Here is a 122,460-nt window from a genome sequence, read left to right on the forward strand (position 1 = left end):
ACAAAAGTAATGAGAGAGTCAAAACACTATACTTTTCCGAATCGCAAAGATGAATAATTGTGTTTTCTCTCTTTTATTGGATTTGGCTTGTTGTAGTTCGTTTACATTTCTTGTCATTGTCAAACATGTGGCTTTGAATGTTGCAATGAGCTTCCTGTTTGAGATGTAGATTGTACAATAATTCAAATATGGCATTTGAGCTAGATTCCGTCTTTGCGTATTTGACATGTGCAGCTATCCGTAGGTCAAATTCCATGTGTCGCTCCTGCTTTAGCTTACACGTGAGAAAATGTGTTAAAAGCATCACGAATTACTTGCTTACGGAATCTACATGCTCTTTATATATAAGCGATCTTTCTCTCCTATTAATTTAAGTTTTTGAATTGAACTTTTGTCCTCAATTCTCTGCCCGTTGTATTACTCCGTCTCAACTCTTAAGGAAATGAAGCCAACAATTGAAACCCCGTAGGCGACTTTTTCTTCAAATGAGCGTTACCAAGGAAGCCTCTCGGTCCCAGCTCCACACCATCCCACCAACCAGATAACTTTCACTTTAGGCAAGCACTAGCTGGCTCTCATGAGATTGAACATCGGAGCAAATACGCATTCTAAAAGAGCAGTTAGACAATTTCTTGGCACTCCACCGACAAAATTGCGGCCTCCACCGTCCTCTTCTGCTACTTACCCTCAATTATGCCCTAACATTTCCTAGCCTTCATACTTGATTCCGACTTGAAAAGCCATGAGGACTCGTGCGTTATTCATAAATCATTGGATCCTCAGCGCATTCAGCATCTGTCCTAAAGCAAAAGGGAGGAAAAGACGCTGGAGATGTTGAATTCTAGAACGACAGGGCACAGCTTCCTTTTGATGAGAGCCTGCCTAATAGACATGATCATCGGCTTGGTCAGAATATAAGGCCTGAATGGGCAGGCATTGAGGATTTTTAAGTACCTCATTCACAGTGAAACCGTTCTCCCATGGAAGCAGTTTCATCATAGATCTTCTGTCATCTGATTTACGATGAATGCTGCCCTAAGGAAGCTTCAGTGTGAATAGTAGGAACAAAGGAATAGGTCAAGACTTTCTGATTCGGTGGACATTTATTTGTACCTCATCCTCACGTAGGAAGCAAGAGAACGGCCCAAATTACGTGACAAAAATAAGAAAACGGAAAATCGAGCGTCAAATCCAGCATTCAGATAATCTGCGCACCTTCAATTTACATGCACTAGGAACACGGTCTTGAATACATAATACAGATATCTAGTTTAGTCGTGAAGAAAACAACCTGCAGTAAAAGGAATTTTCTCGGCTTACTTATGGGAAGATTTTGAATTTACACCCGAACATCAATTTGAATGGTGTCCTTCGTCAGACAATGCACATGTGGATAAAAGGATTCTTTATGATCGGTAATTCATAAATACGGTGCTTTCAGTCCTGTACATTTCATGCCAAAAAGAGCGAAAACCATTTACATCTCTAATCTTAGTTGTAGGACTCCTTTCATTTCACTGGCATACAGTTACCTGTTCTTATAGAGACTCTGCAAACTGTTGCTCCTCCAAGTGAAGCTCTTGTCTCATGATGCATTGCATAAACCAGTCACTGCTGAATGTCCATGCTCCCTTCTTTACAGCCACCAATGCCTCCTCCATATCTTCCTCACATGCTATGAAAATTGTCTTTGATAGATCGTTCAATTTGTCCAGTTGACGAATGATCTGAATTTTCTCCAGGGAAAGAAAGAGATACTAAGCATTAATAATATGGCGTTATATAGATAGAAAATACAAGCATGTTCAAATTTTCTAACATCATTATATCTTGCTGGAATAGAGATATCAAAACAGAAACCAACTGACGATTTACGAACATAGGAAATATAAAATGGATTCTATCTCCTCATCTACTAAGGATGTTTTTTACTTTTTTAGACGTGACATTAACTTTCACTTATCCCTTTAGTAACGGAAACCAGAAAAGCATCGCCATAATTAGACAGAATGCTATAAGCTGGTACTGGATTGACAAGGTTACGCCACTGTCTAATTTCAGCTGCTTTTCTCAACAGATGATTTTGAATAGAATATTTCGGCATACTCCACCACACAACGTTTGTTCGTTTTATTTTCTTTAATATATTGCTAAGCACCATGATGGAAAGGATCGTTCATGTCCATGAATGTTATAGAATTGAAAGAGAGAGAAAGAAAACCACAAAAGACTATGGCTATGTTTGTTTTGCGGAAAATAAATTATTTGGAAAATATATTTCTAAAAATGAGTGCTTGTGTTGCTCACAAAAAGGAATAAACGAAGAATATTTTCATCGCCCACGAAAATATTAAATTTATTCCGATAACGAAAACATTTTTCATTGGCTTGCGCGAAACAAACGGAGCCTATATCTTTACAAGATTGATTTGTTGAAAGATTACACGAGGATTCAATTTATATATTGAACATAGGGAGACCTCAAAAACTTGAGTTGCCTTATTCAATAACCCTTGAACAATTAATTCTTAAACTACCAAATATAGTTCAACAATTTCCTCTTATGCATGAATTATGTAATTCATATGAAACAGCTTCCCCAATAGAGAATGCTAACAAAATAAAAACTTGATGCAATTCTCATTGCCACTTCAGCTGCTAGCACAATCAAGAAAAATTAGAGCTTCAAGAGGTTCATAACACTCACTGTTCCACCAGCAGCAATTGCAATGGCTGTCAAAGTCTTAATGGGGGGTTGAACATGAGCTGACATGCATACATTATACCCTTCAAGTAGAGCCCCAGGTCTACCTTTTCCTCTCATAACTGCACCTTTTAACTCAGATCTATACTTCAGAGTATAGTCTTTGTCGTCTAATATATATGGCAGTTCATCTGTAACAAATCAACATAAGAGGAGACAAGGTAAGACAGTTGAGCGAGTGAAATTGAAGAGACTATATCATTTCTTTTTTCACCCACCCACAAATCTGCCTTCATGAAAGCTCTCTTTCAACCAAAGGGGTGAGAGTATCCAAGCTCTGCATAATGATCCAAAGACCATGATATAAATAATCAAACATAAGCAACCTAGAGGTCCACCACATCTAAAAGAAAATTAACCAAAGCATGACAGCAATTAGAATATTATAGTTATCTTTGCTACTGCCAGGCAAATCAATCATTAGAAATGATTGGAAGGCTGAAGATACTGGCAGTAGATTTAAAAAGAGGAAAAGACACAAAGAAAGACCCATTTATACAAACAATAATTGCTATATTGCAAGAACTATAACAATCTTTGACAACTCATTTTGTTTGTCAGGCCAAGAACATATATCCATTCAAATTTAATATACTTCAAGATAGACAGGAAGAGGCATAGAAGACAGGCGTACACAATTTGCAATAGTACCATGATTAACTGCTGAATTATGTGATCGTAGGGTATATTCTTTTTGCAATTTAAACTGGGCGATTAAAATCAATGATTTAACTCCTATGACTTTAAAATCACATGGACCCTTAGGAGTATTTGCCAAGCAAAGTCAGGTATGCTTATCTTGGGATTCAATTTATGTTAGGAATGCTGAAATATCAACATAATGTGTTCTGTCTCATATCATTCACAATCCAGGAACAGACTCACAGCTGAACTGTAAGAGAACTGGAGAATCTTCACTCTGAATGAAACAATGAAAATGCCCCAACAAAAGTTTAACTAAATGAGACATTACTAAAGATCATCAGTTGTGCCAAAACCTGAAGAGGAAAAACTCTTATGTTCAATCTACTTGTCAACAAAATCATGCCAGCTGTATTTGGGATGCCAATTTGGAAACACAAAGCAAACATGTAAACCAGCTGTAGATGTAACATTCCATTACATGCTATAACATGTCGAACCCAGTAATAGAAGAATATACTTCCATGCCCTAAGACTACGTATATACCCTGAGCAGAGAGCAGTGCAGAAATTCAGAGTCCTCCTGACTTTCCCAGTTACCATGTGTGTGCTTGTGCTTCCATCTGAAGCTACAACGCCCCCAAGTCCTTCAATTACCTAAAGAACAGGAACAAATAGGTCATAAATAGAAATGTTGTGAAAGCACAAAAGTCCAAGGAATTTGTATACATCAACATGTGCATGGCAATTAAGTTATGAGAGAAATAAAGAGAAAACAAGAAAGGAAATTGAAGGAAAAGAAGATAAACATAAATGCATTTCCTCTTCTTGTTTGGATGTTGTGAAGGCTATAAATGTGGAGGGAATTGAAGTTAGTTACTAAACTAAAGTGTCCTTCATCTGATCTACTTTTTTAGCAAAAGTAATGGGTTGTATTGGAGCAACTGTAGTGGAACTCCCTAGGCAAAGTCCTTCCAATTTTGGGAAAAAATTCAGACAAATTGTTTCCCTGTTATTCTTTCCTATTCCAAACAATTTCCCTCCTCTTTTCTCCGTTATTATTTGCCTTCACTTTCATTCATCTCAAACATAGCTAGAGGCATAACTTTAAACTCGTTTTCTGTGTTCCCTGTTTGTCATTATAGATTCAGTTACATGCCTTTTAGAATCACACTTAAACAGCAGGAAGCGATTTTGAAGCATTTTATATGCACAACTATGCACAGTCTGAAATGAAACAGACAAATAACTACCACACTGTACATATGTGTCAGGTGAAAGTCAAAGGGCCAAGTGCATATACCTTTGTGAGATGGGCTTTCTTAGTATCATCAGCAATGTCCATCAGCATGATTCTGAAGCATGTTTCTCCAGAATGAACTTCATTTTGGAGCAGCGCTGCTGAAGCTGTGTCTAATGTGGTGATTTTAGCATTATTTTCGTTGTGATTGCTAGGAATAGCTTCCCCTAAGAAGTTATTTCTTGATAATCCAGACAAGCATCCTTTAAAGCGAAAATCACTTCGTTCACTTTCTAAAACTGGATATCCATCACAATGTAACAGACAATCAGCTTGTTGGCTTCCCTTCACTTTTTTGGACTTCAGTGAGGATAACGTAGCTTCCCAGACTATCCTCTTTTTGCCCTGTCCAGAGCAATGACAGTGATCTACATCACCATGAGCTCTGCAGTCAGAAAGTTCAGCACAGTGTTCTTTGTTCTGGTAGTCCACTTTGTTGGAAGGAACCAAGTCCCTACCACTGCCAAGATTTTGAGAACATCCTGAAAGAAAGAAGTACAACTATTGTACTACGATATAACTTCCTATCATAACAAAGTGGAGGCGTATGAGGAGAAAGCTTCCATATAAGTGTGGATTCAGATACTGCTTCACTCCTTGTTTTGGTCATTACCACAGAAGCAGTGAGGCTGCGGATACTAAATAGCTTATGTGTACTGTAAAATCCTGAAAGGACTCCCTTCTAAATCATTCTCTTGGCAGAATTTGTACGTCATGTGATGCAGGAGAGTTATGTCAGTTCTTACACATTTGTAAAACCCAATTTATTCTATTTGCTTTGCTAGAACAGGCACAGATGCAATGTAGGTGTATTTTGGCAAATAGTCAAACAGAAAGAATATTCCGTCTCTTACCCTCCACCTTCATAGTTTCTCCTGTGATCCCATCTGCCAGTAATCCTTCAGGTTGACAATTCTCTGTCCCAGTAGTCATTGCGAGAGTAGTACAATTTTCTCCTGAGGGATGAAGCCCCTGTATTTTAACGCAAGCAAAAGTGGAGAACATCTTGCTTTGCCTCATAGACAATTTCAGGGAATCTGAAGGATCAACTGAAATGTCCTTGCTAAGATGAGAAACCATGAGGGTTGAACCACCTGGAAAACATAATGCTTTTCGAATGTCAGCCCTGATTGGAAGCCTCCGAGCTCTACCCTTGCTGTCAACCTCCGCAACTGATACAAAACCCTGCAGCATTGATCAACTATAAGAAAGAAATCTAACGGTGAGAACTAAATAATTCCTCTCTAACATCTTTGAAGAGGAGGCACATTTAAAAGTAAAATGGAAAATATAGACAATTATAGGAGATTTCTTTGATGTAGTGACAATTTTAGCATATAGGCCCGAAAACAAGATTGGGGAACGGAGGAAAAAAATTAACTAACATGACCATGTAATGCTCTTCTGTACTGTTAGGAAGCAGTCTCGAAATTACCATCTTAAACCAAAACTCTTCAGATTCCTTGTCTCCCCAGCAAAATATTGTGCAGATTCCAACACTCTGAAGTCTATTTCTCAGTTCCATGAACAAGAGGCGGCCTATACCCTGGCAAAATGGGCAAAGATAAGTAATAATTAAATGCAGACCTTTAAGAGCAGCTCTATTAAGTAGAATTTAGCTCGAAATGGCAGATGCTGTTTATATAATATATCCTGAATAGATATATGCAGTTGTCCAAATTTTAGAATGTGAGGTCTGTAGAAATTACGAGCATGTTGCAGTAGCATAAACAATAAGAGATAGCATCACAAGGAGGAATTACAATGTCATAATTATTGAGCGAAAATGAATGAGATTTTATAAAGGACAAAATGCTAAGATCCGGATATGCACTTGAAATTACTTCCAATACATAGTCATGACTATCAACGAAGAATTCTATATTTCTAGCACTCTTTTCATGTGTCCCTTTGACTAGCTCTCATAATTTGGAAATACTCTCAAGTTTTCAGCACAGTCCTTAAAATAAAGTAATTGTGTTTGACGTCAATAGAAGTACTGCATTTAGTGAAAGAGCAGGGGACAGGACCCAGAGTGACAGCATCTCTCATGTCAAGTTACATTTTTTAAAGGGAGGCAATAGGACAAAAATGAGTTAAAAATTAACCTTTTGCTGGTAAGTTGCACTAACAGCAGCAAGAGGGATCTCAGCATAATGTGTGTCGACAGGCAATATTTGATAAGTAATTGCAGCCAAAACCTGCATGAATGAGATGAGAGTATTTTTTTATTAATACAGCTAAGTAACTTAGGTGAATCTGGGCATCTAATACTTCACGAAACTGTTCAATACCTTCGCACAAGCAAGAAGTATAATAAAACATTATCGATGCAAAACTTCATTGCGTCTCAAAGATTGTATGATCATCATCAGAACAAAATCAGTCAACAAAGACTGAGAGGCATCTGCCAACCTGAAGAATATTGAGGTTGTACAGTGCCTAGAGTCTATGGCGAGGTTATGGTGTCCATATACCTTTCCCTACCTATATACACATAATAGAAGGGGAAGGGTGTAATGATGATTAATGACCTTGTATACTTCAGAAAGTCATAATATTCTAATAATGCTTTGCAAAATATGCATGCAATGCACTCGTGGAATACCATACCTAATCATAATGATTTGGTAGAATAAATGAGTACATGTCACAGTTGCAGAGTCTATCATGAGGTACGATAGACGGGCATTTAAGGTAGAACAATTGCATCAATTCAAAGAGCTGTGATCTCAAGCTGTAATTTAGGGAACAAAGCGTCACTACTGGTTGCACTGCATGTGATAAATGGCTGGAGCATTCTGTGGATCATAGACTTTGAGTGTGAATTTCAAGCACTTTCCAGCAGAGAGATTGCATTTTGCGATATAAGGCTGCCAAAAACATGAATATCAATGGGAACCTAAACAAATTTCCTCCGTAGCAGTCTGGTTTCTGGTGAGCAGCGAGTGGTGGGGAAGAATAATAGCATAAGGTTGATAATTGAAATGACTAGTACTCAGATAATTGCCCATTAACCAAATGATTCACAGTTGCTTGGCCAAAGAGATCAGGATAGGCCTTTATATGCATATTACTATTGTCCATGACCCACAAATTCGGTGCCAAGTGGCAACTCCACGTGGAAACCAAATCAACCACTATGACAAGTGCTGCAACTCCAGGTAGATTCTTAGCAGGACGCCATGGCATCGCACAGAATAGAAAAATAATCTTTTTAATGATAGGGTAAATATTATGACTACCTCCTCAAGACCTTCTGAAGATTTTGATTTCAAAAGGAGTGAGCGGTATTTCCTGCAATATGTACCAAGATACAGTCAAAACTGTGGTAGTGGTTATTTGAAAAACCAGAAATAAAAGGATTATTAGTTCAAAACAAAGTGCAGTGTCTAAAAATCTAGTGTGAATAAAGGATGGATCATTGCCAAATCTGCTACGGTCAGAATGAGATCAAGAAACAGAAAATGAAAAGCACCATACCCGTTGGATATGCATCGTTCAAGGAACATCGACTCCTTCCCTGTGTTAGCAGCATAATTCATTGCAGGTAGCTCTTTCGAATACAATTTTAGCACTTCCTGCATACATATATGCTCTTAATTAGGTCCAGTGAAATGATCGAAAAGGACTGATCAATATAGTGCTGCTGAAAACTGATTTAAAAAATATGATCAGATATTATAAACAAGAAAATGAAAGAAATAGCACTCGAATAATAAGTACGGTATAATGTCAGAGGCCAGAGACAGAGAAGAGACCTGAATCAGTGATCTGCCACGGGAATCAGCATCTTTTGGATTAATTAAGACAAAATAGTATTCATCGCCCGAGAATACGAGCTCCTCGCCTGATTGAACACGTGTACAGAAGACTAAGCAAAAATTTCAGATGAACCGGTGCTATGAAAAAGGGGAAGGTGCTAGTTCACCTTTATATTCTGCGAGCCTACTTTCGTCGTTGCTACTCCTACTCACGTCTCCTTTCACTACCAAAATCCATTCAGATCGGGAAGGCAATTAATTAAGTTAATTAAGTGTGCGTTTAGACACAAACACGATCGCACCAGAGGATAAGAAAACGACCGAGCACATGCGTACAGAGACGCAACACACATGCGGACCTCCTACAGTTCATCAGTACCTGCGATGTTGATCTGCGCCTTTCTGGAGACGGAGATGCGGAGGCATTTCGAGTCAGATTCCAGAGTGAATTTCTTGGACTCGATCGTCACTTCGCAATCGCCTGCGACGACGGAAAAAACTCAGTTCGATCAACACCGGGGAATCATCGGCCGAGAAGTAAAAGACAAAGGAGCGAGGTTGAAGAAATCGGAGTTTCAGACGATTCACCAATGGCGATTGGAGAGGAAGGAGACGAAGTTTCAGTCAGCGTCGTCGCCATGGGAGATGCGAATGGAGCTTCTGGAGTTTCCAGCGTTGGTATCGCTTGAACTTGGCAAGTGTATCGAGCAAGTAAACTTAATCAGGCGGGAAAATGATAATTTCGGACGCGCCCGCGCGATCTTCAGTCCTATTTACATGGGATAATGGCGTGGGACGTCCTGGACTTTTCCATTTTTTGCTATGTCATCCCTGGACTTTTCTTCTTTTTGCAATCAAATCCCCGACCTAAAAGTTTGTTTGTTTACCTTCGTCCGTCCACCAACGAAGTCACGCTCCGCATCAGCGGCACCCTCTAACACAGGCCCGACGAAAATGGCGACGGTGCTCCCTTCATCGCCTCTCTCTTCAACTATGATCACGCTCAAAGCTCTCAACGGCACCGTTGTTGAAGTATTCCCCACAACAACAAGAAGGGAAGCTCGCCTCTTCGCAAGTAAGTCCAATTCCTTCCATCCCTTACCAGTTTCCACTGATTACGAGTAGAACAACCGTCGTAGATAAAGAAACACTGTTGTTGTACTCAGGTGGCAACAAAAACAAGAACTTTTCACTCGTGACCTCAGCTGGGAAAAACCATTCAGCTGTGGAAACGACCAAGAGATGTGAGGGCAAGGTTGCGCGTAGGAAGAGCGTTAGAAGTCCGGTTTTGAGCGAAGGGAGAGACGAGGATGAGCAACGTGGGCAGATTTGTCCCGGGTGCGGAGTCTTCATGCAGGACAAGGACCCTGACCTTCCTGGGTATTACCAGAAGCGGAAGGTCAGTGAGGGAGAAGCATCGGGAGACGAGGATAAGGATGAGAATGATGATGGTGTCGTGGAGGACCATTTTGAAGAAGAAAATGGGGAGCTTGGGGATGTTGTCGAGGGTCAATTAGGGATAGATGGTGAGGTGGGAGGTGAGTTTGATTGGGAGAGTGATGAATGGGAGGGGGAGTTTTTGGAGGAAGGCGATTCGGAGGATTTGGAATTGGATGGTTTCACGCCTGCTGGAGTTGGGTATGGCAACATCACGGAGGAGATTGTGGAGCGACAACAGCAGAAGAAGAAAGAGAAGCTGTCGAAAGCCGAAAGAAAGAGATTGGCTAGAGAGGCTGGGAAGGAGATGGAGAAGGTGACGGTGTGTGCTCGATGCCATTCATTGAGGAACTACGGGCATGTGAAAAACCAAGCAGCAGAGAACCTGATACCCGATTTTGATTTCGATAGGTTAATCACCACCCGTTTGATGAAGCCTACTGGAAACGCAAATTCTATTGTTGTGGTTATGGTGGTTGATTGTGTCGATTTTGATGGGTCTTTCCCAAAAAGAGCAGCAAAGACCTTGTTCGAGGCACTGGAAGGAACTAAAAATGACCCAAAACTTAAGAACAAGAAGTTGCCCAAGCTTGTTCTCGTGGCTACGAAGGTGGATCTGCTCCCGTCTCAAATTTCGCCCGCGAGATTAGACAGTTGGGTCCGGCACCGTGCTAAGGCAGGAGGAGCACCTAAGCTAAGTGGAGTTTATATGGTTAGTTCTCGTAAGGATTTGGGAGTGAGGAATTTGTTGGCATTCATCAAGCAATTGGCAGGTCCAAGAGGAAATGTGTGGGTAGTTGGGGCACAAAATGCTGGAAAATCTACTCTAATTAATATTATGGCGAGGAAGGAAGGAGCGAAAATCACGAAACTGACAGAAGCTCCCATTCCTGGGACAACACTGGGTATTTTGAGGATTGGAGGGATTCTGTCAGCCAAGGCAAAGATGTACGACACACCAGGGCTTCTTCACCCGTACTTGATGTCTATGAGACTGAACAGTGATGAGCAGAAAATGGTCGAAATAAGAAAAGAACTACAACCTCGGACTTACAGAGTGAAGGCAGGCTTCTTACCAACAAATTCTTTTCAATAATTTTTCATCAATAGTAATACAATATCATGATAAACGGCATGATACATTTCCCTCTATCACCGACTTACGGGCCAAAGAATTGAACTTGACGTGCTTAAGATTTTCTGCTCTAGCATTACCTTTTGAGGGTATGAATTAAGGGTGAGCATGGTTCCGGGGTAGAACCGAGAACACGGGTTCTACCCTGGAACCGGAACCCGTAGGATCCGCTCGGTTCCCGGGTTCCAAGGTATGCGGGGTAGGTTACGGGTTCCAAAAATTGAGGAACCTGTTCCAACGGGTAGGTTCCAGGTTCCACTACCTGGAACCTGGAACCTGGAACCTTGACCCTGGATTCCGAAATAAATTTTTATATTTTTCTTGGTATATATTTTTGCACAATCATACAACGTTATATGGCATTCGATGATGAGTGTATAATTTGGAGTCAAACAATTTTTTATGTTTCAAGTTCCAAAAAATGATAAATGTGTTGCAATTAATTGGTTTCGGGTTCTAAATGTAATCAGTACAGAGCCTAAAATCACTCACATCTACTTTCTCTTATATGTTGTAGTGTTCACTCTCATTTTGCTTAACTAAAAATGAAAAAAATAAAAGAAAATAAAAGAAATCGATAGGTTCTCGAGTACCCTAGAACATGTGACGGGGTAGGTTTCGAGTTCCAAGGTGTGACGGGTAGGTTTCGGGTTCCAAAAAATGAGGAACCTGTTTGGATGGGTAGGTTCCGGGTTTCGGGTAGAACCCGTAAGGAACCTGGAACCGCTCACCCCTAGTATGAATTGTCTTTTTAAAGCTAACGTTGTGATTAAAGGATCTCAAAAAACAGGCTTGTTGAGGTCGGTGCTCTGTATAGACTTATAATAATGTGGGACCTTCACACTCCACGGATGATTTGCTTTTCTAAGCTTTGTGTGGGTACATTCCTGCAATGGATGCTTGATTCAGCTGTGCCAAAGGATCTGACTCTTCCTTGTGCTTTTGTAGGCTGGGCAGGCTGTGCATGTTGGTGGCTTAACGAGATTAGACCTTAATCAAGCTTCTGTAGAGACGGTTTATGTCACGATCTGGGCATCTCCAAGCGTCTCTCTACATTTAGGGAAAATTGAAAATGCTGAAGAGATTTGGAGAAACCATGTTGGCATAAGGTTGCAGGTAAGTGCTTGCACAATTTTCTGTAGGCTTTACTACAAGTGACTTGGGGGTTCCTAGTTTATTAATCAAAACAATGGAGTTCCTAGTTTGGCTTACACATGTTCTTGTTCTGCTTTGATACTCTATATCTGTATTTACGTTCTTGTTTCTCTAATGAGTCATATGAGCGTATTGTAGCTGAAAATGCCTGAGCTTGTCCTCAGCTATTCAGTTTCTCTCCACATTGTTCTGTGCCTTTGGAGCTGAAACAACATTTCAAATTTGGGATGTTATTATATCTGCAGGAGTTTGTTTTAGCTTACTGAGTCAGTGTTCCATCACGTTTCCTTTTCTTATGGGAAGGTGCACTTAAAAGCTTGGACCAATTTAGAACTGAAATGTTGATGAATTTTGTGATGGGTGTCCACGTGGTCACTGAAAAAATAAATTTCTCTGAACTAAATTCAGTGTTTCTTGTGACGATGATTCTGAGTACTCTTCTTTTTTTCTCAGCCTCCAGTTGGAAAAGAAAGGGCCTCTGAATTGGGCAAATGGGAGGAAAGGGAAATCAAATTTTCCGGGACCAGTTGGGATGTGAATAGTTTGGACATCGCAATAGCTGGACTCGGTTGGTTTTCTATAGGTCTCAAGGGCGAAGCAACCCTGTCATTGTGGACATACAACGGCATCGAAGTCACTTTGCGAGAACCTTTGGTTCTAGATCGGGCTCGTTTCCTTGAGAGACCCGGGTTCTGGCTGCCGAAAGCTATATCTGATGCCATTGGCAACCAAAACAAACTTGAATCCAAGAGAAAGAAGGAACTCCAAGAGGAGACTGATGATTTGCTTTCTCGGGTCTCTGTTTGAAGCATCAACTCCCTTTTGGCGACGTCATTGAGCATTAACAACTGTGGCATAGGTTATTGGCCATGGGGAAGGATGCAGCCTTTTTGTGCTGAGTGCTTGGTTCATGCGCCTACAGACAGAGCTTCACTTTTTATCAGCTTTATCAAATCACCAATTTGGATTTGGAAAGGGAAGGTGCAAATGTATCAGTGTGAGGACCGTTGCTGCTTCAACGTCGTCAGAATGTCATCAGCTGTTGGATGATAGTGGAATGATACAAGCTAAATGTGACAACTAGTTTTCTATTCAAGGGTTTGATGAAAGTGCTTCTCTTGAAATTATTCACAAGGTGTGCTGCTGCGTAAATCTTCCTTTGATCGGTGGCATGACCTTCTTGAGACAGCATTACTTCAACCAGTCTCCCATTTTTCACTTTAACTATAGTTCTAGTTGTGCCTAATCTGCTTGAGGGCAAAATTATTCCTGTGGAGGTACAATAACGGGGGAAAATGACAGGTAGGTGACAGCTTTGGTTTAGGACAATAACATCCGATCTAGTAATTCTCAATGGAAAAATGGGGATACAGTGACAGTTGGGTAACACCGACGACATCGATGTGTGATTTTCCAGAGAATGTTCTTTGTAATTACCGACATCGATGTACCAAGGAAAGTTGTCCAACAGACTGAGTTCAGACAAGGTTCAGAAGTGGAGGGTGGTATGTTCTCCAAACTCCAATCAACAAACACCTTAGTTCACTTCGTACCCAGTCAGGGGCATAATCCCCAGAACATTCTGTTTTCCTTAACATAACAACCTCTACTCATTTGACGTTGAGAAGACGGTAAGGTACTGCAATGCAGCTCAATGAGACGAAGTTGTCAAAATGGCCGTCGAAAATACCATGAAACAGAAAACAGATGCTCAGAATGCGGTAAGGCTGAACAAGGAGATTTCTCTTTTCTTTTTCCAGTTGATTATACACTTTGATTTTTACATTCCACAAAGTGCCTTTGGTTAAGAAAGGAAAATACATGGCAGATGGTCAAGGGCCGCATGATGCGACCTTGTTCTACAGAAAGAAGCTACAGGAAACAGGTGAAAAAACTCCCCCAGTAGGGACGCAGGCCTACTCTGAAGAACTTATATCCTGAGAGGGAACTTCAGCGAGGCTGTTGGATGAAGCGGGGGCTGCATTTCGCGTTCACATTCTTGGCTGGCTTCTCTACATATTTTGCCGGTTCTTTCCTTGGCCATTGGCGTTCAACGTCCAAGGGCTTCAACAAGTTTGCATTCTGCTTCATTGCGCCAGTATCTTGAAGGCCTGAAATTTTGGAGAAACAAGAACAAAAACCATTATCCATTAGGAGTTCTACATAACCAAAGCGGACTCAACAAGTTTAAGCAAGCATGCCCTCCTCCGCAAATATGACTCTCTCATAAAGCTATAGAGCTCCTTAAAACTACATCAAATAAAGATTATTCCAGTCTCGGATTACTGATCAGTTTTGATATAGTTTGTATGAAGAGATCTTTTTGCTTGCTTTGGTCCTATGCTTCTTAGACACTGGGAGTAAGCTTTATTTTGACTGATAGGAGAGAGATGAAGTTATCATGAGGAAAGTTCCAAAGAATGTAACATTCTCATAACAAGGACTTCCAGGCATCTAGCAGTATACCTTTTCCATTTGCTCCATTGAATGCTGGAGTAGACAAATCATTCCCCTCAGACTCAGCAAATAGGAGGAACTCCTCGAACTGGGATTCCATTAAGGACAAATCTTCAGCATTGAGATCAAAGGTATCAGGAAGCAAATTCGCCACATCGCTGCCGTGAAGTTCATCCTCCAAGTCCACATTATTATAAAGCCCTTCAGGATGTTCGCTGAGCCAGTAATCACGATACCATGTAGAGGTCGTAACCAGTTGCCACCATTCTGGGGAGAAATCCTCAACTTGGCGAAGAGCGGCGGGTATGAATAGAGGGGCATCTGGGTTCAATGTTGACCTTCCTCCCGAAACCAGCGCCATCTTCGAAACAACTTGCCTTGAGCAACTTCTTATCTGTTTCCCAAAATTTTAAACAAAGAATCAGAGTAATCGGCATCAGATGCTTCGTTAAATAAACAAACTCCAGCGGTATTCAACAAATCATGTTAGCACATATCCCTGCGCTGCTGCTAAGTCAGCAGATCATCTGCGATCAGCATATGGAGGATAGGAGACCGGAACAGAAAAACATTCGAAGCTAATACCACTAGTCAAGTAAACACAGACAAAACAAAATGATTTAGTCTGCTGAGTATTCAATCAGCCAGAAAGGCCAAAACCAACTAGCCAAGAGCTAGATCAGCGAACAGCAATAAAAGAAGAGCTGTTGTGCGATTAGGTTATCTTTCCAGAGACCCAAACCGTAGCACAATACCATCCTAACGATATCCTTTTCTTTCCTTGTTTTACCATTTCATTGGGATACAAAAGAGAATCTTTCCAAATTCTACCAACAAGCGTAAGGCCAGATTGTTCTCATGCAAGAACACAAGACCTGGGAAGAAACTAGTTCGTAGTACCAAACTTCCTATAATTAAGCTACTGAAACCCTTCAAACGACCCGACGATCATGTTCCTCTGCGATCTCGAAGTCATCGTCGCCGTTTGAGCTCTCTCCATGTCACTATCAACCTCAACTGCAACACAGATGCTCGCTAGAGCCCCCAAAAGCCCTAATCTATTCACGAACACGAAGCTACAAGCTCAGCGGTATAGAACACGGGCAGCTCGTACAGAGCGTGATTATCCTCCCAATCAGTGCGAGTATGCCACAAATCGAAGCGAAAAAAGCTACGAATCTCTCCAAAAACAGGAACTCTGCAGCTCGACACAATCAAAAGGCATGGCTGAATTCATACATCAACAGAATTGGGAAATCGATCCAGCTTCCTTCACTTTCTCGGATCCAAAATCAAAAAACTCAACGGAACCACCAAATGCAGGATTGAATCAACTTTACTCCCTAGTTTACGTCCGATTGAGCCCGTGAATAAGATGTCGAGATCCAAAGAAGGAAGCATGAGAGATAATGAGTCGTACCTTGAACGACGGTGAAATATCTCCAGAGAGAGAGAGAGAGGGAGAGAGAACGGGGTTTTGGAAGGGTCGGATCGGACCAGAGGGTGAGGAGTACGTGGCACGGTGAGAGCGGTGGGCGGGGTATTTATATAGACGAGGGCAGGTTCGGCGAAACCGAACCTGCCCACTGTACGGCCTGCCAGGAGGATCCCGGTCACGAGCCGGTATTCGGTAGTCGGTGAAGAAACCGTGTTTTGGGAGGGGTTGTTTTGTTGACCTTGGAAGAGGACGGTATGTAGTCGCAGAATGAGGTCGGTTTGTTCTTTCGTTTCGACCCCATAAAAAATAGGAAAAGAAAAACAAAACAAATGAGATAATGGAACATTTATTTTTGAGATAATAACCCTATTGAATTTAATATTATTGCGCAATAACTTCTAAAATTTTTTTTTTTTTGGGTGAGAAGTCATAAATTTCGCTCTTAAACTTTAATTCTCGTTGTTACTAGTTTTCTATAAATTTAGCCATTTGATTTCACCAGGATATGGATTAAATTCTTTTTCTTAACAGAAATATACTTGGCTCCGTTTGTTTTGAGAAAAAAATGAATAAATAAAAAAACATTTTATAAATAATGATATTTTCTTTCACTTGTCTTTTTTTTTTGCTTTCTCCCGATTTTTATTCAAAATGAATCCAGCCAATCAAAGAACATCTAGCTAAAGTTGCACGAGACAACATGATCTTGCAATTATTTTATGAGTAGGAAAGGGCGCGCCTCTAAATTGATCGAAGGTAATACATCCGGATCACGGAGCGTGCGAAGCCAATATGCGTGGTGAGACTATCGTGTTTAATTGATGACGGTTGAGATTATTTATGCTGCTGTCCATAATTGCCGTGCAATAACAAATTATTGATCGACCACAAACCTCAAGTCAGCTCGATTATGTTGGTCAATTGACATCATCATGCTTTTAAAGAGAAAAATAATTGGGATTTGGCTTCTATACTTGTCCTCCTCAATATTAGCAAAAAAAAAAAAAAACTTGCGATTAATAAATTAACAAAAGAGGCTACATCTCCATATTATTTGGTGAAACATTGCAACACTTCCATGAAATATTAGGAAAGATGTGACAGATTCCCTAACTTGGACGTAACATGGACGGAATACAATTCCTCAATAACTATCGAAATTATTGGTGTCTCTAGACATTTAAGAAGCACGCGAAAGTAGGTCAAAGCATTTGTAAGGCCCAAATCCAATAGTTTTCTTCTATACATTATTATTTTTTTGACTGAATTTCTTCTATACAATGTCCTGGAAAAAAACAGAAAAACATAGATGGTGCCAAGTTTTTTTTTTTTTTTTAAAGGCTGAAAAATGATTGGTTATTGTTGGGACTTTGGTCTCCAAATCCCATAAGAAGATAAATGGGAAGTGAATGATGGAGCAAAATCCAAACAAACATATTTGTCTTATTTTTTCTTTGAACAAACATGTTCTTTTGGCAAATGTCTATTCGATTTCGTGACTCTTCATTCTATTGGAAGATGTCTATTCGGTTTCGTAACTCTTCATTCTTTTGAAAGAGAATTGTTCGGATTAGTGACTCTTCGTTCTTAACCTCTATTTCATGACTCTTCACATTATTGTCTATAAATAAAGCATTGACCGTCGCATTAGAAACGAATGTTATTTTCGTCATTCATACTTTATTATTCATCATTTATACGAGTGTTCTGCGAAGTTGCGTTCGAAATTTTTTTCTAAAGAAGTATCGCTTCATAGGAAAAACGATCCGTTCTATCTTGAGAGGCAATTGCCCAAGAATCTTGGGTACCGATTGAAGGGATAAATTTATCTTAAGGACACAACGTCATTTCGTTGGGTTCGGATAATTCATCTACATTTAGATTACTCATTTACATTTGGTTTCGGGTTTGTCGATCAACGTTATTCTATATATACGAATACTTATAGGCAACTACAATTATATAACTCAAAAAATGAATAAATATTTTCATGATTCACAAAAATAGCAAGACATAAATTATTATGGATCCTAAACAAAATTATTTGACTAATTTTTCTAAGCAATTTAACTAACCTTTTTTGAAAGTTATGTTTTAAATTTTGAGTTTTTTGTGAAACAGCCGCATCCAAAATATCATTTCATGCCTTGAAGGTGAAAACTTAGGCCAACTCATCTTTTTAGGACAACGCACACGAGTAAAATGTTTGACGCGCACTAGCCGCCCATGCGCCAGCTAAGAACAAGGAAAGCAACCCAATCCACTTGGTCGGAACCACCGTTGTGACTCTCCCGAACGAGAAATAGCCCAAAATATTAATTCGAAAATATTCGATTTTTACGTAGGCCCAAGTCCATAATTGTCTTCGGGGTCAGATTTGGTATTTCACAAAACGAGCGACCCCGCCCAGCAAATTTGCCTTCGCGAGCCGCATGGTCGACTTGACTTGTGTCCACCTTTTGTCCCAGTTTGTTATCCTTCTAGAGGCTGAGCTTTTTCACTAGAAAAGAAAACAAGCATGTGTCATCATGCGTCTTGATTAAAAGCACATGCCAAACGAATTCGTTAATGGTGCATAGTTCTTGTAACCTGTCGGGTAAATCCATGATTCCGTAAAAAAATCTTACAGTAATTTCAAAAATTAAATATCGAATCGGTGTCGGTATCGAAAATTCAAATCCTCTCGAGGCTCGTTTATGATCGAAACGAGCCGAGAGATAGATTTAGATTCGATCCCGTTTTCACCGCGACATCTGCCAGGCATCGTGCATCGCGATTGCTTCGTTAAAAGGAAAGTAAGGAAAAAAAGAAGAGAAAAAGGAGGTGGGGGACGCGAATGCGATGCTATCGCAATCCAATCATACGTGGCCACTTAAGCCCTACTAATCCCGGGTCATGCGCAGATACGCACATGGGGTGTTGGTTAGGTCGGGTCGGACAGCGACCCCAATATCTTCCAATGTCCAATTTCCAGCAAAACACACCCGTCGCGATCATGTGAGTGGCGATGATTAGGGACACCGAATGGGCCTCCACTAATCCTTACTTAATTAATTAGCTACGCCTAATCACGACACCCTCGGTTAATGCTCCATGATTCGTCTTAATCCCTTTCGGGGATTAAAAAAACAGAAAATTAACAGAACGTGAGTTTTGTGTCCCGCTTGCTAAGGGACCAAATTCAGCATATTCACCCCTTTTTTTTAGTTCTTATTTTTTACTACGTGAAGCTAATTCTAATGCTAATTTTTGTTCCCTAATCACATATTAAAACGAAAAATGCCGGCTGCGCTGGATTCTGTAGTGCTTTGCTTTGTCTTTGAATCGATGGTGGCAATGGCACCAAGGTGTTTATTATACTTCAACCAGGAAAAATACAAAACCACGGCGTTCTCCCGTTCGTTCGCTCCGACTTGAATGTCGTGCTCATTAAGTTTTCGTTACCTCCAATGGGGTATTTTTGTAACGTATTTTTTGTTTTCGAGTATATCTTAGTCGAGGTTACTTTTGATTGATACTTCCGCATTTGTAGTCAAGTCCCATAAAACAGACACTACGTACGTTAATCGATAGTAAATAGTTGATTAACAACATGCTCTTTTGGATAATCTTTCAATTTTTGTTGCCCCGTGGACCATGGTTGCCCTTTATCGTTCACGACATTATTCAATGGAAGATGTCTATTTCCTTGGCTTCGTTATTTGTGAGATGCTTCGGTCTAGAGGATTTATTATCCGTACCTGACCCGTTTATATGGCAAAAATTAAATCTATTTACCGGCCAATTTCTAACTATTTATTCCTTCGGTGAAAACCATATGGGCAATTTAACTTTGGCACACTTGTTTTTTTAGTTGCGTCGTGCAAGGTATGGACATGATTTCTTTCCCTTTAGGCCTTTGATATGTTTATTTTAGACATAAGGTTATTTGTATTCCTATATCATCCTCTTGAATTTTTATGTTTTTTATTGTCAATCCTCACAAGTCGTGGATTTAGCACCTTTAATATATTTAACTCACGAGAGGTATTGTCGGGTGATTCATAAATAACATTGGTCGCCAAAATGATTGCCACTATGTGTAATCATATAGAGTACTTTTTCTTTATTTGAGGGATCGATTCACGTGGAATGGATCAACGATTCGAGAATGGACGACGGCCAGGCAGATTTGACAAAGGGCGATGGACAATCGATTAGGCAAGAGAGCTTGAACAAGATGCGACTCCCCGACCCAGAAGAAAAGGAGAAGCATCGCCGGGAGATATGGGTCAACAAGAGAAGTACGAAGGTCTTTTTAGCCAAATGAAACGGGGCATGGATAGAAATTTTCCTTCTAGAACCCATGCTCAAAAGGACAGAGGAGTTTGTTCCTCGGCCTCAATCTGATCATCTTTACGAAGGCAATGTATTACCCGACAAAGGTAGGAGGTCGCGAGTCATGTTCGCCAAGCGGAAACATTGACGAACTCTAACGTTTTGTGAAAACTTCGCGACCGCAATCATGTACTAACGGTGAGATTTCATGGGCTTAATTGTGATTTTAAAATTAAATATTCTACCATTCTCCTTTAAATTTAGTCTAATTTTTCAGCCGTGGAAATATTTCGTTTGGGAGGTAAATAGAGACTTGAAAATATTTGAACTCATGATCATATCAATGTGAAATTTTGTGAGATCACCGCCAATTGTTTTAAAAGTTTAAACTGTTAGATCATACCATAATTCAATATATAAAAATCTTAAAGATTAATAGGATTAATCGAGTATTCAACGCAATAAATAAGAATAATCGATAAAAAAGTTTTTGAATTGTTTATTTAGTTATTTTTTTTTTAAAGCTTGGATATCGAGAGATCCTTCTTGGAAACACCAAACCATCCGGTTCAATTGACTTTTTTTTTTCCCTTCACGAAAAGTCAAAGTTTTATCGGTCAACATTTAGTGGCTCACGGAGACCCGTGAACGCGCAAAAAAAGTGAAAAAGGCAAATTCTTGTAACAGGACGACCCACCGGTTGATCACTTTTGAGTCGAGACCCACTAGAAATGAACGGCCCAGATCTGCTGTCTCTCGGACGCGGAGGCTTCACTCCAATGGGCCTCTACGCACACGACCCGTCACTCGGCCCAAGTCCATTCCGCAAAACCTTCCATCGTCTCCTTCGGGAGCTTGCTCAACGGTGTCCCTGCCAGATCAGCCATCCCGATCTCCAGGGTTCTGTGCCGTCGTCCTACTATCACGTTCGCGTCGCGCTTGCAGCAGGGTAGCGGACAAACTAGGAGCTTCGATTTATCGTCTGTTCGTTCGATTTCGAGGTCGCAGTTGAAGATTCTGTGCGAGATTTCTCGCGAGGCTCTTGTCATTGGTTTGATTTTCTCTCCTAGAGGACGATCCAAACTGGAAAGTAAGTGGATTGCTTCTGTTTCGACTTGCGAGTAGCTCAAGTTTGTTTGATTTCTCCTTCATTTCCATTGAGCGTCGTTTGATGATTTCATTTGTAGAAATTACTGCATGCTCATCGTCTGTGGTATCTCGTCATTGGTTTTAGCAGTTTAGGTGGGACGATCGCAGTGCTGATGCTGATGGTGATTTTTTTTTTCAAGGACAGCAGCTCTTCGATTCTTTCCCGTGATTGTGATAGTAGTTAATCACAACCAGAGCCTAATGCGGATTCCCTAAATTCATACGTCACAAAGTGCAACACACTTCTCATTGCCGTTAAAAGGAAAAAATACCAGCTGCATTGATCCCATTTGGGGTTTTAGACCTTGCACAAGGATGTGTGCTCTTTGATTGGAAATTCTTTTTGGCTAACTGTTTGCTTATTTGCTTCAAAGGAGCTCTTGGTTTATTCGCACTGCATCCGAATGTGTCGAGTTTTTCATTCTATTTATTTGTTGGAATTTAAGCAAATTTCAAGACTTGCAACTGCGCAAAATAACTGAGACACCCTTGTAACTTATGCAGAACTTCTCTGACTGTTCGCAGGGGGTGATCTGGTGATTATGACTTGAAAAATGGGAAGACATTTGAGAATTTGGTGGCCCAAGCATCACCTTTTAACTCAACCATCATCACATGACCTCTTGTTTGGGTGGTTTGTCTCATCCTCCCCAGCTTCTGTGGATATTGTGATAGCCCTTACCATTAATGAGACCTTCCTGTCTCATTTATCACCGGCTCTTGAGGTAAAAAGCTACTATCTCGTTGGCTGTCGTTTTGCTGCTAGAGTCATCGAGCTTTTGTCATGATTGGCTATAATTCTCTTTCTTTTTGAAAAATTTTGTGCAGTTTAATGGTGCTACCTTAATCTGTTGTTTTAATATCTTCAAACTACCTCAAATATTTTCGTATATATTTGAATTAGCATTAGAAGTTAGTTGGCTAGGCTTCTAGGCATCTGCTTCAGTTGCAAGAAGTGCCCTGGGCCAGGCTTCACAAGTTTCCATCTCATTAAGCGTTTGGTCTTTACTCTTTAGGCTTCTATGACATTTTCCTTGGCAAAGTTTAAAGCGATTGTTCTTGCAAATTTTTCCTTGCTCTACTTGGCAGAACAGATGTGCTTCATTTTAAACATTTATAATCTGCTACAGGAAATCCTTCAAGAAACAAATAGGGACATGCCTGTAAATTTAAAGGATAAAGCAGATTTCTGTGTCTTGGGTCTGTCTGCTGCTGACCCAGGTAAAGGCAGCAAGAAGAAAAGGGATCAAGTTTGTGGCTGCTACAGGATTACCGAACCACTTGAATCTTGTAGGCAACTTGCTGTAGGAAGCAATAGTTGGGTCCAGCTAATGCATAATTCTTGCTCAGGCTATTGGGGAGAGAACTTATGGCTCCCTGAAGTGCATCATATTCACTGGAAAGGGGAAGTAGTATATCACTGCGATGTGCACGTATGTAAGTTATGACTACTTCCACTTTTGCTTCTGGTTCAAAGCTTTTTATCAATTTTCCATTCCTTAACTTTATCTTGGAAAATCAGGTTATAGTTTATGAAACTCCAAGGCATGGAGCACACCATTTCTCTCTTAGCTATTCACACTATCCTCGTCAAGTAAAAGTTCCTATGAAGAAGCCCAAGTGGATCAAAGAGCTTCATGCAAAACATCCTCAAGTTGACCTGGTATTGTAATAGCAGACTTCAATACTGCAGCCGGCCATCACCCTTTTGTTAACTGGTTTTTATGTCCTTAAATGTAGAGTACAGCAATTCTCGCAATGAACAGTTCTAGAGCTGCTTCTGCTACATTATACAAGAAGACGTGTTCTGGGCCAGAACCATCTGTCTCTCAGCCTTTCCTTATTTGGATGTACTCTCTTCTTAGCATTGTTTCTTTGAACCCATTCCCTTTTCCTGATTTCCAATGACATGAACTTTGGCCTTTTCAGGTTTTATGCCTTCATATGGCATGCATTGGCCATATCGGCAGCTTCGTTATCCACTCTTTTCTACATCATTATCCATAATTTTCATCACTTTATGAGATGGGGATCACAGTCGTGGATGTACAAAGTATCTTCAAACGTGTTTGTGACTGCCTGGTCCAACATCAAAATTAGGTCTTGTCAATATCTATATTGGCCTGTCTTCCTGCAGAATAGTGACCTCAGGTAATAAAAGACTCCTTGAATGATTACTTTTCTGCTTATCAAGAGTTTAAACTAAGATGATGCAGAAGCTGGTTTTAGTTTGACAGAGGATGTTTAAATTCCAATACTTCTGTTCAATTGGACACTTGCTTGAAAGTTCGGGGCAGAAATCATGTCGATGCTTTTACTGAAAGCCCCGCTTCAGGGAGAATTCTGTTCCATTTTGACTCATTTATAGAAGATCTTGGGGATAACTCGTGGATCAGTCAGCTGTCATGCATAAGTGACCGATGAGCCTGAGCCTCTCAAGCTTCATCTTGTTGAGCAAATTGCTTTAAACTTTTTAGTCGATTACAATTTAGAAGGTCTTGTGCCAGTAATTCTTCCTTCCTTTCTTTCTTTGTGGTTCTTTTCCCTCTTCCTCTTTCTGGGGTGTTGGGAGGGTGGGATGTGGTTCAGGTAGATAATGCCTATGCCTACTCTGGATGGAGTAAGTTTATGACATTGTCTCTCTCAGTGAGTGTATGATATTGTCTCCTATGTGATATTGTTGACTTTGGGATCAGTAGATATTACTTTTTATTGACTTGGGCTATTTTCTCACCTTAATCACGATCATCCTCTAATAGGTCTCAACCCAGTGTAGAGTACGCTGAGAAAGCTGCATTGCGGAAGCATTCCATGTGGTCGACCATAGCCATTGATATTCTCCTCGGAAACTTGATTGGTTTGTCGTTACTATATCATGCAGAAGCGGTTAGCTTGTGGTTTCTGAACTCCGTGGAGGGCCTCAATAATTATTTGCGCATGGGATCTGTGTGGTTAATGGGAGTCCCAGCAGGATTTAAATTGAATACAGAATTAGCAGCCATTCTTGGCACTACGTCTCTTAATGTCGTACAAATTTGGTCTACCCTTTGGGTTTTTGTGGGCTTCTTTCTGATGAATATAGTCAGAGGAATCGCTATAGCGGGGATGCTTTTTGGGGCTACTGTTATTACCGCTCTGATGGTAGACATGATCGGGGCAGCAACTTTACACATATCAGCTCTACATTCGTTGATAGCTTATCTTTATGCTTCACAGACACAAGCATTGGCTGCTTTATGGCGCCTGTTTAGGTAATACTTTCTAGTTTCTTCTTTAGTGTGAATAAAGCATTTAGGTATAAGAGAAAAAATTACTGCAACATGTATCAGCAGTTTTTATGTAAACAGTGTGTATAGTTGGCATTTCATTTTTGGAGTTAATTTTGCTTTAGCTGTCGATCAAGTGGTGGGTGGCTGCTACGCTCCTGCTATACTTTATTGTGCCCATTAGGATAGGTCGAGTTCCATCCTGTAGCTTATATGCTGCTCTGATGCTTCGATAAGAGCATCCAACGTTCTACAAGATATCATCTTAACTAAACACAGTTACCGGATGATGCAGTTTGATTCTGTTGTCTGGAGAAACAACTATCTCTACTGCATTGCTTTTTTCTTTCTGCAGTTGGGTTGTTTCTCTGCCAATCAAGTTCTTTGTTGCCTCCATTTTTCTCTTCTCCAATTTTCTGGAATATAATCAACTTTTTCTGTGTCATAGTCAAGTAAAATACCTGGGACTCCCTTTGGCTGTTGGTCTTATGACTGATGGATGTTTTGTTCCCTCATGCAACATATAATCTTCATCTAGTCATATATTAATTAGTACTTGAAATGACTTCTCTTTTGATTCATGACAAAGTGTTGAGAGAGGGGGCTTATGGTGAAGAACCTATAAGGATGATCTTGCATAAGAGCTACTTAGTCCTGTATCCACTGGATTGAATCCTGAAATCGTTGCTAATACTCATGATCCTACTGGCTGCAGCTTCTTCCACAATTCACCTTATTTACTTGATGTGGATGTTTTGCTGCTTCAAGAAATTTGTTGAAATTGTTTTTCTGATATCGGTATCTAAATAAGTCTCATAGACATATCTGACAATATTTATTAAAATGTCTACAGCTGCCTCCAAAAAAAAAAATGTCTACAGCCATTTATTTAACCTCATCAGGTGCCAATTTTTCAACAGGAAGAATCTTTTCAAAACAGAGGAAGAAAACTTTTTTATGGGGTATGAATGTAGTTATGGTATAAACTGGTGAGGTCCATCTTGTGAGCTAGGTCTCAATTTATATTTTTCAGTTTTAGGGGGGATCTTATGAACTATTTGTTGCCTTCCCGAGGTTTTGGGACAAACTAATTAATCCTTTCAAGTGAATTATGCAATGTTAATCATTCCTCGTCTATTGTTGTCTTAACTTGTTGATGGAGTTTCTGAATTTTCTGCAGGGGTCAAAAGTTGAATCCTCTTCGCTTGAGATTAGATAGCTATGATTACACCGTGGAGCAACATGTTGTTGGATCTCTTCTGTTTACTCCCCTTCTACTTCTGTTGCCAACCACCTGTGTCTTTTATATATTCTTCACCATTGTGAATACTTCTATCAGAGTTAGTCATGTGCTAGTTGAAGTTTTTATATCTATTATCCATGAGACACCTTATGTCAAAATTCTTCTTTGGTTGGTGAGACCAACCAGATTTCCTGCTGGGATATGGTTTGAAATTGTTTCCTGTAAATATAACGGCGTACATCCCATGGAAGGATCTATTTGTGACAGCAATGGCATAAATCCAGATTTTGACAATGCACCGAGCAAAACGGACAAATACAGAAGGTCTGCTGCCCTGGTTTCATTTCTACGCATCAGTGTTCCAAGCATTGGTAAGATTATCAGATCCTTGTGACATCCATATCGTCAATGTATCAGTGGTAACTATAAATCAATACCTATGGGATATTTTGTTGCAGGACAGATAATCTCACCTCATTGCAAGAAAATTTTTACTGGTGTCTCTGCATCACTTGTTGCAGAGTCAGCATACGGAGTTCTCACAGGCAAAAGGTCGGTAGAATTTTGTCCTCTGTTAACTTGATTGATGCTGTTACAGGTGAAATTTGATGCAATCTCTCTCTGTCTCCTTCTCTCAGGATTTCGTATGGCCCAGTTTCTCATCCTCCATCAACTCTCCCATGGATGCACATACCGATTAAGGAGTACTGGCAACTTTGCCACAAATCAATTCTTTCTCACATGGCAGACCGAAGATGTATTTAGTCTTGGTTTTTTAATTCTAGCTGACCTCATCAACACCCATTTCTTTCCGCACACCACTGATAGCAACTCACTACTTGATTATTGATTGCTCGAAGGCCACGATTACTTCAGCAGCCTCTTTCTCCTTTTGGGCTGGCTCTTGGCTAGGCAACTTTTGTAGGTTTAGCTTGGTATTTTGTCCTTTAATTTGGGTGTCCTACATTGGTGCATATTCCATTCAGAAAGCGCAATTTATTTCTGGTCAGAATTGTTTCAACGATCATCACTGTGTGCCGAATTGAACGAGTTTGGGGCTCTCAAAAGAATGCTTGGATACTAACACGATTGAGGCACATCCTCCCGGTTTATTCTGTATCGTCATGTGCCTTCTTGTTGTTTCATGCTACGATGGTCTGGCTAGACTTAGATAGAAATGCATATTTCTTGATTTTGACAGAACGAGATCCTATAAAGTATTGACTTTAACTTAGAGAAAATGATATTTCTTTTGGCATGGGTAGTTCACTGGAATTTACTACTTCTAAGCTCTAGTTTTAGGTCGCCTGATTAAATTAATAGTGGACTATATGAATGTCTCTAAGTTTTGCTATTGTGCAATTTATGCCTTCAAATTTCTTTCTGTGCAATCAACCGTTCCGTTAGAAGCCAGTATTCGTGTGGCATTACTGAGAGACCAAGGCGAGCATCGCCTCGGCTGTGATTGAGCATGAGCAGGTTGAGGCAATGCGAGGGTTGCAAATGAGGGTTTCGACCCTTGCAAGAAGAGTGCAAACTCATCACAAGGCAATTGCCATTTAGAATGAAATCGCTGAAGTGTGTTCGGGTGCGTCTATGATGCCCTGAGGGCTGTTGTGAATCCGTTAATTTCATAGTAGTTCAATATAAACATTCGAAAATAACTAATTTTGTAGGAAATCCCTCCTTATTCAATTGGCACGGCGACATCTTCTGCAATTAGAGTCAGTAAAAAGAGCAATGCTCGCATACCCAGAATTCAGTCCCCAGCAATGCTCATGAGACCATCTCTCTCTCACCCACACAAACACCCGCACACAGAAACGAAAGACGGCGACAAGAAGAAGTATAAAATACAAAACGTATGAAGCAGCAGAAGTCACGGGATACGATCTTTCTAGACAGCACAGGATATTGAACGGAAGCTCGGTAAGTGATAAAGTAAATCGTGGCCACAGATTGCCACCTCCTCCATGTTGAGAGAGAGAGAGAGAGAACTTTTTGACAGGTGAGTGTATGGTTGGTTCTAGCTCATTTCACATTCTGATGCTGGATGCGGTAGTTATCCGTTGAGCTCGAATGCGACATAAGTATAGATATAATGGGATATGCTTATATCGTGTCCCATTTCGTGAAATATATATTATTTTTTCTCGCTGCCTAACAATTGAATTTCTTGTCTAATTGGGAATGTCATATCAGCATGTCACATGATATAAGCATTACAAGATGAGGCTTCTCCCAATTACCCGAGCCACATAGCAGCATGAAAGTGGATACATGTGAAAGCCAGCATGTGATCATGAGGGCCCACCTTTTTGTTTTTCATCTACCCCATTTCACATGGGTGAGAATCGGCTGGATCATGGGGGACGCCTCGGGAAGGGACCAACTCTAAGCCTCTGTATGGCTAAAGGAACATGACAAAGCTTGGCCTCCCCTAACTTGAGAAGAATCAAATCTTGGCCTGTTCGTCGATCCTGATGAATTCCAAATGACCCTTATCAGGGTAGACATAGCATGATAGTGAACTTCATAAGGGGCCATAAAAATTCCATCTTCTTTCACAAGTGCATGAGCTTGACAAAATGGAAGCTTTTCCTTGTTTGAATTTCGCGGTCTTAAATACGGCTGGAATGCCAATCAGATCAATGTTTTAAGAAACCTTCCCTTAATTCTCACGACATCGAACTCGAACGCTTAAGCTAAGTTTTCCTGAATCGTGATTCCGGTGCACTAAGCAGAAAAAATTTGAGGAGAAGCTTACAAATCCACCATGCTGCATCAAGAGAGTATAGATTTCTTGATCAAACTCAGGTTGGAAGGAGTTTCCCCAATCTCTTGATTAGTCCTTTGTCATTTCATTCACCTACATGCCCAAAAAGAAAGCCAAAAAGAGTGGGGGTGAGTCACGATTTAAAGTTGGCTCCATTTTCACTTTCCTGGCAACTTGGTCTGTTTGTTCTTTCTGGGAGAGAGGGGACAAGAGCCAGCATCAACAAGGCATCAATTTCTTGCTATTAAACGAGCACTATTAGCATTTCATGACAGCTGACAGGCTCTCCCAATCTGTTCCTGTAAAAACGACCTCTCTAACATTCTCAATTCCCAACCAAGTCTGTCTCCCTCCCTCCCTCTATCTCTCTCTCACAACCAGGAAAGATATGGCAAGGAAGCTTAGCATTGTGCTGCTGTCCCTCTTCACGATGCTCCTTCTAATACCAGAACACCATGTAAGCTTCGGCTTTATCGAGCACTCCCCGATCATTCCCTAGCTCCAATTCCGGTGTCATTCACTCGTGCATGCGCATCAATGCTCTCATTCTCAACCCCTTCATTTTTCTTTTTTCCAGTGATCATTAAGCATGCATTCACACACGACATATGCATGCATAGTCGAACATGCGCTTAGAGGCTTGTCAGAGCGCTTACCCGTCGAAGAACTTTTTATAAGTCGCATATTTATTAGATGGCCAGCTCGATGCACAATGAATTTGAATGTCACATGTAGGATCGACCATGTATCATACGTATTTCTTAATGAGTTAGGAAATGGCATCATTCCTCGTCGCTATACGGTGAGGTTTGAGGAAAAGAAGAAAAGGAACCCTGCTACATTTCTTGAGAGTCGACTAAATTATTCAGTTTCTCTGTTGTCTTATTTCACTTGTATGGAAATTGTTATGTTTCCAGGCGACGATCACGGAGGCCCCATCACCACAGCCCCAGGCAGCTCCTGGCAATCTGCCCGCGGTAATGTATATCTTGAATGTCAACTTTCTGATCTATATATATTCGCCTCTGTTGATTTCTTCTTCCTCTTCTTATTTTTATTTCAGTATGGTGCCAGAGAAGGCAGTCTTAAGCCCCAAGGTATGAGATCGCACACAATCTCGCCGCGTAATGGAACCGAACGTACAACCGATGATTATACACCACCTATTATGAGCAAGAATTCGAAAGATGAATTACATATTGAGTTTTCTCAAATGTTCTTCTTACTAATGATTTAGTCGTCATCTAGAGTGCGGACCGAGGTGCAGGGAGAGATGCTCAAAAACGGCGTACAAGAAGCCATGCATGTTCTTTTGCCAAAAATGCTGCGCCAAGTGCTTGTGTGTGCCTCCGGGCACCTATGGCAACAAGCAACTCTGCCCTTGCTACAACAACTGGAAGACCAAGCGTGGCGGTCCCAAATGCCCCTGATTACTCTTCCCTTTCCCTTTCCCTTTCCAATCTCTCTTCGGTGCTCGTATGAGCCCGTTTGACACCGTAGCGACTGCACTGTAACCGTGTCGTGAAGTTATTGTAGGTTCTGCACTGGTTGGGATAATTCTGCCGGAAGCTGCTGCGAAAACCATTGTGGAGGAGCTGTCTACTGCATAACCTCTGCTTTTTATGTCACTCTCCCGGTTGATTCTACGTGGTTCTTTCTTACTACTTCTAATAAATCAGAGTGGTCATTCAACCTCCCTTGTTGTACCAAGATGGCAAGAAAGCTCGAAAATGAATCAATTACCGGCCCATTGTGAGTATTTTTTGCTGATATTACTCCTGAGATATGCATATCAAGATGGATAATGTACTCTGGTAAAACAAGCGCATCGAAAGTAACAGATTTTTGAAAAGCGGATGACGTAAAATTGGCTGAAACTCACATCGATGTGGATCAGCGGATGCCGGGATGAGCCGGTCATACCACTCCGGCCATGCAAGAGACGCGTAAAATACTTTCTCCTCGAGACGAGGAACATGCATAAAGATGGACCTTGCGGGATTCTTGGCCGAACCTCAATTCTTTCTGAAGGTTACTCTGTCTCCATCCGTTTCACTTTGATCATTCGGTGGCTTCTACTAGAGGTGGCGTGACATAGCAGTATCAACAGTCCAAGCTCGTTTTCTGTTGCTTTAGATGCCTTGAATCAGGGCCTGGGGTCGTCCGCGAGCCGTGCGGGCGGCTGTAGGCGACGCCTCCTGGACGAGCTCGAGTCTTGTCGCCAGCTGTAAGTTTGGAAAACTGAGTAATCAACGGACCAACTCAATCGGCAAGCTTGAGATAGGACACGGACCACTTTCCACACACAGGTTGGTGGTTGGAGTGAGCCGGCGTCTCCTAGGCCTAAACAAAGAAAACAGAAAGAAAAACCGTCGAACCTAACGACCCTGCCTGTCCCATCCTGGCGAGGTAAAAAGCCAAGCAATTAAGCGCCAACTACCGCAAAACGTCAGCATATGCATCTCTCCGCTAAGCAAATTGTGGGGAAAGAGCTATAATTCAGGTGGGTCAAGTCTCTGAAAAGAAAGCATCGGATCGGGCGAGAACTTTCACGGTGGATCCTCACGTACTACATCGCATGCTCTCTCGTGCCCATCTCGAATCTCGAATCTCGAATCTCGGGGTTAGTAAACATTTTATACAAAGTTTAGAATCAAGTGCCTATCTAGTCTTCTGATGAGAGACACCGTCCATATAGTCCGATCGACCGTGTCGCGTGAAAGAACGAACATCGGGCATCGAAAATTTTAGAGGATTCATGGATTCATAAGAGCAGTCCATCGCACCATAAATTGGCAAAGTCGGAAGAGGGTAAATGTCGCTTTCAAGCTGGAGCGGGGGCTGTGATGAGTTGCCAAACCCTGTTGGATCCGCTAGTCGTAGCCCACCCAGCGAGACCGCAGACTTTCGGGAAAAGCTTTGACTTTTGGTGATCCATCACAAAAAGTTTCCACCTTTAACATGTGAAAGACATTTATGAAGAGGGTGTTTAACATTTGTAGAGGCAGGTGAGCGGAAGATCTGCCTGAAATTCAAACCGCATATTCCTCCACAGTTAAAATTATTCCTTCTTCATGGGTCTCCGACTCTCTGCTTCCTCCCCAAGCAGCCCTGCTTTGCCTGCACGCATTCAAACAAGAATATTCCGCCGCCTCAAGGTTGGGAATTCTCTTCAGCCCCTCAATTTTGCCCTGTCGAATTCAGCTTTTGACCCTAACAGGAAAAAGAAACAGAAAAAATGAATAAAACAGAGAAGAGGAACTGGTTATCGCTGACAAACTCAAATACATACTTTCAACCACGCTCGCTAAACTCTCCGATGTTCTTCTTCGTTTTTCCTTTTTCGCTTTTGTCAAATACAGTCGCAAGTTAGTTTTTTTCGACGTTAGAATTCAATATTCAAGGCCTCTTAGAACAACGTAAAGATCAAGCATTGCGTTCAGGGCGGCGAAGAAAGAAAATTGCAAGATGCAGAAAAGCAGAGCAAATCAACTGACTTCACGAAATTGTACCAAGCTAGATTGAGGAACATCTTTACGATGATTATTCACCTTAAAGTCACCCAGCAAAAGAGAAGTCTTACAACCATCGCCAAAAACCATCGAAATGGATGAACGAAAATCCAATTTTATACATTATTTAGGATATTTTTCGGAAACAGAGCCGCGATATGCTCTGCTTTTACATATCAAACACCTGATGATATACATAATACAGCAAAAATAGGAAATCTTCCACCGTTCTTCATATGAAACGAACGAATGTTGAGCGCTAAGCAAGATCGTTGCTTTGACTCTGGATATGCTTCCCCTCCTTCTTGTTGCTCAAGACGATCGAAGTGGAAGCTGAACTGGGGGCGCTGCGAAGGGCCAAGCTCTTGGGTTGCCTTTCGAGATCTTCGTCCTCCGCGTCTCTTTTCGGCGTCCGGAGGGAGACCAAGCTGTTGGCCGCGGCTTTGCCGGGATTGTCTTGCAGGGGACGCGGGTAAAAGAAGTCGGTGGGGAAGAAGCTGTACTGGAGGCCCGCCATTGAAAGAAGGGCGGGAGAACAAGGAGCAAGAAAGAGAAGCGTCAGCAAGGAGGAGGAAAGAGGAGATTCCGTGATAAAGGAGAGGGGAGTGTGATCAGCCGGCGGGTTCGTTGATGCAGGTGGGCACGTGAATTGTGAGTTATTTATAGAGAGATAGAGAGAAGAAGAAGAAGAGGGACGCAAGAACCAAGAAGGGTCGTTGGGACGTGACGTTGGAGCCATTGAGGCGCGTTCAATTTCTTACCGCGGGCTTTTCTCCTGCCACGGTTGTTGTTTTGGTAAATAGTGATGTCAGTTATTTATGATTACATAATATTTCAATCAATAAGTAATCCATACAAAACACGCAACGATGATGTATGAATTTACGATTGAGATTGTACCAAGATTGTACCGTCTCCGAAAGTATTGTTAGGAAAATTTTTCTCATTCAAAAAATGTTGTATAGATTGTAAAATCTTAAACGTGATGCCATGAATAATTTTTCAAGAGGTCACTCATTCTAGAAATGCTCTAATATGAAAACCGTTTAACTTTGGAGTATCAAAGCTAAGAGTTGATATCATGTTAAAATGATTTTCCGTGAATTGATTCCAAGACTCTCACACACATATATCTCAATCATTATCTTCTTGTTCGGTGTACGGTTCGGCTTATTCCTACCTTCTTCGCCATCGTTGCCATCTTAATAACCTATCGGCTTCTTGTCTAGTTGCTCTCTAGCCTCGGCGATCACTCTCGGTTCTTGTCGGATCGGATCGTTGCAACGTAGGAATTGCATGGAGGAAGCGCATTTGGAAAGCCCGTTCGAGGTCTTGCTAGGGTAAAAAAGGAACTATTAAGTAAAAGAGAGAACTTCGTAATCACGTGGAGAGTAATTTTGGAACTGGCTTGCTCGAACTTTGTAAAGCTTAGATTCCAGGAGTCATATACCCTGAATTAGGTTCTAGGGTTTCTATTCTCTGGGCCAGACTACGGTAATTTCGCAATCCCCAGCTGCATCTATTGCAATCATAGAAGCTAGACCCTCACGCATGAAGTATTAAGACGTAATCACGTCAAACAGACGATCAAAGATTGAAAGAACAAGCAGGCTACAGAGAGAAGAATATTCCAGTCACATACAGGATGGTTCTTTAGAGAAAAAAAAAAAACCCTAGGAGGGTGAAAGAATTGAAATCTTTCCAAGAGGTCTCTCGCCATCGCCAAACCAAGATTGCACGAGATCTTCACAAATTACGATCCGACTTGTTCCTACAATCTGCGACAACCGCCTCGAGATGACGGCGTTCCCCACCAATCTCACGAGGGGAAAGCACCAGGGCCTTACGGTGAAGGTTTCCTCTAGGCTTCTTGTTCTCGCCCTTCACGTCCGAATAGACAAGGGCTGCCGCCGCCGCCGCCGTCTTCTCAGGATTCGTTTTGCAACCATCCTCGGGTTGAGAGCTAGGGACCGCACGAGGATCGACATTGACGTTGCCATTGACATTGACATCGACGTCTGCAGTGTTGGTCCCGGCGACGGGCTTTGGACGAGGGTAGTAGAAATCAGTTGGGAAGAAGTAGTACTGAAGGCCAGCCATGAAAACTGTGACTTAGGGGACGGCAGGATTTTGTGTGCTGTGTGGGATGTTTTTAGGCTTTTTAGAGGCGGAGGAGGAAGAGTTTATAGGGACGAGACGAGCGAATACGTGACTTGGCTTCCACGTTCGTACGTCAATTTGGGGGCGTCGTTTTTGTTAAACTACGATAAAAGATTGTGGGCGCGTTTGCGTTTTGACTTGTCATGTAGGGGTTTCTATATGAAGTTAAAATTAGGAAAAGGAGTTTCCTATTTTGAAATTACTTCCTCGCCCCCATGCCTTGCTTCGCAAACTAGAAGTTTCCGGTTCGAAGAGATGACGTGTCGTGACATACTTGACCATCTCTTCGGGTTCGTTCCGATAAAATATGAATCAGTCATTAGATCATGTGGGTTCAAATTTAAGGGTTTTGATGCATTAGGCTCGTATAAAGTCGGTATCTTTTTTTTTTTATAATTAATTTCCATATTTGCTTGATGCTGATTTCTTGAAAAACTGTATGAATAGATAATAAATATTTTCTGGGGACATTAAAGTTAGAATTGGTTAATTATAAATCTTCACAGATTAATAATTGCAATATTTAAATATTCTGTCACGCCTAAATGTCACTTTTGATGGGCCATGGCCCAAGTAACGTATGCCATCGCAGTTCAAACCCATAGTTCTTAAGTTTTTCATCGTGTCTACTGGGCCCAATAGCTTGAAATTGTGCCGATCACTAGATTTGTAGCTGTAACTTTGATGAAAGATCTCAAGAAGAAATTAGAAAGGAACTAAAAGAACACAAATTGAGTTTAGATCGGTTTTCAATTCTGGCCCAAATAATTTTTTTTTTGTCTCATAAAAAGGTACAAACTTTAAATCGTGCTGAAATTCTGATCCAACCAACGTTTTTTTTTGTCTCATAAATAAACATCAAATTTAGCTCGGATCTCAATCACTGGTCCAAACTTTTTGTTGTCTAAACGAAAGTATCAACTTTTAGTTGGTACCCAAATCGGGACCACATCAGTTTTCATCCAATAATGCCGTTAAAGCTTCCATGTGTCAATTCACTAATACTTGACGGGGGCCAAAGTTGGGTACCAATTGAGATTTTGTGTTTTTTCACGAGACAAAAAACGTTCAGGCTAAAATTGAGATACGAACTAAAGGTGATTTTTTTAACAAGACAAAAAAATTTGAGCTTGAATTATGATAAAAGATAAAATTGATTTTTTTTATGAGGGGAAAAAAATTTGGGACCAAAATTGAAAATTGAAAATTGAGTTAGAGTTGGTGCTTTTTAAAAGAATTGGATTGTAAATTTTCTCAAGTAGTAGGCACATAATGTGGAATAGGATGGGGCAAAAAGGGCCGTCTTATTTTCAATACAAGCACATCAATGAATTAAACAAGGTCTTTGTATCTAAATTATCACATCTTTTTAAAAGTATGGGGTTATTAATCTCAGTCCCTATATGACTAAATTCACTCCATTTTCACTGTATTGACAAAATCGGGTCTTGATGATTTCTACATTCCCCCGACCGGTTCTTCAATTCAGTTAGTTTCCAGATTATAATTGTCCTTCAAAGTTTATACTCATTGTAGTTTAGAAAATCAAATGTAGCAGCTTCTTCTTCCTCCCTTTTTTTTTCCCAACCCCCCCTTTTTTTTTTCACTTATTTTTAAAAACTCTTTTTTTTTTGGTAATTTTTTTTTTTTATAATTAGTCCCAAATATAACTTTTCATTTACTATGTCAAAGAATTTACTATTTTTTTTTTAACCGTCGATGAGACACTTATGCACAAAGCTTGTAAAACGGCATAGGAGTATGAGAAGTATACCGAAAATAACGACATGAAAACGATATGCGTATCGAGGCACCTTGATTTTTTTCTTTTCCATAAATAGTCCATGAATGATGTTACCTTTTGGCAATTCAAACTAAATGAAAAGACAATTAACAAGGAAAGAGTTTAGTGGCTATATGCACGCAATAAAATAAAAGTTTATAATTACTTGACTTTGTTAAAAGGTTATTTTTGTGCAAACTTTTTTAAATTTCACTTTGACTATCGGTCCATATGTTCAACGATGTCGAAAAGAATTGGTATTAAAAAACCATACAGAGGTTAAATCTAATAATGAACCCAAAAAAAAAAAAAAATTAATGCTTCAGACAGAGAGCATTTAAAGATTTCGTCGTTGTGTGGTGCAGATCCGGGAAGAACCTGACCCCTAAAACGAGAGAGACGCAGATCAGGACACCGTTTTCTTATTATTCAAGAGTGGTTTCTGGTGGTGTTCATTGACATAACAGAGAAACGAAGGATAAATATGTCGTATATATATAATTTTGGGGTTTTGGGTGACACAAAAAATTATTAATAGTATAACATTTCACAGTGGGTATAATTTAAGGATTTTGGTGACTTTTTATCTTATTTCTACAAAAAAAAATGATATTTTTAATTATGGCAACTAGTGTTGCGCATGAAAATACTTCAGAAATTGTATTTCTTTGTCAGAAGCTCATTTGATAGAAAAATGTGTTTGATAAAAACCTAATTAAAGTAAAAAAACCTTTGGTAAAAAATTGACTTCTTGTAAGATTTTTCACATTTGGTAAGATTTTTCACTTTTGATTGGATTTTTTGAGAAGTAAAAAATTTTAATTTCTCGACTCCAGAATCACTTCTTGGACCACACCCGCCTCTACCGACCACCATTGCTAATGATATTTTGTTAATAATGCTTCAAAAGTAGAAATTTTCAACCGTTATCAAACGAATTTTTTTGATCAGAAGTCAATGTGGAGTAGAAGTAGAAAAATTAACTTTTAGTTTAGGGGAGAAGTCTGATCAGAAGTTGGTTTCTCATGAAGAAGTGTTGCCATGCACGCCCTAGGTTCCATATGAAGTCAGAAAAAAATAGACAAAAATAAGAAAAGCGAATAAATTTAGAATCCATCGCTTTAAAGCCTTTCAATTGAACCATAAAGGGCAATTTTTTTTTTTTATCTTTCTAGCGAAATTCGGGTGAATCTATTTGTATAGGGAGTGAAAAAGGCACTTCCCTTTTCGTATATCGCGGCGGCGTACAAAAACACATATACGATCCGTACAGAACTCGAAAATACACAAAAGTCTCCCTCAACGATCGCTTTCGCCCCACTTTTATCATCGGAAAAGTTCGCAGAGATTCCGAACGAGAGAGGCCGAAAGATTCCGACTGCGACTCCACCCAATTTTTATTTCTTGCCTTGCCTTGTCTACAGTTATGCTCTGCGTGTCTCGTCGAGTTTCTTTTTTAGGCGGAAACTTTCGGACTCTCCACATCGTCATAATCAGCGTACCATGCCATGAATAGAAACCTCCCAGATTTAACCTCTTTTTGACTCGTAGCACGCGACAAAGAAGTGTCCTTTTCCCTTTTTTTAATCTCTTTTTCCCGCTTTCGCCACCCTTTTGGATTGGATTGAATCGTCGGGATGATGGGGGAGGAGCTTTGAGTTTTTTTTTTTTGTCGACTTCCATCAATCCAAAGTCGTCGACCCATGACTTGCTGATTCGACTCTACGTCACTCCCACGATGTTTATCTCTTCTTCGCCGATCCCGAGATTCTGCATCCTTCCTCACCGATTCCAATCCCCATCCCCATCGCTCTCCGGTCTGCCGCTTCGCATTTTGCGAACTGTTGCATAGCCTTGAAGGGTGATTTGGATTCTTGCGCCAGATCGGTTCGATGGCTGGTTGCATTTGGATTGCAGAGTGCGTTCTTTTGGATGTTGGGTCCTGAGATTTCGAGCATTGGGAGGGCAGATCGGCTCGTAACTCTGTTCTGTTTGGGCTTTGAACGAACTTGCAAAGTTCGTTCCTTTCTGTTATGAGTTCCTCTGACGTACACAAAAATGCTTATTGATATTGCCGTTTGCTTACTGTCTAAGTGTCGTCTTAGGTTGCGGTTTGATTAGTTGGTGATTATAGGTCAGGTTGAAATCCAATTTTGTTGCTTGGTTCCGGCTTTGGTCTCATTAAGATTATGTAAGAAGCGTTAGTTCACTAATTTTTGCTGTTATAGGTTTTTCCGCCACTTCTGTAAGAAAAGACATCTATTTCTCAGGAAAGCTGCCAGCTTTTCCTGCACAAACGGAGCCATTTTGGGGTTTTAGGTTGCATCAGATGCATTTGGAGAATTACGAAACTATTCCTTGTTCTGTTCATTTGGCAATATTAGTTTGACATATCTGGAAATTGAGGATTTATAGTTTATGCATTAAGGCATGGATATAAGCAATGAGGCAAGCGTCGATCGGTTCTCGATTGGCCCTTCAACAATCATGGGGCGAACAATTGCTTTTAGGATCCTATTCTGTAAATCCCTGTCCCATCTGCAACATGAAATATTGCGTATACTTTTGGCTTACTTATATAGGATGAGAGCCTTGGTGGCTCCTGTGTTTTCTTGGTTGCATCCGAGAAATCCGCAAGGGATCCTAGCGATGGTGACTATTGTTGCTTTCTTGTTGAAACGGTACACCAATGTAAAAGCCAGGGCCGAAATGGCCTACCGGAGGAAATTTTGGAGGAATATGATGAGAACTGCGCTGACCTACGAGGAGTGGGCTCATGCTGCAAAGATGCTCGACAAGGAGACGTTAAGGATGAATGATTGTGCCCTTTACGATGAAGAACTGGTGAGGAATACGCTTCAAGTGCTCCACCAGCGTCGCCAGGAGGGATCTCTGCGAGATATCATCTTTTGCATGAGAGCCGATCTAGTGAGAAATCTCGGCAACATGTGCAATTCCGAGCTTCACAAAGGCAGGCTTCAAGTGCCGAAGCTCATAAAGGACTACATTGACGAGGTGTCGACACAGTTAAGAATGGTGTGTCAATCAGACTCTGAAGAGCTCTCTTTGGAAGAGAAGCTTGCTTTCATGCACGAAACTAGGCATGCCTTTGGCAGGACGGCTCTGCTTTTGAGTGGAGGAGCTTCCCTCGGAGCATTTCACATCGGCGTGGTGAAAACGTTGGTGGAGCACAAGCTTTTACCTAGAATAATTGCAGGCTCCAGTGTTGGATCCATCGTGTGTGCCGTCGTCGCGACAAGGTCTTGGCCTGAGCTCCAGAGTTTCTTTGAGGACTCTTTGCACTCGTTGCAGTTCTTCGATCAATTAGGTGGCATTTTTACAGTTGTGAGAAGGGTCATGACACAAGGAGCTGTTCATGAGATCAGACATTTGCAGTGGATGTTGAGGCACCTCACCAGTAATCTTACGTTTCAAGAAGCCTATGACATGACTGGACGAGTTCTTGGGATAACAGTGTGCTCGCCAAGGAAGCACGAGCCCCCTAGATGTCTCAATTACTTGACTTCGCCTCATGTGGTGATATGGAGCGCAGTGACCGCCTCTTGTGCCTTCCCTGGTCTTTTTGAAGCTCAGGAACTAATGGCAAAGGATCGGAGTGGAGAAATTGTTCCATACCATCCGCCATTCAATTTGGAACCAGAGGAGGGGTCAGGCCCATCTATGCGTCGGTGGAGGGATGGTAGCTTGGAGATTGATTTGCCCATGATGCAGCTGAAGGAGCTGTTCAATGTCAATCATTTCATTGTCAGTCAGGCAAACCCTCATATTGCACCATTTTTAAGGCTCAAGGACTTTGTTAGAGCTTATGGAGGAAACTTTGCTGCCAAGGTATGCATCAGTGGGCTGCAACATGCATCCTGTGGTGTTCTTATCTGAACTCCTCTTCTCGACTTGGATCACAGTGCTTGTGTTATTTGTTACTAGAGTTGCTTGTGCACATTATATGTTCTTCTTCTTTTTCCGACCATTATCAGGGGACACTCTTCATCTGATTTTCCCTCTTGGGGCACACCGACATACGCATACCCCATCCTCTTGTGGACACATGAGTTTAGTTTTCGGTCGGCAGATTACCATTCTCTAAAAGGCGGCACACCAATTCCAAATGTTTTGAGTGACATGTTCAGCTTGTGTCGTTAATGTTTATTAGAGCCACAAACATGCAAGTTCAAAAGGTCATGTTTTGTTGTAAAAAATCTACAGCTTCACTTGTTTTACTAAAAATAATCTGTGCTTCAGCTTCTAACAATCAAGACCTTTTGAGCTTGAGCATGTCTTCTCAGCCTGACTTGATGCGTTCATGTTTGCTTATACATGTTGTCTGTCCTTCAGTTCCTAAGATGAAAATGATATGCTATGGTTGGTTGTGCAGCTTGCTCACCTTGCTGAGATGGAGGTAAAACATAGATGCAACCAAGTACTAGAACTTGGTTTTCCTTTGGGAGGAATAGCCCAGCTGTTTGCTCAAGATTGGGAGGGCGATGTCACTGTTGTTGTGCCTGCAACACTTGCTCAGGTATACGCGTGCTGTTGGTATTGTCAAGTTCCTGCATTCTGAGCATAAGCTCTTCAAGTGTTTGGACATTCTAACCAGCTGTGACACCGTACTGTTGCATAGTGATACGCATCGTTGATTCTGATTGAAGTATTACATATTTTTAGCTATAACGGTTGGTAACTGTGGTTGCTCATTCTTATACCTCTCCTTATGGGCAGTACTCAAAGCTACTGCAAAATCCATCTCTTGTGGAGCTGCAAAAGGCGGTCAATCAGGGGAGGAGGTGCACTTGGGAGAAGCTCTCGGCCATAAAAGCCAATTGTGGCATTGAACTTGCTCTCGATGAATGCGTTGCGGTCCTAAACCACATGCGCAGACTCAAAAGAAGCGCCGAGAGAGCAGCAGCCGCTTCTTCTCACGGTATAGCCAACACGGTCAGGTTCCATGCTTCTAGGAGGATCCCTTCATGGAATTGCCTTGCTCGAGAAAACTCAACTGGATCCCTTGAGGAAGACCTCCTCAACGACATGGCTTCCTCCTTACATCCTCAGGGAAGTGGTGCATCAGGAGGATTGTCGGGCAGAAACTTATGGGCACACAGGCATGACGAAAGCGATAGTGAATCGGAGAACGTCGATTTGAATTCATGGACGAGATCAGGTGGCCCATTGATGAGGACTGCGTCGGCAAATAAGTTCATCGATTTCGTCCAGAATTTGGACATTGAAGTCGAACTGAAGATGTTGCCTAGTCCAAATTCTACCAATGCTCAGATGGGAAGAGACTCACTTTTCCACACCTCGAGGGTGATTACACCAGACCGGAGTTCAGAGGGCATGGAGTTTGACCAGAGGGAGCTAGGGACCAGAAACAGCTCGAGCATAACAGTCAATGAAGGCGATCTTTTACAGGCAGAAAGGATTTCTGATGGGTTCGTGCTCAATGTTGTGCGAAGAGAGGATCTGGCATCGCCAAATAGAAGTGGGGACTGCAGCTGCGAAGTCCCCGAATGCTTGCAACTGGATTCGCCAGAGAAGGAGATGGATGTGAGTTCGGCATCCGAATCTGGCGATGATACAACGAACGTTGAAAGTAGCTCAAATCTAACTACTCTAGATGCCAATGCTGATTCTCATTACAGAAATGAACAGATCCCTGCAGATGGTGCCTCTTCATAACCTCAATGAGTGGACTCTCAATCATCTTTCCCGTTAGCTAATGCTGCCTACCAATCAAAGCCAGCTTGAATAGTCAAGGTTGCATAGGAATTTCCCTCATGCTGTTTTTGGCATCAGGGTGAGTCAAGTTGCATAATCGGCGGCGCTACCTCCAGTCGAAAAGCCAGTAGCTCCGAATTTAAGTTTCTGTTCTTGAATTAGAAATTGCTCATTCTCTCTTGCTTATGAGATTGATTGTTGATGATCAGGAATTTTAAGTGGTATGCACGTTTGGTCATTTTGATTCAAGTCATTCAATATCTCTCTAATCTAGCTTTAGAATCATCTGCTGTCATGTTTAGGACTTCATGCTCATATCGAGAGAGGTAAAGGTGATGCACCCGGGTTGTAAATATGAGAGTTCATCACAATGATGTTACCCGAAGCGAGCCAGCATTTTGCTGATAAGGTGGGTGAAAGGGGTTCCATGTGAAATGAAGGCACATTTGACTACATTTTTTGATTGTTTTTTTTTGTATATTTTATGATCTAATTGTAGGCTGCGATGCAGAAATACAAAGCGTGTGGACAGAACATTTCGCGCGGCACGTCTAATCTGCAGAAGATTAAACAGGTAAATGATCATCCTACCTTTTCACATACAATGACCGGTGCTGCTTCAACCTTTAGTGTGCAAGTAGCTGAGAATTAAGCCACCAATCAGTAATCTCAGCTTCACAAGTTGGAGGCTCTGGTAAGTGAATGTGCCCACTTGGATCATTTTTTTCAAAACTATCATCATTTTGGAATCGTGTGATGGCTAAGTAATCGTCGCCTAATGCGCGTGATGCATACATGTATGTGCATCCTGTCTCTACGTTTACCTGTACCCGGGTGCCAGTGGGATACGTCGCAGAGAGCATTGCATAGCGAACGACCCATCAATACATAATCTTCGAGGTGTATAAAGTTACCGCTACAGATACGAATGCCGTCGTATACAATCAGCTTTCAGATTCATGCACGGGCGGGACCCCCCCCTCCTTTTTTTTTTCTACTGTGTGGTTCGATTGCAATGAAGGGTGGTCCTCCATAGTGAGCCCCATTTGCAAATTCACAGACCCATAGACAAACAGCTTTTCTGTGGGGGGAATGTCCAAACACCCCACATTTGGAAGTGCACAGTGGCTCAAGCAACATCCCCATCTTTCACCAGAATCTGAAAAAGACCCATGAAATGGAGCGGATGCCAATCGGTCAATCAATCACGCCATCTCCTTTTTCAATTGAAAACTGATTAAAATGGTCCATTTGCTGCACTAAGCAGGACCATGGGCTGTCTGAGCTTTCATCGGGGATCGTCGAGATGATATCATGCTTATCTAAAACTCCTTCTAACCCACGAAATCAATCACACGATAACATTAATCGAGTTATTTATCGGACTTTAGATCCTTATAGGTCTCGGATGGTATGATGGTTTACACGTTATTGGACTCTACTGCGCGTCCCGGGCATGCTTAGTCAAATTGAGAATTCGATAGATTAGACTTTGGGTTGACTTCCTGGAGCTCTAGCGAACACAATCTCGACTTTTAGTCAAATTAAGAGTTCCAACACGGCAAGCTAGAGCTAGAACTAGATAAGAGATGAGCCTATGGGCATGTGCCATCTACTCCATGTCGATACTTGTCAAGCGAGGTGTGTACTGAGAAGTTGAGCAGAAAGTATCGATTAAAGGCGTGGATTGGTTGAAGGCATGATCCGAGTCACGCAGCACGCTCACCATCGACCGACGTGATTTAGAAATCGCGAGCGAGACTTTAGGTCGACCCGGTGAATGCATTTCCCTCCTTTCGAGCTTGGGACTTTTGTGGGTTTTATTCCAAATTAATTTTTTTTAAAAAATATTTTAAAAAATATTTTTTAAAAATAAATATTTACAAATTTGGGCCTCCCTCCCGGGTTGGAGGGAGCGGGGGGGGCCCTGTCATCCTGGCAAGGCTCGTATCCCGCCTTGTTTTTTTTTTTTTTTAATTATTGATACTTATAATAATTATTTTATTTGTAATTTTTTTTCTTGTGAAGCTTATCTTTATAACATAATTAGCAATAATTAATGTATATTAATATATATAATTAATAAATAATTTTGTAATTATGTAATTAATTAAAAATATTCATAAAATAAAATTGGTAAGATATATGAAAAAAAATGAGATTTTCATAATATATTTATCTATTGGACGAGTAGAAATCCAACCGTAAGGCGAAATAGTAATATGTCAAGAACCGGGGGATCGGGTCGACGACATCGGATCGGGCTCAAATTCGGTCAGCCGAAGCAAAACGGCCTCCTAATCAATATTCACCTAGTTGGCGGTGATGAACGATGGAATTTTGCGATTTAGGATTGTTTAGATGGGTTTTCCTATTTTTTTAGTGTTTTCGGGATTTATTAATGGCAGTTTTGTAATTTTGGATTTTGACATTTAAAATCCTACTAGGGCTAGGTTTAGGGTTAACACCCTATAAAAGGTTCTATTATCACATTTTTGAGGACGATGATTATTATTGAATTTTGAGATTTTCTCTTTAAACAGGGATTTGTTTGTTATTTTCACTGAATGCTGCATCAATATATAGCGTCTAGGCACGACATATTTTCACAAGATATGACTTCGTCATTTACATGTCTTACTCATCCGGATTCTCATCCTCCTCTTCGGTGCAATACTAGACTTGCCAAACAACGGAGATGACCTGCTTGCGGAACATGAGGTCATATAAGAGGACGACATCATTAATAGATGTAATTGCGGTTGACGATTGTTATATATTATGAAAATCTTATTTTTTTTCATATATCTTACCAATTTTATTTTATGAATATTTTTAATTAATTACATAATTACAACATTATTTATTAATTATAGATCTTAATAAATGTTTACATTAATTATTGCTAATTATGTTATAAAGATAAGCTTCACAAGAAAAAAATTATAAATAAAATAAATATTATAAGTATCAATAATTAAAAAAATACGAAATTAAAAAAAAAAAAAAAAGGCCCAAGATGGGCCTTGCTGGCAACCCAACCGCCGAGCGGGCCTCGCTCGGCACCTCAACCGCAGAGCGAGGCCCAAATTTGTAAATATTTATTTTTAAAAAATAATTTTGTAAATATTTTAAAAAAAAATTAATTTGGAAAAAGACCTTGTCCATCCTCCTAACATTTTCTGTTGCATCTCACTAAATTGATGAGAATAATAACACTTGCATAGTTTCTTGAAAGCGCTTACTTACACTTAGACCTATCAAAATGGGTCATGAATCCATTTCTTAACTTATATACAATGAGATAAATTATTATATGGATCAGTTATATTTAATAAGTGAGTCATAAATGAGTTCAAACATGATATGAGTGACAAATGAGTCATTAATGTGTGTGCATTCTCACCTCAGTTTGGATATGATTTTTTTTTTTTTCAAATTTGATCGGATGTGAAGGTACTTTAGGCATATGGATCGAGGTGGAGGAGAAAGTTTTCAAATGTCTGTGGGCCGAACCTTTTCGGCGGGGCGGCTCTTGTCGGGCGACACAAAGAGAAAACGCCCAAATCGGGTGAACGGCTCCGTTTTTCTCTCTCTCTCTCTCTCTGTAACGTGCCGGGGCAAGCGACACTGTTCGGAATGTGTGCGCTTTGGACGGTAATATCAAAACTACTCCTTTGTCTCTTTGCTCTTTGCTTTCCATTTTCAACGATTCTGGAAGGACAACCTTTTCTCTTGTTGTTTTAACAAGTAAAATCTTGTCGTTACTTTAGGGACGTAAAGTAGTAGTTAATTAGGGCAAATTAATTAGCAGATAATTTGTTCAAATCCAAGTATAATAATTCAAAAAAAGGTTTCGGGAGAAAGAATGCATGTGTAGTGGGGTCGTTTTTATATTAGGGCACGCCTTTCGTCCAGCCTTTGATTGAAGAAGATCTATAATATTTGTTATATGGTAGGTTCTTTTTCGAAAAAAGAAAAGAAAGGAAATTACATTAAAGTTCGCTCTTTATCCGATTGCAGAGGGAAAATTGTCCAAAAAACTCTTTAACTTGTTGCACGTTCGCGAATTTAGTCATAAATATTTTTACGTTTTGCCAATTGAGTCAATTCGTCTAATTTTTACTTGAAAATTGTTGACGTAGACGCCGGTAGTCCTATGTGGCACGGCCGATGTTCTCGCCCAAATTTGGGCAAGGTTAGCCTCGCCTAGACTATCACGCTTGCCAATGAGGCTAGCCTCCCCCGAATTCGGGCAAGGTGGCCCCGCCCATGGCAGCGAGGCTTGCGATGTCAACGTCGCCGGCCCTCGCCTCCGGCTGGTCACCAAAATTTGCCGATCGACTAGAGGAAGAAGGGAGGAAAAAAAAAAAGAACGAGAAATAACTAAAATTGATCGGAAAAACTAAATTGGCACAAATGCAAAATGTTTATGACTCAATTTGTGAAAAAAAAAGTTTAGAATTGAATTGACGTAATTACAATAACTCCAAAAATTTTTTGGTAATTCTTTCCATCGTGTCGTGTGGACAAAACTTTCGTGTGAGCCCATTGAGTTGGATCGGGAATCCTATCAGAGATATTACCATCTATAAGACGGGTTCACGACACGTCCTACTCGGAGATTTCACCTCTTTCTTTACGTCCCCGCGAGTCGCGACGACACGTAATATGATGACTCTAGCGATCTCCAGAAACGATTCCTCTTCAACTACGTCTCCATCGATCTCCAGAAACGTTCCTCTTCAACTGAGCGAGGACGACATCATCGATTTGTCATAAGGAGGGTGGGCAGATGGTGGGTTTCGACCACAAGTGATCGAGCCGATGAGCTTGACGTGCCCCCACCCCCACCACCGAGCAGACAAAAACAATTGGAGGAATTTGACCCCGTCGACATTCCCACACTAGGGTCCCGTCGATGCAGTGGGAGACCCGAAACTCGAAGAAGCACCTTGGAAGATGCTTGGAATATGCACGTATTCACCAAGGGTTTTTCCCAAAACACCAGGAAGATCATTAGCTTCTTAAGCTCTCTTTATTTCGCGAAAAATAAATCGCTTGAAGTAATTAGTTTGTGAATTTTTTTCGTTATCGACAATACTTTACAACTACTCTTTTTCGTGGACAATGCAAGTATTTTTCGTTCATTCATTTTTGTATTGGATACAAGCGGCCGTTTTCGGGAAAATAATTGCGATTAAATTCGCGCAACTTACACGCATTCCCTGAAATTGAAATTGGACCCCACATTCTTCTTCTTTCTTTCTTACTATTTTTGCCTTTGAATTATGAGATTTGGAAATTAGAAGTTTATCGACGCGAAAATTGCGTAGAATTATCTACCCAGTATCATTACTCTTTATAAAACGAGGCACTCTTAATCGTTGACTCGATTGACTCTCACGACAACAACATTTTCACTATCCGCAAGATTAATGCATCGCGATTTTCATGACGTAAATTATTTTATCCCTTACCATTGAATTAATTAGGATAATTCATATTGGGTAAATGACACAAATAAACCCTAACTTTGAGTTAGTATAAACGTGATCCCTAAACTTTAAATTAATTTAATGTGGTCTATAAACTTTATCCCAATGTGCAATGTCATCCTCGAACTTTTAACTTATTCAATGTAGTCTCAGAAATTTGGTACCTGTTTTGTTTGGTTCCTAGATCGTATAAAAATGTTCAATATGATCCATGAACTTGAATTAATGGAAGGACAACGTTGAGCATTTTTATACGGTTTAGCGACTAAATTGAACACGTACAAAAACTTCAGGAACCTCACTGGATAAATTAAAAAGTCACATTGCACATTGGACTAAAAGTTTAAAGATCACATTGAATAAATTTAAAATTCGAGGACCACATTAGACATTGAGCAAAGTTTAGGAATCATTATTGTCATTATTCATTTCCTACATTCTCTCTCTCTTATTTCTTTTTTTTTTTTGGTTATGCTTGTGACAATTTTTCTTTCCTTTCTACCTGGAAAGACCTGCCAACGATTTGGACAGCAAAAGCCAAAAACCGACCTCTTCATCCAAATCATTGGCAACCATGTGGAGATCAGGTTCCCAAACTTACCTCAAGAGCCTTTCCTTTTCGGGTAATTTCCAATCTAAACTTTACTATTCTGCTTAGATTTGTAGCATCGTAATGTTCTCAAAGAGTTTATCTAGTTAAACGAAAACTAAACGTACCATTCAATTATGAAAAAGGAAAAGCAAAAGATAAATGAACAAATCTATCGATTTACTTCCCGTCGAGTGTGCGTTTATTTCGTAAAGAACGATGGATTTAGAAATTTTTTTAAAAAAAGGATCATTTGAATCGCTTACAAAACTGAGTCAACAGAAAAAATATAAATTATTATCGACAATAAAAGAAATTTATAAATTAATTATTTGTATTTTTAAGTATTTATTTTATCGTGATACAAACGGAATCTAAGATTGTTTGCGGGGCCCGCTTATTGATAACCTATAAGTAAATCCCACGAATTTGTGTATTTTCCTTGGCACGAAGCTTCCTAGAAGCTGCCATGGCTCTTTCTCTGGTCTCCACACTCCTCCATCATTTAACCCCCCACCTTCCTCCCTTTTTCCCCATAGTTTCTCTCTCTCTCTCTCTCTCTTCTCAGCTCACCTTCTTTCTCTCTCCCCTCCTCTTCTTCCTCACCCACCGTCTCACTCTCTCTCTCTCGCCATGAGGATCATCAAGATCAGCTCCAAGGCCCTCAGGCTCAGCCCTAAGCAATTCTTCGGGTCCCGGAAGGGCCGATCCGTCGCATCCCGCTCCGACCCGCCGTCGTTCGGCTCCGGCACCACCTCCTCCTCCCTCTCCGACGGTTCCTCCTCCTCCGTCCACAAGCGCGAGGCCCTGACCCCGACCAGCGTCCTCGGCGGAGGCGACTGGGCCGGCAACCTCGAGCTCTCCCGCGCGTTCGGGCTCATCGACCGGGATGGCGACGGGATCATCTCGCGGAAGGAGCTCGAGGCCCTCCTCAGCCGGCTCGGCAGCCGCGACGAGGTGGCGGTGATGCTGAGCGAGGTGGGGTGCCACGGCGAGGGCGAGGACGCCGCCGTGAGCATCGAGGAGCTGCTGAGCAGGGTGGGCACGGCGTGCGGGCCGGTCTGCGACGACGCGGAGCTGAGGGAGACGTTCGAGTTCTTCGACGAGGACCACGACGGGAGGATCACGGCGGAGGAGCTCCTGCGGGTGTTCACGGCGCTCGGGGACGATCGTTGCACGCTAGAGGACTGCAGGCGCATGATCGCGGAGGTGGACAAGAACGGGGACGGGTTCGTGTGCTTCGAGGACTTCGCTCAGATGATGGACCTGCAGAGGTGATGATGATGATGATCACGTTCAATTCATGTCGTACGATGATAATGATCTGAAGTCAAGTCAGTTTCTGCTCCTGATGATCGTACCGTACGCCGTTGTGATTTTTCCCTTCTTTTCTTGTGCCTTTTCCTTTCCCCCTTTTAAATGATGTCTCGGGCGGGTGACAAGGGCCGCGAGATCTCGGCAATGAAGAGATCAACGGCCGGGATTGTTTTGTGATGGAGGATCTGTCATTTTTTGTTCTCTGTCTCTCTCTGCCGTACATACACGAGTGACTAAATCAAAACTTGTACTCTGTTTTCTCTCCGTGTTGGGTTTTATCTCCTTGATGCATTCTCTATGAACCCATTTGCTTGAATTACCGTAATCGTTTCGACCGACGAACGAACGATCTCGATTCTCGGGGATGAAATCTAGAATTAGATACGATTCCTTCCATGGATCAGAGCTCGCCCGACCGAATATGTCAGTGACCCGGAACTTGGAGGGTCGATCTGTGATCCCTGCATGCTTTTTCCAAGTGCATTTGTTGGGGATAAGGTGAAGGCATTATCAACAATGGGAGGCGCTCATGTGTGGCTCAGTTGACTGGGACCGTAGCACTTCCCCATTTCCCAAATTGGCTATTCATGTTATTTATATTTTCATTTTGTCTTTTCCCGGTAGATTATTGTCGTGGTCCTAAGTCAAAAACTCTCCGATCGATTTCCTTATTCGGAAGCCAGCGGAATTTTGAGGACGCCTTCTAGATTCGGGACGCTTTTCTCTTCCTGCTATTGTTGAAATCTTTTCCCAGTTCCGACGGCTAGGTCGCCGGGGAAAAGGGGGTCGCCGGCCATCTTCCGAAAAGTCGTTCTTTCCGAAACCTTTCCTTTTTCTTGAGGTGATTTCCATTGAGACGAGAGATGATTAAACACAACACGCCATAGAATCAAATGAATTCTGTCTTTTTACTGTTGTTCTCACAGCCTAAAACGACAAGAACATAGTCATTTCTCATCTTTCTTCCCTCGTGATTGAAATTTGTGGGCTGTGTCCCAGTAAAACGAGAGGGCCGTGCCTTGTTTCCATGCCTGAGTACGACAGGCAGCCGCGAAAGGCTGTAAAGTGCACAGCTTTCTCGGCCTTCTAGCGGTCCATAGAGAAAAACAAATCCCATGCGCATAAAGCTGACTTCTCCCACTGCATCACGCTACGGAAATGAGAAAAAACGCAAACGTCTTGATACATGCGAACTGAATGAAAGACGAGACAAAAGGGAAATTGCTTTCTTTGAATACTCGAGAATTAAAAAGCAGACCTAATTTTTTTCCCCAATTGAAGGAAGCTGAATTGAATTGAATCCATCTCCCAACAAGAGAGGTCGTAATCAAGAGCCGAATGGCTGTGCGTGCTTATCCAATTTTCAGATAAGCGTACGCTTCTGAACACAGCAAAACGATCATCGTTATCTCTTGTTTCTCCATTTGTCTGCTTGCTTTTTCGACATTCGATCGTTTATTTGCGCGGAATATTTCTACGTCTTTACAGAGGATCATGTTAACCATGCACCCAATTAGCAAACGGAGTACAAGGGGAAAAAAAAAAGATAATGACACAAATAGTCTTTGAACTTTGTCTTACTATGTAATTTAGTCTCCGAACTTTTAATTTGTTCAATATGAGCCTTCAACTTTAACTCAATATTCAGTGTGAATCCTGGATTTTTAATTTGTTCAATGTGTTTTCTAAAGTTTTGGTACGAATTTTATTTAGTCCATGGACTATATGAAAATGTTCAATATTGCCATTCCATCATTTGAAGTTCAAGGACAATATTGGATATTTTTCATATAGTCCAAGGACTAAATTAAACGTGCACTAAAATTTCAAGGATTGTATTAAGCAAATTAAAAGTTCAAAAACAACATTGCAAATTGGGATAAAGTTTAAGGACCACACTTAATAAATCCAATAACCATCTATGTCATTTTTTCAAGGAAAAAAAAAGCCCACTCCCTTAATCTCTTGTACTTTACAGTTTACAACCCATCTGGAAGGGTTCTCATAGACAGTTATTTGATGGATTATTCAGATTTGGAGGTAATAAGATTGAGTTAAGGTCGTGGGTTTTTGCTTTTGATTCTCAATAAATTCGTAGTCATGCCATTATAGTAAACAAACAGTTTTCAAAGCTAAAAAACACATCTCTCAAGCACGTTCACAGTGCAATGGTCTTTGGGTTTCGCACGCGACGACCACAAGTAGTCGAAAATGGGCGGTTCGGCGGGAAGCGAGCGAGCGCCTTTTTTTTTCCTTAACTAATAGCGACGGCTCGCGACTTGATAATACGAATATTAATAGGAGACCGATTGGAATGGAGCGTCAGACACGCATACGACACGACACAACGATAGTCGTCTTCCTTCGCTTTGGGATTATAAATGGGCTCCCGAAACGGCGTCTCGTAACCGACGCCCGTAACTTCTTTCCTTTGGAATACTAGACGTGAACAGATAAATTGAATAAACAAAGTTGTCGGGACGAGATAAAAACGACAGACAACTTTGGAGAAAACCGGGGACGTTCGGTGGATTTTTTTTTCCAATGTCTCGTCTTGTTGGATACGACGGGGTACGAAATGCGTGCTCTCCTGCCATGTGATTCCCTCTTTTTCATAATTGTACCCGTGAAATTATCTTAAGCTTTCCGAACTTTCCTGGAAACTTCGCGGGCGTTGTCTAGGAAGAGAAAATGTGTTTGGTGGTGGGGGACCAACTCTTCCTGGCCGTGACTCGGACAACGACGCGATGGAGTCAATTGCAACACCTGAGCAGTTACATTGGCATTGGCCAATGAGTTGGCCACTTTAAGTTTTGATGTAACAGTCTTTACCTCAAATTCAATGCCCCGGGCCTAGCGGACCTCGAGTCGGTCCATTAATAGATCCCGTCGATTGGGACCATTGGACACGGAAAGCGTGAGATGCATCCGATTTCCATCTAACGATTTTTATGGTGTACGCGGTTTCATTAGTGGGGTAATCACGTGGAAGAGACTGATTCTAGTGCTTGCCTTTTGCTTTTCTCATTGTACGTGGATATAAGGCCCGCTCATACCTTGTAAAGAATCGAAGATATCTCTACTCTTACTGTTTCAAAAATTTTCTCTTTGGATATTCTTTAGTGCTACTGGCCTAATAGATTATTATTGTAGGAGAGCAACTCCGCGGTATTTACGTTTCACGTTGATCTCTCGTGTGCGATTGAGCCATTCGAGAAAATTTCGAATTTAACGAGATGAGGGAGAATTTCATGTACCTAAGGCATTACGTTTGTCGTGCCTGATCGAAACTCAGAATTGTTAAAAGACGGGTGCACGGAGCATATCAAATAACACTTCCTCTCGCATGGAAGACAAAGTTCATTTTATTCAAACGGTTCGTTCCCCGGAACTTGGGGGGAGAGGAATGAAGGTGTACCCACAAGTTACGTTGGAGCTTGGGAATGTCTATCAAACGCTACAAACTGCTGCTATTGTTTCAATGATTTGATGTTGTGGGATCGTCTGTTTCTTTCGATCGATCCCAATGGCCTCATGGACAGCAGGCTCGAAACTGTAGAATAGGTGATTCCAGATTTGATCACAACTCAGAAGGCATATTCAAAGAGGTATGATGACCTTTTACCTGATGTTCCCTGCATCGTGTAGGAATTCCAATACGGTTTTGCAAAATAAGTAACTTTCCAATTAGGGATGCTATCTTATCTTGTTGGGATCTGAGCAAATGCATTTCCAGCCATTCAACTCACAATGTGTGCAGATCGACCTTAATGTTAGAAAGTTCGATCCGAAAGCTCACGTCGCTAGAAAGTCCAACCCAAGAGTTTAAACTATTAGGTGGAATAAGAAAAATAGAAAAAAAAAATCTCATCTCTGAACAGAAATTCTTTCCAGGACAGAAATATTACCAAACGCATCCTAGATAGTCCCGAGATAAAGGGCCCGTGTGTGTGGGATATCCTACTACACTCAGTTTGCTATTGTTTTACAGTTTACACCCTCAACGGTACCAGAAGTTGATCCACGGGCCATATTGTTACGTCAACGGTGTATTTATCTGGGTGCGGACAATTCTTCAGGACTGGGTAGACTCCAGCAAGGTATTGAGGGTTGCATTGAGGGAATCAGACACTCCTCCGAGTAAGGGGTCGTGGTTTGCATTGAGGGAATCAGATACTCCTCCGAGCGACGATACTCCTCCCATCTATCTTCGATGCTGTATCCTTCGAGTATTCGGGCCACTTGCCACATGGACGGTCGTCTTCTCGGGTCTGTTTGCGTGCACAAAAGAGCCAGCTGAATCGTTTTCTCTGTCTCCTCCGGCTCATACTCACCCTGCAGATCGGGATCGACGATAATTTCCCAACTACCCTCCACCAGATGCGCTTTTGCCCAGTCGACTAAGGTCACGTACCGGTCATTTGCAAGCGTTATGGGTTTATAAGGTCTTTGTCCGGTCATGAGTTCCAGAAGTGTTATCCCAAAGGCGAAGATGTCGTTCTTCACTGAGTATTTCGCACGCACATACTCTGGCGCCATATATCCAATTGTGCCGCGTATGCTCGACCAGGAATAAGAATCTTCATTTTGGGATCTTGATTCGAGTTCGTTCCTCGGAAGCACGGGTGCATCCTCGGTGCCATCCACCAAGTATACACCGTGCCCGCGCCTGCGATTGATGAACCTTGCCAACCCGAAGTCTGCAATGTGAGGCTCAAATTCCTCATCCAACAGAATGTTTGCAGGTTTGATATCTAAGTGCACAATGTTCAGATCATGCAGACGGGACAGCCCTCTCGCAGCTCCCAGGGCTATTTTTCTGCGGGTAAGCCAGTCCAGCAGGGGTCGTGTGACTCGTGTCTCTCGCCGCTCTCTCAAGCAGCATGACACACTATTATTGATCATCAAGGGGGACACTAGCAAAAAGTCCGCGCCTTGTGATGTTCTGCAAAATCCGAGCAAGGGCAGCAGGTGCTGACCTTGGGGTATGATGCTGCCAATCATTACTTCTCTTTCGATCTCTGAGATACCATGGTTGCAGCCTCTGTGCAATCTTTTGATCGCTACTAGAGAGCCATCAGCTAACTGACCCTCATAGACATTGCCAAATCCACCCCTGGCTATAAGTTTCTTGATGCTGAAATTTTGGGTAGCCACCTGCAACTCCTTCAGAGTAAACTCTTTGAGCTGTCTTTGGAGAAATTCAGGATGGACATCGAAATTGATGCTATAAAATGGGGTCTCTGCGGATCGGTCTCGAATCTCACGACCATCGACTTTAACAGCTGGGGCTTTTAAAACGATAGAAGCACCGGCGGCAGCAAGTCGGCTGACAATGGCTCTGGTGAAAGTGCAAGTGTATTCGAATGGCTGACAGAGTGTCGCCGAGGGTGACGATGATGGAGTAGGCGGAAAAGCTGGGTTGAAGTCATCGGGATCTTGGGCAGGATCGAAGGTGGCGAATTTGAACACCATTTTCCTTCCTCTTCCCCTTCTCTCTAGAATCCGAACCCGAGTCGCTTTATCACGAGCTTAACAAATGAATGTGTGGTGCCAGAGATGGCAGTGCCCCTGCTTCTTGTGGGTGAGAGCTGTTATATACAAGTTCTCAGGATCAATTCAGAAAAGTTTGACAGAGGAAACAGCAGAGGAAGCTACCCCTTATATGAAAGTTTCAAGAACCAACTCAGAAATCTAACGGAGGAAACTGCAGAAGTTCTCAAGAACCAACTCAGAAGTTTAAGAGAGGAAACAGCAGAGGAAACTGCCATGGCATTAAAGTCTGTGGAAAATTGTCAGGAGTTAGTCCCCTGCATACTATCAAACAGGGACGTTGGCCGATTTGAACTGACTAGTTACTACTGCATAAAAGTCGTGGAAAATTGGCGGTTTTGCCTGGGAGCGAAATTAGGAAGGGGGCCAAGTACTTTTTCTTACATAATATAGACGGCTTCCGACTAATATGAATATTAGAAATTCAATTAGAGTTAATACTATTAAATATTCTAAACCACGTCTGTTGGGTCCAATATCCCAAATTTTTCTTTGCCGTCAAAACCTCTAAAACATGTCCACATTGATGTCACTATTGTGTCGTGGATCGTCCTTCTTTTAACATTGTGCAGTTCTCAACTGCTGTTTGCAACGACGGTGGGGGCCAGCAAGGGCTATAAAACCTTCGCCAGATCTGGGTGAGGGTTGCCGGCCCTCACAAGGACGTTAAAAAATGAGAAAAGAAAAAGAAACAGAAAAAGAAAAAGAAAAAAATCAGAATTATTTTATTTTTTTGATTTTTTCAAAAATATAAAAATTATCCACAATATTTTAACATTGTATGTTTTTAATAATTTAAAAGTTAATTGATTAAACATAGAAGTGTTTTAGTATACGGGGTCGATCATGTATGGGTTGGATTGGGTATATGCCAAAAAATTTGTATTACAACAAATGTGTCATAAATGGATTAATGAGTCAATTTGGATCGGATGACCAGACCAACACCCGATCCAATCCACCAGTTTAACTGGTCTAGCAAGTAGGTTTTTCCTCGTAGGCAATAATTTATTCTCATTATAGGCTAATCGTGTTTCTCTTGTTACTAGTGAATGGTGATCTGAACATCATCAACAATGGCATTTCAAGTTCCATATGGGTCGAGAAAAGTTCTCTTGACTGATGTCTGAGCTAACATCCGCTCCCATCACTCACATCACAGTACTCCTTTTGGGAGTTTTTGCTTTACATAGATGGGTCGGGTTCTTAGGTGAACAAATAGATTATCTGGGTCCGGATAATTCTTCAGGATCGTGTTGCGGAGAGGAGATCCCTCCAAGACTCCCGAATTTTCGCGAGGAATGCTGATACTTCAAATGATACTTCTCCAATCTCTCCAGGATCCATATGACCTTCGAGAGTTCGGACTACTTGCGCCATGGACGGTCGTTTGGTTGGGATATCTTGTGTGCAGAGAAGAGCCAAGTGGATCACTTTCTTCATCTCCTCCTTGTCGTACTCGCCCTGCAGATTTGGATCAACTATAACTTCCAAACTCCGCCCTTTTACCCAATCGAATAACAACTCGGGCTCGCCATTCTTACGCCTTTCAAGATCAACAGCTTTTTGTCCAGTCACCAGTTCCAGAAGCATTGCCCCAAAGCCAAAGACGTCGTTCTTCACCGAGCATTTCCCCGTGCGTATATACTCTGGCGCAGCATGTCCATATGTGCCGCATACCGATGTCGTTACCTCGAGATATTCACGGTCGGATCCTGCTTTGCATTCGCTCCCTGGAAGTGCGGGTGCCTCCGCGATCCAAGCCTGAGAGTATCCACCGTGCCTGCTATCGACGAACATGGCCAACCCAAAGTCTCCAATCTGAGGCTCGAATTCCTCACCCAACATGATGTTTGAAGCTTTGATATCTCGATGCACTATGTTCAGATCATGCAGATGGGACAGCCCTCTCGCAGCTCCCGTGGCTATTTTTATGCGGGTAGGCCAGTCCGGCGGGGTTTGTGCTGCGGGTCGCTCTCTCAAGCACCATGCCGCACTTCTGTTGATCTTGAAGGGGGCGACGAGCAATAAGTCCCCGCATTCTGATGTTCTGCAAAATCCGAGCATGGGAAGGAGATTTTGATGTGGGGGTACCACGCTACCAACCATTACTTCGCTCTCGAACTCCTTTATACCTTGACCGCCTTTATTCCATCTTTTTATTGCCACTGCAGAGCCATCAGCTAACTGACCCTCATAGACATCGCCAAATCCACCCGTGCCTATAAGTTTTTCGTGGCGGAAATTTCGGGTAGCCACCTTCAACTCCTTGAGAGTAAACTCTTGCAGCAGTCGCTGGTGAAATTCTGGACGGACATCGAAATTGATACTATGAAGTGGTATCTCTGCGGGTCGGTCTTGAGTCTCATGACCATCAAATTCAAAAGCCGGGGCTTTGAAGACGAGAAGCACCAGCAGCAACAAGTCGGCTGACAATGGTTTTGGTGAAAGTGTAGGTGCATTCGCATGGCTGACAGAGTGTTCCCGAGGGCGATGATGATGGAGAAGGTGGAAAAGCCGGGTTGAAAGCATCGGGATCTTGGGCAGGATCGAAGGTTGCAAATTTGAACACCATTTTCCTTCCCCGTTCCCCTTCTCTCTAGAAACCAAACTGGAGTTGCTTTAACAAAAAAATTGTGGATTGCGAGAGATCGCTGCGCCCCTTCTTCTCCTCGACGGTGAGAGCTGTAATATACAAGTTTTGAGAACCAACAGGAAGGTTGACAGAGGAAACTGCCATGGCAGCTTCCAACAGGCAGTGTGAAAGGTTTTATGTCAAGCGGGCTCTCGTGCAATAATGGGATCTCTTCTTTGATATTGAACCCGTTGCTGTTGGAGCTTTCCAGGATGTTTCGCGGGTGTCAGTTGTCTGAGAAAAGCGGTCGGACTTCTCTGGTCGAAGACTAGAACATCAACCCAATTGGTCAATATATATATCAGCGTTAGCAAAGGGTTGCGCGTTTAAAATTTGACATGGTATTTACCTAGAATTCAATGCTTGCGCGTCAGACCTCAAGTTGGAGAAAGTTCTCTAAATTGCCGGTTTGAAATTGATAAAACCAGCAGATCCGCATTCGTTGTGATTAAGGACGAATGTGATCCTTCCCTCATGGTAAGACTCAATACTTTGATAGGATATGATAAATCTCGAGCTCACGTTCTCATGCTTAATACATCAAACAAAGACGGTGATGATGATGGAGTAGGCGGAAAAGCTGGGTTGAAATCATCGGGATCTTGGGCGGGATCGAAAGTGGCGAATTTGAACACCATTTTCCTTCCCTCTTCCCTTCTCCCTAGAAACCAAACCCGATTTGATTCATCACGAGCTTAACAGATGAATGTGCATCGGGAGAGATGGCCGTGCCCCTTCCTCTCGTGCCCGAGAGCTGTTACATATACAAGTTTTAGGAACCAACTCAGAAGTTCTAACAGAGAAACTGCAGAGGAAACTGCCGCGGCAGCTTCCAAGAGGCAGTGTGAATGGCTTTACGTAAAGCGAGCACTAAAAGTCAGTCCAGAAAAGACTGATTGGATGTCCCCGGCAAGCGGTGGGTGCCCACACGTCAATCGCCTCTTTCCCAACCACGAAAGGCCCCCTCTCCTCGTAAATTTCAGCTTCATTGCTAAGAAAATTGTTCCAACTTTGATCCTTTAACCTTTTTAGCGATAATCAGTAATCACAAGTGTCATAATCAATCTAGAAGCTGCTGCTGACTCAGGTTACTGGTGCTAGCGGAAGCAAAGCATAGATCTTGGCTCCATGAAGCAAATCCCAACACAAACAACTTCAAGTCAATACTTCCGTGTGGGCTTTTTCTTGTTCATGTTGCCGGTAGAAATATTTTAAAACCAAGATAAACCTGCATGACCCTCCTCCACGCCGCTACGACATGAATATTAGTAGTCCATTACTCCTTCCCATGACAAGAGGTAACTAATTCGTATTGCCTGTGTTTGAAGAACTCTTTCGAACCCGTCACATTGGAAAATTGCGAATTCACCTGCAATATCCACTTCTGTTCATTCTTCCCCTTGTCCATTGTGTTTCCTCGGCAATCGGTGTGTTAAGATGGAAAGAAGCACCGACTGCAAACTGGACGATGGCTATCGCCTTAATGCAAAGGCGAACACGCCATTGACAACAGGCTGATGATGATGCCGTGGAAGGAGAATGGTGGGATCTTTCGGTATCAGTGTGATGGTGATGAAACTACAAATGCGGCTTCTAAGAAGCCCTCTCTTTTGGCTTTTCTAGGGGCTCTCCTCCCATAAGAGTCCCGAGAAGAGCAGATTATCGAACTTGCTCTGGTCAACTGGGGCATGTCATGTGGTGACAATCGTCCACGCGGTGCTGCACGAATTCATCAATCTGATTGGTATGTCGCCACAATCACAATTCAACGATGAAATTTCCACTTCTCTCTCTCTCTCTTGAACTCGGCCTACACCCATACTCGCTTTCATCCCGACTATACTCTGTATCGTCATATTTGAAGATCAACTTAACTCGTTGCACGTACTTCTTCACTTCATAAGACACAAAATACGATCAGTTTCTTACCATTTAATTCTACTCATGGTGTAGTCTGACGGTTTTCCTTAATTCTTCGATAAATTTTCCACAACCCACAAAGGACATTTTCTTCCCCATTCATCACGAATATCACTGCTCACGGAGATCTAAATCTAAATACAAGTGTCACACCCCAATTCCTAGCGTAAAGAGGGAATGACACGGCCGTCCTCCCTTCCGAAAGACGCAGCCTTAAGCCACCCAAAATCGAACTCCCAAAAATCGCCATTGATAACGCTCTCGCTCTATTGGCAACTTGAAAAGATTGGGAAAGAAAGGGATGAGCAACCACAGCTCGGTGAGTAGTGCGTACCTCTTCTAAGCGGATCGAACACCCACTATGCATATTTACAAAATCATAACCAAACTTAATAATCCCAAACTCGCTTGATAATATGAGCACAACTTCAAATATAAATTATTTCCTTTCATCGGTCATAATACACACTAAAGTACGCGGTCATGTGAATAACAAAATATTTAAATACATGTTACTTTTAGCTATCACAGTTCATATATATATACAAAACCAAAAGTGAGTTATACATTTCTACAATAACTTTATAAATACCAAAAATCTTCATCTAAATCAACAAACTTCAAATCAAATATCAATGGTTTATTCCATTGATTAATCTCATACATAATCAATGACGATGGTTCATTCCATTGACTAATCTCAAATCACATGTCAATGGTCCATTCCATTGACTAATCTCAAATCACATGTCAATGGTCCATTCCATTGACCAAACTCATGCTTAAATATCTAACCATGATCACGTATAACGCCTCGTGACAAGGCGACCTAGATTCCCCTCTTGGCAAGGTCTCCACCTATAATGTCGGTGGCTCGGCCCACAAGGATATCCTAACATTAGTATGCACATACCCACAAGTCCCTCAATGGGCTCATAGCGATATTAAGCATCAACACAACTCATAGTAGTATCTTTACAATTCACAAAACAATTCAGAATCAATATCACAAGTCGGTTTCTCAAACTAAAACCGATGGCCTTTTCGCAAAAACTCACGCTAGAAATACTTTTGTAAAGCACTTCCCAAATCATTTTCGAAACTCATTTCACAAGCTATATAATGAAAATGACTTTCACCATACCTTTCATAACACATTTGTAAAACCATTCACAAATTAGTACAAATAACCTTTCGTAATGGCTTTCATACGGACTTTTTAAACCATTTCAAATAACAAATAGGGTAGCAAATGCCCGATCCGAAGTTATGCATTAAATATGCTATAAACATCACTTTTACCTTTTAGCGAAATCACACTTTTCACATAATACATCTTATACCTTTTATTTTTCAAAATATGCATTTACTAATTCAAAGAAGAGATAGCACCACTCACCTGGAAGAGCCAAAAACTAACTTAGGATTGTTACTCGAGCCAACACACTCGTGTTCCTATAAGATATAATGAAAAACAATATCAAAAACTGAATAACATGCTACTCTAAAGCATGAATTGACAGAAAAAGGTCTATTTGTCACTAAGACGACACCTACGCACTAACAAAATGCTCGCTCGTGAGGAACATACATGTTGTCCGCTACATGCAGCTTGAGCGTTAAACTTAAATGAACCATAACTCCCTCCTCCGAGCTTTGATTTAAACGAACTTATAGTCCAAACAAAGCTCTTTTAATGTACAACAAAACCTCTAACACAGCTTGTCCAGAATCTATCCGAAAATCGGCAAGAACGAGCGCAACATGTTCTGGTTGCGCACTGTTCACTGCACGCGTCAAACTTTCAAATTTTGTTTCGAACAAACCATAAGTCCAAATCGAGTTCCGTAAAGTCTCACAGCACCACAACACCCTAAATTATTGTTACCCTAAAGAATCTCAACTTAACAATTCCAAAATCTGACTTTGTGGCTCAATTTTCCCATAAATCCGAATTTGGGCCCTAAAAACGAAAACCATTCCGATTATATCAACAAGGAGTGCGAGCACTTATCGAGTCTTGTGAACCAAAGTTGAATCGTCTTGATGAGGCATCCGATTCTCGTACGCCATCTCTCTGTTTCTTCTTCTTCTTCTTCTTCTTCTCCTCTGCCGAGTGTTTTCTCTCTCCCCGTTGCTGCCCCTCCTTTCTTTTATAATATGAGTCCCTTTTCTTCTTTGACTTTTCAACCCTTCCCTTTTCTCTTTTTTTTTCTTTGACTTGGTCAAAACCATATTTTACATTTCCGCCTTCTCCATCATCATCGCCCTCAGTAACACTCTGTCGGCCATGCAAATACACCTACGCTTTCACCAAAACCATCGTCGGTCGACTCGTTGCCGCCGGTGCTTCTCTTGCTTTTAGAGCCCCACCTTTTGAATTTGATGGTCATGAGACTCAAGACCGACCCGCAGAGATACCACTTCATAGTATCAATTTCGATGACCTGTCCCGCATTTCAACGAAGACCGCTTCAAGAGTTTACCCTGGCGGAGTTGAAAATGGCTACCCGAAATTTCAGCGACGACAAACTTATAGCCAGGGGTGGATTTGGCGAAGCCTATGTCTCCAGTGGCAATCAAAAGAATGAATAAAGATCCTCAAGATATCGCTCAAGGTATGAAGGAGTTGGAGAGCGAAGTAATGATTGGTAGCATCGTACCCCCACATCAACACCTCCTTCCAATGCTCGGAATTTTGCAGAACATCGGAATGCGGGGACTTATTGCTCATCGCCCCCTTCAAGATCAACAGAAGTGCTGCCTGGTGCTTGAGAGAGCGACTGTGACACAAACCCCGCCTGGATCGGCCTACCCGCATAAAAATAGCCACGGGAGCAGAGAGAGGGCTGTACCAACTGCATGATCTAAACATATTGAACCGAGATATCAAAGCTGCAAACATCATGTTGGGCGAGGAATTTGAGCCTCAGATTGGTCACTATGGGTTGGCCAAGTTCATCGATAGTAGGCAAGGTGGACACAGTCTTGTTGATTGCATTGCGGAGGCACCCGCACTTCCAGGGAGTGAATTGTGAAGCGGGATCCGACCGTGAATATCTTGAGGTAACGACATCGGTATGTGGTACACTAGGACATCTTGCGCCAGAGCATTTGCGCAGGGGGAAATGCTCGGTGAAGAACGATGTGCTTGGCTTTGGGGTAATGCTTCTGGAACTGGTGACTGGACGAAAATCCGTTGAAAGGCGTAAGAATGGCAAGCGTGAGTTGTTACTAGATTGGGTAAAAGTGCGGAGTTTGGATGTTACGGTCGATCCCAATCTGCGGGGTGAGTATGACAAGGAGGAGAAAAAAAAAGTGATCCAGTTGGCTCTCCTCTGCACACAAGATATCCCAACAAAACGACCATCCATGGCGCAAGTAGTCCAAACTCTCGAAGGCCATATGGATCCGGGAGAGATTGGAGAAGTATCATCTGAAGTATCGGCATTCCTCGTGAGAATTCGGGAAGTCTTGGAGGGATCTCCTCTTCGCTACACAATCCCGACGAATTATCCGGACCCGGATAATCTATTTGTTGACCCGAGGACCCCACCCATCCATCTATGTAAAGCATTACTCGCTGTATCTTCACATTTGAAGATCAACTCAACTCGGTGCACGTACTTGCAGAGTGGACACATCGGGTAATCTTTGTCCAATTGAACCGCCGAGACAAAACGCCATGAATTGAGTGAGGAGGGAGAAGAAACTCGCATGCCAACTTGTCATGTCTAATCAAAACTCGGAACTGTTGAGAAACGGGTGAACGGACCATATCAACCGACACTTCCTCTTTGTTGGAAGACAAATTTCATGTTATCGAGCAGTTTGTCAGGGGGGCACTTAGAGGGGGATAGGGAAGCGTTCGCACGAGCTTTGGGCATGTCTATCGACTACTACTATCTGGTGCTAGTGTTTCAATGATTCGGTAATTAATGAAGGATCTCATCGTACACTGTCGGTCAGGAACATGACCGATGATCCCCTCGATTGGAAACTCAGGCCCATCCACTTTGTAGAAGCTACTTCTTTTGTTTGACCCCTATTGGCCTCAAGGACAACAGGCCCAAAACTATTTGTTCAAGCCATTCCCTTCTCGTTACTCATTCTATTTGATACGGTGGTCATTGCATTCCCCAGCCGCTAATTTTCCAAAAGCATGTCCTTGGGAGGACAATGTTGACTTCAGGCTTATGCGAATCTTTCATGTATGTAGAGATCAACCTTAACTACCAAAAATGCTTGATTAACTGTTATATCTCCTGTGACACTTTAGCCTCGCTTTTGCCGCTAGGCAGAATTTGTGACTTCATATTAGTGCTATATAACCTTGGGCTATATAGCGCTGCAGAGTGGGCCTAATTTTATGACTTTGGCTTACCAAAGAAATCGACATCGTCCCGCAATTCATTTTGCCTTTGACAACGAAGGAAAAAAGATGATGAAGAAGCAACGATCAATCAATATACGACTGGTTTATGGGCCATACATATGGATATACTTACACAAACGCACATTATGCTGAATTTCCAAGACAAGCTGGTTTGGCCAACGAGTTTCCAAGACAATTGGAATACAAGATTTTTGAAAAAATTATAAAAAAAAAGTCATAAACTTATTGCAATTATGTCAATTCATGGATATACTTACACAACCGCACTTTATGCTGAATTTCCAAGACAAACTAGTTTGGCCAACGAGTTTCCAAGACAATTGGAATACAAGATTTTTGAAAAAATTATAAAAAAAAAGTCATAAACTTATTGCAATTATGTCAATTCATGGATATACTCACACAACCGCACATTATGCTGAATTTCCAAGACAAACTGGTTTGGCCAACAAGTTTCCAAGACAATTGGAATACAATATTTTTGAAAAAATTATAAAAAAAGTCATAAAATTATTGTAATTATGTCAATTCCGTCCTAAATATTTTATCAATTTAGTCCTTCCGACCAATTTTTGGCTGGATATTGCCAATGTGGGGTGGCTTGTACTGATGTGGCCAATTTTTTATTGATAATTTAGTATTTTTCGAATCTTTATTTATTTATTTTTATTTTCTTTTTGCTTTTTTCTTCTTCTTCTTCATCCAGCCAGCTGCCAAGCTCTTTTTTTTTTTTTTTAACGCTGGCCTTTTTTTGGGTATGGTTACTCGGAGACTTTGTTCTTCTCTTAATGGGCGTTGCGTCCCCCCTTTTGTTTTATGTGAATTTAGGGTGTGACATCGTTGATAAAGGAAGATAATAGTATCGTGCAACATCCTAACTATGGCGAGGTTTTCATGATATCAGAATTAATGAATTGAAAAACAACAGAATTTGTGGCGTCTCGTAACTCAGGCAAGTAGATTATGTCCTTGATGGTAATAATTTCTCCTCATTATAAGTGATGATATTTCTATTATCATCGGTGATTTTCAGATCAATTACACAAAAACTATGACATTTTAAATCCGGCGTCGTTTGAGATACCTTGTCGAGATACATGAGTTAACCTTCACCGTGACCACTCAGAACACTTAATTTTGAGATACTTTGTTGAGGTACATGAGTTAATCTTCGCCATGACCACTCAGAACACTTAATTTTGAGAGCTTGCTCTAATTAGGATGGGGTCGGGTCATTACCTCAACAATATAGATTATCTGGGTCCAGATAATTCTTCAGCTCTCATATGCGAAGTGGAGTCCGCCACCATCAAATCCGGAGACCTCAACTCACCCCAATGCTCCTCCCAAAACCTCCGATCATACTCCTCCCATCTCTCCTCGATGTTAATGCCATGGCCTTCGAGCGTTCGGACTACCTGTGCCATGGATGGTCGTTCTCTTGGGACTAATTGTGTGCACAAAAGAGCCAGCTTGATAAATTTCTCCATCTCCTCCTCGTCATATGCACCCTGCAGATAGGGATCGACTAGAATTTCCCACCAACTGTATACCAGAAGCTCTCTTACCCAGTCGAGTAAGAGCTTATCTACGTCATTTGCAAGCCTTTCGAGATCAAAAGCTCTTTGTCCGGTCAAGAGTTCCAGAAGCATTACCCCAAAAGCAAAGACATCGTTCTTCACCGTGCATTTCCCGGTGCTGAAATATTCCGGCGCAATATGTCCCATTGTGCCACGTATCGCTGTCGTGACATGAGAAAATTCACTGTCGGATCCTGCTTTGGATTCGTTCCTCGGAATTACGGGTGCCTCCTCGATGCGATCCACATAGCATCCACCGTGCTTGCGATTGATGAACTTAGCCAACCCAAGGTCTCCAATGTGAGGCTCAAATTCCTCATCCAACAGAATATTTGCAGCTTTGATATCTCGGTGCACTATGTTCAGATCATGTAGATGGGACAGCCCTCTTGCAACTCCCATGGCTATTTTTCTGCGGGTAGGCCAGTCCAGCGGGGTTTGTGTCGCGGGTCGCTCTCTCAAGCACGATGCCACATCTCTATTGATCATCAAGGGGTAGACGAGCAATAAGTCCCTGCATTTTGAGGCTCTGCAAAAGCCGAGCATGGGAAGCAGATTGTGATGTGAGGGTTCGATGCTACCAACGGTTACCTCTGTTTCAAAAGTTTGTTCTTCTTTGCATCTTTTGATTGCCACTAGAGAGCCATCGGCTAACCGACCCTTGTAGACTCTGCCGAATCCACCTCTGCCTATAAGTTTCTCGTTGCTAAAATTTCCGGTAGCCACTTTCAACTCCTTCATAGTAAACTCTTGAAGCTGTCTTCGGCGAAATTCTGGACGGACATCGAAATTGATACTGCGAAGCGGTATTTCTGCGGATCGGTCTTGAATCTCATCATCATGACATTCAAAACCTGGGGCTCTTAAGACGAGAGAACCCCCGGCAGCAACAAGTCGGCTGACTAGGGCTCTGGTGAAAGTGCAGGTGTATTCGCATGGCTGGCAGAGTGTTGCAGAGGGTGATGAGGATGGAGTAGGTGGAAAAGCCGGGTTGAAAGCATCGGGATCTTGGGCGGGATCGAAGGTGGCGAATTTGAACACCATTTTCCTTCCTCTCCCCTATCTATCTAGAAACCAAACCCGAGTTGCTTTATTGGGAGCTTAACAGAATGACGAGCGTTGCGAGAGGTCGCTGTGCCCCTTCTTGTGGGTTAGAGCTGCGCTATACAAGTTCTAAGAACCAACTCAGAAGTTTAAATGAGGAAGCTGCAGAGGAAGGTGCCACTTTTTAGAAGTTTTAAGAACCAACTCAGAACAGAAGTTTAACAGAGGAAACTCCCATGGCAGCCTCCCGAGAGGCAGTGTGAATAGCTTCATAATGAAATGAGCACTAAGTCAGTCCAGAGAAGACTTTGAGTTATCAGGAGTCCCCTGCAAGTGGTGGGTGCCTTCACGGAAATTGCCACTTACCAAGCACGAAGGGCCCCTCTTCTTATCAATTTCAGCTTCCTTGCAAAGGAAAATAGTCCAACAGATGCTTGGACCCCAGAAAAATTTATGAACCCCATATAAACCCACCCGACCCACCACCGGCTGCTACAAGATGAAAATTACCATATTTCGATCTTGAAAGATGCATCTCAGTAATACCATAATTCCAGGATCTACTGTAACCTCACTGCAGCAACTGATGTAGAGTGAATTCATCTTCAAAGCCAACTTAAGATAAAGATCTGTTAGCTTATCTATAATGTTCATTAACTTTGGGCTAAGAAGTACTTTAGTTAGGAACTGATAAGATGAAGCCCGCAGGTGTATCATCTTCCACAATGGAAGTTATTTAGTGGAATTAGCCCTGTGCTTATTGTTTTCCATTACAAAAACAAAAAGGGTAACTAATTCTTTTCGCATGTGTTATAAAAACTTTCTGGAACTCGTCTGGTTGGAAACCTTCATATTCTCCCACAAGAGAAGCACTGACTGCAAACGAGACGACAGCTATCGCCTCAGTGCTCTGGCGACCACGCCATTGACGACAGGCTGATGATGATGTCGTGGAAGGAGAATGGTGGGATTTTCAGTAACAGTGATGGCGGGCGAAGATAACTCCAAAGAAACTACAACTGCAGCTTCTAAGAAGCACTCTCTGTTTGGCTTTTCTAGGGACTCTCCTCTCATGAGAGTCACGAGAAGACCAGATTATCGAACTTGCTCCGGTCGAGTGGGGCATGTCAGGTGGGGACAACCGTCCACGCGGTGGTGCACGAATTCAATCTGATTGGTATCTCGCCACAATCACAATCCAATGATGAGCTTTCCGCTTATCTCTCTGTCGGACTTGGCCCACCCCCATACTTGTTTTCATCCCAAACTTTACTCTCTCTATCTTCATATCTGAAGATCAACTCAACTCGTTCCACGTACTTGTGGAGTAGATACATCAGGTATCTTCATTTCATAAGGCACAAAAAACAGTAATTTTCTCACCATCTAGTCTTATTGTTGGTGTAGTCTGACAGTTTTCCTTGATCTCTCGATAAATTCTCCACATCCCATAAAGGTGGTTTCTGGTTTTGGGATATGGCAGCGCGAACGCAGAGAGAGAGAGAGAGAGAGAGAGAGAGAGTGTGTGGACAGAAAGCACTCTATTTGGCTTTTCCAGGGACTTTCATCTAAGTCCCAGCAGGAGCAGATACTTGGACTTGCTCCGGGCAACTCCAAAAATTTTCTCCGGTTAGGTGAACGAGGCTGCGTTTAGCAACGATTCTGCTTCAATTCTGGTCGAATAAGGCTGTGTTTAGCAACGATTTTGATCCAAAATAATTAATTCTGATCAGAATTGATTTTTTCTTGACTCTGTTTTTTGGACAAGTTTTAAAGAATCAGAATGCGTTTGGTGACTGCACAAATTTCTACTCTGGAAACAAAAATGCATTTAGTAATTGCACAAAGTTTATGTTGTCGAGAACAATTTATCTTCCTAATTTTTTTCATTTAAGTCAAATAATTACGCATTGTCACTATAAAGTCTGCCTATATAGCATCACTAATAAAATAAATACAAATCATGCATAATCCATAATTAGTCTATTTATTTCATGCAGCATGAAGATATATGCAAAATTCTTAATAAAAAATATAACCTTAATAGGAAATTTGCACTTAATTTTTGATATTGTTTGTTAGGAAATTGCAATTGTGTCAATTCAATCATAAACTTTTTTTGATCAATTGAGTCATAAATCTTTTACAATTGTGCAAATTCAGTCCATTTGACTGATTGACCCAAACATGGCAAATTTTTTTATAATAATTTAAGAGTTTTCGATTTTCAAAAATTTTAATTTTTTAATAATTTTTCCCTCGGCTGATGGCCGAGAAGACCGCTGGCCCAAACAAAAAAAGGCCAAAAAATTATTAAAAAATTGCCACGTCGTCACCGACCGGCCAAATGAGATAAATTGACATAAGAAAGAAAAAATAATTAAAATAGAAAAAATTAGAATATTATTAAAACTTGTCACATCAGTACTAGCCTGTCGAATGGACGATTAATAGAATTGTAAAAGATTTAAGACTTCATTGGCACAATTGCATTAAATTTAAAATATATTCTTCCTCGTTTCTTAAAACTAATTCCGAAACAAAAAATTTACTTTTTTTTAATCTTATTTATGCTCCAAATCTATTCTCGAGAACAAAATCGGAGAATTTGAGAATTAGAACATTTTCGTTATTAAACGGGTTTCTCACCTTTTTTTGTTCTGGAGAACGGAATTAGAGAATTAGAATCGTTACCAAATAGACCCTAAAGGACTTAAATTCTCACTGGACGTGACAAAACGAACTCGGTCCAGCTTGGCGAGGTTTTCGAGGCGTGTACTCCTTTCTCTTCATTTTTCCATTTCTTTCTTTTCTTTTTCTCCTTCTTTATTTTCCTTTGTTATGTGCGTTCTCTCCTTTTCCTTTTATAACGAGAGTCCACTTCTCCTTTTTTTCTTTTCTTTTTTACTAGCTAAGTAGCATCTACATCGACATGTGACATGATATAACATGATACGCTGACACGTTATTTCTTAAAAAAGAAGAAAAGAATTTCGACATGTTGAGATATGTCGTATATTAAATGTATATTTCTACGTATATAGATAAATATATAGAAATATCAATGGTGAGTTTTTTCTTTTTCTTTTTGTTAAGGATTCACGATTAGTTTTTTTTTTTTTCTGTTGGCTGGGTATATTAATTTTGGGTGGCTATATATATAACTTAAGTATATATATTTTTAATAAATTTACATTTTGACACTTAATTTATTGAATACTTAAAATTGACACCGTGCATGTAAAAATAGTATGTCGGGATGCTAGATTCGTATGACCCTAGCGTATTTGAAGCACTAATCACGTGTTAGTCGCATATCGTAGAGCGTAGAATACGACACGGAGGCTTCTAGAGAGTATCGATACTTCCTAGTTTACAACTCAATTCTTTGTTTTTTGGGGCGAACTAAGTCAAATATTGCAATTTTATAAGCTAACAACCGCCCCGATCACTCAGAGTTATCTTGTTGAGGGATTGATCCACGTAGAGCGGACCGCATTGTTACGTCGACTAAATTATCTGGGTCTGGATAATTCTTCAGGACTGAGTGACGAAGAGGAGTCGTCCAGAATATCTTCATGACTTCGGAATTGCCCTGCGTAACTCAAAGACTCCAAGTAACTCCGATACCCGTTCGAGTAACGATACTCCTCCCATCTCTCATCGATGCTATGGCCTTGGAGCATTCGGGCTACTTGCGCCATGGACGGTCGTCTTGTTGGGACTGTGCGCACAAAAGAGCCAGCTGGATCACTTTCTCCATCTGCTCCTGGTCGTATTCTCCCTGCAGATCAGGATCAACCAGAATTCCCAAGCTAAGCTCTACCAGATGCCCATATACCCAATCGAGTAACCTCATCATGTCCACGTCGTTTGCAAGCCTTGAAAGATCAAGAGCAGTTTGTCTGGTCACGAGTTCCAGATGCATTATCCTGAAAGCAAAGACATCGGCCTTCACCGAACATTTCCCGGTACCTAGATACTCTGGCGCAATATGTCCTATCGTGCCGCTTACCCCTGTTGTGCCATAAGAATATTCACTGCAGGGTCCTGCTTCGGATTCGTTCCTCGGAAGTACGGGTGCCTCCTCGATGCGATCCACATAGCATCCACCGTGCCTGCGATTGATGAACTTAGCCAACCTAAGGTCTCCAATGTGAGGCTCGAATTCCTCATCCAATATTTGCAGGATATCTCGGTGCACTATGTTCAGATCATGCAGATGCGACAGCCCTCTTGCAACTCCCATGGCTATTTTTCTGCGGGTAGGCCAGTCCACCGGGGTTTGTGTCGCAGGTCGCTCTCTCAAGCACAATGCCACATCTCTATTGATCATCAAGGGGTAGACGAGCAATAAGTCCCTGCATTTTGATGCTCTGCAAAAGTCGAGCACGGGAAGCAGATTGTGATGTGAGGGTTCGATGCTACCAACGATACCTCTGTTTCAAAAGTTTGTTCTTCTTTGCATCTTTTGATTGCCACTAGAGAGCCATCGGCTAACCGACCCTTGTAGACTCTGCCAAATCCACCTCGGCCTATAATGTTTTTGTCGCTGAACTTATCAATAGCCACCTTCAACTCCTTCAGAGTGTACTCTTTAAGCTGTCTTTGATGAAACTTTGGATGGGCATCGGAGTTGATACTAGGCAATGGCGTCTCTGCGGATCGGTCTCAAATCTCATCACCATCAAATTCAACAGCTGGGGCTGTTAAATTAAGAGAAGCACCAGCAGCAATAAGTCGGCTGACAAGGGATCTGGTGAGGGTGCAACTGTATTCGCACGGCTGACAGAGGGTTGCTGAGGATGCTGATGATGATGGGGTAGGAGGAAAAGCCAGGTTGAAATCATCGGGATCTTGGGCGGGATCGAAGGTGGCGAATTTGAACACCATTTTTCCTTCCTGTTCCCCTTCTCTCTAGAAACCAAACTCCGAGTTGCTTTATCAGGAGCTTAACAAATGAATATGTGTTGTGAGAGATTGCTGTGCCCCTTCTTCTCGCGGGCGAGAGATGCTATAGTGAAGTTTTAAGAACCAACTTAGAAGTTTAACAGAGGAAATTGCCATGGCAGCTTCGATGAGGCTGTGTGAAAGGCCCTACATGAAGCCAGAGAAGACTCACTATCGTTATGGTCATTAGGAGACCCCTGCAAGCGGTGTGTGCCTCTGTGCGCCCACATGGCAATTGCCACTTTCCAGTCAGAAAACGCCCCCTCTTCTTATAAATATTGCCACTTTCCAAGCAGATTCCTTGCTAAGAAAATGGTCCAACAGATGCTTGGGCCCTAGAACCATCTTTAGGGACCATCAGTGATCCCAAGTGTCATAGTCAATCTAGAAGCTGCATGAAGCAAATCCCAATACGAACAACTTCGAGTAAATACTTCGATGCGGGGCTTTCCCGAGTTATTTCTCATGTCGAAAAATTTATGAACCAAGATAAACCTGCACGATCGAGCATTCGCTTCTATGAGATAAATATGAGTACTTTTTCGATATTGAAAGATGCATTTCAGTGTTACCATAATTCCAGGATCTACTGAAGCTCACGGTAGCGCCTGGTGCAGACGAACTGAAGATGAAACTTGCAAGTGAGCCATTCGCTTCTCTGATTACTGTTTTCCATGACAAAAGGTAACTTTTCGAACCTTGTCTTGTCGGAAACTTTGGAATTCACCCCCAGCATCCGCTTCTGTTCATTCTTCCTCTTGTCTGTTGCATTCCCTTTGCAATTGGGGTTTGTTAAGATGAGAGAAGCACTGACTGCAGACCGGACGTTGGCTCTCACGCTATCAACAACAGGCTGATGATGATGTCGGGGAAGGAGAATGGTGGGATCTTCAGTAACGGCGACGGTAGCGAATTTATCACAAAAGAAACTACAATGCAGCTGTTGTGCGTTGAAATCCTTCGACAGGGCTTTGCTGGTTATGGGTTCCATGCCCAAATTGACTATGGCCCAAAGAGGGTTACTTACGCGAGAATCTTTTATCGAACTTAATCCGTTCGTTTTCCGAAAAGAAGTTCTGGGTCGGTTTTGGACGGAGAGTGTCAAATGCAGTAGATTTCCACAAAAGGGGGCGTTACAAACGGGCTTTCGACAACTTCGACGGCCCAATATGCAATAGTAACGGTATGTGACAAACTTCGACGCGACCCTGGAATTGAATCGACGGGATCGTGAGATGATTTAGGACACAATGCTGGAATTTAATCAACAAGATGGGGGGAAGGAACTTTGGAATTGAATCGAGCTTGGACAAGATGGGTGAAGGGTGCAACACGGAATTTAATCAACGATACCGAACCTAACGAGTAGACGTGAATCTAATCGACGACACCTAACTCTGGATATGATACTCGCCGGAATTGAATCGACGACGGGGATCTAAAAACTATAGTTAGGCTAGGCTAAAGGCTAAGAGCTAGTTTGAAAATGCAAGTGTTTTGGATTTGTTGTTATGTGTGTATCTTGCTATTGCTAGGTATTTATAGGCAAGCTCTTTGGTAACCGCTTGGCGGTTTCTTCCTTTGGCCCCACGCTTTGCTCTTTTCCATAAGCCACGTAGATGACGGTTTCCCAATCTTCGCGCCTTTTCTTTTTACCTCGTGGGGATTACCGCCAACCGCCTCGATCGTGGCCTCCCTCCGTGCGCTTTTTCTTGCTCTAGAAGGAAGTGGCGCCAGAGTTTACCCCGACACGTGGCACCTTTCTGATTGGTACGTACCTTCTTTTTTCGTAGCCGATTATCGCCTCCTCACATGCTCGTCACGAGTCTTTCTTGGATTATTTTAAGTGTCAACAGCAGCTTCTAAAACTCACTCTCTGTTTGGCTTTTCTAGTGACTCCCCTCTCGGGAGAGTCCCAAGAAGAGCAGATTATCGAACTTGCTCCGGTCAACTAGGGCACGTCAGGTGTTGATAACCGTCCAGGCGATGCTGCAAGAATTCATCCATCTGATTGGTATCTCGCCACAGGCACAATCCAATGATGAATTTTTCCACGTCTTTCTCCCTTGGACTTGGCCCACCCCCCATCCCAGGTTTCATCCCCACCTTACTCTGTATCTGTATCTTCATATTTGAAGATCAACCCAAGTCAGTGCCCGTGCTTGTAGAATATATACATCGGGTATCTTTGTCCAATTGAACCATCAGACAAAACTGCGAATTAAGTGAGGAGAGAGAAGAAACTCGCATGTCTTATATATGTACGGCATCGAACTTGTTATGTCCGATTGAAGCTCGAACAGTTGAGAAACGGGTGAATGGAGCATATCAACCGACACTTCCTCTTTGTTGGAAGACAAATTTCATGTTATGGAGCTGTTCGTCACTGGAACTTAGGGGGGATAGGAAGTGTCCGCACGAGCTTGGGCATGTCTATCGACTCCCACTATCTAGTGCTAGTGTTTCGATGATTTAGTGATGACGGATCTTGTTGCACACTGTCGGTCAGGAACATGACCGATGATCCCCTCGATTGGAAACTCAGGCCCATCCAATTTGTTTGGTTGGATCAAGCCCAGCCCAAATTTAACTGGAGAAACTACTTGTTTTGTTCGACCCCGAATGGCCTCAAGGACTACAGAGGCCAGAAACAGAATAGCTGATTCTCAGATTTGGTCAAAACAAGAAATCATATTCATTGTTCAAAGAGGACTGTTAGTATTATGTAATATGTGAGTTGTTTTTTTTACTAGGTCAAAATAAATGGCGGGACCCATTGGTATTAAAAAAAAAGAAAAAGAAAAGAGAGCAGTTGGTTTCTCTTAAAGGGCGTAGGGAGTATTCCACAGCGGAAAGAAAGGAAAAGAAAATAGAGAAAGGAGAGAAAGAAGAGAAGAAATGAGGAGAAAGGAGAAAGGGAAAAAGAGAAAAAATAGTCACGTGCGCGCGCCACCGCCACGAATGCGTCAACAAAGTCATTTCACTACGTGTCGCAGCGCTAGGTAAGTGCTTGCATCTCTCGTTTCTCCTATCAAGGTGATTTGCGGATTTAGGGCTCAATTTCGGATTTTGAGGAAAACTAAGTTGCTGTGTCCGATTGCATGGGCGTTTGGCTGCGTTTCTACTTGAGAATGAAAATTTAGGATGTTATGAAGCCGTAGGATTCGACGGATCTCGACATTATGGTTTGCCCAGGGCGAGTAATTCAAATCAGGTGTGCAGTATGTATTGTGCGAACAGTATACTTTGAGAGATAATTTCTTTAGTTTCCAATTGTCCGCTAAGGTTGGCTATGTTGGGACTTTTATAGTAGAATAAACTTCGTTTTGACTATAATATTGTGTTAATTAGAGTTCGGTAGAAGGAGATATGGCTCAAAGAAATTTCACGGACAGGCTGCCCAATGTGCGACCAGTAGCTTTTTAGCCCATAGGTATCGGATTATCGACGTTTATACGTCCTTTAGTCAATTTTTTCACTAGCGTAGTATTTTTCCAGCTTTTAATGTTGTTTTTCAATTAATTTTTAGGATTTCAAGCTTTGCGGTTCGAGTGACTATTATAGGTTGGATTGCGACTTTTTAAGGTGAGATGCACTTTATCTTCTACGAATTTATAAAACTCACGCTTTAAAGATGGGCACGTGTACTATGGTTTGATTTTCTTGTCAAGGTGAAGAAATGTGACATTTAGAGCATTATTTTTGCTTAAACATGGTCGAGCTATTACTACCCTTTGATTATTTGATTTGGCTTGTTAACGATTGTCTTATTGAAATGCTGTTTGAGAAATATGTTTATGAGGAAGGCTATGTATTCGGTTTATAGCCTTCGGTTTGTGAAACTAGATCGTTGTAATTTTTCTGGATTTGATATTGGGGTTAATACTCATATCCCTATGAATAGAACCCAGTGAGGTGAGGGTAGAATGCATATTGTCAATACGTCATTGAGCCGAACCACCGGCTAAAATGGGTGGCAGACCTAGCAAAGAGGGGCAAACTTGGTCGCCTTGTCACGGCATCAAACGTGGTCACAGTTGACGATGAGTATGAGATTATTCGATGGATGGACCATCGAAAGTTGGTTTAATGAGATTAATCAATGGATCAAACCATTGATAGTTTGTTATTACTATAAATTGCTATTTGATTTACTTTGATGATTGCATAGTGATTTCTCGATCCGCCGAGAAAATATTGTACTTCTCACCGAGCTGTGGTTGCTCGCCCCTTTATCCCCTTTGTCTTTCGGGTTTATCGGCGAGCCGCAAGTAGGATCGAGCGTACGTTAGTTGCGGGACTTTTGGGATAGTGGGGGTATATATATATTGGATAAGTTGTATATAGTTGATGAGTTTCGAGCTATATGTGGCAAGATATGTATGCATATCTTTTTGTTATAGTAGATGAGTTCTGATTTTGTGGACATGTGGCCTTTTTATCAATATATATTTTGATATCATGTTTTGTTTGAGGTTGCGTCCTTTGATTCAAAAAGACGACCGTGTCATGCTCTTTTTCCTAAAGAATCGGGGTGTGACATATTGGCGGCGTTTGGAAACCCACTTGAAAAGCTCTTTGGGCCTGTAAAGTCTCTTAGCCAAAATGCTAGAGTGTTTGGCAATTATTTTTGAAGAGCCCATTTCCCAAATGCCTTCTAAAGGCCTTTAACTCAAGGCTCCTCCTTACCTGCTTTAGCTTTCTAGCTTTCTCGGCATACAAAAAGGCCGAGTTAATGAATATTTTTAATTTCCAATATTGCCCTCATTCAGTCTTCATAATTCAACATTTACCCTTTTTAACCTGAAAACCCTTGCATCTGTCGCTTATCTCCTCCTAAGCGGAGCTCGCTCGCCTCTCTTCTTTCCCCCCTCGAACGCAGCTCAGCTGGTGACATCGCTTGGCTGTACGCTTGCGGTCGCCTGGTTGATGCTCGTCGCCGATCTCCTGGTCTACGATTGCACCACCGCAGCAAATCCATTGTTGCGAGGTTCGCCGAGGTAGCGCGACCCCCGCATTACCGTGCTTGAAGAAGGTATCCCTTGAGGCAGAACTTCTATGCCAACGTGTGCCCAAAGATCGAGAGCATCGTGCGCAATGCCGTCTGGCAGAAGTTCCAGCAGACCTTCGTCACTGTCCCTGGTACTCTTCATCTCTTTTTCCATGATTGCTTCGTCAAGGTATTTCCGATACCCCGTGATTGAATTTGAAGACCCATCTATTCATTTTTGTTCGGGATTAACCCATTTGTGTCTTGGTACTTTCTTTGGATAAGTGGAGTTGTGACGCTTCGGTGATCGTGGCGTCCACCGCTAGCAACAAAGGCGGAGAAGGACCATCTGAACAACTTGTCACTGGCCGGAGACGGGTTCGACACCGTGATCAAGGCGAAAGCGGCCGTCGACGCGGTCCTGAGCTGCTGGAACAGGGTCTCGTGCACCGATATCCTCGCCATGGCCACCCGAGACGTCGTCACCCTGGTTGGTGTGCTAATTTCTCGCATTAAATAGTTTCGAGTCATCGCAATGCCGATAATTGGTGCCACATTCGTTGCTCTAGAAATCTTCTTCATCCTAAATGCGACAACCATGGAAGCTCCTAAGAAATGGAACGTCAACTTCACGAAGCAGCTGAAGCAGAAGCTGAAGCTGAAGCGCAATGTCTATCGCGACGGCTTCCTCTCTCTTCGCAACTCCACGGACAAGGCACCTTTGTTTCACTACTAATCTCTGCCACTAATGTTAAACTCAACCCGATAAGCAATTTAGTTGCCCATGATTTGGTTTGATTAGCTAGTCTATTTCAAAAATGCAGTAGCAATCGATCCATTACCGTTTTTCCTTGAATTTAGCTTGCTCAAGCGTATTGAATGGCAATAACTCAATGCTGCTTAGGATTATGAATATGTCTATCATCACGGATTGTTATGTTTTGTGCTTTTGGTTGTAATACTCTCCGTCGTTAAGCTTGTTCTCAGTAGATTAGTCCATGCCCTGATCAATGGTCGGATATATGATAAGTAATGTTGTATGATGGCAGGGAACTACTGTTAGAATTCAGGATTTTGGTGAATGATGAAGTTGTTCGTTCCATGGAGACACTGATGTTCGATGCTTATTTGGTTGGTGTTGTGCCTGAAGGAGGGCAAAGTGCATTGTTTTTTGAGAGCCTGAACAATTGTTTTTGTTTTTGGCAGCACATGGTACTTTTGATATTGTGCTTGATTGAGGATATTACTGGTCAAGTAATACAAAGTTTTTTTATGGAGATGGAAGAGTGCAAGGTATCTAGAAGTAGATTGGGAGAGTCTGCTTACTGATGGTGATGTTGTAAAATTTGGGATTGTCTTAGTTGAATTGGAGAAATAAAACTGTCATTTTGTCTGCCTTGGGTGCATATGTTTACGTTTGTAATGCGCAGTATTGTAGCTATCTTAGATTAGCTGCTCTTAGTTTTACTTTGTTTTGACGACTTTGTGGCGTTATTGTGGTATTTTGGTAGAAAGATGTTCAACATGTTGCGCTTGACTTTGCCAAAGCATTTGGGGTATTGCCTTTCTGCAAGCCTGAGTTAATGAATTGTGGAGACTCTGCTTTGTTTGATGCTAGTTCCTTTATTTTTTTTATTAAAGCGAGAGGATCGTATTCAACTCTCTTTCTTTTGTATGTCAGAATTTGGTCAATGCAATGACACAGTTTAGAGGAATGAAAAACCAAGAGAGAAATTGGTTGAAATCTATGGTGAATTGAAATCTTTCTTTTGAAGTGATGTATTGCCTTTTCTACAAGTTTTTTTCACTTGAAATATGTGATGGTTCTCATTTACAACCGATGAAATCCGTATGAATGGTTACTGGCAATAGAGAAGGTTTCCGTATAATGCCACCATTTATGCTTTGGTGTTGGCGGTTTTGATAGATTGAATCCAAGAGCCTTCGATGTCAAACTTAGACGGTTTATTGGTGCCTTCAACAACAAAACTAGATGGGTATCTCTATGAGGCATGAAGTTTGCATATCCACAAGTCCAGCTTGATGTGCATTCAGATAGTTGATCTCATGGGGCATATAATCATTCAAAAGGGATCGAATCGGTTCTCTGCGGAAGAAATTCACTGTCTGTGAGCTTTGCTATATGTGATCTTCAGCAAGTTTGGAATGCTTTTCTATTTCTTTCTTTGTGTGTGCGTGTTTAGTAATTGTCCAGAATTAAGAAGTCCAGCTGCAGGAGGACATATGTATGAGGTGTGTGGTTAAGCATTCTTTCGCATTTTGGTCAAATGTAAAAGCAGGGATAAGTACATCAGGAAATTTGTTAAGTATATTTCTGGTGATGGGAGATGTGATGGATATTCAGTTGGCTCTATGATATAAATAAATATTTGAATGCTTCAAATGATAATATATTCGCTAACGTGACGCGTTTGTATGATCAAATAGCAACAACTTTAAGAAATAAGAAGTTCGTAATATTCAAGGATAACGTATTTTTTTCCTCGAGACATATGTGACCATGTTTATTATAGTGCAATTGCTCTCTTTTTAGTTGAGATATCCACTTTGATTTGATTTTTTAATTATAAATTTGTGCATATGTAACAATTATTTTTTTAATTTTAAACAAATTGCATTTAAAAACTAAAATTTAATCACATCTAGAGACTTTCCGAATTTATGTTTACCAAACAGCATTTTTCCAAAGCTGCATTTCAAGGCATTTTCCAATTACAATTTACCAAACAGTTTTTGCATTTCACTAAATGTCTTTAGTCTAAAGGCCTTTGCATTTTCTCAAAGACTTTCTCCAAAAGCCGAACCAAACGCACCCATTATGTCCTATATAAAGAGGACTGTGTTAATTCGTCCTATATAACTTTTTGGCCAAGAAATGAAATTTTAGCTGATGCAAAACTGATGAGTTTCCAATTAATGATACATGTTTAATCCAATCCCTTCTTCTCGTTACTCATTCCATTTGATATGGAGTCATTGCATTCCCCAGCCGCTCATTTCCAAAAGCATGTCCTTGTGAGGATAATGTTGACTTCAGGCTTTTGCGAATCTTTCATGTATGTAGATCAACCTTAACCACCAAAAATACTTAATTAACTGTTATATCTCCTGTGACAATTTAGCCTCGCTTTTGACGCTAGGCAGAATTTGCGACTTCATATTAGTGCTATATAATCTTCGGGATTGCACAGCAGAGTGGCCTAATTCATGACTTCGGCTTACCAAAGAAATCGACATCGTCACGCAATTCATTCTACCTTTGACAACGAAGAGAAAAAAAGATGAAGATGAAGCAAGGATCAATCAATATACGACCGGTTCATGGGCCATACGTATGGATACGCTAACACAAACGCACATTATGCTGAATTTCCAAGACAAGCTGCTTTGGCCAACGAGTTTCCAAGACAATTGGAATGCAAGATTTTTGAGAAAATTACCAAAAAAAGTCCTAAATATATTGTAATTATGTTAATTCAATCCTAAACATTTTGCATCCGTGTCAATTCAATCCTTCTAGCTAATTCTAGCTTGAAATTGCGGAGCGGCATGACCAATTTTTATTGATAATTTAGTATTTTTCAAATTTTTTTAGTTATTTTATTTTATTTTTCCTTTTTTTTCTTTCTATTTTTTTTTTCTTCTTTTTCCTCCAGCCGGCTGCCGAGGTCGCTTTTTTTTTTTTTTTAAATGCTGGCCTTTTGTTAGGTATGGTTATTCGGAGTCTTTGTTTTTCTCTTCTAGACGTTGTGTCCCTTCTTTTGTTTTACGTGGATTTAGGGTGTGACATTCGTTGATAAAAGGGAGGTAACAATATTGTACAACATCCTCACTATGGTGAGTTTTTCATGAAATCAGAGTTGATGAATTGAAAAACAACAGAATTTGTGGAGCCTCGTAACTCAGGCTGGTAGATTATGTCGTTGGTGGTAATAATTTCTCCTCATTATAAGTGATGATACTTCTATTGTCACATGTGGTTTTCAGATCGGCCACACATAAACTATGACATCTTAAATCCCGCGTCGTTTTAGATACCTTGTTGAGATACAAGAGTCAACCTTCACCGTGACCACTCAGAGCATTTAATTTTGAGAGCTTGCTCTACTTAGAATGGGCCGGGTCATTACCTTAACAATATAGATTATCTGGGTCCAGAAATGCAAAGCGGGGTCTGCCGCAATCCACCCCGGAGACCTCAATTTACGCAGAATCTGGGCAAGCGAGGTTGGCGGGGCTCGACCTAGCCCGGCCATGGCGGGACTCGACCTCACGGTAGCTGCCTCCCAAAACCTCCTCCGATCATACTCCTCCCATCTCTCCTCGATGTTAATGCTATGGCCTTCGAGTGTTCGGACAACCAGTGTCATGGATGGTCGTTCTCTTGGGACTGCTTGTGTGCACAAAAGAGCCAGCTTGACCACTTTCTCCATCTCCTCCTCGTCATATGCACCCTGCAGATCGGGATCGAGTAGGATTTCCCACCTACCCTCTACCAGAAGCTCTTTTACCCAGTCGAGTAAGAACTTATCTACGTCATTTGCAAGCCTTGCAAGATCAAAAACTCTTTGTCCGGTCAAGAGTTCCAGAAGCATTACCCCGAAAGCAAAGACATCGTTCTTCACCGTGCATTTCCCGGTGCTGAGATATTCCGGCGCAATATGTCCTATTGTGCCACGTACCGCTGTCGTGACATGAGAAAATTCACTGTTGGATCTTGCTTCGGTCCTCGGAAGTACGACCGCCTCCTCCTCAATGCCATCCACAGAGTATCCGCCGTGCCTGAGATCGACCGACAAGGCCAACCCAAAGTCTCCAATGTGACGCTCAAATTCCTCATCCAACATAATGTTTGCAGCTTTGATATCTCGGTGCACTATGTTCAGATCATGCAGATGGGACAGCCCTCTCGCAGCTCCCACTGCTATTTTTATGCGGGTAGGCCAGTCCAGCGAGGTTTGTGTAGCTGGTCGCTCTCTCAAGCGCAATGCCGCATCTCTATTGATCATCAAGGGGTAGACGAGCCATAAGTCACTGCCTTTTGACGTCCTGCAAAATCCGAGCATGGGAAGCAGATTTTGATGTGGGGGTACGATGCTACCAATTATTACCTCTGCTTCGAACAGTGGGATACTACCTTCAGCTTGTTCTTCCTTGCATCTTTTGAATGCCACCAGAGAGCCATCGGCTAACCGACCCTTGTAGACTTTGCCAAATCCACCTCTGCCTATAATGTTTTCTTCGTTAAACTCATCGGTAGCCACCTTCAACTCCTCCAGAGTGAACTCTTTAACCTGTCTTTGGTGAAATTCTGGACCGACATCAGAACTGATACTAGGCAATGGCGTCTCTACGGATCGGTCTCGAATCTCATGACTGGCAAGTTCAACAGCTGGGGCTGTAAAGACAAGAGAAGCGCCAGCAGCAACAAGGCAGCTGACAATGTCTCTGGTGAAAGCGCGGGTGTATTGGCATGGCTGGCAATGGCAGAGTGTTGCTGAGGGTGATGATGATGGAGTAGGTGGAAAAGCCGGGTTGAAATCATCGGGATCTTGAGCGGGATCGAAGGTGGCGAATTTGAACACCATTTTCCTTTTTTCCCTTCTCCCAATTTGATTTATCACGAGCTTGACCAATGAATGTGTATTGTGATTTGCGAGAGATGGCTGTGCCCCTCTCTTCTCGTGGGCGAGAGCGGTTATATATAGAAGTTTTAGGACCCAACTCAGAAGCTGCAACAGTTAAACTGCAGAGGAAACTGCCACGGCATCTTCCAAGCGTCAGTGTGAATGGCTTTGTATAAAGCGAGCAATAAGTCGATCCAGAAAAGACTAATTATAAACTACTACGAGTCCCCCGCAAGCAGGTGTGTGCCCACACGGTAATTGCCTTTTTTCCAAGCAAAGAAGGCCCCCTCTCCCCGTAAATTTCAGCTTGATTGCTAAGAAAATTGTTCCAACTTTGATCCTTTAACCTCTTTTTAGCGATAATCAGTAATCACAAGTGTCATAATCAATCTAGAAGCTGCTGCTGGCTCAGGTTACTGGTGCGAGCGGAAGCAAGGCATAGATCTTGGCTCCATGAAGCAAATCCCCACTTCAAGTCAATACTTCCGTGTGGGCCGTTTTCCGGTTCATGTCACAAGTGGGAACTATTTAAAACCCAAGATAAACCTGCAGATGACCCACCTCCTGCTTCTACGATGTGAATATTAGGATTTCTCCATATTGAAAGATGCATTTTGGCATTACCTGTAATCCCAGGATCTACTGAAGCTCACGGTAGCACCTGGGGTAGAGGAACTCACCTTTATCTGTAGTGTTTGTTTTCTTAGGCTAAGAAGCACTTCAGTTAGGAACCGAAGAGGCAGTGCGAATGGTTTTATATCAAGTGACCACTTCAGTGGAGGGCTTGTTCCGATCATGTTGCATGTAGAAAAATTTAAGAACCCAATAATAAACCCAATCCCAATTTAAGTACAAGTATGAAACATAAGCCACCACTTGAGTTCAGCATCTAAACTGCTGCAGATTTTTTTGCAGCTGAAGCTGACATTTCCTAATTAGTGAACTACCTAGGAGTGGCAGTACTGAGATGCCAATTCTAGTGCCAAAGATTGACTCAGTACAGCCAGTACATGAGTTATGTCCGGCCTTTCTTCTCCAGTTGGTCTTGTACAAGACCCTGCAATCTCCACCGCTTTCCAAGCCGAGTCAATGTCGAACTTCCCTTGTAAACTCGGATCCATAATCATCTGTATCTCTTTAGTTTCAACGATAGGAGTCATCCACTGAAGTAAAAACACGTTGCGCACTGCCCCTCTAGTCACTGCTGGATGTCCTGTGATTAGCTCAAAGAGTATGATTCCGAAACTATAAACATCACTTTTCCTGTCTGGCCTTGAATACGGAAAAAACCTGCAGAAGGCATATGAGAATATCGATGAGAAGACTGACTTCTAGTTCATGGTAAGAGGCTTCTCTTTGAATCTCTTTGAGTCATTTATCCTTTTTGAGCTTTTTTCAGTCAAGTCCACATTTTAACTACTTAAAAAGTGTGAAAAGATGAGAACTATAGACATCGAAATGTTTCACCAGTAGTTTCATGTGCATTCAAATAGTGAGGAAGGGCTAGATATTAATAAAAGAGAAGCGACAAGATTGAGTTTCAGCCATTACTCGGGGTCGAAGTATCCTGGAGTACCGAGAGGACAAGTTGGATAAGAATCAAGAGCTCGAGGTGCAAAAGCTGAGATACCAAAGTCAGCTATTTTAGCTTGCATTTCCTCATTCAACCAGATATTTGCAGCACTCAAGTCTCCATGGATGATGGGTGGATGGCAACCATGATGAAGATAATGCAAACCTGCAATTCTTTGCAAGAAATCCTCAAACCATGCCAGAGCGAAAACAGCAACAGTGGATAGTTCATGTACACACCTTGTGCTATGTCCACGGCAATCTGAAGTCTCTTACTCCAAGTCAAGAAATTCGGCCTGTCGCCTGTTACATCAACACATCTACCCCGTTATACGTGGAAAAAACAGACATTTTCGGGGTTATTCTAGAGTAAGGTTATAAGATACCCGTTAAGTTTTGTCGCAGATTTCCACCATCCATGAATTCGTATATCAGCGCCTTGGTTTTGGTGCCGTCGCAATAACCAAGCAGAGGAACCAAGTTTTCATGGTGAACAGCCCTCAAGTTTTTTGCCTGCAAAGTTATAAGCGTGCTTTACCAGTGTTTATGCTGACAGTAATTTGGGACCAAAGTTTCTAGATAAGCATAAGTTTGCCGTGTTCTATCTAACCTTGGCTTGAAATTCCCTGGACCCTTGTATTGAAAAACAGAAGAAAACCTTCACAGCAACTTCGGTGCCATCCTCTAGTGTGCCGAAGTATACATTTCCAGATCCTCCTTCAACCAGAACCGTTCCGAAGTTTCTTGTTACCCTCGCAAGCTCGCCGTATTTAAAAGGTCCATACTTTAATTTCAGCATCCTCTCCCTAGGTTCTATACAGAAATCTTGCTATTGAGTATTGCATAACAACTTCCAAAGATTGACAAGTAGAATATCAAGGAAAATCTTTGAAAGTGTCCTGCAGATGAGAAATCCAACCTATAGGGCAGCATTTTCTGAAATTTGAGAGCTATATTCAAGGAGAAGATGACAAAGAGGGAGAAAAAAAATGGGCACGGATTGAAGTTGTGGCACCTTACAGAGCATTGGACTAATCAGGGAAATCAGTATTCTCAAGTTTTTACTTTGTTGGCATGCCTGTCATGGATGAAACTCTGGCTCATTAATTATTAGGAGCTCAGTCAAATATGATCAACATGACTTTGTAGAACTATCTAGCACATCATGATCATCCTCCCTCTAGGACATTTTTCTTTTCTTTAGGGTCTATTCTTTTCCAAAATCACGTTGCCTTCCGACTTCACATTATGTTTGCTGGAAGAATCCAGCAAGCACTATCCGGAAAAAAATTAGTAACAGACTTACAAAACCTACAAATAGGCCAGAGGACCTTTTGGAATGACGGGCACAAGCACAAACGAGAGAAATGTGAGCACGAGTGCATAAGAGTGTCGTGGTTGGAACGTCAAGAAGCGAGAAGTACCAGCGACAACGAGCCGGCTGACCAAAGATCTGATGCAGCCGTCAGTAGAATCACACGGCTGACAGATAGTTGCCGCCGCTGCCGATGGCAATGACGACGATGACCACGGAGATTGTGGGAAAGCATGGTTGTAATCGTCAGGATCTCGAGCGGGATCAAAGGTGGCGAATTTGAAGACCATTTCCTCTCCCTCTCGCTCTCCTCTTGGAAACCGAAACCTTGCGCTCTATCGCCACCTGAACAAATGTCTATGAACAGGACATAATATTCCTTTTTCTCACAGGAAAAGGATCTGATGATATATATATATGTGTGTGTGTGTGTGTGTGTGTGTGTCTTACGAGTTGTCGATTTCAGCTTCTCGCGGGTTAGAGCTAGGATGATTCCGTGGTCTCTTTTGGAGGCGAGCTACCGCAGGGGAAACTAGTAAGCAGGACGGCTTCCAATATGGGGGGCATAGGAGAAGCATTTTGCTTGCAGTTTGAATGGAGAAAGAGATACTTTGACCGTCAGACGAACGAAATTCACCATCAAGTGGTGTGCCAGTGCCCCACACGGAATTTCCACTGTTTCGAGTTTACTACGTGAGTTTCTGGAAGAGAAGTCTCCCGTGGCGCCGGCCGTAACTCTCGAAGTTAGTTGGGGATGCTTGTGTCCCACTCCGATGTTTGACTGGAAACCTAGGGACGCAACAGAGTTTTTTAAGTTCCAGTCTGACCAAATGGAAGTTGTCGACACGGTCTCGTAAATTGTTTCTGATGTCGACATCTCAGGATTAGGGTTCCATTTCCACTTCGCGCAAAAAGTTCTTGACAAAGCAGGAGAAATCAAATCCAACCCCCCCGGGCCGCGGTGGGCATGGACACTCTGTCTCTGCCAAGCAGAGAACCAACTGATTTAAAGGTCTAGATCGGTGTAAAGATAGCATTGGTATCACCATGGAAACGTAATTTGAGAATTGACAGAAGCTTTAGTGGTAAAACATGTAGTGTCCTTAATCCAAGTTACAGTCTTCCTCCCAGAGAGGGAGAAAAAAAACATGTAATATTTGACCCTTGTTTTGACCAGGTCAACCAAGGTGGTGGACCCACCATAAAGAAAAAGAAGAAGAAGAAAAAGTAAAAGAGGGCAGTCGGCCACCGCTTTTAAGCTGCATGACCAGAATAGAAAAAGGAAAGGAAGAAAAGAAGAGAAAGGGAAAGGAGAGAGGAGGAAAGGAAAAAGAAAGAAAAAAAAAAAGTCACGTGTGCGCGCCACCCGCCACGAACGCCTCGCCAAATTCATTTCACTATGTGTCGCAGCGCTAGGTAAGGGCTCGCACCTCTCGTCCCTCCTATTGGAGTGATTTTTCGAATTTAGGGCAAAATTCAAATTTTTGGGGAAACTGGGCTGTTGTGTCTGATCTCATGGGCGATTGGCTGCGTTTTTGCTTGGGAATGAAACTTTAGGATGTTATGGACCTGTAGGATTCGACAGACCTTAATTTGACACTACGGTTTACTCGGAACAAGATTTTCAACTCTAGTGCGCTACAAGATAGCGCGAACAATAAACTTCGAGGCCTGATTTCGTTAGTTTCCAGTTATTGGCTGAGGTTGGCTATGTTGAGACTTTTGTACTACGTTGAACAAGCTTCGCGTGGACAGTAAGATGGCTTGAAACAGATGAATGGAGGAAGTTATGACATTAACGGTTTTGGCACGCCAGCTGTCCATAGCAAACAACATTGAATTTCTGTTAGGGATAAGTTTTTGTTGGCGCATAGTCGTTGTTTTGTCACTAAATAAGTGTAGTTTAGCTAAGTCGTACGTTAGGATGACTTGTTAATCGATTTGATCCGTTTTTCTATATATTGGATAGGGATTCGGATGAGTCGGTTCGAGTGACTACGATAGGTTGGATTGCGACTTTTTAAGGTGAGATGTACTTTATCTTCTAAGAATTTATAAAACTCATGCTTTAAAGATGAGCACGTGTATTGTGGTTTGATTTTCTTGACAAAGTTAAGTAAGGTGACGTTTCAAGCATTATTTTTACATAAACCGGATCGAGTTATTACTACCCCTTTGATTATTTAATATGGTTGTTGATGCTTGTCTTCTTGAAATACTGTTTGAGAAATATGTTTCTAAGAAAGGCTATGTATTTGGTTTTTAGCCTTCGGTTGGTGAAACCGGATCATTGTGATTTTTCTGGATTTTGGTATTGGGGTTCAATACTCATGTCCAGAACCCACTAAGGTGGGGGTAATATGCATCTTGTCGGGACGTCATTGAGCCGCACCACCGGCTAAAATGGGTGATAGACCTAACCAAAAGGGGTTAACTTGGTCGCCCGATCACGGCGTTAAATGTGGTCATAGTTGATGATGAGGATGAGATTATTCGATGGATGGACCATCAAAAGTTAGTTTAATGAGATTAATCAATGGATTAAGCCATTGATAGTTTGTTATTACTATGAATTGCTGTTTGACTTACTTTAATGATTCCATAGTGATTTCTCGATCCGCTTAAAAGATATTGTTCTTCTCATTGATCACTCCGTTATCTCTTTTGTCTTTTAGGTTTATCGGCAAGTTGCAAATAGGGTCGAGCGTACGTTAGCTGCAAGACTACTTTTTGGATAGTGGGGATATATTTTTGGATAAGTTGTATATAGTTGGTGAGTTTGAGCTGGATGAAAAGCTACGTGTGTTTATCTTTTTGGTTATAGTAGATGAGCTCTAATTTTTGTGAACATGTGACATTTTTATCAAATATATATAGAGGTATATATTTCGATATCAGGTTTTAGTTCGAGCTATGTTTGAGGCTGCGTCCTTTGATTCAAAAGGACGGCCATGTCATGTCCTTTTTCTTGGAAAATTGGGGTGTGACAAAACACGTTCTTGGAAGGATCGTCTAGGACGACCATGTAACCCTTCTTCGTCATGACGAGAAGTAAAGCCGCTCGAACTCGAATCCAAGCTTGGTTTCCCAAATCGCATCATCGCATCATGTTGATACTCATCCCATCTTTTATCCAAGCTAATAATTCCTTCAAGAAATAGGACTGCTTCAGCCATATAAGGCCGTTTTCTGTGGTCAGAGCTGCGTGCAAAGTAGAGCCAGGCGGGCGGTTCTCTCGACTTCACCCTTGTTATAGCCGCCCGGCATATCGGTATCGACTAGCCTTTCCAACTGTTCGTTTTCTGAAAGGGTGTGTGCCAATTGAGGCAGCTCCAGTTTATTTTCATCTAGACAGGTTGTTTCCCAAGCTCTTCGATCGCTTATGAGTTCAAGAAGCGTCACGCCAAACCCATAAACATCGCTCTTTACCGAGTTCATTCCTGTAAAGCGCCCCGGATCCATGTAATAAAGTGTCCCCACTGCGCAGTTGGTAAAATAGGCGTCTTCACCATTGGGTTCTCTTTCGGAAACAGCTTTCTCTTTGTACTCGTCCAGGAACAAGGCCATCCCACAATCTGCAACATGAGCCTCAAAGTCCTCATCCAACAGTATGTTATTGGGTTTAATGTCCCTGTGAATTATCCTTAGATCATGCAAATGGGAGAGCCCTCTCGCAGCTCCAATCGCTATCTTCTTCCTGGTGGGCCAATCAAGTGGGAGCTTCTCTGCTGACTGTCCGCTTAAAAGAGAGTCTAGGCTTCCGTTCACCATGAAAGCGTACACAAGCAAGTTTTCTCTATGCTTCGATGACGAACAAAAGCCTTTAACCCGAACCAGATTCCGATGACAGATCATGTTCCCCAATTTTACTTCAGCATGGAGTGTGCATGCCTGAGAGGTCTGTCTGGCGAGTCTTTTTATCGACACCCTGGAGCCGTCCCCCAGGAGTCCTTCATACACGCAACTGTACCCGCCCTCACCCACCTTCTTTGTCTCGCTGAAGTTGTTGGTGGCGACCTTCAGCTCACGGAAAGTGAACCTTTTAAGGCGTCCTTCCACCGGAAATTGGACTGATTCGCTTGGCCTCCAGCAACCAAACTTGGAAGCTGAATCGGCCAAGGGCTGGGAAGCAGTGGCGGCCACCTGGCGGGGTGCTATAGCTTTGATGAAATTGCAGCCAGCAGGATTAAGCGGCAGACAAATCGTCGATGACCGAGAAGCAGGTGGTGATTGCAGATCGAAATCAGGGGGATCTTCGGTGAGGTCGAGGGTTGAAAACTTGAAGACCATAGTTTTTCTCTCCAAGCTCGGATTGCTCGAAATTTTTCTTTTTCGTGAATTGAAACCGAAGAAGGAAGGAAGAAGAGTTTTCAGCTACAGAGGTGAGCCTGAGCTGAGTCTGCATACTCAGACTCTTAACTATTTTGGTCGTCCATACTTACCAAATCCAATAGAAAAAAGCATGGTGGGTTTCGTTTGTGGAGTATCTTATCGTCATTGTTGATAACGCTTTGTTAATGTCCCACCAAGCGATGACTGAAAATGAGTCAGTCGCCCTTGTCGCTTTCGCTTCTTCCGTCTTGGTACGTTAATCTTTGATAGAAAAATTAGTCCAACATTTAGAATTTTTTTTTTTGTGCTGCTTCTGAATCTGCAGTTCAGCCAGTTCTTTTAGGCGGAAACCGACATCAGCTGTCATCAAGTTGAATTAGAAGCCCGGGCAACAGAGGTACTATAACCTTCATCTGGTCGTGTAATGAAAAACAATCCTCTGTTCCATGAGAAATGCCAGCCAAGGACTTCCATCTCGAAAACGAAAGGTAAAATTTTTACTTTTAGTCCCTGAAGTTATGCTCTTTTCCCAATCAAGGCCTCATGCGTTTGACTTGTCTAATCAAGTAGTTAAACCTGCATAAATTTCCTTATCATGCATCTCTTGCACTGGTTCTGTACAGACATATGACTCTGTACACCCCCAGAAAATTGCTCCTTAAGCCCTTCCAAATCAAGAAAGGAATCAAATGGAACTAATTATAACCTTTATATGAGGAAACCTATCACTACCTTCATAGAGCTTCACTGACGGTCGTCCTCCTAGAATCGAGGACAAGCTTCAGTAAAGCATAAAGGAATACACGAGCATGTACTCTTTCAGTTCTGACGACAAGCAAAAGCCAAGAACTGGGAACTATAGTGGAACTACATCTTGGAGATTCATGATTGATTGAACATGTTTTCGCAGCTGGCAAACTAACGGAGTGGGTGTTGGATGAAGTCTCACCTTAGAACAACCTAAGAGTCAACAAAGGAACAGAAGCAGAAAAGCATCCAAGCAGCACAATCATCTTCCAGGTTACAATAGAAGTCGCGTAATTCTCAGAATCGGGACACTCTCATCGCCGATTTTTCAGCTGAGCAAAAACTCCAGGGAACAACTATCTAGGATTTGTTAGTGAAAAGTCTTCGTGGCGGAGACAAGAACAAAGTCTGCCGTGCATATATCAAAGTTTGAGCAGCCAAATTGACGAGAGGGCATAATAGCATCATTTCAGTACTCCTCCCATCTCTTCTCCAAGCTGACCGCCCCTTCGAGAATTTGGACTACTTCCGTCATATCAGGTCGTCTTTCAGGGGAAAGGTGCGTGCAAACTAGAGCTAGCTGGATCATTCTCTTGACTTCGCTTTCCTTATACCCGCTCGGCATGTCTGCATCAACTAACCTTCCCCACTCTTCATCTTTGACAAGCATGCCTGCCCATTCAGGTAGCAGCAGCCCCGGAGGACTGATCCTTCTTTGAGCACTACGACCGCTGATGAGTTCGAGAAGGGTCACGCCAAAACTATAGACATCGCTCTTTCCTGAGCACATTCCACTCTTGGAGTACTCTGGATCAAGATAACCATAAGTCCCGCCTATTTGGGTGCGAAGAAAGCTGAGGCTAAAGAAGCTGGCTTCCTTGGAAACACCCTTCTCTTCATCCTTGTCCATGAAGATGGCCATCCCAAAATCTCCAACACTAACCTGAAAGTTCTCGCCCAGCAGGATGTTATGGGGCTTGATGTCCCGATGGATTACGCCGTGATCGTGCAGATGGGAAATCCCTCTTGCAGCTCCAACAGCTATCTTCTTCCTGGTGGGCCAATCAAGCGAGAGCTTCATTGACGGTGGTCCTCCAAGAAACGAGGACAAGCTTCCATTAAGCATCAAGGAATACACGAGCATGTACTCTTTCAGTTCCGACGATGAGCAAAAGCCGAGAACCGGGACCAGGTTCTGATGCGGGGGCATGTTACCCACTTTCACTTCTGCATGGAGCTCTCTCATTTCAAAATGGGAATGCTTGGCGAGTCTTTTGACGGCCACTCGAGAGCCATCCGCCAAGAGTCCTTCATATACACGACCAAACCCACCCCTACCCACAATCTTTTCATCGCTGAAGTGGTTGGTTGCTGCCTGCAGTTCACGGAAAGCGAACATTTTAAGGCGTCCTTGGTGAACCTCTAGATCAGAACCAGGAAACTGGAGAGATTCACTTGGCCTACAACATGAACAACCAGGTTCAGAAGACTGGATTGTCTGACGCAGCGAAGCCCCAGTAGCAGCCTGGCGGGATGTTGTGGGTTTCTTGAAGCTGCAACCGGGAATATACGGCAGGCAAACTGCCCATGATCGAGAAGGAGGCGGCGAGTCTGAATCAAAACTGAGAGGATCTTCAGTAAGAGCGACCGTGGCGAATTTGAAGACCATGGTTTGGCTTTTGGATTCCTAGAAGGAAAATAGAAGCTCAGATCACTTAAATCCGTCCCGCAGGTAATGAGAACGTTAATGGTGTTTTTGCAGGCGAGCACGTAAAGCTTAAACTAGCAATTCTTAGCCTGTCTTTCTCGGACCGTTTCCCATTTTCTTCTGGTGGGCCACATGTCTGAAGAAGACTTCCCCGGAAGGACATCGAAGTATCAATATGTTTGACCTAAGTCAAAAATCATGCCCTCTGGGGTGGGCAGTTCTACGTAGAAGTTTCACTTTCGGTATAGTGGAACCTAAAACATATCCGTCGAAATAGGTTCCTCATTTTAGATCATGGAACTTGAAACCTACCCTATTACAAGTTTCATTGTCCATTCCAAAGTCTATTCAGATTTCACTTATATTCTTAACCGAACGATCGTGGTGAATCATCTTTAATAATCATTATTTGCTGCTACAATAACAAACAAATAAGTATGAAATATTAACAAAGTAAAAGTCTCAATTAAAAATATCGCCGAAAAGGTAACTCGGAGGTTTCGGATATCACACTTATCATTAAACGCATAAAATACTACATGATCGCGAAAAGACATATATTAAGAAAAAGACAAAAATTTATATACAAAAGATTCCACCTACCATGAATTTACCAGTCCGAACAAATTCTCCAATTTTTGAAACCTACAAGGCTGAAACCGGATCGGGGAGATCGGTCATATTCCAGATTTCGAGTTCTATCCCGGAACCATGCTCACCCCTAATTCGCTCATGTCATGTTGCTACACACCCTCTGCAATCTTTTGCCTAGACTTTTGTTTACGAATCAAAATGGATGTGGCGGATCAAGACGCAACCTTTTGTGGAAGAATCCAATTTCATAGAATGTTTCACTAGGATTGCATTCGCAACTTCATCCGGAAGAATCCAATTTCATAGAATGTTTCACTTGTATTCTTAACCGAACGATCGTGGTGAATCATCATCTTTAATAATCATTATTTGCTGCTACAATGACAAACAAATAAGTATGAAATTTTAACAAAGTTAAAGTCTCAATTAAAAACATCGCCGAAAAGGTAACTTGGAGGTTCCAGATATCACACTTATCATCAAACGCATAGAATACTGCATGATCGTGAAAAGACATATACTAAGAAAAATACAAAAATTTATATACAAAAGATTCCACCTACCATGAATCTACCAATCCGAACAAATTCTCCAATTTTTGAAACCCGCAAGGCTGAAACCGGATTGGGGAGATCGGTTATATTCCAGATTTCAAGTTCTATCCCGAAACCATGCTCACCCCTAATTCGCTCATGTCATGTTGCTACACACCCTCTGCAATCTTTTGCCTAGACTTTTGTTTACGAATCAAAATGGATGTGGCGGATCGGGACGCAACCTTTTGCGGAAGAATCCAATTTCATTGAATGTTTCACTAGGATTGCATTCGCGACTTCATCCGGAAGAATCCAATTTCATAGAATGTTTCGCTTGTATTCTTAATCGAACGATCGTGGTGAATCATCATCTTTAATAATCATTATTTGCTGCTACAATGACAAACAAATAAGTATGAAATATTAACAAAGAAAAAGTTTCAATTAAAAACATCGCCGAAAAGGTAACTCGAAGGTTCCGGATATCACACTTATCATCAAACGCTTAGAATACTGTATGATCGCGAAAAGACATATAGTAAGAAAAAGACAAAAATTTATATACAAAAGATTCCACTTACCATGAATCTACCGGTCCGAACAAATTCTCCAATTTTTGAAACCCGCAAGGCTGAAACCGGATCGGGGAGATCGGTCATATTCCGGATTTCAAGTTCTATCCCAGAACCATGCTCACCCCTAATTCGCTCATGTCATGTTGCTACACACCCTCTGCAATCTTTTGCCTAGACCTTTGTTTACGAATCAAAATGGATGTGGCGGATCGGGACGCAACCTTTTGCGTAAGAATCCAATTTCATAGAATGTTTCACTAGGATTGCATTCGCGACTTCATCCCGAAGAATCCAATTTCATAGAATGCTTCACTTGTATTCTTAATCGAACGATCGTGGTGAATCATCATCTTTAATAATCATTATTTGCTGCTACAATGACAAACAAATAAGTATGAAATATTAACAAAGTGAAAGTCTCAATTAAAAACATCGCCGAAAAGGTAACTCGAAGGTTCCGGATATCACACTTATCATCAAACGCATAGAATACTGTATGATCGCGAAAAGACATATACTAAGAAAAAGACAAAAATTTATATACAAAAGATTCCACTTACCATGAATCTACCAGTCCGAACAAATTCTCCAATTTTTGAAACCCGCAAGGCTGAAACCGGATCGAGGAGATCGGTCATATTCCAGATTTCAAGTTCTATCCCGTAACCATGCTCACCCCTAATTCGCTCATGTCATGTTGCTACACACCCTCTGCAATCTTTTGCCTAGACCTTTGTTTACGAATCAAAATGGATGTGGCGGATCGGGACGCAACCTTTTGCGGAAGAATCCAATTTCATAGAATGTTTCACTAGGATTGCATTCGCGACTTCATCCGGAAGAATCCAATTTCATAGAATGCTTCACTTATATTCTTAATCGAACGATTGTGGTGAATCATCATCTTTAATAATCATTATTTGCTGCTATAATGACAAACAAATAAGTATGAAATATTAACAAAGTGAAAGTCTCAATTAAAAACATCGCCGAAAAGGTAACTCGAAGGTTCCGGATATCACACTTATCATCAAACGCATAGAATACCGCATGATCTTGAAAAGACATATACTAAGAAAAATACAAAAATTTATATACAAAAGATTCCACCTACCATGAATCTACCAGTCCGAACAAATTCTCCAATTTTTGAAACCTACAAGGCTGAAACCGGATCGGGGAGATCGGTCATATTCCGGATTTCAAGTTCTATCCCAAAACCATGCTCACCCCTATTTCGCTCATGTCATGTTGCTACACACCCTCTGCAATCTTTTGCCTAGACTTTTGTTTACGAATCAAAAGGGATGTGGCGGATCAGGACGCAACCTTTTGCGGAAGAATCCAATTTCATAGAATTTTTCACTAGGATTGCACTCGCGACTTCATCCACAAAATACCAATATATTCACCAGGCTCAGTACTAATTAGATCTGTCGCTTCATGTCAGAAGTAACGATGACACGAGATGAATGGGAAACACAATTCCTTTATCAGCCATGTCAAGTGGGTCAACACGATTAGCACAAGCCCGATTAGCACAAATATCTATGCCTACTAACTTCGTGTCGTGTCCGAATAGTGCTCATGTCCCATTCCTAGAACTTGTCGTCTTAGTACTTACAAACCCCGAAAAAGTTGCTCCACGATTTTTTGTGTTTCAACACCAACAGGTTATTTTTACATGATTGATTCAATCTCGTGTAAATCAGATTGCGTGCAAATGAGCGGCGGTGCATAAAACAGCACCACATGGAATGGTGGCCCGCTTAAAAGTGAATTTTATTGCAACCGGTAAGAGATAACTTGCCGAAATGAAATATTTTAGTGGCCAGAAATAAAAAAAAAAAAAAAAAGCAACAACAATTCTCTCGGTAGAGACTGACATTAAGTCATCATTCCCCTTATGTCTTGGGTGTGAATCCATCCTTTGGTTGTATGTATAATATCTCCTCATAAATGAGATCGCAGTGATCGGACCCGGGCAACTGATGCTCCGTCACTTGTGCGGGCCCCTGTCAATTCTTGTGTTGACAAACATTACATGCTTTACATATAAATAGTCATGGAAATGGGAGTATTCATGTGCTAATAAAATGAATATGATTATCTCACCCTGTCTGTGGGCCTAAATTTCTTTCTTTTGCCATCAGCGTATCAATCAAATGTACGTGAGAAATCATTCGTCGTTTCTATTTTCTTATTGATGTGCAGAAGAATTTCAATTTTGTCCTTAATGAGTTGACGTAAACAATTTTGGCCAAGAAAAGCAAATCAGTAATCAAATAAATGTAGGGCCGTGGACGAGGCAGCAGCATATGAAACGCTGACACGTGGCACTGGTCCATGACTCTTTTACTCTCTTTTTTTGTTTTTGAACCATTCTCTGCCGTTGAAAAAAGAAAATGTCCTACGTTTTTTTCCCAAGGTACAATGTCGTAATGCACCCCCACCAGATATCAACCGCCAGATCGGAAGAGAGAGATTGTGGCCAATTCAACTAGTGGCGGCAATTTTGACGCGAGATTGGAGGTCCAACCCATGAGAAAATGGATGTTCGGCACGAAGAAAGTCAAATTTGGTGACGTAACATTCTTGATTACGACGGCTGATTGCAAATCACCATAAATTGTCGTAATTTTAAAAGTTTCACATTCACGGTCTTAAATTCTTAACTACGATTAAAACTGTCGTAACTGAAAAAAATAAAAAAACCTTGAAACCTGCGGTATTTTGTTCTTGACTGTAGCTAATCATAATGTCGTCGTAATCGAAAAGCAAAATTCCTTGTATTAGATGTTGGAGTCAAATAGGAAGCAAAATCTAATTTTAACTATTCTTTTTTCATATAATAACGATTCTTACTGTTTCTAACAATCCAGTGATTGTCGGCGACAAAGCACATAGGAAGTTGGAAAAAGCAAATATGAGATTGAGGGGAAAACTACGAGTTATGGTAATAATGTTCAAGCAGAGGCAGCCACAATCTCGCGGGTGAATCTCCGAGCAACAGGTTCTTGGAAGTATCATCTAGGACCACATAATTCTTCCTCCCTTGGACAACAACTGCAGTCGCTCGAGCTTGAGCGATTATCCGGGCCAGATGATTCGTCTTCAGGTTGATACTCCTCCCATCTTCTGTCCAAGCTGATAATTCCTTCAAGAAATAGGACTGCTTCGGCCATATAAGGCCGTCTTCTGGGGTCGAACTGCGTGCAAAGTAGAGCCAGACGAACGGTTTTCTCCACTTCGCTCCTGTTGTAGCCACCCGGCATATCAGCATCGACTAGCCTTTCCAACTGTTCGTTCTTGAAAAGGGCGCGTGCCCATTGAAGGAGCCCCAGTTCACTTCCGTCGAGGCAGGTTGTTTCCCAGGCCCTTCGGCCGCTTATGAGCTCCAGAAGCGTCATGCCGAACCCGTAAACGTCGCTCTTCACTGAGTTTCTTCCCGTAAAGCGCTCCGGATCCATGTAACCGAGTGTTCCCATCGTGCAGTCGGTGAAATAAACGTCCTCGCCGTTGGGTTTGCCTTCGGAAACAGCCTTCTCTTTGTGCTCGTCCATGAACAAGGCCATCCCAAAGTCTGCAACATAAGCCTCCAAGTTTTCATCCAGCAGTATATTACCAGGTTTAATGTCCCTGTGAATTATCCTCAGATCATGCAAATGGGAGAGCCCTCTCGCAGCTCCAATAGCTATCTTCTTCCTGGTGGGCCAATCCAGTGGGATTTTCTTTGTAGACTGACCTCTTAAAAGGGAGTCTAGGCTTCCGTTCACCAGGAAAGCGTACACAAGCACGTATTCTCCACGCTTCGGCGACCAAGAAAAGCCTAGAACCCGAACCAGATTCCGATGGCAGGTCATGTTCCCCAATTTCACTTCAGCATGGAGTATCCATGGCTGAGAGGCAAGTCTATTGAGTCTTTTTAACGCCACCCTGGAGCCGTCCCCGAGGACTCCTTTGTACACAGAACCGTACCCACCCTCACCCAACTTCTCTGTCTCGCTGAAGTTGTTGGTCGCGACCTTCAGCTCGCGGAAACTGAACCTTTTAACGAGCCCTTCCTCCGGACATTGGAGCGGTTCGCTTGGCCTCCAGAAGCCAAACTTGGAAAATGAATTGGCCAAGCGCAGGGAAGCACCGGCAGCGACCTGGCGGGGTGTTATAGCTTTCATGAAACTGCGGCCAGCAGGATTAAGCGGCAGACAAAACGATGACGGCCGAGAAGCGGGCGGCGAATGCTGATCGAAGTCGGGAGGATCTTCGGTGGGATCGAAGGTCAAAAACTTGAAGACCATGGCTCTTGGCTCTTCTGAAACGCCGCACTCCTCGGAACCCAAGCTCGGATTACTCGAACTTTTGTCTTTTTCACGGACGGGAACAGGAGGAAGGAAGGAAGGAAGAAGAGTTTTCCGCTGCAGATGTGAGCCTGAGCTGAGTCAAAGCCAATGAACAAACTCCTAGTGGGTTTCCAGACGTTTTGGTGGGGGTATGAATCAAGTCGTTGACGTTTATCAAACTCGGTCGGACACTGATTCCCGATCAATTGATCTAGCTAGCACAGACATGTTATACAGTATAAGATCGTGGCCATTGAATTTGCACCCCTCGCAACAGGTGGCCAATTTTCACACAAGGTTGGAGGTCCAACCCGATAGTCAATGAGTGTTTGACACAATGACAGCCAAATTTTTGTGGTTACGACCGGTCGTTGCGACCGTCGCAAATTTTTAAAAAAAAAAACTTAAAAATATGTGACATTTTGTTCTGATCGCTATGAATCATTGCGTCGTAATTGAAAAGGACAGGGGAAAAAAAAGGGAAACCGTATTCAAGCTACAAGTTTTGGTCAAAGAAGCAACGTCTCCAACTCCTCGAGCCAACAGAGAATCACCAGGAGATGAAAAGGTGCGCACAAGATGGCGACGAAATTTGACGAAGATGGTGGAGATGAATGGGAGAGAAGCAGCAAAACGAGAGAGAGAAGATGGAAAACAATAAGGCACGGATTAGATGAAAAGGAACGTTTGTTTTGTGAGCAAAAATGCAAAATTCCCAATTTGAAATTCAGATTTAACTCAACTAGGATACGGGAAAAAAAAATGTTTGGAATATTTCGAATAAGAGTCCGAAATGAATTTTTTTTTTTTCAAATAATAGCGTGAAGTGACCAAATCATCTCAAATAAGGACTTTTGGTCTCATTTTTATCTTATCTTTTTCTTTTTTCCGCTTCCCTCCCTCTGCCATGGCCGAGCCTCACCGATGGCCGGCGGAAGTCACCGGCCCTCGCCTAAGTTTGGTGACCTCCGCTTGCCATCGACGAGGCGATGGTCAGCAAAGGGAAGAGGGAAAAGGAAAAGAAGAGGAAAAGAAAAAAAACAGAAAAAAGAAAAAAATCAACAAAGTAAAAAGGACGAAAATTCCCTTCGGTCGGCGAGGTCGGGCCTTTTTTCTAAGCGATATGGTCACTTCATATCTTTATTTAAAATAATGTAAACTTTAAGCCCCTTATTTGAGAAAATGAAGATAATTCGGACTCTTATTTGGAATTTTCTCTCATATATACTTTACTTTCAAATCAAATGGTTTAGATCCACATAACAAATTTGGAACTGAGTTTTCTTCTTTAAAGGTGAGTGATATTCTCCTTTGATGGAGCAGACGGTGCCTACCCAGATAAGATAGGGTAAATAGCGGCGAAGACCGTCTCAACATCATAAAAGATATCCAGGGCAACAAAAAAAATTCTAGTTCAGATCGAATTTTCAGAGTCAAAAGTCAATTCCAATATTTGATGAGCTTTGATAATAAGAAAGAAATCATCCAATAACAAGGCATGAGTGAATACACTCGAGCTGGGATTCCGTTTGTTCCGCGAAAAATTAGTGCTTTGGAAAACATTTTCCTAAAAATGATGGTTTGTATCGCTTGAAATAATTAGTCCGTCAAAACCATCTTCATTACCGACGACAATTTCTGTTTAAACCTTTACATAGACGATGAAAATATTTTGCGCACGTCTATTTTCAAAAGCAACATAAGCAATTATTTATTAAAATATATTTTTCAAATTACTCATTTTCCATGCAACAAACAGAGCCTCCGCAAAAGAGATAGAACGGCAAATTGGTGGTATGATGCTGAAGCTGAGGCAGCCACAATCTCACGGGGTAAATCCGGAGCAACAGGTTCTTGGAACTGCAAGGATCATCATCTAGGACCAGATAATTCTTCTTCCCTTGGACAAGAAGAGCAGTCGCTCGAACTGGAGGGATTAGCTGGGTCGGATACTTCGTGTTCATGTCGATAATCCTCCCATCTTTTCTCCAAGCTTATAATTCCTTCGAGAAATAGGACTGCTTCCGCCATATGAGGTCGTTTTTTGGGGTCGGACTGCGTGCAAAGTAGAGCCAGGCGAACGGTTTTCTCAACTTCGCTCTCGTTGTAGCCGCCCGGCATATCAGTATCGGCTAGCCTTTCCAGCTGTTCGTTTTTGAAAAGGGCGCGTGCCCATTGAAGCAGCCCCAGTTCATTTCCGTCGAGGCAGGTTGTTTCCCGTGCTCTTCGACTGCTTATGAGCTCGAGAAGCGTCACCCCGAACCCATAAACATCGCTCTTGACTGAGTTTCTTCCGGTAAAGCGCTCTGGATCCATGTAACCGAGTGTTCCCATTGCGCAGGAGGTGAAATAAGCGTCTTCCCCGTTAGGTCCTCCTTCAGGAACAGCCTTCTCTTTGTACTCGTCTATGAACAAGGCCAACCCAAAATCCCCAATACGAGCCTCCAAATCCTCATCCAACAGTATGTTGTCAGGTTTAATGTCCCTGTGAATTACCCTCAGATCATGCAGATGAGCAATCCCTCATGCGGCGCCGATCGCTATCTTCTTCCTGGTGGGCCAATCGAGTTGGCGATTCTTTGTTGGCTGTCCTCTTAAAAGGTAGTCTAGGCTTCTGTTCACCATGAAAGGGTACACGAGCAAGTATTCTCCATGCTTCGATGACCAACAAAAGCCATGAAGCGGAAGCAGATTTCGATGCCAGACCATGCTCCCCAATTTTACTTCAGGACGCAGGATCGATCCTAGAGAGGTACGTCTAGTGTGTCTTTTTATCGCCGCCCTGGACCCGTCTCCCAGGACTCCTTCGTACACGCAGCCGAACCCGCCCTCACCCACCTTCTTTGTATCACTGAAGCTGTTGGTAGCGACCTTCAGCTCGTGGAAAGCGAACCTTTTGAGGCGTCCTTCCTCTGGAAATTGGACCGATTCGCTTGGCCTCCAGCAAACAAGCTTGGAAGCTGAATTGGCCAAGCGCTGAGAAGCACCAGCACCGACCTGGCAGGATGTTACAGCTCTGATGAAACTGCAGCCAGAAGGATCAAGCGGCAGACAAAACGTTGATGACCGAGAAGCAGGCGGCGAATGAGGATCGAAATCCGGAGGATCTTCGGTGGGATCGAAGGTTGAAAACTTGAAGACCATGGTTTTTCGCTCTTCTAAAACACCACACTACTCGGAATCCAAGCTCGGGTTGCTCAAAAAAAAGAAATTTTCATGAAGGGGAACCGAAGAAGGAAGGAAGAAGAGTTTGCTGCTGCAAAGGTAAGCCTGAGCTGGGTCTGAATCTGCACGTTCAGACTCCCAACTATTTTGGTCGTCCATACTTACCAAATCCAATAAAGAAAAAGCATGTTGGGTTTCGCTTTGTGGAGTATGGTATCATCAATGTTGATAATGCTTTGTTAATGTCCCGCCAATGTTGATAATGCTTTGTTAATCTCCCGGCAAGCGATGACACGAACGAGTCAGCCGCCCTTGTCGCTTTCAATTTCTCCCGTCTCGTTACGTTGATCTTTGTTAGAAAAATTTGTGCGTCATTTAGAATTTCTATGCTGCTGTCTGAATGCAATTCATCCAGTTTCCTTGGACACCAGCCGCTATTGAGGTGAATTATAAGCCCAGGCTAGCAAAGGCATTAATTACCTTCACCGCGTAGAAGAAGGACCGGAGAAGAGGTGTACTGAATCACATTTTCACTTTTAGTCCCTGAAGTTGTGCCCTTTTCTCAATCAAATCCTCACACCTTTGACTGGTCGAATCGAGTCGGTGTTGACCTTGCGTAAATTTCATTATCAAGCGTCTCTTACACCGATTCCACTCAATTAGTCTAGCTAGTACAGACACATTATTAAGCATAAACCCAGAAAATTGCTCCACAAGCCCTACCTCTACCTGCAACTCTTGCGCAAGCTATAGTCCTTCTGAACTACCACGGGAACTTTTGCATTTAGTCCATGAATCCTAGCTTATCTCATCGATTTTCCCTTTGAATGTAATATCTTTATTTGTTTTTTTTTTTTACCTCGGATCAATCTAGCCTAACAGGCTGCTTTTGGAGATTCGTGAATCACAGTACATTTTTCTTGGGAGCGGGCGAATTCATGGGGTGCGTATTAGCCGAAGAAAATGGACGAAATGTCTCACCATATACCAACCAAAGAATTGACAAATGAACCTAAGTGGAAAAGCATTAAAGCAGCACTATCGACATCCAGGTCAAGATACAACCCATGTAATTCTCGAAATCAGGACCCCCTAATCGGTGAATCTTCAGCTGAGTTGCGACAACTCCGCAGAACTGATTATTTGGGATGTTTTAGTGATTAATCATCATGCTGGAGACAAGAATCAGAGACCGCCATGCCCCCTATCAAGTTTTGGGCATAATGGCATCATTTGGGTACTACTCCTCCCATCTCTGCTCCAAGCTAATAGCCCCATTAAGAATTTGGACTACTTCCGGACATATTAGATCTTCTTTCCGGGTCGAGTCGCGTGCATAGTAGAGCTCTACTGGCTGGATCGTTTCCTCGATTTCTCTATCCTTGTGCCCACTCCGTACGTCGGCATCGACTAGCCTTTCCAAGTCCTTTTCCTTTGGAAAAACAAGGCTGCCCATTCAGGAAGCAGCAGCCCCAGAGGAATGAGCGCAGGAGTAAAAACAAAAATAATTATCAAATTAGGTGTAAAAAAATATATTTACCAGACCAGGTGCCGCTCGGCAATCTTATTACTGAGCAGTACTTGGCTCGGCAGCGTTACGGCCCGGCGGGGCTCGGGAGGCCCGCTCGGCACTTGTGTTGCCGAGCTAAGTGGTTGCTCGGCAGTTAAACTGCCGAGTAACCACCGCCTTTTTTTTTTTAAATTTTTTATTGTTGCTCGGCACTTTGAGTGCCGAGCAACAAATTTTTTTTTTTTTTGTAATTTTTTTATTATTTTCTTTTAATCATTTTTAAATTTCTTTTTCTTGTTTTCTTTTAATTTTTTTTATTATTCAATTTTTTTCATTTAATTTTTTAAAATTTCTTTTTCTCGTCGCTCTGCGGTCCCGTCATCTCGCTCGCTCATGCACCACAATGACGCGCCTCGACTCCGCGGCCCCATCGCCTCGCTCACTCTCTCGCTCACTCTCTCGCTCGTTCTTCTTTTTCTTGTTTTCTTTTAATCATTTTTTATTATTCAATTTGCTTTCATTTAATCATATTTTTACTTTCTTTTTCTCATCGCTCCGTCCGCGGCCCCATTGCCTCGCTTGTTCGTTCGCTCGATGACAAGGCCGTAAGAGCAAGCGGGGCGATGGGATCGCGGAGTCGAGGCGCGTCTTCGAGCGAGCGAACAAGCGAGCCGATGGGGCCGCGGAGTCGAGGCGCGTCATCGAGCGAACGAACATACGAGGCGACGGGGCCGCGGAGAGATAAGAAAAAGAAATTAAAAAATGATTAAATAAAAACAAATTGAATAATAAAACAACGATTAAAAGAAAACAAGAAAAAGAAGAACGAGCAAGCGAACGAACGAGTGAGGCGACGAGTCGTGGAGTCGAGGCGCGTCATCGTGGTGCATGAGCGAGTGAGACAACGGGGCCGCGGACGGAGCAACAAGAAAAAGAAATTAAAAAATGATTAAATGAAAAAAATTGAATAATAAAGAAAGATCAAAAGAAAACAAGAAAAAGAAATTAAAAAATGATTAAAAGAAAATAAAAAAATTGAAAAAAAAAGGATTGTTGCTCGGCACTCAAAGTGCCGAGCAACAATAAAAAAATTTTAAAAAGAAGGTGGTTGCTCGGTAGTGTAATTGCCGAGCAACCCACTCGGCAATTTAAGTGTCGAGCGGGCCTCCCGGGACCCGACAAACCTATGCCGAGCCAGGTGCCTGCGGGTAGTAAGACCGCCGAGGTGCACCCGGTCCGATAATATTTTTTTTTACATCTGATTTGGTAATTACTTTTAGTTTTACTCGTGCCTTGGAAAAAAGCCCGAGGATTGATCTATCTTTGAGCACTTCAAAATGCTAATGAGGTCAAGAAGGGTCACGCCGAAACTATAGACATCGCTCTTCATCGAGTTCATTCCATTATCGGAGTACTCTAGATCAAGACAATCATTTGTCCCGCCTATTTGATTGCTAAGGACGCGCATGATAACCCTTTTGCTTTATAAATCAACTTCCGATCAGAAGTAGAAGTTGATTTTTCTATTTCTGCTCGAGAAGTTGATTTCTGATCATAGAAATTCGTTTGGTAACAATTGAAAATTTCTATTTCTAAAACATTATTAACGGAAAATCTTTTATGAAGAATTATTGTCGAAAATCGAAAAATTTCTTAAATTTCTTTAAAAAAAATTATTTATTTTTTACTCTTGTGGCCGGAGGTGGCGACTCGGCTGCGGCGGCCGACATAGGGGCGATGGGTGGCGGCGGGCTATGGTCGGCGATCACGGCCGGTGGGGGGCGGTGGGTGGCGATGGGCTATGGTCGGCGATCACGACCGGCGGTGTGCGGCGATCCCTCCCGGTGTCGGGCGGCAAACAACGATCACGGCCCACGGTCGGCAGTGGGAAGCGGCGGGCGATGGTCGGTGGTTGGCGGTGGTCGCGGGCGGTGGTGGGTGTTGGTGATCGGTGGCAAGCAATGGTCGACGGAGGCGGGCCTGATAAAAAAGAGGGTGAAGGCGTAATGAAAAAAAGATGATGCGAGAAGTACTTTGTGAGTTTTTTTTTTTTTTTTTGTCCAAAAAGTATTTCTTGAGTTGATAAGCTACTTTTTTTAGCTTATCAAATTGGGGAAAAAATAACTTCGGAAGTTAAAATTCACTTCAGAAGTAAAAATTTTTACCAAACGGATTTCTACTTCGGAAGTTACACTAGTAAACGGATTTCTATTCCAGAAATACTTCTGGAGCATAAATTCACTTTTAAAAATGTTACCATGGAAAGCCGAGGCTGGCTTCCTTGGAAACACCCTTCTCTTCATCCCTGTCCATGAAGGTGGCTATCCTGAAAATGCCAATATGAACCAGCAGTGGTATCTTATGGGGCTTGGATGTTTCCGTTGGATTATGATTGTCCATTAAGGGTAATCCCTCTCGCAGCTCCTTCAGCCATCTTCTTCCCGGTAGGCCAATCGAGTGCTAGCTTCACGGACGGCCATCCCCTCTTGGAAACGAGGACAAGCCTCCATCGTCAGAAAGGGCGAGCGAAAGTGCTGCAAGTTCGGCCGGGGTCGCCAAGCCCGACCAGTGGCCAATGACCTTCGACTGCTGGTTGGGGCCCAGTGACTCTCCTCAACCCTTGCCCCATCGTCGTTATCCCTTTGGCAATGGCGGGCGGTAGCGGCGACAGTCTGGCAAGCCCTCTCACCCTCTTTAATTTAATTTATTTTAAATTTAATCTAAGTAATATTTGGACTAAAAAAATATCGAATCTAGACCAAAAAGACATGATTTTAGACTTATTTAGTCACGTCAACGCCACGTAGGAAAAATTTTTTTTAAATAAAGTCACGCCAACGTTTTTCATTAGTCAAGATAGACTGAGTTAATGAAATAGTTTAATTACATCAATTTGATAAATTTTAGCAGTTGTTGAGCGTGTTCCAAGATATTTTAGGTGCGGAATTAGTACAACCATACTAAGTTGAATTTTCCGACCAAAAAATATTAAGTTGAATTTACCTGAAAAAGGAAAGCGCCATGTGCTTCGCTCGTGCGTCTGATCTGATACACCCCCCACGAGCATTTTGCCTCCTGCTCAACTCGCCATTTTTCAGTTCAATTCACAACTTTCGAGTCGCCACACTCCTCCGCCGTGCTGTGGCGCAGCTTCGATCGGCGATGCAATCGATAGCTTCACCTTCCTCGACCCTGTCAACCTTGTAACCCCAGGACTTGCATGCACAGGAGTTGAAAAGGCAGAGCGCACAAGGGAAAAATGGGAGGGAATGTGTTGGGATCGGCGTTCGATCTGAGATCAGGACAGATGATGATGGCGGCCCTGTTGTTGATGGTCGGGTCGTTCTACGCGGGCACCCTCTTCGGCAACAAGGCCCCCATCTACGTATCTCAGCCGCTCTCCGACTCCAATTCCACTTCTTCCTCCTCCTCCCCTGTTCATTCTTCTGGTGATTCGCTCTTCTTCTGTCGCAACCTCATTTGTAGTGTCGAGAATTAGCTGGCAAATGCGACGGATCGAAGTTTAGGGTTCATCCGGTTGTGTGTTCGGGTCTGCATTCTGTGTTCGATGCCACTAGTGGTTGTTTGGGCTTTGTCTTTTCACAGGACTTGCTATACCCGTTATCGTAGTCGTCATTACCTGGGGCATTTTGTTGCCGTTGCCTATATAAAAAAGAGAGATGCAAAGGGGACTTCTTTTTGTGGTTGGGGATTGAATATGTTGGCTTGGCCCTTTTTTTCTCCTTTGGGTAATGTTGCCATGTGATTCTTCATTGTGGAGGACATGATTATCACGAGGAAGTTAGTTGACAAGGAGTTCATGGAATGGAGCACGCAGTTAGCTTCTCGGTTCTTGAGCCATCAACTAGACTTATGAGCGAGAGTGAGGGATTACATTGATACTAGATTACATTGACAGCAGCTTCAATCATGCTCTGAGCCCGTGTCATATCTCTTTGAATAGATGAAATGCTGGTATGTTTGTGACTTGAAAAGTGAGATTTTAGCTGCATACTTCATGTTGAATGTGCCTACGGACCTCAGTCCATAAGATGTTCTATACTGCTTTATGACGCTACTTCGTCAGAGCTTGATGAGGCTAGATCATGTGTTCCTAACCTGGAATGTCATCATCTTTCATGCCACAGAACTTTGGATTCTCACTGTTTAAACCCCGCGAAATTGATGGAATTTTCCCTTTTGACATTTGCAGGGCTGTCTGCATTTCCAAACAAAGTTGAACTCACTTACAGAAAAGCACCTCTTGTGATCCCCGAAAGTGGGATGGATGTGTGCCCATTGACATTTAATGAATATATCCCTTGCCATGATGTAAAATTTGTGAAAGAATTGCTGCCTACGTTAGATCTATCACGAAGGGAAGAGCTTGAGAGGCATTGCCCTCCACCTGAAAAGCGTCTGTTTTGCTTGGTTCCTCCACCAGAAGGTTATAAGATACCAATAAGATGGCCACTCAGTAGGGATTACATCTGGCGGACAAATGTGAATCATACACGTCTTGCGGAAGTGAAAGGAGGACAAAATTGGGTCCATGAGTTTAATCAGTTGTGGTGGTTCCCTGGTGGTGGAACTCACTTCAAGCACGGGGCTGCTGAGTACATTCAAAGGTCGCTTACTTACCATCTTTTCTTGCACATTGCTTCTTCTTACGTGAAGTTGCAGTTCACCAAGGCACTAAATACAGGATTGGAATCTTTCTTACAAACAAATCTTTCTTTCATTTTTTTTGGATGCTTAACTTTTTATCATTGTCCAATGATATTTATCAGTTGCCTGACACACTTTTCTGCTTTTGTGGTATAGATAGTAGGATACTATGACAAGATAAATATCAAATCACAGGAGTTAATTTTCTTATGGTCATGTTGCAAGAATCTCGAAATTTAATCATTGAACTATAATCACATGTCCTAGGATTTCTCTCGGGCTATCCTGAAGGCCAGTAGTGTTAGAATGTAGCATTGCGGTTTATGGCATAGTTTATTTGCTTATTGTGTGAAGGTGGCCTACTGCAAGAGCCAGAGATTTTTGTTCTCCACATGGATAATAAAGTCTACACGAAATTTTTCAAGTGTCCTGTTTCAGCAGTTTCCTGCATCATTTTGTGGGTAGATTAACGCATCATGTGATTGTATGCATGGGATATGCTCAATCTGTAACTTGCTGTTGTGGAGATCTTTTGTTTCCCTCAATTCATTATCTTTCCTATTCAGATTACTCTGATTTTAGTACCTCCACATGGATGGAATGAGTTGCTTAGAGATCAAACTTTTTATCTTTTTCTTTATACGCAGGTTGGGAAAAATGACCACTAATGAGGCAGGTGACTTACGTTCAGCAGGCGTGGTTCAAGTTCTAGACGTTGGTTGTGGAGTGGCCAGCTTCTCAGCATATCTTCTTCCTTTGGACATACAAACAATGTCTTTTGCTCCAAAAGATGGACATGAAAATCAGATTCAGTTTGCTTTAGAGCGTGGGATTGGTGCAATGATTGCAGCGATAGCCACGAAACAACTGCCATATCCTTCCAGTTCATTTGAGATGGTTCATTGTTCAAGGTGCCGTGTTGATTGGCATGAGAATGGTATGCTATCATCCTAAGCATGTTTACTACCTGATTTGTTAGCTACATAAGGGAACATCTCTGGCATCTTAGATATTGTCACATGTGTGTAGTTCTTTATTTGAACTAATATCCATGCTTTACCCATTGTTTTTATCTTGCAACTGCTGATCTGGTTTGAACTTAGAATTCAAGAGCATACTTAACAGTAAATAAAAAATGAAGCATTATTTAGCGGTAGAAGACGATAGGTTTAGAATGTGTAGCAGAAATTCAATTGGCAAAGTGAAGACAAGTTGAAATAAGAGGGTGGCGCATTCCATAGGACAGCTTTCTGAACCTGGTCCAACATCGGAAGGAGGATGAACTGACCGAAGAGAATCTAACATGATGAACTCCAATGGTATCAGTATCAAATTAGATGTACTATTTCATAGTTATCTCCTATGGGCAGCAACTTCCATTTTAGCCAAAGACATGCTGATCCTGGTGAAAGCTCAAAACTTGATACGGTATGACCTCATCTGGTTGAATGCTAAAGTTTGAAGTTTTTGTGCAGTTGTAGAATTAGAGATATAGATATTAGGTAAACATGCACCTTCAGCATGCACTAGTTCTGCCAGCATTTCATCAGTCGAATGATAAAAAGGCGGTTCGGTGTCTGGGCTTTGCCTTTTGCACATTCAGATTAGAGATTGATTAGTAATTCCATTTTCATTTTTATGGCTCAAGTGAGCAAAAGAAAACTGAGTTCTTCTGATGATTACCTTTACCGAGACAAGGCTGCGCATTACTTCACGTGGGTGCCTTTACTAATGTTATCCCCCCAAAATCTCATTCTTTTGCAGATGGTATTCTACTCAAAGAAGTAAACCGCCTTCTGCGTCCTAATGGATATTTCGTCTACTCCGCTCCTCCGGCCTATAAAACGAATAAAGAGTTCCCAATGATATGGGATAAGTTGGTCAATTTGACTGGAGCAATGTGCTGGAAACTCATTGCAAAGAAAGTTCAAACTGCAATTTGGATCAAACAAAATGACCAGTCTTGTCTTCAGCATAATGTGGGGGAGAAGCTCCTGAATCTATGTGAGACAACTGATGAATCGAAACCATCATGGAATGTTCCGCTGCGGAACTGCATATCATTAAGTAGTTCAGGAGCGGACTCTGAAAAGCTCCCTCCCAGACCAGAACGCCTTTCAGTGTATTCCAAAAGCCTCAGCAAGCTAGGTTTGTCCAACATCAAGTCATTTTTCATTTATTTTCATGATATCATGTCCAACATCAACACTGGTTTGGAAAATACTTCAGGGACATGAGCATGTAGATCAGCATCATCATAAATGGTTTATTTTGTGTATGAAAAGGTACTGCATGTCCAGCTCAGCAATCCTAATTTTGTCAAGCCATACATCAGGATACCTAAGGAAACAATCAAATGAAACACCAGATTTTTATATTTCCCCTTCTGGTGTTAGAAAACATCATGTTTGCTTTAATTTCTTTCAGAAAATGAACTTAGCAGCTTATGTCCAACATGCTGTGTGGCTAAATATGGAATACGTTATGATCATATTCTCCTTGTCTTGTATCGTAATGTCACCTTTGCATAAAGTATGTATTCCATTTTTAGTTCTAGGAATTTGGCGCTGACTATTTCAACTTCCTAACGATGGGCATATTCGGCACTTTGTTTGTACTTGTTCTGCTGCTTGGTAAAAACTAATATATTATGGAAGATTCTTGCTGATACCATGGTTAATTTTGTCTTGATTGTTTATTTGCTCTTATTCATTTATCGATGTGGTTGTCAATGTACATGGGCCAAAAATTTTTTACCCATGTGGTATCTCACCTCATCCTTTTGATAAGCATGTAAATATTTCTCGCAACTGAGAAATACTGAAAGTGTTTTACTTTTATTAATGAAGCATCATAATTGACCCCGTATTGGCAGCAGGTTTCAGTCAAGAAGAATTTGCTTCTGACACCGTCTTTTGGCAAGAACAAGTTCGACGCTACTGGGAATTAATGAAGGTCAATGAGGCTGAAATTAGAAATGTGATGGACATGAATGCAGTCTTGGGTGGATTTGCTGTGGCTTTGAACACATTTCCTATTTGGGTGATGAATATAGTCCCCATAAGCACAAATAATACATTATCTGCAATTTATGATCGCGGTTTGGTCGGCACTTATCATGATTGGTAAGAAAAATCAGAAACGTTATGGTTAAGTACAAACCCAAGTATTACACATTATCTATCAACGTGGCTGTACTATAGTGATGATGCTGGGTAATTGATCAATGATTGGTTTTCTGGCTTTAGGTGTGAACCATTTTCCACATACCCTCGGACGTATGATCTCTTGCATGCGAACAATCTTCTTGCTTACTACAAGAACAGTGGAGAAGGTTGCCTATTGGAGGATATAATTCTGGAGATGGATCGCATTTTGCGTCCAGAGGTACTGTATGATTTTCACAATTTGGTGGCAGCCTCGTCATTCCACTGCTGCTGTCCTTTGGCAATTTTCAGCTTGAAATCCAAGCTTTGAACTATTAAAGATTTTCCATACGCATGGGCATCTCTATCTATTGCATCAAACAGTGGATCTCTTTCCAAAATCAGATATTTCAGGAAATTAGGAGTTAACTAAAGTGCTGTTACAAGTCAGAAATCTTGAGCTCTCTTTTTGTCCTCATAGCATAGAAGTACAGAACTAAATGAATGATTGCGTTTCTACCTTAGAATATCACATTGCTCGAGGTTAACTGGAAAGGAATGAGCTGAAATTTCACCAGTATATGATGTCGCCATGGATGCGCACCTTGTAGCTATTGTTGTGCATGGTACGGCTGTTCATGAATTCATTGGTGATGATGACAATTTCATCGTGCAGGGGTTTATCATCATCAGAGATGAGGAATCGACTATACAAAGAATCCGAGATATCGCTTCTAAATTCCTGTGGGAAGTCGAGTCGCATATGCTCAAGAACAAAGAGAAAAAACTGGAGAATGTGTTGGTCTGTCGGAAAAAGTTCTGGGCAATTGCCTGAAGGTAGTTTGTTGCTAACCATAGTAGAGTTCGTTTATTCTTTTTAACCCCCTCCCCTTTTGGCAATGACACAAGTGTTCTTGTAATTGTTAATCCATTGGCCATGTCTTCTCAGCTGCTTTCGCTCTCCTCACTGCCGCCGATTTTATCGGCATTTTGCTTTACGCACGAAGGCCAGATGAAAATCAAGAATCCCCTTCAGCTTGGTTCAATCGTGAACCATGTGTGCAAGCTAGTATAGACATGTATTAACTCACCTTTTGAAAGAGAACCTTTACATCTCTCTCTCTCTCTCTCTCTCTCTCTCTCATGAAACTGAAAGGTGTACATCTTAATTCGTCTAGGGTTTCATTGACATTGACATGATTTTGTACAATTGCAGTCATCTTATGTTTAGTTCACTGAACTTGAGTACTGCTGGTGAGGATCTTACAGTGAACTAAACACTTCCAGAGTGGCCAGAGACCATGGGCCATACGATGATTCCCCGGCCACAAAGATAAATGACTCCTTCATTGACCACATCGTGCGGACTGGGCTCGACCTTTTTCCCAATGACGTATCTCCCCGCACATCAACAGGTTCAGTCGAATGAGATTCAAAAGTGCTTGAAAGTCAGGAACTTTTTAAGGAATTATATAACGCCTTTGTTCACGGATCCCATGGGACGGATGTTACGTTGTGTTATCGGTTCCCAAAATTGGCACTCATCATAGGATAATTATATAGATATCAAGAGAGCGCAACAACAATCCCTCAGCATGTTTTTATAATGCGAGGATTGTTCGGACAAGTCCGCCTATCCGAGGACCGACTCTCTCTTTAAAAGACCCTTCCATGGTTTCGAAGGTAACATTTTCCCGTCACAACAACACATGCCTACGAACACTCGAAAGAATTCAACCGCCGGCTGGCCGAAATCGATGAACTGATGATCATCAATCCCTACCAAATCAGAGTGTGAAGATTTCTCGAGAATTAGATTAGCGTCACGACGAAAGAAGGGGGGAGAAAAGAAAAGGTGGGGGATGGATAGAATGAAACAAAGGAGATGAGAAGAGGAGCCCCACCCTTTCCAAAAGAAAAAGGCTCTTTGACATGACAATACAATCCCCCACGCTTGTCGGCTTTTAATTTGTCCCACACACACTTCATTCGCCCACCCCTCCCATTATTTCTTCTCCCCCTCTGATTCCTTCGCAGGTGGTGTGCCCCCCTCCTTCCGGGCTTTAAGGTTGCTTGTTCCTCATGGTCCATCCCATGCATGCACACCCAAAGACTTCCAAGTACTCCAAGCCCTAACAATCAATCAATTCTAATGCCTACCCTCCTTAAATCCTCCAAAATCTTATCTTGTCTTCTCTTCGCTACCTGTCGATGTAAGCCTTCGCTTCCATCCTTCGTCGTGTATACAAACACGTGACATTTCATCTGAAGTACCGACGTTGCCTGTCAATCATTCGGGTCTGGTGCCTTTGGTTGTATCGAACATGCCGCTTTCTCTTCACTCGATGCTCGGTCGAGTGCGAAAGCCAATCGACACCGTATTTGCCTTAATGGTTCCCGAACGATTCGGTTCCAGAGCCTTTTTTTTTTTTTTTGCCCCAGCATCTAATTTTTGTTTTCGGGGATCGATATTTTTTTTATTTCACGTGGTGGGATTTGATTGTTCATGATCACAAGCTCCCAGTTATTAGCCTTTGCGTTTCACTGTCGGCGTCGTTGAGTTAATCGGATTAATTATTGAGATTCGCTAATGCTGATTTTGTCAGGTTATTATGCTAGTGATTGGCCAATTCTGTGGTGTAAAGCAAAATGATGACATGAGCTGAAAATCTTCTCGGGGGCCCAAACGTAGAGTCGCCCGAGTGGGATTAATCAACGGGAACCCAATTAATTAGAGATAATCGAAAAGTCAACATACTTGTTTGCTAGCTAAAGTTGTCTTTAAGAGAGAGAGAGAGAGAGTCCAAGTCTCGTATATGGCCAAAGCAAATTGTTTTAATCCAAATCAGTCTTTGGTCCAATCGAAACAATATTTGGAAGTAGAAATTAGTTTCCAAAGGTGATCACTATCGACCCGGGATTGAGCATGTAAATATATAATAGATGAGATAAATAAGACGTCTAGATAGATTTGCACTTCAAACCTACTCAAAAATCATGCAAAATTTTGTGATATCACTGCCAACTATTGAAGTTCCTCGACCCATGATGTTCAAGGAATTTATAGACCACTTTCTTGGTTTATCCCACTTCGCACAAAAAGACATAAATTATTTCCAACTTGTTGAAAATGGGGACACGAGATATTTTCCAAGGTCAGAAAGAAAGGAAAAGAATTAAGTGGAACACTCATGAAGACTCCATCATTAGTCTATGGTTGCAATCTACCTTTTTAAGATACAATATAAAAAGATGAAAGAGATTTCAAGTGGTTGCTCCTTCAACTATTGTCTCCTCCATTCACCTTTGGAAGTGCCAATGTGCCATGCATGGAACCACAAATGATAACCCTAATATATTCATACATATCCACATATGAAAATATTTATAACTACTTACATACCAAATGGGAACATCTTCCACATGATTCGCCTTGTCACTTGAGAGATCTTATCCGGGAAATTTCGGGAAAAATGGTGAGAGTGACGTGGAGAAGAAGGGAAAAAAAAATGATGAATTGTGTCACTCTTTTGGGAAGAGAGAGAGAGAGAGAGAGAGAGAGAGAGATTAAAATAGGGTATCTTTCATTGGATGCTAATCTTGTCATGAAAGCTTGTCATGTGTTTCGTGGCGTGGGGACTGAGTACCTCTACTTTCTCCTCCATTACTTTCCTGGAAAACACAATCCTTCTATGTATGTACAAATCTTGTGTCCTTATCATGCCTATTTCTTTCTCTTCTAAGTGTCTTGTGGTTGCGTCTAGCGTGGTCAATTACAGGTTGATGGATGGTGTCTCTAACCAAACAACTGTCGGCAGCGCGTTCTCCTTCTCTTTTGAAAGTGCATTATTCAATGCTCTTTCAGCGATCAATACGACGATGTATTCCGTCGTTGCATAATGAGAATGAATTAACCTACATTATTTTGGCGACAAGCGGGTAAAATCTCAACTGTTAAGGGGTCGATTAAAATTTTTGGCAAATGCCAACCCTTTTCTGGCTGGAGGAGCATGCATCTTTAATTGCTACTACTAATAAAATATGTTATATCTCGTAAACTTAAACTTTTAGCACAAGTATCTCTCTCTCTTCTCTCTCTCTCTCCAAATTTGTCCTTAAAAGCAAAAGGAGATCGTGCTTTTGGAGCTTTTTGCAAGATCACCCTCCACTTCCACTTGCTAATTTTTGTGATTTAAAGTTAATCAATGGCCCAAATTGCCCCATTTTATGATGGGGGAAAAGGAGAAACATATCTAAGTTCCGTTTTGAGGAATAAATCCAAGGACTTGCCATTTTGAGGCGAGCAAAGGTTTGGCCCAAGGATCCGGTCTCCGATACCGTGACTAAAATCCTCGGTTGACGTGGAAAATTCGTGCTTTTTTTGCACGTCCCATGATGCAAATAGGAGGCCATTAAAGTGTGCAATAATTTCTTCTCCTTACTTTCTTGAGCCATGCAATATACATATAAAGGGGGTAAAACCATCTTTATTAGTTTAAAATGTTAACACGTAGTTTTCAAAGAGTTCATTTTTTGTTAGGGAAATGCTTCACTGATAATAATGTCGAGAACAGTACAATCTCAACCTTAAATTCACATACCATCACCACATGTTTTGCATAAAACACTCATTAATTGAGAAATTATATGGTCAGAAATAATTGACTGATCTTTCCGTCTATTAGACTAGCAACTATGCATGAAAGGCCCAAAGCCAATCACAAAGAATAGTAAAGCTTCATAAGGTCTTTCTATCCGGGTGCATTGATGTTGGATCTATGATTTGGGTAGAATAAAGAGAATATAAGTTTAAGAATTGGCCGCCGATTTTTCTATATCTTTCCTTAACGAGAGTGGTTAAACGAAATTATCTCGAAATTGGAAGAACGTTTGGCTAAGCCTAGGCACTTTATGACACAACATGTTGCAATTTTTATAATCACGTAAACAAAATTAAGTATTCCTTGAGTCCCAATCAAGAAAAGGCGGACATATAATTAATCCAACTAAGTAAACTATTATGAGTTGCTCCTTTTGGGATCTCGTCGACATAAAAAGGGCGTTCGCGATTTCTGGTCCTAGTTCTGTCCCTCTAAAGTTAGGGAAAATGAAAGGTGGTCTTTTTTATAACTTATCCACAAAATTCAAAGAGCCCTTCCGGATTGATTGTGTTCCCTCGATCCTACCATATGGCAGCCCTAATCAGATTTCATCTTTCGTGGTCATAGAAGCAAAACCCTACGAAACGAATAATGGGAATGGAGGAAAGTTGTTGCTACTTAAAACCGGGCCCTAGTTTATTTTTTCTGTAGTCTGAAAATGTAACTCGAACGATCCCAGTGAACACAATTAAGTCGAGCTCGGGCAAAAGGGTTGGAGATAGCCTACCCAAACTCAAATTTTGCGGGGACACTACCTAGGCACGCCAAACTCGAACTTACGAGCCTCATAGGGCCTGCTCACGTGCAATATGTGGCGAATCTCTTACAAGATCGACTCAGATAGGCTTTGCTTGGTTCAAAAAATCAGGCTGGAGGAATTGCGCGAGTTGATACCATAGAGCTGAATTTGAATAGAATTCTTGACATAATGGTTGAACCACATGTAAAACAAATGTGACATCAACAGCTAATCGCCAACGTCGTAACTGTATACGGTTTTCCGAGCTTCATGCATGATGGTCAATTACTCGTTTGAACAAAATCCAAGCACATTAGCCGGCGAAATCATGTTAACATGTTCTTGGGTACAGAACCATATATAGCATGTCGCCACACCACAGCATCACCATTTCTTTCTTCAACTCTCTGGTTTTACTTTTCACTTGGGGGGTCCCATATTTCTCCACAAAGTTTCCATCCGAGTAAATCTTTGATACCTGAATTTCTTCCGACTGAGTATTATCGTCATCATCATCTTTTTGGCCCTCGGCTTGAAAGAGATTGGACGCCTTGGCGGGTCTGCGGACGAACCGGTCAAAGTCCAGGCAATGTCACGTCACGCAGCTTTGAATTCGAAGTGACGCGAACGCCACTCAGCTCTGGGTACTCGTTTTCGTGTCGCGTCACTTGACGAGCCCCACCCGTCAGTCCCAGAAGCCAACCCTAACTCGAGTTTAACGACCACCTGCGCTCGCTCAGTGATCAGTCCTCTTGGGACAGAGATGAAGTGGGAATTGCAAGAAAAGAAAGATGAAGCTCAGGACTCAGCAGACGCCATCAGAAGCAGAAGAGAGAAGAGAGAAGACGATTCGACGACCGAGTTGGGCAAAAAGAATGAGCCAGGCTCTGGGTTTTGCGTCTCGATTCCTGAGCGAGACATGGAGACGCTTCCCCCTCAGAGGGACAAGAAAACCAGAACATCCTTTAGAGAGAGAGAGAGACAGAGATGGGTTATTTATTTATTTTTGTTTTTATTTTGTTTTCTTTTTCATGGGAGTCAGTGCAGAGCTGATTGACTGAGGAGGCGTCATTACGTCGAACAGGCGAAACCCTACTGTGGAGACAGGGAGTGAAGTCGACGGTGACTGTTCACGGTACACGTGTCGCCTTCACAGGAAACCTCACCGGCCCTTATCCTCCCTCCTCCTGTAGCAAAAACCATCTGAGGTGTGAACACACGTCGAAATACATCACCTGCAATTACTGTTGAGCAATCGGGCCGGTTCAATCCGTGAATCGGCCCCACCTGGCCAGTTTCACACGGGGATCGACTCGGTTTTCAATTCTAAAAATCGAGAATCGGGCTTAACCGGTTCGATTTCTAATTTCATAACTTGAATCGGTGGTTACTTTTATGATTTTGAAATCTGAAACCTGCATGAGCTGTTACTAGACTGGTTTTGAATCGTTTTACCCTTGACCTTGAATAAGTCTTTCTTCTTTTTCGAAGATCGAAAACAAATAGTACAACTTAATAGGTTTATTCTCCAACAAAAAGAATTATATTCACGGTTGACATATGCAAATTGTATATATCATTGCAATCTTATTAGGTGAACCACCAAATGAAAAGCTAAGGAATTACTAAGACAAAGGCTTATCGCAAAATCTTGCAAGCCCATACCAACAACAACTTTGGGATTTGAATTTATTTAATCAAACATGCCATCCAATTCAATTAGGAGTCGCCATTAGTCTATCATGGGTCGATTAGAAACCCAAGTGCGTAGAATATCTTAAATCCGTAAATCGGATATTGGTTGATACACACACATGGTTACACTAAATTAATTTAACGCTCTTTCGGTACCTTTTCTTTTCGAAAAATATTTAGTAGGCAATCAATGGGTGATCATGCGGGTAAAGGTGTGCATGGTCCGAACCGGTCGATCCTCGCTATGGAACCGAGGACCGGACTAGTAGTCCTAGTCCCCAAATTTTCGGGATCAAGGACCGGACTAGGATCGGCGGTCCGGTCCCAATCCCGGCCTAGTGGGATAGCTAAAATCTAACCCTTAAAATATAATATGCTTCGATTGTATGTTAATTTACAATCTATAACCTCGATTGAATAAAAAAACACACTGGTCCAGTTTGCTCACCTTCATAATAAAGACGTGTCTTCACATAATGGTAGGTTTAACAATAACATTGATCTAACCGCCGACACAATAGAGATATATAAAGGACAGAATCGAAAAAAATTTAGTTGGCAAAGACATACCAATAGTGATGTTGTTCACTAAACGGATTCCACATCCAAGCAATGTACAAAAACAAAATACAGGATTACTCATTGAAATGAACAACCGAAATACATGAACAAGAAGAAATTACTACCACTATATTAAATGAACCGATTGAATCATTTGTTTTTGGAAAGAACATGATAGCGTATACTCACCACACAATGCACTAGAAAAGACCATGATAAATAGGATATACCGCATTCATAATATTAAGAGACTGTCCGAGTTTAAAAAATGTACTGCCTAACAATGAAAATGGCTCGAGAAATGAACATTGAAAATAAATAAAAAAATTGTATATATCTCTATATATAAATAATTATATATATTATGGGTGGTCCGGTCCGAACCGGTCTCATCCATTTGGAACCAAGGACCGGACCGCCCGGTCATCGGTCCCATTTATTAGGACCGAGGACCGGACCACCCCCCTCAAGGATAGGACCAACTCGCCCGGTCCGATTCGGTTCCGGGTTGGTCCAAGCCGATCCGATCCAATTTGCTTACCCCTACATGTAGGTACGCACTCATTTAATGTAGCACTCGACAAAACAGGCAATAAATAAATTGCTAGGAATAGGGCAAACCTTAATGCATTAAGCAACTCATAACTTCACTATGATTATTTTCTCAATATCTTCAAGATGTAAATTAAAAATGCATGCATCACCTTTATGATTTCTATATGTAATGAAATCTAATTCTTTTTATATTTTATATTTTTTTATAAAATTAAATATATGCAATGCATGAGATGTAATTTTAGTCTAAGTTATATCTATATGATCCTAATATAACTAATGACATATTACATGCAATTTATATGCAACCTCATTCTAATATGGGGCAAAAATTATGAAACTAAACTAACACGACATGCAATGTAATTATATAAGAGCTTAAACGTGCAATTGCTAAATTACATTGAATTGATGGCTTGGCGATGAATGACTTAGAAATGATGACGTGGCAACAATTACATGGAAATTGGAAAACTAATTCTATAACTGAGATATTTTTGTGATTTTCGTTTAAGGCAAAATAGAAAAATGCCTTAACATGAGACTATCTAATTAAATTAGAAAATAATTTATATTAAACCCTATTCTGAATTGGGTAATTTCTTAATTAACTACATTGTTTTTAGATATGCAATTCTAAATTAGGAAAGTAATTTGAATGCGATCTATTCTAAATGCAATGTGAGTTTTGCTTTTTCCAATATAGGAATGTTTTCACAATTAATAGCATGCAATATATAAACCCGCATAATTAGCAGTGACCGCATTTAACATAGGAAACAACGCTCATCTGAAATCCAATCTTAGGTTTTAAGATCGAAACTTCAATTATCAAGCATATAATACAATGTATCAAACAACAAACTTTCAATTCGGGGACGCCTAAAGCATTGCACCAAATTAAGTTTTCTCTTACTCGGGCTCCTTTTGATTTCGCCATACACCCATGATAGTCAAAATTTGCCCCTAATTCAAAGAAGCCATTCAAGTTCTTCAACTTTTGGATGACTCACCCTTCTTTCAAGGAGATTCTTTCACAGGTTTGGGCCTCTCATATCAATGGTACCCCTATGTTTGTCGTATGTGCCAAACTTAAACCCCTAAAAAACCCCCAAAAAAAAAAAAAAAGAGCTCCTCCGCATTTCGGAAATCGGCCGGAATGACCTCACATTGATTCAAGAGGCCATGGAGCATGATCCTACAAACCAAGCATTGGCGGATCGTGAGCTGGAGCACCTTCGTACCTTTGCCACTCTTAGGCTACAAGAGGAATCTTTTTTCAAGCAGGAGTCAAGAATAAAGTGGTTAAAAGAAGGGGATTCAAATACTAGATACTTCCATCACTTTGTTAATAAGAGGAGATTGCACAACCGCATTATTTCAGTGGCGGCCTCGGATGGATCAACATTGAATGAACCTAATCAAGTGAAGGCCCATATTGTTAATCATTTTGAAGTGCTTCTTAATACTACTACGGCTACCTTCGCCGGGTTTTTCTCCCGCCCTTTCTACCAGTGGGTCTCTTTCTAGGTCGTGAGGAGATCCGCACCACCTTATTTAGTCTTGCAAAGGGTAAAGCCCCGGGCCCCGATGGTTACAATGTGGAATTCTTCATATCGGCATGGGAAATCGTCGGTACATCCATTTCTTCTGCAATTATGGACTTCTTTAGTAATGGGCGATCAAGGAGATCAATGCAACCATCCTATCACTTTCGAGTGTCCAAATGCTTTGGCAATGAGCGACTTTCGCCGTTGCTTTGTAACACATATACGTGCATCACAAGTACTAGCCAATAGGTCGCCTCCCTTTGTTTATTTTTCCTTCGTCAGGAAGGAGAATTACGGACAATATTTTGATTGCTCGGGAACTCTTTGCGGACTTCCATCATCCTCAATATAGCTCCGGATGTGCGATTAAAGTGGACTTGCAAAGCATATGATACCGTTGATTGGGGGTTCCTTGAGACGGTTCTTCAGGCTTTCGGGTTTCGAATTCTTTATTGCATTGATTATGGAATGCGTCACTACACCCAAATTTTCAATAGCCATTAATGGAGAGCTTCACGGTTACTTTCCGAGCAAGAGGGGGATCGGACCGGGGGATCTCCTTTCGCCCTATCTCTTCACGCTTATTATGGAAGTTTTCTCTGGGATTCTACATGACAAGTCCACCTCCCTTGGGTTCAAGCCGTATTGGAGATGTAAACGTCTTCGAATGTCTCATCTATTTTTTGCGGATGATGTATTATTATTTGCGGAGGGCCATTTACCCTCTCTTGAGCTTATGAAGGATGAATTACTGTTGTTCTCTACTTGGTCGGGACTCAATCCAAATCCCAACAAGAGTGAATTCTATCTTTCAGGTGGACCGCCCACATTACCTTCGCAAATACAGCACCTCCTGAACTTTCGGCAAGGAAAACTTCCGTTTAGATATTTGGTCGTTATTTCTTCAGGAAACTGTATGCTCTAATTAATGCCATAACAGCGAGAGAGCGCTCTTGGGCACAACGGTACCTATCCTACGTTGGCCGGTTGCAACTCTTGAAGTCTGTCTTGCACTCGATTCATATATATTGGGCTGGTGTCTTTACCCTTCCCAAAACTGTTTTAAATGGCATTGAGATGATTCTCCGCCAATTTTTGTGGAAAGGGCCCGACCTTGGAGTTGGCGGCGCGAAGGTCTCTTGGGACAACATATGTCGCCTTAAGAGTGAAGGTGGGTTGGGGATTCGCAGACTCTTAGATTGCAACAAAGCGTTGACTTTAAAACACATTTGGTGTCTCTTTACCGATAAGGAGTCTCTTTGGACTAAATGGATTCATTCCAATTTTTTACGGAAGGACAACTTTTGGTTCGTCGCTAGGCCAACTATATGCTCTTGGTCTTGGAAGAAAATACTGGACCTTCGCCAAGAGTTTGAGATGCATTTCAAATGGAGGCTGGGGAACGGCCACTCAACTTCCTTTTGGTACGATCATTGGCACATGCAAGGTCCACTGTACAAGTTCTTCGCACCAGCGGACATTTATCGGCCGGGATCCCTCGTATGATTACCGTCCATCAGTTCTTTTCTTCGACTTTCCCACCTTTCGTTGTTCTTCATACCATTCAACCATGGTTGGATGCGGGACCTCCTTTGGTGGATAATAGACGGGACAACTTTACTTGGCCGGCTCAATCCTCTGGAGTCTTCACGGTATCATCAGCTTGGAACCTTATTAGATCAAAAGGTCGGACACCTCATTGGCACCCTCTTGTATGGGATAAGGCGGTAGCTCCACGGGACTCATTCATTATGTGGTTAGCTTCGCATGGCCGTCTTCCTACGCAGGTACTACTACTTCAATACCGAAGGATAGATGGGGTTCGCCGCCCCACCGGCTCGGTGAATCACCTATTTTTTGCTTGCCCTATCACTAGTCAACTGGCTGCTACTTGGGCGTCTAACTGTCTCCTACATTGGCAAAACCGACCATGGCAGGGTTTTATGAGATGGGCTACGAAACATCTACGGCGGCCTTCTTTCTCTAACACGATAGCTAAATTTGCTCTTGGCACCCTTTGTCCATTTCGGACCACAGAAATGATATTCTTTTCGAACAAGCAACTCTATCTTCCGGCATTGATCTCCCACTTAACTAAAATGGTCAGGATAGGCTTTAACCTTGGGATGCATTCGAGATCATCCTCGTACTGTTGATAATTGGGGTTTATCTTCTCATATTTTGACACGTCCCTCTGTGGTTCCTATTACATCACCTGGGTTTTGCTCCTTGCATCCTTCTCGATGTTGCTGATCCCTGCTTTTGTGCCACTTTGTCATGCATTGGGTTCCCCTTGTATTTTTGTTGGTTACTTGGTGCCTATCTTACTCTATTAGC

At 42.0% G+C, this 122,460-nt stretch overlaps 15 protein-coding genes and 2 pseudogenes across 25 annotated transcripts; 7 read left to right on the forward strand and 10 right to left on the reverse strand.

Annotated features, from left to right (window-relative positions):
* Positions 1 to 1,198: 1,198 nt before the first annotated feature.
* Positions 1,199 to 9,259, reverse strand: LOC115734104. Of its 2 annotated transcripts, none has more exons than XM_048271770.1 (14): positions 9,059 to 9,184; positions 8,850 to 8,951; positions 8,638 to 8,694; positions 8,468 to 8,556; positions 8,190 to 8,287; positions 7,952 to 8,003; positions 6,815 to 6,907; positions 6,142 to 6,252; positions 5,561 to 5,891; positions 4,710 to 5,188; positions 3,954 to 4,063; positions 2,983 to 3,041; positions 2,708 to 2,895; positions 1,199 to 1,736 (listed from the first exon to the last, which is right to left on the reverse strand). In XM_048271770.1, exons 1-14 carry the CDS (start codon positions 9,108 to 9,110, stop codon positions 1,539 to 1,541), a joined length of 2,019 nt encoding a protein of 672 aa, XP_048127727.1. In that variant the 5' UTR covers positions 9,111 to 9,184; the 3' UTR covers positions 1,199 to 1,538. The 2 variants fall into 2 exon arrangements, with proteins under 2 accessions (XP_048127727.1, XP_030520551.1); XM_030664691.2 differs by having other exon boundaries at positions 1,201 to 1,727; positions 9,059 to 9,259.
* Positions 9,260 to 9,374: 115 nt separating this feature from the next.
* LOC115734095 (GTP-binding protein BRASSINAZOLE INSENSITIVE PALE GREEN 2, chloroplastic) lies at positions 9,375 to 13,324 on the forward strand. Its single transcript, XM_030664684.2, has 4 exons — positions 9,375 to 9,545; positions 9,637 to 10,970; positions 11,991 to 12,158; positions 12,651 to 13,324. Exons 1-4 carry the CDS (start codon positions 9,425 to 9,427, stop codon positions 13,002 to 13,004), a joined length of 1,977 nt encoding a protein of 658 aa, XP_030520544.1. The 5' UTR covers positions 9,375 to 9,424; the 3' UTR covers positions 13,005 to 13,324.
* Positions 13,325 to 13,925: 601 nt separating this feature from the next.
* LOC115734102 (protein EARLY RESPONSIVE TO DEHYDRATION 15) lies at positions 13,926 to 26,043 on the reverse strand. 2 transcript variants are annotated; one of them, XM_048271771.1, is made up of 4 exons: positions 26,038 to 26,043; positions 16,075 to 16,115; positions 14,664 to 15,048; positions 13,926 to 14,308 (listed from the first exon to the last, which is right to left on the reverse strand). In XM_048271771.1, the coding sequence occupies exons 3-4, from the start codon at positions 15,013 to 15,015 to the stop codon at positions 14,148 to 14,150; spliced, it is 513 nt and encodes a 170-aa protein (XP_048127728.1). In that variant the 5' UTR covers positions 15,016 to 15,048; positions 16,075 to 16,115; positions 26,038 to 26,043; the 3' UTR covers positions 13,926 to 14,147. The 2 variants fall into 2 exon arrangements, with proteins under 2 accessions (XP_048127728.1, XP_048127729.1); XM_048271772.1 differs by lacking the exons at positions 16,075 to 16,115; positions 26,038 to 26,043 and adding an exon at positions 15,894 to 16,067.
* Positions 21,259 to 27,094, forward strand: LOC115734059 (N-acetylglucosaminyl-phosphatidylinositol biosynthetic protein gpi1). Of its 5 annotated transcripts, none has more exons than XM_030664656.2 (10): positions 21,259 to 21,499; positions 22,063 to 22,283; positions 22,689 to 22,991; positions 23,081 to 23,221; positions 23,299 to 23,408; positions 23,488 to 23,709; positions 24,318 to 24,809; positions 26,005 to 26,438; positions 26,526 to 26,619; positions 26,706 to 27,094. In XM_030664656.2, exons 2-10 carry the CDS (start codon positions 22,113 to 22,115, stop codon positions 26,830 to 26,832), a joined length of 2,094 nt encoding a protein of 697 aa, XP_030520516.2. In that variant the 5' UTR covers positions 21,259 to 21,499; positions 22,063 to 22,112; the 3' UTR covers positions 26,833 to 27,094. The 5 variants fall into 5 exon arrangements, with proteins under 5 accessions (XP_030520516.2, XP_030520509.2, XP_030520530.2 ...); XM_030664649.2 differs by having other exon boundaries at positions 22,084 to 22,283; XM_030664670.2 differs by having other exon boundaries at positions 22,084 to 22,283; positions 26,531 to 26,619.
* Positions 27,095 to 29,014: 1,920 nt separating this feature from the next.
* Positions 29,015 to 30,641, forward strand: LOC115734103 (protein GAST1-like). The gene is made up of 4 exons (XM_030664690.2): positions 29,015 to 29,300; positions 29,761 to 29,820; positions 29,907 to 29,940; positions 30,092 to 30,641. Exons 1-4 carry the CDS (start codon positions 29,112 to 29,114, stop codon positions 30,271 to 30,273), a joined length of 465 nt encoding a protein of 154 aa, XP_030520550.2. The 5' UTR covers positions 29,015 to 29,111; the 3' UTR covers positions 30,274 to 30,641.
* Positions 30,642 to 37,906: 7,265 nt separating this feature from the next.
* Positions 37,907 to 42,276, forward strand: LOC115731374 (triacylglycerol lipase SDP1-like). 3 transcript variants are annotated; one of them, XM_048271897.1, is made up of 5 exons: positions 37,907 to 38,275; positions 38,404 to 38,461; positions 38,527 to 40,147; positions 40,692 to 40,835; positions 41,036 to 42,276. In XM_048271897.1, exons 3-5 carry the CDS (start codon positions 38,729 to 38,731, stop codon positions 41,993 to 41,995), a joined length of 2,523 nt encoding a protein of 840 aa, XP_048127854.1. In that variant the 5' UTR covers positions 37,907 to 38,275; positions 38,404 to 38,461; positions 38,527 to 38,728; the 3' UTR covers positions 41,996 to 42,276. The 3 variants fall into 3 exon arrangements, with proteins under 3 accessions (XP_048127854.1, XP_030517898.2, XP_048127855.1); XM_030662038.2 differs by having other exon boundaries at positions 37,907 to 38,461; XM_048271898.1 differs by lacking the exon at positions 38,404 to 38,461 and having other exon boundaries at positions 37,908 to 38,275; positions 38,997 to 40,147.
* Positions 42,277 to 48,585: 6,309 nt separating this feature from the next.
* On the forward strand, positions 48,586 to 49,702 carry LOC115731391 (probable calcium-binding protein CML36). 2 transcript variants are annotated; one of them, XM_030662057.2, is made up of 2 exons: positions 48,586 to 49,406; positions 49,446 to 49,702. In XM_030662057.2, exon 1 carries the CDS (start codon positions 48,755 to 48,757, stop codon positions 49,397 to 49,399), a length of 645 nt encoding a protein of 214 aa, XP_030517917.2. In that variant the 5' UTR covers positions 48,586 to 48,754; the 3' UTR covers positions 49,400 to 49,406; positions 49,446 to 49,702. The 2 variants fall into 2 exon arrangements, with proteins under 2 accessions (XP_030517917.2, XP_030517923.2); XM_030662063.2 differs by having other exon boundaries at positions 48,586 to 49,394; positions 49,434 to 49,702.
* A 3,789-nt stretch (positions 49,703 to 53,491) lies between these two features.
* Positions 53,492 to 55,008, reverse strand: LOC115729992 (BRASSINOSTEROID INSENSITIVE 1-associated receptor kinase 1-like). Its single transcript, XM_030660633.2, has one exon. It carries the CDS (start codon positions 54,911 to 54,913, stop codon positions 53,492 to 53,494), a length of 1,422 nt encoding a protein of 473 aa, XP_030516493.1. The 5' UTR covers positions 54,914 to 55,008.
* Positions 55,009 to 56,214: 1,206 nt separating this feature from the next.
* Positions 56,215 to 58,818, reverse strand: LOC115729982 (annotated as a pseudogene).
* Positions 58,819 to 59,528: 710 nt separating this feature from the next.
* LOC115732671 (probable LRR receptor-like serine/threonine-protein kinase At4g29180) lies at positions 59,529 to 85,444 on the reverse strand. Its single transcript, XM_048271246.1, has 7 exons — positions 85,151 to 85,444; positions 84,337 to 84,539; positions 84,113 to 84,239; positions 83,967 to 84,029; positions 83,706 to 83,892; positions 83,013 to 83,444; positions 59,529 to 59,699 (listed from the first exon to the last, which is right to left on the reverse strand). The coding sequence occupies exons 1-6, from the start codon at positions 85,329 to 85,331 to the stop codon at positions 83,102 to 83,104; spliced, it is 1,104 nt and encodes a 367-aa protein (XP_048127203.1). The 5' UTR covers positions 85,332 to 85,444; the 3' UTR covers positions 59,529 to 59,699; positions 83,013 to 83,101.
* LOC125312718 lies at positions 61,790 to 63,006 on the forward strand (annotated as a pseudogene).
* LOC115732670 (LRR receptor kinase BAK1-like) lies at positions 65,098 to 82,295 on the reverse strand. Of its 2 annotated transcripts, none has more exons than XM_048271244.1 (2): positions 81,287 to 82,295; positions 65,098 to 65,761 (listed from the first exon to the last, which is right to left on the reverse strand). In XM_048271244.1, the coding sequence occupies exons 1-2, from the start codon at positions 82,113 to 82,115 to the stop codon at positions 65,196 to 65,198; spliced, it is 1,395 nt and encodes a 464-aa protein (XP_048127201.1). In that variant the 5' UTR covers positions 82,116 to 82,295; the 3' UTR covers positions 65,098 to 65,195. The 2 variants fall into 2 exon arrangements, with proteins under 2 accessions (XP_048127201.1, XP_048127199.1); XM_048271242.1 differs by having other exon boundaries at positions 65,098 to 65,757; positions 81,283 to 82,295.
* A 2,792-nt stretch (positions 85,445 to 88,236) lies between the features above and the next one.
* On the reverse strand, positions 88,237 to 89,331 carry LOC125312719 (BRASSINOSTEROID INSENSITIVE 1-associated receptor kinase 1-like). The gene has a single exon (XM_048271832.1). The coding sequence runs from the start codon at positions 89,329 to 89,331 to the stop codon at positions 88,237 to 88,239; it is 1,095 nt and encodes a 364-aa protein (XP_048127789.1).
* A 1,258-nt stretch (positions 89,332 to 90,589) lies between these two features.
* Positions 90,590 to 91,789, reverse strand: LOC115732682 (BRASSINOSTEROID INSENSITIVE 1-associated receptor kinase 1-like). Its single transcript, XM_030663904.2, has one exon. The coding sequence runs from the start codon at positions 91,787 to 91,789 to the stop codon at positions 90,590 to 90,592; it is 1,200 nt and encodes a 399-aa protein (XP_030519764.2).
* Positions 91,790 to 96,511: 4,722 nt separating this feature from the next.
* LOC115733530 (BRASSINOSTEROID INSENSITIVE 1-associated receptor kinase 1-like) lies at positions 96,512 to 101,132 on the reverse strand. Its single transcript, XM_048271245.1, has 2 exons — positions 101,110 to 101,132; positions 96,512 to 97,920 (listed from the first exon to the last, which is right to left on the reverse strand). The coding sequence occupies exon 2, from the start codon at positions 97,829 to 97,831 to the stop codon at positions 96,560 to 96,562; it is 1,272 nt and encodes a 423-aa protein (XP_048127202.1). The 5' UTR covers positions 97,832 to 97,920; positions 101,110 to 101,132; the 3' UTR covers positions 96,512 to 96,559.
* LOC115729926 (somatic embryogenesis receptor kinase 2-like) lies at positions 99,746 to 101,017 on the reverse strand. Its single transcript, XM_048271833.1, has 2 exons — positions 100,662 to 101,017; positions 99,746 to 100,358 (listed from the first exon to the last, which is right to left on the reverse strand). The coding sequence occupies exons 1-2, from the start codon at positions 101,015 to 101,017 to the stop codon at positions 99,746 to 99,748; spliced, it is 969 nt and encodes a 322-aa protein (XP_048127790.1).
* A 4,450-nt stretch (positions 101,133 to 105,582) lies between the features above and the next one.
* LOC115730159 (probable methyltransferase PMT7) lies at positions 105,583 to 111,310 on the forward strand. Its single transcript, XM_030660762.2, has 7 exons — positions 105,583 to 105,997; positions 106,762 to 107,176; positions 107,864 to 108,153; positions 108,981 to 109,364; positions 110,095 to 110,341; positions 110,465 to 110,603; positions 111,039 to 111,310. Exons 1-7 carry the CDS (start codon positions 105,808 to 105,810, stop codon positions 111,195 to 111,197), a joined length of 1,824 nt encoding a protein of 607 aa, XP_030516622.1. The 5' UTR covers positions 105,583 to 105,807; the 3' UTR covers positions 111,198 to 111,310.
* The last annotated feature ends 11,150 nt before the right edge of the window (positions 111,311 to 122,460 follow it).

Source organism: Rhodamnia argentea, chromosome 10 (assembly GCF_020921035.1).
Source record: "Rhodamnia argentea isolate NSW1041297 chromosome 10, ASM2092103v1, whole genome shotgun sequence".
Taxonomy (NCBI): domain Eukaryota; kingdom Viridiplantae; phylum Streptophyta; class Magnoliopsida; order Myrtales; family Myrtaceae; genus Rhodamnia; species Rhodamnia argentea.

Coding starts and splice junctions, on each gene's coding strand:
- LOC115734095 (XM_030664684.2), top strand. CDS start 9,425: ATGGCGACGGTGCTCCCTTCATCGCCTCTCTCTTCAACTATGATCACG. Junction 10,971..11,990: donor CTCGGACTTACAGAGTGAAG/GCAGGCTTCTTA, acceptor GTGCTTTTGTAG/GCTGGGCAGGCTGTGCATGT. Junction 12,159..12,650: donor ATGTTGGCATAAGGTTGCAG/GTAAGTGCTTGC, acceptor TTTTTTTCTCAG/CCTCCAGTTGGAAAAGAAAG.
- LOC115734059 (XM_030664656.2), top strand. CDS start 22,113: ATGGGAAGACATTTGAGAATTTGGTGGCCCAAGCATCACCTTTTAACT. Junction 22,992..23,080: donor TATATCACTGCGATGTGCAC/GTATGTAAGTTA, acceptor TTGGAAAATCAG/GTTATAGTTTATGAAACTCC. Junction 23,710..24,317: donor CTGCAGAATAGTGACCTCAG/GTAATAAAAGAC, acceptor ATCCTCTAATAG/GTCTCAACCCAGTGTAGAGT.
- LOC115729992 (XM_030660633.2), bottom strand. CDS start 54,913: ATGGTGTTCAAATTCGCCACCTTCGATCCTGCCCAAGATCCCGATGAC.
- LOC115732682 (XM_030663904.2), bottom strand. CDS start 91,789: ATGGTCTTCAAATTCGCCACGGTCGCTCTTACTGAAGATCCTCTCAGT.
- LOC125312719 (XM_048271832.1), bottom strand. CDS start 89,331: ATGGTCTTCAAGTTTTCAACCCTCGACCTCACCGAAGATCCCCCTGAT.
- LOC115731391 (XM_030662057.2), top strand. CDS start 48,755: ATGAGGATCATCAAGATCAGCTCCAAGGCCCTCAGGCTCAGCCCTAAG.
- LOC115734103 (XM_030664690.2), top strand. CDS start 29,112: ATGACAGCTGACAGGCTCTCCCAATCTGTTCCTGTAAAAACGACCTCT. Junction 29,301..29,760: donor TTCTAATACCAGAACACCAT/GTAAGCTTCGGC, acceptor TTATGTTTCCAG/GCGACGATCACGGAGGCCCC. Junction 29,941..30,091: donor AGGCAGTCTTAAGCCCCAAG/GTATGAGATCGC, acceptor GTCGTCATCTAG/AGTGCGGACCGAGGTGCAGG.
- LOC115734104 (XM_048271770.1), bottom strand. CDS start 9,110: ATGGCGACGACGCTGACTGAAACTTCGTCTCCTTCCTCTCCAATCGCC. Junction 6,908..7,951: donor CTTCAGAAGGTCTTGAGGAG/GTAGTCATAATA, acceptor TCATTCATGCAG/GTTTTGGCTGCAATTACTTA. Junction 1,737..2,707: donor CAATTGCTGCTGGTGGAACA/GTGAGTGTTATG, acceptor CTTTCCCTGGAG/AAAATTCAGATCATTCGTCA.
- LOC115733530 (XM_048271245.1), bottom strand. CDS start 97,831: ATGGTCTTCAAGTTTTTGACCTTCGATCCCACCGAAGATCCTCCCGAC.
- LOC115734102 (XM_048271771.1), bottom strand. CDS start 15,015: ATGGCGCTGGTTTCGGGAGGAAGGTCAACATTGAACCCAGATGCCCCT. Junction 14,309..14,663: donor CAATGGAGCAAATGGAAAAG/GTATACTGCTAG, acceptor CCAAAATTTCAG/GCCTTCAAGATACTGGCGCA.
- LOC115730159 (XM_030660762.2), top strand. CDS start 105,808: ATGGGAGGGAATGTGTTGGGATCGGCGTTCGATCTGAGATCAGGACAG. Junction 105,998..106,761: donor CTCCCCTGTTCATTCTTCTG/GTGATTCGCTCT, acceptor TGACATTTGCAG/GGCTGTCTGCATTTCCAAAC. Junction 109,365..110,094: donor CAAAAGCCTCAGCAAGCTAG/GTTTGTCCAACA, acceptor TATTGGCAGCAG/GTTTCAGTCAAGAAGAATTT.
- LOC115732671 (XM_048271246.1), bottom strand. CDS start 85,331: ATGGTCTTCAAATTCGCCACCTTTGATCCCGCTCGAGATCCTGACGAT. Junction 84,030..84,112: donor TCTGCGACAAAACTTAACGG/GTATCTTATAAC, acceptor TTGATGTAACAG/GCGACAGGCCGAATTTCTTG. Junction 83,893..83,966: donor TGCCGTGGACATAGCACAAG/GTGTGTACATGA, acceptor AAAGAATTGCAG/GTTTGCATTATCTTCATCAT.
- LOC115729926 (XM_048271833.1), bottom strand. CDS start 101,017: ATGGTCTTCAAGTTTTCAACCTTCGATCCCACCGAAGATCCTCCGGAT. Junction 100,359..100,661: donor GAAGGAGTCCTGGGAGACGG/GTCCAGGGCGGC, acceptor GGTAATTCACAG/GGACATTAAACCTGACAACA.
- LOC115731374 (XM_030662038.2), top strand. CDS start 38,729: ATGGATATAAGCAATGAGGCAAGCGTCGATCGGTTCTCGATTGGCCCT. Junction 40,148..40,691: donor GAGGAAACTTTGCTGCCAAG/GTATGCATCAGT, acceptor TTGGTTGTGCAG/CTTGCTCACCTTGCTGAGAT. Junction 40,836..41,035: donor TGCCTGCAACACTTGCTCAG/GTATACGCGTGC, acceptor CCTTATGGGCAG/TACTCAAAGCTACTGCAAAA.
- LOC115732670 (XM_048271244.1), bottom strand. CDS start 82,115: ATGGTGTTCAAATTCGCCACCTTCGATCCCGCTCAAGATCCCGATGAT. Junction 65,762..81,286: donor CGGCGGATACTCTGTGGATG/GCATTGAGGAGG, acceptor GCTATGTGGATC/GCATCGAGGAGGCACCCGTA.